The 144,179-nt window shown below is 36.5% G+C and overlaps 3 protein-coding genes and 1 pseudogene across 3 annotated transcripts; 1 reads left to right on the top strand and 3 right to left on the bottom strand.

Moving 5' to 3' along the window:
* Positions 1–24,978: 24,978 nt before the first annotated feature.
* Positions 24,979–26,154, bottom strand: LOC127095482 (uncharacterized). Its single transcript, XM_051034163.1, has one exon. The coding sequence runs from the start codon at positions 26,152–26,154 to the stop codon at positions 24,979–24,981; it is 1,176 nt and encodes a 391-aa protein (XP_050890120.1).
* An 11,665-nt stretch (positions 26,155–37,819) lies between these two features.
* Positions 37,820–39,662, top strand: LOC127095481 (probable pectinesterase/pectinesterase inhibitor 21). Its single transcript, XM_051034162.1, has 2 exons — positions 37,820–38,840; positions 38,926–39,662. Exons 1-2 carry the CDS (start codon positions 37,820–37,822, stop codon positions 39,660–39,662), a joined length of 1,758 nt encoding a protein of 585 aa, XP_050890119.1.
* A 23,425-nt stretch (positions 39,663–63,087) lies between these two features.
* On the bottom strand, positions 63,088–64,899 carry LOC127098062 (60S ribosomal protein L18). The gene is made up of 5 exons (XM_051036561.1): positions 64,752–64,899; positions 64,573–64,662; positions 63,984–64,112; positions 63,702–63,884; positions 63,088–63,431 (listed from the first exon to the last, which is right to left on the bottom strand). Exons 1-5 carry the CDS (start codon positions 64,752–64,754, stop codon positions 63,273–63,275), a joined length of 564 nt encoding a protein of 187 aa, XP_050892518.1. The 5' UTR covers positions 64,755–64,899; the 3' UTR covers positions 63,088–63,272.
* A 5,106-nt stretch (positions 64,900–70,005) lies between these two features.
* LOC127095480 (uncharacterized) lies at positions 70,006–129,663 on the bottom strand (annotated as a pseudogene).
* Between the last annotated feature and the right edge of the window lie 14,516 nt (positions 129,664–144,179).

Below are 144,179 nucleotides of genomic sequence, written 5' to 3'. Positions count from 1 at the left end.
AAGAAACAAGACCACAAATGGAGTTCCTCTCTTGAGATCATATTGATTATCCAAGTAGCTATCATCCTTTGGAATATGCAAGCAAAATAATAGTAAGCTCAAGCAATCAACAATCAATTAAGCTCTTGGAAAGTTCCTCAATGGCTCTTAGATCTCTCTCTTAGAAGCTCATGGCAATGGTTCCTCACTTAGGCTCAATGTTGGAATCCCTAGCACAAGAACACACACATTAAAAGGTTCTATCAAACAAATCAAGAATGAACAAGTAAGGGTTTAGAAATTGGTCCTTACAAAGTCCTCTTTAACATTTATAGCATTCTAAAGGCCCAATGCCTAGTTGCTCTTTGACTTTTATAGCACTCTAAAGGCTCAATGCCTAGTTGCTCTTTGACTCCAAATTTGCATAGGGAAAGTCTTAAAGTCTAAGTCCATTTGTTCATTTCTTTGCATTTACTCCACAACAATCAATCAAAACACAAGCACAATGATATATACACAATCATGTGCTCAAGTGAGCAAAAGGCAAATTGCATTAACATAAACATGTGCTCAAATGAGCAAAGAGAAAAGCAAATGAATAATATGTACAAGAATAGTAAATTGCATAAATGTAAAGTGCAAGAAGTAAATGTTAATGGTTAATGGTTAATGTTAGTAGTTAGTGTGCCATAAGCAAATTTAGCGTTATGTTAAGCAATCGTAATTGGACTTATGTAGAAGTCATAACTATATGAGGTCGGTCAATAATAATGTAGGCAACAACACAAGTTAGAGGTCTTGATTAGTGAATCAAACTCCAACAACTTGCCATGCCAAAAAAGAAGATGAGAAATGATCTTGTATTGATTTAGGTCCTTTGCATGATTTAGGAAGCAATCTATCCTTAATGCAGAGCCATTCACTTGATCCATGATCAAGATGAATTAGATTTGAATCAAGGAAGATTAAACCTCCCTAATCAATGCTAACCACCAATCTTTAACTCATTGATCAAAAGGAAAAAGAAGAAGGAGAAGATGAAGAAAAAAATGAAGAAAATAAAGTGCATTAAATGAAATGGTATATACTAATCAACAAGTGTTGACCAAAGATAGAGAAGATCAAGGTCAAACAATGGAAAACAGAAACAAGATGAAGAATTAGAGGTCAAGAAACAAGTCATATATTTTTGGCATTTTTAATATTTAAAATAAACTTGAACTAAAATAATAAAGAAAGGTCAAACTTCAAATTCACTTCAAATCAACTTTGAAAAGTCCAAGTGAATTATCCCAAGTTCAACAAGGTCAAACAAAGTTTGACAAAGAATTTCAGCATTTTTAGAAGTCAGAAACTATTTTAAATCAATTAAAAATGCATAAAAATTACCTAATTGAATTAAAATCTCAAATAAATCTCAAATCAATTAATAAATTGATGAGAATATTTTTCATAGATCTATCATCATTCAAAGAGGTTGGAAAAATATTTTTGTATTTTTTGAATATCAAAAACTATTTAAAATAAATTAAAAATAACCAGAAAAGAGAAAATTACTAAAAAATAGCAAATGATAAAATAAAAAATTTTAAAAATCATTTTTAAAAACTAGAAATTAAAAGAGAAATAATGCAATTGGTCCCATAATTTTTTGGACCAATAATGAAAGAGATATGAATTTTAGAAATAAAATGGAATTAAAAGAAATAAAAGAAAATAGAAATCAGAAATTAAAAATTAGAAAAAAGGAGAGGCGTTGGATGATGGCTCATTAATTGAGCTGGCATATCACATGGCTCTCAGGCACGCATCCACCATACATCCAAGTCAATGCATCACACAAACATTTAAAAATGGTCATAACAATGGACAGCCTAGATCTAATCTGGAAATGAAAATGGACGGCCATGATTGGATCTGGAGACCAGACGGTGGCCAGCGCCACCGTCTTCTCCGGCTAGCTTCGGTGAGAGCTCAAATTTGCAGAAGAACAAATGTGCACCAAAACGCACGATCCAGGTACCAAATGAAAGGTGGAGTGATGTACATCACTCCTATGCCACTCAATTCCACTCTAGATCCCTATTGAGAGAGAAATCAGAGATGGAACTTTGGTGGTGTTCAACTGAACTTGCTTAATTTCCAAAATTAAGAACACAATAATAATGCCTCTATGCAGAGGACTTCAGATCACACAAAATCAAGGCAAATGGAACAATATATGAGCTGTTTCGAAGCAAAATGCAGTTGAGCAAAACCTTGGAATTGAGATGAATTGAGTCACTATCTTTGAGTTCCTTTGCAAACAGAAGCTTCTATGGATCAGGGTGAAGAGGTCTAGGAACTTTAGATCTTAAGAAAACAGTCGAGGAAACTGAATTCTAGATCTGAAATTTTGAGAAATTGAGATTTGTTCCTTTGGTATGGGTGTGGATTCAATTCAGCAGAGGTTTAGGCGCCTTTAGGTTGAGAAATGAGAGCTCATATGCCATGTATTTATAGCCAAAGCCATCTGATATGCATGAACAAAGTGTGCATGGGAGAAGAGGGCCTCCATGCATGAGCCTGTACAGGCGCATGGAGGGCCCAGTTATGATTGGAATTGATTGCTTACATCATAATTAGAAGGAATGGACGTGCAAATATGATATCATGAGCTCATGCAATGTGTTTGAAATGAATTTCCAAAAATGCACTAAAAGGTTCTCTTCTTCGAAAATGATATTTCCAAAATTGAAACATAGGCTTATGGGTCATGGTTGGAAAGCTTGTTGCAGAAGGAACAAATGCTATGTTGATTAAAACTTCATTTGGGCCTTGGAAATTAATGAAATTTGAGCTTGAAGTGTAAGGTGCAAAACATGCATATGTGAAGTTTCCAAATTTGGCCAATGTTCAAGCCCTTCTGTCTCAGTGATGCAAGTTCCAAATGATAAAATCTTTAACATGAAAGTTGTATATCTTTTAAAGATAATAAATTTGGACTTAAATTTTGCATCATTTGGATTTTGTATGAAGAAGTTATGGGCACTTGAAGTTGGACTTTTTCACATTTCAATGCATTTGGTCCAAAGTGACCTATAATGTTTTGCATTATCACATGTATTTATTTTGAGATTTTGCAATTTTTCTCAACATAACATTTGAAGTAGACACATTAATCTTTCCAATGCATTAAGTCCCACCTTAAAATCATTAAAAATGAATGAGTTATGTTCTTGGGGAGTTGACCCAAAATTAGGGTTTCAGTCAAAATGACCTATAATGTCTTGGAATGGATGGTGACCTTCTTAAGAACATTGTTTCTCTTGGGGTCATCTCCATTTGACCAACACATAAAAAGTTAGGTCTCAGTGCATTTCAAAATAATCAGATGAATTGACTGATCAACTTCTCAAGTCCATACCTCATATCTTGATGAATGGATGATTGAGGACACTCAAATAAGTTCAAATATGCATGCAATAATGAATTAAAGAACTTCCCTTGATTGTATTTGACCATGGGTTGAGGTTGCTTCATGAGCAAGGTATTGATGATGATCAGATGAATTAGGGTTTCCTTGGGAACCAAACCTCAAACCCTTTGATTTGCTTGATCAAAAATGATGAATTGAGATACTTGGGAGGCATATTTGATGGGTAAGAGCTTTGGGAACCATTGCCATGTTTGCTTTCGTCTCCTCTTGACCATATTACTGCACATAGGATCTCCTAGAAGCTTTTGACCTTGTGACTGCTCAAGCTACAAACAAGAAATGTTAGTGACATATTTTTGTGATTTTGGTTAGTAGATAAAATGAGAAAAGCAATAATATACAATTCAATCATGCTTGGTGATCTCAAACCACTCACAAGGGATCTCAACCCAAAGGCAAAGGGAAACAAGATGCTTATGATCCTTGAGGCTATGCAAATGCAATGTTATGATGCCATGAGGGATCTTAGGGTCAAAATCAGGGTCTTACAGATGCCCCTATTTAAGGTCATTCTAGCCGGAGAAGGGAAGGTTAAAATCTTCGTCTCGATGAGGTAGAGTGGGCTTAAATAATAACGGAGAGACGAATTTTGGTCCCTAAGAGACCTCATGATGCAAATGTATGTATGCAAAAGGTAATACTCTGTGGGGATATGTGTCCACAAAGACGAAAAGAAATCTGGAGAAACTGACATTCCATATGAGTAATTCACTCAATGGGATAGAAACTCTGGGACTCTTATGGGGGATAATAAAGGAGATAAATGCGTGAGCAGGTCACGACTTGAGATTTACTGAGAGACACGAGAGGGATTCCAATGGAAATAAATCAATGGAAGGACTCGAGCTGACTCAAAGATGCATGTATTGGGGAATATGCCAATACAGCAAAATTATCCATAAAGGATACTTTGGATGAAAATCCGGACTCAGACTGGGAGAATCCACTAAGGGACTTCGCTGGGGAAGCAACAGGGCGAGGTATTACCGGTTACTGGGTAATAAGCTCAAGGAGACATGTGATCGAAACACCGGTATAAGGGTGAGAGAACAACACGCTCGGGGAGAATGAATATCTAAGACCGGTACAAGGGTGAGAGATATCAAACATCCAAAAATCATCTGAGGAGGACCTAAAAAGGTATGTTTCGACTCGGGAAATCTGACTCCACAGGGGAAAAAAAGTCATAATAAGGAGTAGAGAGGAAGGAACACCAGGGATACCGGTTACTGGGCGTATAATAGGTGACCTACCAAGCGTGAATTGGGGAATATTTCCAAGACACTCATCATCCAAAAGAGGGCTAAAAAGCAGACTCGATTACAGGATGGGCATTCGATTCCACGGAAAGGGAATATGAATCTCACTCGACTGGGGAAGAACAAAAGACTTCGACCAAAGAGCGCCTGAGATATATTATCTGTTACCGTCAGAACGTAGATAACATACTCGCATGGAAGATTATCCACAACCGGTTACTGGGTTAATAAAGGATAAATCGACCGAAAGAAAAAGGCATCGGGATACCAAATACTAGGTATAAAAAGATGACAAAATCATAAGGGAGAAACGATCATTGCCGACAAAAGGCAAATGAAAGATGACCCGCTGGGGGATACATTGACAAAGACAATGATCCGGGAGACATATCATCGATTACTGGGAGATATGCTCAAAAAGGGTGAAGGACTATCAATACCAAATATTGGATAAAGATAACCATCAAAGAGGGGATTACATCTACCGGATACTGGGTAGAAAACCACAGAAGAGTAACCGTCATCGGTTAGGATGAACAAAAACACGGTTACCTCTGCAAGGCGATAAAATAGGGTTTACAACTACCGGTATAAGGGTAGAGAACCACAGAAATAGGACTTATAACTACCGTTATGAGGGTAGAAGGCCACAGATTCCGTCGGGGAAAAGATGGACAATTGCTGGTTACTGAGCAATCATTCATTTAAACCACGAGGAAGCGCAAGGAAAATCTCAAGAAGCCAATCTAGGACCAAACTAGAGAGGCACGATGAAACAAACCCATCCCTATGAGGACGTAACTCAGGGAAAACCCCATCCTAGTATATGTGTTGGGAAGAACAGAAGTAACAATCATCCACGAGGTTATAACTCAGTGGGGAGTATGGAAGGGAAGATAAACACTTTCTGCTTATAGGGATGACTCTACATGGGAAGATCAGACACAAACATCTGCTTGGGGAAATATATTACCAACTAGCAGGAGATAACGAACAAAGATATATGGCAAAGAATGCAACATGAATATCTGAATGTTAAAATTATGCATATATGCGTGGTTTATGTATGATGAATGCTAACAAAACAGACATATCTAACACAAACAGGTCCACAGAATCAATGAACAAAAATCTGGTACTACATCTCAAGAGAGAGAGCCAGGCCTAGTGGGGAACATCCAATCTGATGGGGGCAAGAGATGCCAGGAAACAAAGACCTCCGCAGGGGAACGAACATCAGTCATTCCGGCTAGGGACAGGATTATCGCACAGATAAAATCCGCTGTAGAAGCAACTCTACTGGGGAAATTATCAGAGGGGAGGATGGATCTCTGTGGGGAACAACCACCAATCAGAAGCTTCCAAGGTCACCCCAAAACTGCACTGCCAAATAGATCACATCTTCCGAGGAGGAAGGATCACTACTCTGCTGAAGGAAAGAGGGATGAAAATCCTTACCAAACACTTTGCTCGGGAGAAGAACCACAAAAGGCTCCGGAGGAAGAGGATACAAGCATGTCAGGAATATGAACAAATATCTCAACCTGTTGGGAATCATACCATCCTTGGGAGAGCACTGAAGACATCCCAAGTATCCTTTCATCATTGTGAATGTTCACTTTGTTTAAAAACAGATTATGAAAAATTATTTATTTAAAACAATGATATTCCTCAATGAAAACATGCAAAACATTTGTTGAAAAAAACAAATAAGAGTGTAAATAATTGGATAAAGGCTCAAATTTATTTGATGGAATGGTAGTCTGCAAATGGCAAGACTCCACAGATCTTTACAAATTTGAAATTGGCGATATATATTGGAAAAGGGCTACATTGAACATAATGACCATTTCTCCACCAACTCTGAATCCGATGTATTTGAAGCTTCAGTTGACGATGATTGAGCGAGAATCTCTGACAGATGATAGTTTGTATAACAAAGTCTTGTCAGGATGCAGTTACTTGCCAAATCCCTAATTTTTGCCTAGATTGCCCCAGGGTGGGGTATTCAATCTAGCGGGATATCATTTTTTTTATTTATATATGTCTCTAACTTTTACCTGGATCGCCCTTTCGGGTTTTCAATCCACCAAGACGCTCATTTTTGCCTAAGCCGCCCTTTCGGGTTTTCAACTTAGCGAGCTATTCTGTTTTTTTTTTAGGCGAAGTATTTCTTGACTGCATCTGAATTCACAGGACGGGTGAAATCTTCCCCATCCATAGTTGTAAGTATCAAAGCACCGCCTAAAAAGGCTCTCTTAACAACATATGGACCTTTATAGTTTGGAGTCCACTTGCCCCTAGAATCGGGCGCGAAAGACAAAACTTTCTTGAGCACAAGGTCGCCTTCTCGGAACACACGAGGCTTGACCTTTTTATCAAAGGCTTTCTTCATCCTTTGCTGATATAACTGGCCGTGGCACATGGCAGTTAATCTCTTTTCTTCTATCAAATTCAGTTGGTCATAACGACTCTGAACCCATTCAGCATCAGTCAACTTGGCTTCCATCAAGACTCTCATTGATGGGATCTCCACCTCTACTGGGAGTACAACCTCCATGCCGTAAACAAGAGAAAAAGGGGTTGCCCCTGTTGAAGTGCGGACAGATGTACGGTATCCATGCAAAGCAAATGGCAGCATCTCCTGCCAATCCTTGTACGTGACAACCATCTTCTGGATAATCTTCTTGATATTTTTATTAGCAGCTTCAACAGCCCCATTCATCTTGGGTCTATAAGGATAAGAATTATGATGTGCCATCTTGAACTCGCTACACAACTCTTTCATCATCTTGTTGTTAAAGTTGGATCCATTATCAGTAATGATCTTATCTGGCACACCATAACGACATATGAGTTGATTCTTGATAAACTTTACAACCACCTGCCTGGTCACATTTGCATATGAAGCCGCTTCAACCCACTTGGTGGAGTAATCAATTGCTACGAGAATAAATCTATGACCATTGGACGCTTTCGGCTCTATCATGCCAATCATTTCAATTCCCCACATAGAGAAAGGCCATGGTGATGAAATCACATTCAGGAGTGTCGGGGGAATATGAATCTTATCCGCATAAATTTGACACTTATGGCATTTCTTCACATATTTGCAGCAAACAGACTCCATTGTCAGCCAATAGTAGCCTGCTCTCAACATCTTTCTAGCCATGGCATGTCCATTGGAATGAGTACCAAATGAAGCCTCATGGACCTCAATCATTAACAGATCTACTTCGTGTCTATCCACGCATCTGAGCAGAACCATGTCAAAATTTCTTTTATAAAGTACATCGCCATTGAGGTAGATGGAAGCTCTGGTGGTATGTTGGCATGTCCTGAACCATCTGAACATGAGTCCATGTTTTAATCTCAACCATCCCTTTTAAATACCATTCCTATGACGGTTGATTGAGGTGTATGGTGGGAAGCGCGCGTTTGGCCATCAGGTCTGCCACCTCAATTAATGAGGAAGATTTGATGGCCCTCATTTTTTCTAATTTCTATTTTATTTCCGATTTTCCATTTAATTCCTTTATTTTGTTTAATTCATAATAATTTCATTTTTAATCCAAAAAATATGGGACTTTCACCAAAAATCTTTAAATATTTTCCTCTTTCGTACTTTGAATTAAAATTATTTTTTGGATTAATTTTGAAAATTTTCATGAATTAAATGTTTTTGTACATATTTTTAATTGTTTTAAAATACTTCTGACTTTCCAAAAATCATGAAAAAATTTGTCTAAGGTCATTTGACCTTGTTTGACCTAGGGTAAATCCTTTGGCCATTTATTTGGTGTTTTGAAGGGATTTGAGGTTTTGTCCAATTTAAAATGCATTTTCATTCACTTTTAATTTGATATTTAATTGATTAAATGTTTAAAAATCATGTTGAGTCATTTTTATGGTCTTGTGATGTTTGACTTTCTGTTTGGGCTTTGGTCATGGTTGATTTGACTTTTGTTTAATCAATATCATTGGATTTAGGGGATGGGTGAAATGTACATTTCATCTCCCAAAATGAATGGATGGTATTAATCAGATGAAATTCCTCTCATGATCAATTTGTATTTCTATTTCCCCTTCCCTCTTCATCTTAATACCTATTATTCCCCAATCCCTCATTGACCAATGAAATCTCTTCATGTTTAATGCTAGTTGATTCATCAACGACCTTGTGTCTGATGAATCAACATGAGCCAGACTGAGATAGGTCATCCCCCCATTTCTTTTAGTGTGTGATATGTTTTAGGAGTTTGATTCCTTGTACCAAATCTATAACATGCTTTAATACCTATATTTTTATTGCCCGGCCTCAGATAGTTGTGACTTCTACATAAGTCCAATTACGATTGCTTAACATAGAGCTAAATCTGATCAAGAAGGCGTATTCTAGTAAGTGAGATTATAAGTCTCCCATTCTTCATGGCATTGTGTGGGAACTTGACCTTTTTTCCATTCATGAGAGCTAGTGGCATACTTGTTGATTTATCCAAGTTGGAGCCCTTCTCATGGATGATGTCTTGGTTCGAGGATTAATACTTGTGAATGAATGGTTGAGTGTTCTCCAAAGAATGACTTATTTGACTAACCATTGACTAACTCTTAATTAATGTTTTCTTATTTTCAAGTCATTTATTTTATGTAATTTAAATTTCAGTACTTTTATCATTCATTGACATTTACATTTCATGCAACTTGTTTATGTTTCAAGTCTTTTTCACTCTTATTATTTGAGCCATATATTGTGATTGTATATATAGTTTGTTTGTCTTTTGATTTGTTTGTGGTCTTAGGACCTTAAAACACCTAATAACAAAAACAAAAAAACTCTAAAAAACATCTGGTTGGACCGTTGGACTTTATCTGAGCTTTTGGACTTAGAATTAGGCAATATTCTCTGTGCTAAAGGACTTGGCCAATGCTAACATTCAAGACTGAGCTATCTCTATTTGTGCCTTCATCTGATGTAAGACCTTGGGCATCTTTGACTCATCTGCTACTTTGTCTTTGTGATTAAATGTTATTTCATTATTATTATTGTTCATGTCTGATGATTGTTCTGAGTTGATCAAGGAACATTTCATCTGCTACATTGGAAGAAATTGAAGATTGCTAGCTATTGGAATACTTGCTTGGATATTATGGCTATCTTCATTTCATGCCCTGGTCTTTATATGATGCTGGGATATTGTTCATTGCTTATTGCTTATTTCTTACCAAAGTCCAAAGGAAAATGGGTTTCTATATGACATTCTTGTCTGTTGGATTGCATCTCACTGGTCAGATCTTTTCAACTCTTAACTTTTAATTTTTTCCTAGGGTAGTCTCTTCATCTCCTCCCACATCTTAAATTTCAAAATATCTCCCTCTTTTCAAAAACTTTATTTACTTGTGATTTCAAACTTAGACATGTTTTAATGATTAGAAACTTTGGCCTTATGCCGTTGAATTTTTCAAACTTTTTCTTAAATAAAACTTGTAAATGAACTTACCCATATTGACTTTTATTTCAAAAAGACAAAAAGAACTAACAACCCCATTCAAATCTTTGGCCTTTTATGCCCTTTCACTTAAACTTTTGTTAAAATCAATTCATCAACTTCTTTGAAATTTTTACCACGAACTACGGGGTTTTGATCCCTCATTTTTATGTAGGTACGTAGGCATAAGACCGAAAATCTTGTTAAACACAAAAATATAATTAATGGATTCTTTTCTCATCCCCTCACACTATATTTCATCAAACATCATTTATACCAAAAACATATGCACACAAAAAAGGGCTCCCTAGGAGTACCTAGGATATTTTGGATGCTAACACCTTCCCTCTATGTAACCAACCCCCTTACCAGTAATCTCTGGAATTTGACTAGTTTTGATTTGAAAACTTCTTATCTTTGGGTTTTGTTCGTACTTTTCCCTTTTCCTTTGGAAACAATAAAAGCGTGGGGGCGACTTTGGTTTTACTGACGTCAAGTTTATCCATAGCTTGATGGTCATGAATTTACCGCTATAGTATCCACCACATTCCATTTCCATCTTATTTGCAAAAGGGGTTGATATTTTTATGTGTTTTGGGGATTTAATTAAGAAAAGTGTTTGAAGAAACCGCATTGATAGTTTTTCATGATGGCGAGAGCTAAGATGAGCGAGATATTCATCTCGAATCTTAGTCTCAGAAGCTCGTGGTATCCTTCACGTTCCGTTTTCATCTTTATTGAAAAAATTATTTGATAAGTATTAAGTATCTTTGAGTTTTTTTTTTGTGAAAATGGTTTGACGTTGAATCAAGCATTTGATGAACGATTGAGAAAGAATTGAATAACATGGTTGAAAGAAATTGTTTAAAATAAATGGTTTGAAAGAAAGTGGAAAGGATTGATTTTTATATTGAGAAAATAATTGACGTTGGATCGAGTCATTATTTTTTATCTTTTTTGAAGAAAAAAAAGTTGATTTTATTCTTGTGTTGGTAACTAGCTAAACAATCAGGCAATAAAGGAATAAAAAACGGTAAAGTTATTACACGTTATGGGAATGGGGGTACATTTTGTCGAATGGGGATTCAAAATAATGAAACAATTAAATCGGGCCCAATCAATGAACGAGCAATGCATGAGTGTAGGTGCAAGAGAACCGTCTCATTGTAAGAAGGCCCAAGAGTAATCAATGTGAAGAAGAATAACAAACACACAAGTTATATTTAACACAATCAAAAATTAAATCAAAAGGAATAAAATTGGGACGTGCACGAATTAAAATCGGGATGTAAGGATGTGAATCAAAGTCACATAACATAAAGACGTGCAAGGCAAATGGAAATTCAAAAGTTCGATTTAAACAAAAACGACGTTGGATCGTTGTTTGTTAACATGAATCAAGATAAATGCTAACGTAAAGATGTATCATTGCAAAATGGTATGGAATAGAACGCAAATGCTTAACAGATGAAAACGCAAAGTGAGGCTTAACTCACATAAACGTAATGCAAATGGTATCAAACCGCGATTAAGTAAACCTCACAAATGAACTTCAAAATGAATGAAAAGTTGACAAATGCACGTAAAATTCTAATTAATGTGCTCAAAGTCGGTTTATGCGTATCGACCATAAATGGAACATCGTATGTAAAGGGTCAAAATGAAAAAAACAATTCCATCGATGTATCAAAATTTAGTGGCGTAACGACATGGAATTACCGAATCCACAGATTAGGAAATCCCATTTTTCGTAAAAATAAAAGAACCCAAATTAATTATAACATTGGTGATAATTTTACAAGATCAAAAAAATTATCGGAATCGAAATAAAATAAAAGACTTAAAATACTAATATAAGTTGAAAACACCAAGGGGTATCCATAACCACATCAAATGGGCTCAATACAAATGTAACAATTTTAACCCAAGTAACATTGACTTATTTATAATAAAAATAGAAAAATAAAACAAAATCTCAAATAAAAAAGATAAAAATAAAAACAAAGTAGAAAAAAACAAAATAATGGAAATTTTTCTTCTTTTTTCTAATAAAACAGCCAACCACATGTAAGCATTAATCTAGTCAAGTTCAGTAAAACATAAATGCTTCCCACTGTGAATATTATAGAGGGCATTGTTCATTGTCTCCCATAGCATGTGAACTTCGACCACTATCAAACCGATGAGCACCAAAGACCACATGAAATGCAACGAACCAAAATTGAAACTTGCAGATACAAACTAAACCAAAACATGGCAGATATAAACTAGAAAAAAAAAAACAAATCGATATTAAGGTAGCTTGCTACTGCATTTGTGGTTGCAACTAAAATTGTTGTTGTTGTTGTAACTTCAAATATTGTTTGTTGAATTTGATCAGACAGTGTACTTTGCACCTCAGTCCAACATCACTTAAATAACGCTAACAATGAAAACAGGTCCGGGATCACGAAAAGACAATGCAACAAAAGTATGGTGCAACGAAAGCGAGTCGAGAGAGTTGTCAGAGTTGTGAGTTTTTGGAAAGAAGGAAGATAACAAATGAAGGTTGGGTGGTTTTACGGTAGTTGAAGAAGGTTGGATGGTTTTCACTGGAGATGAAAAATTTTAGGGGTGGAAGAACACGATGGAGCAAAAGGATCTAAGTGATGTTCAGATCGTGTGTGTTTGTGAGTGGTTTATGATGTCGAAGTGAGAGTGTATAAGGTTGTGTGAGGTGGTTGACAATGGTGAAATGGAAAGGTTTGAGGTCATCGGCGGTGTTATGGTAGCCGTGGGGGAACTGTAACGGTTAAATGGTGGCGAGAGCGTTTTTAGGGAAGAAGAGTCTTGAGGATGGTGAAATGAATGGTGGCCGAAGGAGGGAAGTATGTGGCGGATGAAGGTGATTTTGTGGTATTGACGGCGGCAGCGGAAAATGGGAAGGAGAGGGTGAAATGAATTTGTCCAAAGAAAAGAGAGAGAGGTCTCTTTTGGAAACGTTCAGCAAACTGTGCAAAAAGTCCCAGTGGAGTCACCAATTTTCAACTTTTTTTTCTACTTAACGTCCCAATTGGACTTAACACCAAAACAAAACCACTCCTTTTCCTTTTTTATGACGCGTGTCTATAACTTAATGGAGGATATTGGCATCTTCCATAATGTGAGAGGGAATGCTTTGGATCCTAAAATATTTACGTGTCTTTCCATGATTTCAGCTTCGATTTTGAATTGGAGAAAGAATCTCCAACAAATGGACGCCAGCGTCCTCTCGATGAATTGCGGACCATTTTGCTAGCTGTCACACGTCCTTTTCCCCTCCTTATTTCTTGTTTCTAATTCTTATTATTTTATTTTCAAATTTTTAAAGAAGTATACTTCAATAATTAAATGAAAAATAAATAAAATAAGAAAAAATTCAAGTTAACAAATCGATTAATTCTAATAAATTGTCCCGATTATTTGACTAATAAATGGGAATAAATTGATAAAAATGAATAAAAATTGAATGAAAAAATGCTCAAAAAAATAAATTGGTTGCACCACAATGATCAGCACGAAATAAACGACTCGGAAACATGCAGGTTTTTGTCAAATTTTGAAGTAGAAAACGCTCGGTTAGAACGCTACGGTGAATCAAAATGTGGCCCAAAAAATAACTGAAAAATAAATTGAGCATCCCAGATTAAACTACGCGAAACATAGATTAATAAAACTGATGTCTGCAAGCTTGATTTTAAAAAAATTTGTCCGCTGATTTGACGCACATCTATCAATTAATTCAACTGGTTCACCTATAGATTTGAAAAATTATTTTGACTAATATTCTAGGCACTATGCGGTATGGAATGCATATTATGTTATGTAGAGATGCAATACCTATGATGAATGTGTTGAATGAGTGATTTAGGATCAAAATCGGGGTGTGACAGTTGCCCCTATTTAAGTATCTTCAACCAGAGAATATGAAGTAAGACACTCTTCATATGATCATAGTGGGAGATATTTAAATACTAATAAGACCTGGATTTTGATCCTGAAATACCAATGATATGATATGCTATGATATCCATGGGTGTGAGACTCTCTTTATTTTATTTTTTTATCTTCTAGGGAGAAGATGAATCCTAACAGGATATGTAATGCATGACAGAAAAATCTGTGGGGAATGATGGACACCAAGGTATTGGTGATCCACGGGAAACAACAATGAGGGTAGAAACTCGTTAATGATAACAATCCTGCTGGAGAATCAGACACACACCGGGGAGTACTCAAAGTGAAAGTTGATAAGTGGCACTTTAAAATACAAGGGATTGCGTCAACAGGTTCGTACATGACCTGATGATAGCTAGAACACAAATAAATAAGAGTTCAATAAACAGGTTCATACATGATCTGATTCACAACTTGAATATCTTAAGCAAGTTCCAACAACGGGTTCATACATGACCTGACAATACTGGAATATTCAGAAGAGTTTAATCAACAGGTTCATACATGACCTGACAATTCTGGAGGTTTCAAAGAAAAATTCAGCAACAGGTCCATATATGACCTGATTACAGTGAAATATCCAAAGAAAAGGTTCAACAAACAGGTCCATGCAAGACCTGACTACACCTTAGAATTGGACTTAACAGCTTAACCAACAGGTTCACACATGACCTGACGATGCTAGGGGATATCAAAAGGGTTCCGACAGCAGGTTCAAACATGACCTGACAACATTATAAAATTCAAAGAGAATATATCAATAGGTTCATACATGACCTGATGACAACTTTAATATCTTTGAGAAATCTGGAAATCTCTCACAAGAAAATCATCCAATCAAAATTGGAAATTCTTGTCAATGAAAGAGTCAAAACGAAGACTTTCTAGGAAATTACCAGAGCCAACAGGATAGAGAACTCTCTGTAGGTGCCAAGAACATTTGTACTTAGACCATAAGCATAAGCTACAACTAGCTTCAAACAGATTGGTTCCAGTTACAACTGGACTTCAAGAGTGACAGTAAACATTGGACTTACAAACCATGCTAGTGACAACCAGCCTTAAGGTACCATTTACAAATGGATTTTAACATAGTGTCAATTAGAACTAGACTTGAGATACCAATTACAATTGGATTCGAGATAACATGTTGGTGACACCCAGACTTTAAAGAGATACCTTACAACTGGATTTTAAAAATTTGAGTGTCAGTTACAACTGGACTTAACAAGTAATGCCAACAATAATTGGACTTGTAAACAAATGCTGGTTAGAACCATACTTAAGGTACCATTTACAAATGGATTTAAACATAGCGCCGGTTACAACTGGACTTGAGATGCCAATTACAATTAGATTTGAGATAAGATGCTGGTGATAACCAGACTTTAAAGAGATACCAGTTACAACTGGACTTGAGAGGTAACGTCAATAACAATTAGACTTGCAAACAATGTTGGTTACAACCAGACCTAAAGGACCAATTACAATTGGATTTGGAAATAGAATTCCAGTTACAACTGGACTTGACAAAAGATACTGGTGACAACCATACTTTAAAGAGATACCAGTCACAACTGGATTTGAAGGACATATGTTAATAACAATCAGACTTAACAAACGATGAAAGTGACAATTGGACTTAGAGGTCAAGGGATAACAATCAACAACAAGACCTGAGATTATGCAAATGAGCACGAGGTATACTTCAGGATATGCATGACTTGATTTTGCTTGTATGAATGATCATGATATGCAAATGTTGACACCATGCAGACTAGGAGTTTAGAGAGGGCTTTATTAAAGGTACTGAATCCTCAATACCAGCAACTCAACCAAAGAAAATGATAGATGCATTAAAGGAGGATCTATCAGGCTAAACAGTCACAACTGGCCCAGTAATCCTTTCAGAGAATGATGAATTATGCTCCCTGGAGATATATGTTGATTATCCAGGAGAAGTCTTGTAACTTGAGACTTGTGGGGAAGAACGAAAGATTTCCTTTAAATATTTCCACATGTCAAAGCAAAACTTGTGTTTCTCAATATGTTGAAAAAAAAATCTTTTTAAGTTCAAAAGTTCATTATTAACAAATAAATGGCATTTTGCATAACAAAGAAAATCATAGAAAAGCAACAAATGATAGAAATTGATAGGAAAAGTTGTATTTATTCAAAAATGGTAGCACACAAATGGTGTAGCTCCATGGAACGTTACAAATTTGAAAATGGCAACGGGGAAAAGGTTTACATTGAATCACAATGACTATTACTATCCCTAATAATAATGACTCCTTAAAACCTCGCTTCTGAAGGGAGCAGCTGGATTGATCTTCCGCCTTTAGCTCTTTTGTGTTAATCAGTGACAAATGATGTAGTATATGCCTTTTGTCCCTAATTTTTTCCTGGGTCGCCCTATTGAGTTTTCAATCCACCATGACGCTTTTTTTTGTCTAAGTCTCCCTTTCAGGTTTTCAACTTAGCGAGCTACCATTTTTTATTTATCCCTAACTTTTTCCTGGACCTCCCTTTCTGGTTTTCAATCCACCGGGATACCCATTTTTTGCCTAAGTCCCCCTTTCAGGTTTACGACTTAGCGGGTTTTTATTAGGCATAGTATCTTTTGACTACATTAGAGTTCATAAGATGGGTGAGCTCTTCGCCATCCATAGTTGTGAGAAATAGAGCGCCTCTAGAGTATGCTCTTTTTACAATGTATGGGTCTTCATAATTGGGAGTCCACTTCCCACGTGAGTCATTGTGTACTGGCAATATCTTCTTGAGCACGAGATCCCCTTCCTTGAACTCTCGAGGACGGACCTTCTTGCCAAACACTTTCTTGACCCATTGTTGGTATAATTTTCCATGGCACATAGCGGTCATATGCTTCTCATCAATGAGGTTAAGTTGACCATAATTGTTCTGGATCCATTCAGCTTTATCTAATTTAGCCTCCATCAGTATCCTCATTGAAGGTATCTCTACTTTGACTGGGAGAACTGCTTCCATACCATAGACCAGGGAGAATGGGGTTGCCCCTGTTGAAGTGCGGATTGAGGTCCGGTATCCATGCAATGCAAAGGGTAGCACCTCGTGCTAGTCCTTGTAGGTTTTCACCATCTTTTGTAGGATTTTCTTAATGTTTTTGTTGGCAGCTTCAACAGCACCATTCATATTTAGACGATATGGAGAAGAATTATGGTGGTCAATCTTAAAACTCTCACATAATTTTGTCATTTTCTTGTTGTTCAAGTTTGAACCATTGTCGGTGATGATCTTGCTTGGGATTCCATAGTGGTAGATAATCTCCTTCTTGATAAAGCGGGCAACCACGTGTCTTGTTATATTGGTGTAGGAAGCATCCTCCACCCATTTAGTAAAATAATCAATGGCAACTAGGATGAAGCAATGACCATTGGAAACTTTAGGCTATATAGCACCAATCATGTTGATGCCCCACATTGAGAAAGGCCAAAGTGATGTCAAAACATTTAGCAACGTTGGCGGTACATGCACTTTGTTAGCATAAATTTAACATTTATGACATTTTCTAGCATAGCTGAAACAATCGGACTCCATGGTCAACCAGTAATAACCAGCTCTCAAAATCTTCTTGGCCATGGCATGTCCATTAGCATGGGTTACAAAGGATCCTTCATGAGTCTCCTTGATTAACAGGTATGTGCATCTAAGCAAAACCATGTCATGATTTCTCTTGTAAAGCACATCATTGCTCAAAAAGAATTTAGATGATAACCTCCTTAGAGTTTTCTTATCCAATAATGTAGAATCTTTTGGATACTCTTGGCTTAGTAGATAGCGCTTGATGTCATGAAACCATGGTTTACCATCAGTTTCTTCTTCAATCAGTTGACAATAGGAAGGCTCATCTCTCTGCTCTATTTGGATAATCAGGGCTTCATTGCAAAATCTGACTTGGTACATTGATGCTAATGTTTCTAGAGCGTCATCCACTTGATTTTCTGCTCTTAGGATGTGATACAAAGTGATATCATAAAAGTATTCCATTAGCTTTACAACATAATCACAATATGGGATCAACTTTGCATCACGGGTCTCTCATTCACCTTTGACTTGATAGATCACCAAGGCTGAGTCTTCATACACCTCAAGGATCTTGATTCGGATATCAATTGCGGCTTCGATACCAAAGTTACAAGCTTCATACTCTGTGACATCGTTTGTACAATCAAAGAACAACCTTGCTGTGAAAGGGGTAAAGACACCATTTGGATTCATCAAAATATCTCCCACACCATGACCACTGTAATTAGAGGAACCATCGAATGCGAGCTTCCATTGAGATCCTGGTTCTGGTCCTTCATCCGGGCCTGGGATCTCACAGTCCTTTATCACCATTATATCCTCATCGGGGAAATCAAACTTCAATGATTGATAGTCTTCAACTGGTTGGTGAGCGAGGTACTCTGCTAACATACTTCCCTTGATTGCCTTTTGGGTTACGTATTGGATGTCATACTCAGACAAAAGCATATGCCAACAGGAAAGTCTTCCAGTCAAGGTAGGTTTCTCAAAGATGTACTTTATTGGATCCATTTTCGAGATTAATAAAGTAGTATGGCAAATCATATATTGCCTCAAACGACGAGTGGCCCATGCTAGTGCGCAACAAGTTTTCTCCAAAAGCGAATATTGACTTTCACAATCGGTAAACTTTTTACTCAGATAGTAAACAGCATGTTCTTTTTGGCCAGTTTCATCATGTTGCCCTAGAACGCATCCATTGACCCTTCAAGCACAGTCAGATACATAATTAATGGATTTCCGGGGACAAATGGAATCAAAATAGGAGGCTCTTGCAAGTATTGACGGATCTTCTCAAAATCTCTTTGACAATCAGAATTCCATTCAATTGCTTGATCTTTTCGAAGCAATTTGAAGATAGGCTCACACGTGGCCGCCATATGTGAGATAAACCTTGAGATGCAATTCAAACATCCAAGGAAACCTCTAACTTCTCACTCGGTGCATGGAGCAGGCATTTCTTGTATAGCTCGTACCTTGTCATGATCCACCTTAATTCCTCATTGACTAACAATAAGCAAGTTCCCTGAGCGTACACCAAATGTACATTTTGCAGGGTTTAATTGTAGTCTAAACTTTTTGAGGCGTTCAGAAAACTTCTTCAGATGGCCCATATGATCTTCCTCATTCTGAGATTTAGCGATCATGTCATCGACATAGACCTCTATCTCCTTATGCATCATATCATGGAAAAGAGTGACCATGGCTCTTTGGTAAGTTGCCCCGGCATTTTTGATACCAAAAGGCATCACCTTGTAGCAAAAAGTGCCCCAAGGGGTAATAAAAATGGTCTTCTCCATGTCGTCTGGAGCCATCTAGATTTGATTGTATCCAGAAAATTCATCCATAAAGGAGAATGCAACAAAACTTACGGTGTTGTCCACGAGAGTATCAATGTGTGGTAGAGGGAAATCATCCTTCAGACTAGCTTTGTTTAGGTCCCTGTAGTCAACACACATCATTACCTTCCCATCCTTCTTTGGCACATGTACAATATTAGCCACCCATTGTGGGTACTTCGCCACTGCGAGGAAACCAGCATCAAATTGTCATTTGACTTCTTCACGAATCTTCAAAAGCAATATCTGATCTTGTTCTTCGGAGTTTCAGTTTTACTGGCGGGAAATCTGGCTGAAGCAGAAGCTTGTGTAAGACGATGTCGGTGTCCAGGCCTGACATATCCTGGTATGACCATATGAATACATCCACATATTCTTGTAGCAGCTTGACCAATCTCTCTTTGATGCTTGCTTCAAGTGTGGTCCTGACTTTGACTTCTTTCTTCTCTTCCTCTGTGCCAAGATTAATTGTCTCCACCGGTTCTTTATGTGGCTGAAGAGCTTTGGACTCGTGCTCGAGCAGCCTTGCCAATTCGTCGGGGATATTGGAATCTTCCTCACCCTCTTCTTCCGCTTGATAGATAGGGGAGTCAAAGTTATGAGAGGGAGTAGAGTCATTGGATTCAACGACGTTATCCTTTATTCTGCATGTTTGAATGATTGATTTTTTTTTAGAAAAGTAAAAATAAAATATGCACAAAATGGAAAAAAAAATGTTTTTTGAAAAGATTGCCATTTTCTTAAAAGAAAGCAAATAAATGAATAATAAGAATTTAACAAAATTCCTTTTTATTCACTAATAGTGGTCATTTAAAAATGAAAAGGGGCCCTACAACATGATCCATTAGCCTTGGGCAAAGCTAACGATTTGAAAGAAAAAACAACAATTATTACTTTGACAAAGGAAAAATCTCAGGGATCTCAACCGCCTTCCAATTGTTCAAAGTTGTCTCACACTGGTAAACCAAACATGGCATATCTTCATCTTCGGTGGTGTCTTCAATTGCGCTGGCCTAATCTCCATGGATGAATCTTGTACTAAGGAATACTTCTTGGATGCTTCGGTTGTTGTCCTTTGCAGGGACTAGGGCTCCTTTCGCAGCAGAAGGCACATATCCTAGACTGAAGCGATCATGCTTCTCACGAACATCAATAAGTTGATCCCAACCTTCAGGGTTCCCTCCTTCGATGCTAGACCTTGCGTTTTTCAAAGAAGCGAAAGATGAACAAACTTTCCCAACAGGATCTTTCATTTCCACAAAAGTGGCATTGGCTATTTCAAGAGCTTGGAAAGAAGTTTCCAAAGCGTCCTCATCAGCCTCAATATATCTGAAGGATGAAAGGTGACTGACCATAAAGTCCTCCTCTCCAGAAATGATGATCAATTTATTATCCACTACAAACTTCATTTTCTGATGTAACATGGAGGTAATTGCCCCTGCAGCACGAATCCAGGGACGTCCTAATAAGAAGCTATACACCGGATTAATATCCATGACTTGAAAAGTAATTGGGAATATATGAGGGCCAATAAATATGGGTAGTTATACTTCTCCAATCACAGTTCTCCGGGAACCATCAAAAGCTTTCACTATCAAGGCACTAGGCTTCATGGCTAGTCCTTGATAAGACAACTTAGCAAGCGTCATCTTCGACATCACATTCAAGGAAGATCCGGTATCAACCAAAACTCTTTCCAAGGCATCATCTTTGCACTTCACTGAGATGTGGAGAACACGGTTATGATTCTATCCTTTTTCAGGTAGTTCCTCCCCACTAAAGCTTAAAGTATTGTGAGTCGTGATATTTGCGACCACCCCGTCAAACTGGTATATTGTTATGCTTTGTGTTACATGAGCTTGGGCAAGCACCTTTAACAAAGCCTCCATATGGGCTTGGGAGTTCAATATCAGAGACAAAATAGAGATCTTAGACAGTGTTTGATGCAACTGATCCACAACCTTGTAATCACTTCTCTTGATTAACTTCAAGAACTCAACAACATCTTCAGATTGGACCACTTCGGATTCTTTAGCAGGAGTTATGACTGTAGATTCCTTGGTTGGTACTTGAGGAGTCACATTGAATTCAGACGTATAAATTCGACCACTACAGGTCATTCTGCTCATTCCTGCAATGTTGGTGATGTCTTCGTTCACAACTTCTAAAACACCACTGTCTTCACTTCCTTTCAAGATCTTATCCACTGCAGTAATCTCATATTTCCAAGGCACAACCTTGGTATTCTCATATGGAAATGGCATAGGCATACAGATCACAACAGGCGACAGATGATTATCTGCAGGCACAACTCTCTTACTATAGTAAGGGATTTCAACTAGTTCAGGTAAATTGAAACAAGGTTCAATTACTGACGCATCTTCATTTTTTACAATACTGGAGATTTGCAGCACTCCTTGGTTCATCAAGCCTTGAATATTATCACGTACCATCTAACATCCCTTTGGATGTATGGCACACTCTTCACAATTGTCATGATAAACATTAATCATACCAGCTTCCACCAATCGGGCATGGAATGTTGCCAAAGGAGTTCTAACATTACCAACCTTCTCAATCACAACACCATCAAAGGCATCCTCAATCGTGTTGTAGGGTTTCCATGGAGGGGAAGAGGATTATCCTTCATATTTGGTTGCATATCTCTAAAATATAGAATCTTGCTATCAATCAGCTCACACACCCTATGCTTCAAAGCATAGCAACCCTCTAGGTCATGCTCGGGGGCACCCTCATGAAAAGGACAGTGATCATTAGGGTTGTACCATGGAGGCAAACGATTAGGTGGAGGTCTCATAGGTCTAGGAACCACTAAACCTTTTTGCAACAAAGAGGGATAAAGCTCAGTATATGACATTGGGTTGAATTGAAGGTTGCTTTATCCCCCTGTCTCCTGTTCTGATTCTGAGCATTTTGTCTTGGAGCTTGAGCTCTCGGTTATTGATAGGCATGAGCTACTAGCGCTTGCTGATAAACTGGGGAAGCAAGAGCACGTTGTTGAGCTGGAGTTGGTCGATAAATCGGAGCTAGTTGTTGATTGAAAGCGGGCGTCACAACGACTATGTATGGTTGTGGGGCGTAATGAGCGGGATATACATGTTGCTGATATGGAAAAGGTTATTGAACATATTGTTGTTGTGAATATTGTTGTTGATGTCTTCTTCTTCGAGGAGCTCTTCCTTAGCCAATAGACACCGCATTAGTCTCACCTTCCTTCTTTTTGGAAAACCCTTCAGAGAACTTTTTCGGATTAGCACTTGAAGTTCCGGTCGCAACTACAAGTTTACCATTTCTTAAGCCATACTCAACACGAGCTTCTATAGCAACAAGCTCGAAGAAACCGAAGGAAGCACTTCCAACCATATTCTCATAGAATTGGGGTTGGTCAGCGTCAATGAATAGTTCAGCCAGCTCTTTTTCGGCAAGAGGTGGTTCGACTTGAGAAGCCAATTCTCTCCATCTCTGAGCATATTCCTTGAAAGATTCTTTGTCGCGCTGGAACATACTTTGAAGATGTCTTCTATCAGGCGCCATGTCCATGTTGTATTTATAGTGTTTAATGAACGCGTCTGATAGGTCTTGGAAGCATCGGATCCTACTCTGATCCAGACTCAAATACCATTTGGAAGGAGCCCCCCTCAAGCTATCTTGAAAACACTGGATCACCAGTTTTTCATCTTCCACGTGAGTAGCCATATTATGGTAATATATAATGAGATGGATTTTTGGGCAAGTATGCCCCTTATATTTGTCAAAATCTGGAGTTTTGAACTTGGTCGGAATCACCAACCCATCTACAAGGCACATTTCTTTGGCAGTAGAACCAAAGATGTGGTCTCTTTCTAATGCTCGAAACTTCTTCTCAAGGAGTTGCATGTTCTCCTTCACTTCTCTGAAATCTTCAAATCTCACTTCATCACCACTAACAATTGATTCAACAGTCTGATATAGGTGATGTTGATCTTCAAAATGCGGAACAGGCCTAGCATAGGCAGCTAGTGGAGCAGTAGTGTGGATGATCGAGCGTGCATCGATATAAAATAGCAACGACACAACTTGTTGGATAGATTTCCCCGTGTCATTCACTACCTCTGCTCGAGGAATGAAGTCATAGGGAAACCCATATGGAGGTGGGGTTAAAGGTAAAGACCTTTTATGTTGGACTTCAATTGTTGGGACCGTGATCTCCGAAATCACGATCGCTTGTGGAGCTTCAAATTTGAAGGTCAAAGCTTGGAGAATTTCTCTCATCTAGGACATGCCCCCCTTGATTTCGTCTAATTCAGCTCTAACTCGAGCGCTTTCCTGCTCTTGTGCATCTATCCTTTGTCTTGCTCGGGCGTGAGTGTTGTAGGGATGTTGAAGATTCAGCGTGCAACTAGAGGAAGAAAGGACGGAGGGAGACTTTATTTTGAAAATGTATGAATGCATTTTTGTTTGCAAAACTCTTAGTTAGTTTCAGTTATTCATTTCAGAAATGTCATAACATTTGTTCACAAGTATTCAAGGCAATAAAGCAATAAAACACAATAAAATGAATCCCAAAAGATATTTTTCATTAAGTTAGAACAAGGTTCAAATACAAGGAAATGCTTATGGCATACGGGCCTTCCGAACCGTAGCAAGGTCGGTGGATAGCCCCTCCAACATCATCTTACAAAATTTAATGAAATTAAAAACTTGATGTGGAGTGTTCTCTAGACACATGCACTAATCAACTACTTGCAATTTCCCATGTATCTCTTGCATGATGGAATTTTCAAATCTGGACAGCCTCAGAAACTATCCCTTCCAGTCAGCATAAAGTCCTTGAAGGTCTTGAATGATGTGCAAGTTCGTAACCTTGGTCGCCTCTATGTCTCTATAGAGGTTTCTCCAGTATCTGCACTCATTTGTCAACAACATATAAGCAGCACCCTGATCCATACTCTCAAGTGTTTGGATCCAGGTATCGACTTGCTCTAACTAATAGTTCAAATGTGTACAAGCTTTTTCTGACTCTTCAGTCCTCAACTTCTCACGATCAAAAGCATCCTTGTATCTCTGAATGGTGTTCCAAAGTTCACGAGTGCGAATCTTAGAAATCAAATGTGCTTCTCTCTTCATCTCAAGGGTCAACTCCAGGGTTTTGTTGAGCTTTTGAATCTGGAGACAGCTTGATACAGCTCTTCGTTCTTAGTCTTGAACACGGATTTAGTACCTTGGAGTGCTTGTCCGAAATCTTCTCTCCTTGCATCAGACTCCCTAGCCCTTTTGTTGGAAGCTTCAATTTCTTTATCCTTCTTCTGTTGACTATCTTTCAGATTTCCATTCTCCACCAAGATTCGGCCGAGCTTAACCCTTAAGTAATTATTCTCCAATTGCAGCACCTTAATTCAGGCATTAAGCTTCTCCACATCTTCAGGTATTATCGGTTCTGGCTCAGGAACCAAAGGATAGATGGAAGGATCAAATGAAAAAGGGAGTTTAACCATTTGAACCCTCTCTTTCACCCAATAGGTATAAGGCTCGCGAGCAATGACATTTCTTTTACCCAATTCTTTACCCTTTCTGATAATTGTTTTCCATGATCTCTTGATATTCTTTACCATGGAGTGATTTGCTTCAGTGTTGTGCAAGATAAAAGGCTCTAAAGCTTCAGCTCTTAGAGGGTCATTCATGGTGTAACCGTGCTTCCTAAAGGATAACACGGGGTTGTAGTTGATACAGCCCCTGGTTCCTATCAAAGGTACATTAGGGAAGTCCCTAGTGCTGACAATAACATCCTCGGTTTCCCAATCCATGATGTACCACTCAACATGACTGGAGGTGAGAGAAGCTAACTTTTGCGAGGGCTTGAGTTCCTTTGAGACAAAAGGGCCTTCCTCAGGCATGTGAGATCTAAACCAAGCGTGCAACAGTTGTGTACAACACAAGATAGTTCTTCCCTTCTTCTCATGACAGTCATGAAGAGCATAATGAAGGTCAGCTAGGAGAAATGGTACAGGGTTACCAGAGAAGAAGATCCTCACAGCTAGATGATCCACAAAATGGTCAATATTTGGGAAGAGAACTATCTCATATACCAACATAGCTAACATGACATAGAAAGCTTTCCAATTCCCATCTTTCTCCATCTTCAAAGCTTGATCTTCCAAGAACTTTCTAGAAAAACCATTGAAGATTCCCTTCACATCCCAATTTACTACAACTTTAGAAACCTTCAAACTCAAAGATAAAGTTATCCTCTTGGGAGGAATACCTTCATCAAACTTAGGAAGTGGATTATGATCCCTCAAATTTTGGCCTATGATCCTCTCGAATTCCTCCAAGGTAGGAGCCAACTGGAAATTAGAAAACGTGAAACAGCATAGAGGCGGATTATAGAACTGGGAAATAGTCACAGCAATCATCATGTCCATCTTCTCATCCAAGATGTTCAGAATTCTTCTATAGTCTTTCACGAAGCTGGTGAGTTTGACCGACGTCACTTTCGCACTCAACTTTTGCAGGCTGATAAGGTCCACTTTCTTGTATTTGAACTGAAAAGTGCTTCTTCTCTTGGGATTCATTTTGCTAATAAGTCTTGAATCCCTGAAATAATGTGAAACAAACTAAGAGTTTTGCTTTTTATGTGTATGCAATGAATGGATGAATGCAAATTTTTTTGGTATAGGTTCAAAGGCCTGAGGTACGGATGAATCTGATTGCTTTCCAAAATGGGGTTTTCACCGGGTATGATCTTGGGTTTTTGTCACAAAGGACCCCCAGAGTCACTGATTCACGAGAATGTTTGACGCTTACGGAAAATGCTTTCTGATCATCAACTCCATCAAGGGAATCTATTCTAGGTGAGGTTCTCGTACCGACCTTTACGAGGTATTCACCTCAGGAGTCCGTACTACGCAACCATCGACTTTGGTTCTAGACAGGGTACTCAAAGTCATGGATCCACAAGACTGTTTGCCACTTATGTCAAATGTTTTTCGGTTGTCAACTCCATCTAGAGAATCTATTCTGAGCGAGGTTTTCGTATCGATTCTTACGAAGTATTCACCTCGGGAATCCATACAATGCAACCATCATTCCTAGTTGGCCAAAGGTTTAATGTTCTAAAAGGTCCTTAGAGTCATTGACCCCTTTGAAACATTGAAGCTTACGAAGTATTCACTTCGGGCGATAACATTTGCAAAAGGATCTACTCTAAGTGAGGTTCTCATACCGACTCATACGAAGTATTCACCTCGGGAGTCTGTACTACTCAACCATCGTCCTATCTTATGCTTTTTCACTCTAGACTCAGGTATAGAGTCTTTCCCACATGGTTTGCAATCAGAGTATCCAAATACCACCAGCATAATGAAACCAATACTATAGATATATCAGTATAACAATAAAGATAAAAAAAAGCAATAAAGAAAGCCACACAAGTAAACAAACAAAGGCACACAAATGACCTAACTAGGTTTGACTCACTTAGGGAACCGAATGAATCTCCAGCGGAGTCGCCATCTGTCGCACCTCGATAAAATGAGAACACGACCTAGCGAAACGCAATCACACGCTCGCAATGATGGACTGAACAGAGTCACCACCGAACTTTATTTATTCCTAAAAAGGAAAGGGGAAATATTGTTAAAACCCAAGAAAGAACGACAATGATTATGGTCGTCGTAACCAATATCAGGGTTCGGGAGTCGATTACGCAAGGGGAAGGTACTAGCACCCCTCACGTCTGTTGTACTCAACAGGAACCGTTAGGTTAGTTGTTCACGTTAGTGTTAGTTTGAAATATCAGGCTTCTCAAGTTATCAGATGGGAAAGAAAGAATAGAAGAAAGAAGAATGTTTTTGGATTTTGCAACGAAGCGTACTAAACCTAAGTTTTTTATTAATGGGCTTGACAAGATTTACAAATCCTGCCCCTACGTATCTCCGGGTACAATAGAGAACTCAAGGCTTACATAGTTCTGGGTAGAAACTATTTGTTTGTTGGTCGATTTTAGCGAAAGCTACTTTGTGTCAACCGATAAAAACATTGTTGGACTACCCAAAACAAGCGGAGAATGGGACGTTTGCATCACGGCCGAATGGATTTACAAATCAACATTCGTGGGCAATGTTGCAAGCTTACTCACACGTTCAAGTGGACGAAACATTACTTTCCATCATCTTGAAACAAAATACCTGTCGTTTGAGAAAAAGGGTTTAAGGGTCAATCGCGCGGCGACGAGAAAATAGTTTGATTGGTTGAGGTGTTTTGAGTAATGGCGAGAGCTAAGATGGGCGAGATATCCATATCGAATCCTAGTCTCAGGAGCTCGTGGTATCCACCATGTTCCATTTCCATCTTATTTGCAAAAGGGTTTGATATTTTTATGTGTTTTTGAGATTTGATTAAGAAAAGTGTTTGAATAAACCGCACTGACAATTTTGCATGATGGCGAGAGCTAAGATGAGCGAGATATCTATCTGGAATATTAGTCTCAGGAGCTCGTGGTATCCACCACATTCCGTTTCCATCTTTATTAAAAAAATTCTTTCATAAGTATTAAGTATCTTTGAGTTTTTATTGTGAAAATGACTTGACCTTGGATCAAGCATTTGATGAATGATTGAAAAAGATTTGAATAACATGAAGAAATGGTTTAAAAGAAATGGTTTGAAAGAAAGTGGAAAGGATTAATTTGTTTATTAAGAAAATACTCGACATTGGATCGAGTCATTATTTTTTATCTTTATTGAAAAGAAGTTGATTTTATTCTTGTGTTAGTAACTAGCTAAACAATCAGGCAATAAGGGAATAAAAAGCCGTAAAATTATTACACGTCATAGGAATGGGGATACATTTTGTTGAATGGGGATTCAAAATAATGAGACAATTAAATTGGGCCCAATCAATGAACAAGCAATGCATGAGTGTAGGTGCAAGAGAACCGTCTCATTGTAAGAAGGCCCAAGAGTAAGCCATGTGAAGAAGAATAACAAACACACAAGTTATATTTAACACAATCAAAAATTAAATCAAAAGAAATAAAATCGGAACGTGTACGGATTAAAATCGGGATGTGAATAAAAGTCACATAACGCAAAGACGGGCAAGGCAAATGGAAATTGAAAAGTTCGATTTAAACAACAACGATGTTGGATCATTGTTTGTTAACATGAACCAAGAGAAATGCTAACGTAAAGACGTATTATTGCAAAATGGCATGAATAGAACTCAAACGCTTAACTGATGAAAACGCATAGTGAGGCTTGATTCACATAAGGGTAATGCAAATGGTATCAAACCGCGATTAAGTAAACCTCACAAATGAACTTCAAAATGAATGAAAAGTTGATAAATGCACGTAAAATTCTAATTAATGTGCTCAAAGTCGGTTTATGTGTATCGACCATAAATGGAAAGTCGTATGCAAAGGGTCAAAATACGGTGCAATTTTCCATCGATGTATCGAAATTTAGTGGCGTAACGGAATGGAATTACCGAATCCACGGATTAGGAAATCCCATTTTTCATTAAAAAAAAGAAACCAAATTAATTACAATATTTGTGGTAATTTTACAAGATCAACAAAATTATCGGAATAGAAATAAAATAAAAGACTTAAAATATTAATAGAAGTTGAAAACACCAAGAGGTGTCCATAACAACATCAAATGGGCTCAATACAAATGTTACAATTTTAACCCAAGTAACATTGACTTATTTATAATGAAAACAGAAAAATAAAATAAAAAATATCAAATAAAAAAGATAATAATAAAAACAAAGTAGAAAAAAACAAAATAATGGAAAGTTTTCTTCTTTTTTCTATAAAACAGTCAATCACACGTAAGCATTAATCTAGTCAAGTTCAGTAAAACATAAATGCTTCCCACCGTGAATATTACAAAAGGACACTGTTCATTGTCTCCCATAGCATGTGAACTTCGACCATTATCAAACCGACGAGCACCAAAGACCACATGAAATGCAACGAACCAAAATTGAAACTTGCAGATACAAACTAAACCAAAACATGGAAGATATAAACTAGAAAAAAAACGATATTAAGGTAGCTTGCTACTGCATTTGTGGTTGCAACTAAAATTGTTGTTGTTGTAACTTCAAATATTTTTTGTTGAATTTGATCAGACAGTATACTCTGCACCTCAGTCTAACATCACTTAAAGAACTCTAACAATGAAAACAGGTTCATGATCACGAAAAGCCAACGGAATGAAAGTATGGTGCGACGGAAGCGAGTCGAGGGAGTTGTCAGAGTTGTGAATTTTCAGAAAGAAAAGAGATAACAGATGAAGGTTGGGTGGTTTTACGGTAGTTGAGGGAGGTTGGATGGTTTTCATCGGCGATGACATTTTTTTAGGATTCCAGGATTTCAGCTTCGATTTTGAATTGGAGAAAGAATCTCCAACAAATGGACATCAGGCGTCCTCTCGGTGAGTGGCGGACCATTTTGCTAGTTGTCACACGTCCTTCTCCCCCTCCTTATTTCTTGTTTCTAATTCTTATTATTTTATTTTCAAATTTTAAAAAAAGTATGCTTCAATCATTAAATAAAAAATAAATAAAATAAGCAAAAATTCAAGTTAACAGCTCGATTAATTCTAATAAACTGTCCCAATTATTTTCACTAATAAATGGGAATAAACTGATAAAAAATGAATAAAAATTGGATGCAAAAATGCTCGAAAAAATAAACTGGTTGCACCACAATGATCAGCGCGAAATAAATGACTCGGAAGCATACAGGTTTTTGTCAAATTTTAAAGTGGAAAACGCTCGGTTAGAACGCTTAGGCGGATCAAAATGTGACCAAAAAAATAGCCGAAAAATAAATCGAGCATACCAAATTAAACTACGCGAAACATAGATTAATAAAACTGATGTCTGCAAGTTTGATTTTTAAAATTTTTCCGTCCGTTGATTTGACACACACCTGTCAATTAATTCAACCGGTTCGCCTGTAGATCAGAAAAATTATTTCGACTGATATTCTAGGCACTATGCGGTATGGAATGCATGTTATGCTATATAGAGATGTATGTGTTGAATCAGTGAATCAGGGTCAAAATCGGGGTGTGACAATATGGAAAATATTCGTTGACCTTCGAAGATGTTCAATTTGCCTAGCACTCTAAGGATTTGAATCAACGAAAGGAACACAAGCCATCGACGGTTGGTAAAGGTTTGTCCGTTAAGGGGAAATTCTTAAAGAAAGACGGTATGTTTGAGAAGAAGAAGGGTAAAGTTATACAAAATTCTTATCGTGGTAATGCTCATACTATTAAGTGTTATCACTATAAGAAGAAGGGTCATGATCGCTCGACTTTATGAGTCGAATTGGGGTACAAACTGCAAGTGCACAGTTCTATCGCGTAGTTTTAAAAGATATCGATCCCACAGGGACTTATGAATCGATATACCGTTATCTAAGGTTACTTCGTAAAGCTAAGGCAGATAATGTTTGATTGTTTGGGGAAAAGCTAAAACTAAAAATAGAATCTAAATTAAATATCAAATAAACGGATATCGGTATGTAGTTCGTCGTAATTAGGGAATCAATTCTTTGTTGGTTTCTCGGTTTTAAAATAAATCATTTCAGTTGACTATATTGATTAAAAGTTCTATCTCAAACTCTCGCTCTGTTGAATAAACCATGATTTTATGTTAACGTAGCTGTCACTTATAATTAAGTCAAAAACCATTTTTTGAAAGCAATAAAGTCCGTAGAAACTCTTTTTAAGAAAACACTAACCGTTTAAACACCCTTATCTCAAACTCTCGCTCTGTTGATTTAGGTTATATAATTAAATTCGAATGCTTAACTCTCGTCCTCACATTCAATCTTTAAAAATACTTTTTGGAAAAGATTAGAATTTAATTAACTCTAAAAATTGCTCTCGCCCTGATCTAGAATTAATGTCCAATTTACACTGTCCAGTTAAAACCTCAAACTTTCGCTCTATTGATTTTAACCTCTTTATGTCCTTTACTCTCGTATAAAAACTTTGTTATTAAACCTGTAAACTGAGACCGTAAAAAGAGTGATTTTAATTTTAAATTTAATTAAACCGACTTAGTTTTGATCCCTTATTCCGCTTACTTTACATACCGATATCTAGGCGAATTAGCCAGACATGCTAAACGAACTTAAATAATTATCATGCATAAACAGACTCATCTCAAGCAAATAATATAAATAAATAATAAAATAAAGCATTAAACAATAATTAAAGAACCTGAATAATTTAAACAGTAGTCTTGAACACTCCACCACAAGCCGGTAGGATTTGCTCTTGAATTCTTCAATCGAACAACAAATTAAAACGAAGGAATAAAAAAACTAGATTCTAACGTAAGGTTAGATCCGGTAAAAAGGTACACAATAGTTTCCGGTGTGGAAACTATTATGTGAAAGTTAATTAAGTGCTAGAGAGGAAAATAGAGTTGCAAGAGAAAACAATAAAAATTGCAAAAGCGGTATGTAAAAGGTATGCTTAAACTGCTGAAGAAAAGAAAATTGGAAACTGCCGAAATCTGGAAAAAGCGTGCAAACGTGGAAGCGTGGAACCTCTGCAGGGTTTGCAAAGTTGCTATTTATTTTGATGCTTTCCGTAACGGTTTTCAAAGCAGTCCGCGTCAAGGAGTCTTCACGTAACGGATGCATCGCCGTGGAAATAGGATTCAGCGTGTAAACGTGGACTCTCAACGTCTCTGAAGGCAGAAATGTAGGGGGATGGTGTGACGTCCGTCACACCATGTGTGACGCTCGTCACATAAGTGTATGCAGCGTGACGTTCGTCACAGCATCCGTGGCGGTCGTCACAGGCACGACGCCTGTGTCTTCTTTGGGCTGGGCTTGGCTTTTGCTATTTGTTTCTTTTCATTCCTTTTTGCACCTCCTTTTCTTCCTTTTTTACTTGTGCTTCAAATAAGACACCTGAGGCAAATAGAAAGGAAATACCGCGTAATATCTAATAAAATGCAGTAAATTGAAATAAATAATAATATAATTTAATTGAATTAAGTCCTAAAATATGATATAATTTCATGTTATCAGGTCATACAAGAAAAGCATACCCTGATCATTTGAACAATCATGATAGAAAGAATAATGGTAATGAATCCATTGTGCAAGATGGTTATGAATCATCTGATGTGCTGGTGGTTTCAAGTAACGACTCTAGCAAGGAGTGGATTATGGATTCAAGGTGTACTTGGCACATGACTCTAAACAAGGGCGTGTTTGAGGAATAATGTGATCAAGATGGTGGATCAATATTGTTGGGAAACAATAAGGCCTGCAAGATTACATGAATTGGATCTATCATATTCAATCTCCATGAAGAGTCAATAAGGTTAATGACTGATGTTAGGTATGTACCTGATCTTAAGAGGATTCTGATTTCTCTTGGTGAACCGACAAGAAAGGATATGTTTTCAAAGGAGAGCAAAGTATCCTAAGGGTAATGAAGGGGTCGAAGGAAGTTTTGAGAGGCGTGAAGAAACAAGGATTGTATACCCTTGTGACTGAGGTTGTAAGTGGTTCGGCAGATGTGGCATCCACAAATATTGTGTCGAAGACTGAGTTATGGCACAAGAGACTTGGCCATGTTAGTGAAAAAGGCCTGGTCGAATTGTCAAAACAAAATCTGTTGGGTGGTGACAAGGTCGAAAAACTGGAGTTTTGTGAACCTTGTGTATTTGGTAAATCCTATGGAATGAAGTTTAACAAAGGTAAACAAAGACCACATGGATCCCTTGATTACATTCATTCTGATCTGTAGGGACCTGCAAGGAATCCTTCACACTCAGGTGCAAATTATTTTCTATTCATCATTTATGATTACTCTAAAATGTTATTGGTATTCATCTAGAAGACTAAGGATGAAACTTTTGGAAATTTCAAAAGTTGGAAGAAAGGTCAAGAGGTTGATGACTGATAACGGTCTTGAATTTTTCAATGAGACTTTCGACAATTATTATGTTGCGTCTAGTATTGCAAGGTACAAAACTACTGCAAGTACTCCCCAACAAAATGGTTTGGCTTAAAGGTTTAATCGAACCATTTTGGAACGAGTGAGGTGCATGTTAGTTAGTGCAGGATTGAAGAAGGTGTTTTGGGTTGAGGCAGTCATGACATCAGCTTACCTGATTAATAGGTGTCCCTCGACAACTTTGGGGATGAAGACACCTGAAGAAGTCTGGTCGAAACATCCACATAACCTCGACAGACTTAGAGTATTTAACTGCTTAGCCTATGCTCACATTAGGCAAGACAAGGTTGAACCTAGAGCTCTGAAATGTATGTCCCTTGGATACCCTAAAGAAGTCAAAGCTTATAGGTTATGGTGCCTAGATCCATGTCACATAAGGTGTATCACAAGTCGAGATGTAGTTTTCAATGAAGCATAAATGGCATTCAAGAAAACTGATGACTTTGGTCGAAGTACCAAGATCTCTGAAGAATAGCTGGAACATTTAGAGACTCCTATTGAGGTGGAGCATAGTGATGTTGAATTGCATAACCCAAATGAAGTAGAAGAAGAAGAAAAAGTTGATGTCGAAGATGAGGAGATTGATAATGACTACCTGCTGGCAAGAAATAGGTCAAGAAGAGTCATCAAGCCACCTCAGAGATATGTTTATGCAGATCTCATAGTTTATGCCTTAATCTTTACAAGTGAGGTTCTGGATGAAGAACCTAGAGACTATAAGGAAGTTATGAGGAGTTGAGACAAGACTAAATGGATGAAAGTCATGGATGATAAGATGAAATCTCTTCATGATAATAACACTTGGGAGATGATCGAGAAACCTGTTGGAGCCAAGTTAGTCAGTTGTAAGTGGGTTTTCAAGATTAAGGAAGGAATTAAATGAGTAATGTCGAAGCGATTTAAGGCAAAGTTGGTTTCTAGGGGGTTCCCTCAGAAAGAAGGTGACAAAATCAATAATGTATTCTCACTTGTTATAAAGACATAGATCCATTAGAATGTTGTTAGCCATGATGGTGAAGTTCGACCAAGAACTTGAACAGATGGATGTGAAGACAGTCTTCCTGTATGGTGATCTAGATGAAATAATCTAATGAGGCAACCTAAATGGTATGCAGAAAAGGGAAAGGAAAATTATATGTGCAAACTGAATAGGTCTTTGTATGGCCTGAAACAACCTCCTCGACAATGGAATAAGAGATTCGATAAGTTCATGACACACATCGGTTTCACTGGGAGCCAGTTCGACCACTGTGTTTACTTTAGATTTTGACATGGAAATTCACTTGTTATTTTGTTGCTTTATGTGGATGACATCCTCATAGAAAACAACAGTGTAGAGGATGTTATGAAGGTGAAGGTTTAACTCGATAAGGAGTTCGACATGAAGAATGTGGAAGTTGCCTCCAGAATTCTTGGGATTGACATCTAGAGAGATAGAAAGCAGTCGAGATTATGCTTATCTCAAGAGACATACCTGAAGAAGATTCTGGATAATTTTTCTATGTCAGATTCAAAGCCTATTATAACATCGACTAGTCATCAATACAAGCTAAGTACAACTCAAAGTCCTAGTATTTAAGTCGAAAGAGCCTATATGAATAGAATTCCATATGCTAGTATAGTAGGGTCTTTGATGTATATTATGGTTTGTACGAGGCCAGACATAGCGTACGAAGTGAGCCTTGTAAGAAGGGATTCTTAGGTACATCAATGGGTCTCTGAGCAGAGTCGTGGTTTATGGTGGAGCCTATGGTGATGATAGCAAAGTCAAAATCGAAGGATTTGTCGACCCTGATTATGCAGGTTGTATGGATTCTAGAAAAATCTATTTTTGGATATGTGTTCACTATGTTTAGCACAACAATCAGTTGGAAAGCGGCACTTCAGAAGGTTGTTGCCTTATCAACCACTGAAGCGGGATATATTTCCCTCACTGAAACTGTGAAAGAAGCATTATGGCTTGAAGGATTTGCTAAGGAGCTAAACTTCAAGGTCGAGTTATCACTGTTCAATGTGATAGTCAAAGTGCAATACACATGTCGAAGAATTCAGCCTATCATGAGCGAATCAAGCACATTCATGTGAGGCTGCACTTTGTTAGAGAGATGATCGAGTGTGGAGAAGTCCAAGTGTTGAAGGTTTTGACTGATGACAACGCTGCTGATATGATCACCAAGACATTGCCAAGTAGCAAGTTTTTCCAATATATGCAGTTAATAAAGCTGCATGATGAAAGCTAGTTTGTTCCCTTGTTAGTGTAGAGTTTGTTCCAAGGTGGAGATTTGTGGTATTTTGGATCGAACTCTGGTGTAAACAAGGGTATCTTCATGGTTCGACAAGAGTTATGCATGTTGTAGTCGAAGTCTGTTCAAACATGTTTTCGAAATATATTTTGTTTAAAAGCATGTCGAATTGGGTCTTGCTTGTAAAACTCAATTGTTAAGTTAGCTTGTAGCCTAAGTTAGCTTAGTAGTCTATAATAGACTAGTTCTCTCATGTTGTTAAGAGAGGTTAATTGTTGTTATTCACTTGTAATCTTTGAACCCTTATTATTAAGAAGGTGAATAATAGTTTTAACCAATTCTTATTATTCTTCTTCCCTCTTCTCTTCCTTGGTAAAATCTAATAGGGTTTCTTGTGTTTATTCAAGAAATTCAATCTTTTTCTTATAATTTAGTTTGTTCTTGACGACATCGATTTTAGAAGTTTTAGTTGACTTGGAGACAACGTAGACCCGATTCATGTGAAGATTTGAATGGAGTCAAATAAGCCTTGATGAATTAATTCAAAAGGTAATATAAATTAATTCAAAAGTCTATAATTAATTCATTAAACTCCCTAGAGTTGTGAGTCAATTCAATGGTTTTCCTAAATCAATTTATTCATCTCAGTTTTGCTTAAAATATTGTTTTGTTCACGAATCCCTAGTTTTAAGTGCTTGAACGTCCCTAAGGCCATAAGATAAAACCCTAGAGTTATAAACAGTAAAGAAAAGACTCTTTTGGTCAAGAATAAAGAATGAGACCAACATATGATGGATAAATCGAAGTGGGTAGATGTTGTTTAATTAATCATGTAATAACAAGTTAGATTTTTATAATCAATGAGCTAGTGTGTATATATTTACATGTCCGATATGAAGTCTTAGGAGTTCTTAGGTGTATGTGTATGTACATGTCATGCTTTAAGTTATATGATTTTATAGATTCTGTAGAATTCTTATATATGTACATGTTAAGTCATGGGAGTTAATAGATTTGGTGTAGTAATAATATTATAACATCCAGTTGATATTGAACATTTAATTTTGTTGAGTTGTATTTGCTATGTAATCAAAATAAATAAATAAAATTTAGACAAAATGACAATAGTCATAAATATAATAACACACAACTGTGAGGGTCCTAGATTTGAATTCAAAGATAGTGTACATCCTAACAATATCAATATTTATTAATTGAGCTATGACTAGTGAACAGGTAACAAAAATAGTTTCACTGCTCAAAATAAAATCACTTGATCACTAGCACAAGATGGACTCGTGAACATAAATACAATTATCTAAAATAACTAAAATAATATGACACATTAATCCAATTATATATTTACACACAAATAATGGGAAAACAATATTAGTACAAAAAATTAAAATATAATGGTGATATATAATTAAACTATATTTGTTAATTTAATATGACCAATATCCATTACAAAACTTATGCGGCATATAAGATTAAAAAAAAAATCCAAACCGAATTTTCTCTAAATGCAATAGTTATGAATCAAACTTCTAACCATTTTTTAAAGGGTTCAAATTTATTAAACTTGTACCAATGTAGTGTAGTTGTGATATATAGTTAGATGCAACAATATAAAAGAGTCTGGCAATGCTTAAAAATTAAATTTTAAGTTATATTTAGATAACAAATTCTCTATATTTAAAAAAATTATTAAAAAAACAAAAAAATAAAACAGTAAGAAAAATACAACTATATTCTTATATTGTGTCTTTGCCGTGTTTCATCTCTTTTTAGAAAATGTAACTACATGTCGTTTTAGCTAAACCTTACTCTTTTTCATATATAATAACTATCAACTTTTCATGCATAGACATAAAAACATGTTCTTTATTCACGTGTAAGGAAAAACAAAAGAAAATAAACGAATTAATTTTTCAAACAAGGATTTCTAATACACCTGCAAAGCAAGGTACCTTAATTCATTCAGTATTATGGCTGCAAATAACAATGCACACAAAGGAAGAAGAATCACCATAATTAGCGTATCTACTTTGTTATTGGTGGTTATGGTTGTTGCAGTCACGGTTGGCACCAATAGTAATCATAATGATCATGAAGATAATATAGAACACAGTAGAAAGAATCATGTTGCTTCTACAATAAAAGCAGTACAAAACATTTGTAAACCCACAGATTTCAAAAAAGAATGTGTGGAATCTCTATATGCAGAGGCAGAAGCCAGAAATGTTACAGACCCAAAAGAACTCATAAAAATTGCATTCAATGTTACCATCAATAAAATTGGTGAAAAACTCAAGGAAACTGATCTGATGCAGGAGGTTGAGAAGGACCCTAGATCCAAGGATGCATTTGATACTTGCAAGAAACTTATGGATCTCTCAATTGGTGAACTCACAAGGTCACTTGATGGAATAGGTAAGTTTGATCTTCAAGATATTGACCAGATTCTCATGAATTTGAAGGTTTGGCTCAGTGGTGCTGTTACATACATAGATACATGCTTAGATGGATTTGAAAACACTACTACCGATGGTGGTAAAAAGATGAAAGAGTTATTAACCTCAAGCATGCATATGAGTAGCAATTCTCTTGCAATCATTTCGGATTTTGCAGACACTTTATCTCATTGGAACACAACGAAAATTGTAGGACGTCGTCTTCTTCATGATTCTAAGAGTACTCCTTCTTGGGTTGAACATCACAAACTTGTTAATGCAAATACAAACACATTAAAACAAATACCTAATGTTACCGTAGCTTTAGATGGTAGCGGTGATTTTAAGAGCATTAATGAGGCGTTGTTGAAGGTTCCTATGAAAAGCAAAAAAGCATTTGTAATTTATATCAAGGAGGGTGTTTATAGAGAGTATATTGAAGTTACCAAGCATATGACTCATGTTGTATTTGTTGGTGATGGTGGTCAGAAGACAAGAATTACTGGAAGCAAAAACTTTATTGATGGAATTAACACATACAACACTGCCACTGTTGGTATGTTACCTTTCTTGTCTTTTCATTTTCATTCAATTTTCATATATGAATTATAGACTAATTAGTATATATGGTTGTATTGTAGCCATTCAAGGAGATCACTTTACTGCTATTAATATGGGTTTTGAGAACTCAGCTGGTCCACACAAACATCAAGCAGTGGCACTAAGAGTTCAGGGAGATAAAAGCATCTTATTCAATTGCTCAATGGATGGATATCAAGATACACTTTATGTACACGCAATGCGTCAATTCTATCGTGATTGCACCATTTCAGGTACCATTGACTTTGTATTTGGTAATGCATTATCTGTATTCCAAAACTGCAAATTTGTGGTCAGAAAGCCTATGTCAAACCAAAAATGCATTGTGACTGCACAAGGAAGGAAAGAAAGATTCCACCCATCAGCCATAGTCATTCAAGGAGGCTCCATTGTTTCTGATCCTGCGTTCTACCCATTCAGGTTTGACAACACGGCTTACCTAGCTCGTCCGTGGAAGAATTTTTCTAGAACCATCTTCATGGATGCCTTCATTGATGATTTGATTCACCCTGATGGTTATTTGCCATGGCAAACGCCTGAAGGTTTTTCTGGCATGGACACTTGCTTTTATGCTGAATACCATAACTATGGCCCTGGTTCAAACAAATCAAATCGCGTGCGTTGGGCTGGAATAAGGAACCTCAATTCAAAGACTGCACATTTGTTTGCACCATCCAAATTCTTCCATGGTGGTGATTGGATTCAGGCAACTGGAATTCCTTACTTTTCCAGTATTCCTCAACATCATAAGCACAAGAAGACATTCATTAAATGGTGATCATTGTGTTCATGCTCCATGTTTATGCTTATGGAGACGACTTGTTAATTAGTTACTTGAGTATATTGAGAGTGCTTACCGTAAAATTACTCGAAATTTTATTACCATCTCTTTGTATAGTGTATATGATACTTTATTAATGACGCAGAATGAAATTTTTGCATGCTCCATTAGTTGAAAGTGAAGTTTGTTGGTGATTTTAGTATCATCAATGTATTTTAGTAGTAATGTGATTTACTATAGGCCGATGCAATTATGCGTTAAAGCTTGGAAACGGGTTAGGGGTAGTGCGGAGTGCACGCTCGTCGAGTCAACGTATAATTGAATGCGAATAATTGAAACGGGGTTCCAACGTTCGAAATTTTCTTTTGAATTTCGAATCCTTTCCCAACCGACGTAACCGTTTCTGAACAGTTGCGTCTTTTCGGTTTCTGTTATTCATCTCCTATATAAGGAGTCATTTGGCCTCAGTTTGAAAAGTGATAACGAAATCAAACTTTCTCTCTACATTCCTGAACATCTCTCTTTGCCAGAAATAAATTGTTCTTCAAGAATTATCCCCACAAAGATTTCGTGAACCCAGGCAAGAATAGGGTCGAAATACTTTGTTCGGAAAGTGCACGAACACAATTCTTCGAAGTTATCCAGGATTATCATACCCAATTTCTAACAAACGAACAAAGTAATTTCTGATAATCATGGCTGGAGGAAGCACCGTCAAGGAGATGACTACAAACTTCGGAAAATTGGACAAGTTTCAAGGACAAGACTTCAGGCGTTGGCAGAAGAAGATGCATTTCATGTTGACAACGTTGAAGGTGGTGCATGTCCTGTCTACACCGATTCCAGAACTTCTGGAGGAAGACACAGTTGAAAATCTGAGACGTAGATCAAAATGGGAGAACGACGACTACATATGCAGAGGGCACATTCTTAACGGTATGTATGATCCCTTATTTGATATTTATCAAAACATAGAATCTGCAAAGGAATTGTGGGATTGTCTCGAATCCAAGTACATGGCAGAGGACTCATCCAGTAAAAAGTTCCTGGTAACCGATTTCAACAATTACAAAATGGTTGAATCGAGGTCTGTCATGGAACAATTCAATGAACTCCTCTGAATCCTTGGACAGTTCACACAACACGGATTGAAGATGGATGAAACAATATCTGTCTCAAGCATCATAGACAAGTTGCCTCCTTCGTGGAAGGATTTCAAACACAATCTGAAGCATGGAAAAGACGAACTGTCTTTGATCCAACTTGGAAGTCACTTGCGCATAGAAGAATCTCTAAGAGCGCAGGAGGATGACAAAGGAAAAGGCAAAGAAATTGTTGGACCCTCGGTTAATATGGTCGAAGAGGGTGGTAAGAACGGTAACAACAAAAACAAAGGAAAAAAGCGTGTTTTCAAGAACAATAAGGGCAGTTTCGGTGCTAACAAGAAACCGAAACTAGAATGCTGGAAGTGTGGCAAAACAGGCCACTTCAAGAAGGATTGTCGTTCCGGCAAAAAGCATGATAACGCGAATGCAAGTGGTTCAGGAAAGGGGTCTAAGGACCAACCCGAAAACCAAGGTCAGAAATCAATTCGTGATTTGAATAGTTTGATTAAACATTCGGTTTCACTAAATTCTGAAGCATTCTATGTGCAGGATGATGCTATCGCGTGGTGGATTGATTCTGGCGCTACAACACATGTTTGCAAGGATCGTTTCTGGTTCAAGACTCTTGTTCCAGTGGAAGATGGTTCTGCCCTCTACATGGGAGATGATCACTTCGCTCCCGTTGAAGGCAAAGGAAACGTGGTGCTAGAATTCAGTTCTGGAAAGACTATTACTTTGTTTAATGTTTTGTATGTTCCTAAACTACGTAAGAATTTAATTTCTGGTCCTGTATGAAATAAGCTTGGATACAAGCAAGTGTGTGAATCCGATAAATATGTTTTATCGAAGTCTGGTGTGTTTGTAGGATTTGGATATTATAATAATGGTATGTTTATGATGAATTTGAATGGAGTTCCTAATGATTCTGGCTCTGTATTTATGTCCTCTTCGAATGTTATCAATTCATCGTTATGGCATGCTCGTCTAGGACACGTACATTATAAAAGAATGCATGAAATGTCTAAAGATGATTTAATTCCTGTTTTTGATAAAAATGTAGAAAATTGTAAAACTTGCATGTTAATAAAGATCACTAGGCAACCTTTTAAAAGTATAACAAGGAAATCTGTCATTCTTGAGTTGATACATAGTGATTTATGTGATTTGCATGCTACTCCATCATTAGGACATAAAAAATGTTTTGTCACTTTCATAGATGATGCATCTAGATTCTGCTATGTTTATTTGCTGCACGCTAAGGACGAATCCTTAGATAAATTCAAAATTTATAAAACTGAAGTTGAAGTGCAACAAAATGTGTTGATTAAAACATTACGTACAGATAGAGGTGGTGAATATTATGATCCTGTATTTTTCCAATCCGTAGGAATCATTCATGAGACTACGGCACCATATACACCTCAACAAAATGGTGTGGCTGAAAGGAAAAATAGAGTGCTTAAGGAAATGGTGAATGCCATGTTATCTTACTCTGGTTTGAGTGAAGGGTTTTGGGGAGAAGCTATGTTAACGGCTTGCTATTTGTTAAATAGGGTTCCTAATAAAAGGAACAAGACTACCCCATATGAACTTTGGTATAAGAAACGACCCAACTTAACATTTCTACGTGTTTGGGGTTGTAGGGCCGTGGTTAGACTCCCGGACCCAAAAAGGAAAACTTTGGGTGAAAAGGGTGTAGCTTGCATCTTTGTTGGATATGCTGAGCACTCCAAGGCCTATAGGTTTTATGTTATAGAACCTAATGACTCGATTTCTATTAACACGATTATAGAATTGAGAGATGCCATATTTGATGAGAATTGTTTCTCTTCTATACCTAGACCAAAGGACTCTATACCTAATTCAGATGAATCTCTAAAGGATGATCATTCAAATGATGTGCCAAGTGAGACACTTGAACCCCGTAGGAGCAAAAGAGCTAGAAAATCTAGATCTTATGGATCTGATTTTCAACTATATTTAGTTGAGGGATCAAAGGATCAGATTGACACTCAATACTATTATTGCTATAATATAGAGGAGGATCCAAGAACGTATGATGAAGCTGTGAAATCTCGAGATTCTGCTTTTTGGAAAGAAGCAATTGACGAAGAGATTGGTTCTATCATGGAAAATAATACTTGGGTATTATCTGATTTACCACCAGGTTGCAAACCATTGGGTTGCAAATGGATCTTCAAAAGGAAGATGAAAGTCGATGGTACAATTGACAAGTTTAAAGCTAGATTAGTTATCCAAGGCTTCAGACAAAAGGAAGGGATTGATTATTTCGATACCTATGCTCCTGTTGCCCGTATCACTACTATTAGATTGTTGATTGCCTTGGCGGCTATTCATAATCTAGTGATTCATCAAATGGATGTCAAAACAGCATTTCTGAATGGTGATTTGGAGGAAGAAGTGTATATGAAGCAACCTGAAGGATTTGTAATGCCTGGTAATGAGCATAAAGTGTGTAAGCTAATTAAGTCATTGTATGGGCTGAAACAAGCTCCGAAGCAGTGGCATCAAAAGTTTGATGAGGTTGTCTTGTCTAATGGTTTCATTCTAAACCAAGCTGACAAATGTGTATATAGCAAATTTGATACTTCCGGTAAAGGAGTTTTCATTTGTTTATATGTTGATGACATGTTGATCTTTGGCACCGACCAAAATCAAGTTGATAAAACGAAGAATTTCTTGTCATCAAGGTTCTCCATGAAGGATATGGGAGAAGCGGACGTTATTCTTGGTATTAAGATTAAACGGGAGAATAAGGGGATTGTAATTACGCAATCTCATTACATTGAGAAAATACTCAAGAAGTTCAATTATGAAAGTTGTTCTCCAGTAAGTACTCCCATGGATCCGGGAAAAAAGCTTATGCCAAATACAGGTAAACCTGTGGATCAACTCGAGTATTCAAAAGCTATAGGCTCTTTGATGTATGCTATGATTAGCACTAGACCGGATATTGCTTATGCGGTTGGAAAGTTGAGCAGATTTACTAGTAATCCTAGTAGACATCATTGGCATGCGATAACTAGGGTATTCAAGTACTTGAAGGGTACAATAAATTATGGATTGTCATATATGGGATTTTCTTCGGTGTTAGAGGGTTATTCGGATGCTAGTTGGATAAATAATGCTGAAGATTCATCCTCTACAAGTGGATGGGTGTTCTTGCTTGGGGGAGGTGCCATCTCATGGGCTTCCAAGAAGCAAACATGTATAACTGGTTCCACAATGGAATCTGAGTTTGTAGCATTAGCTGCTGCTGGTAAAGAAGCGGAATGGCTAAGGAATTTGGTATATGAGATTCCGATATGGCCTAAACCGATATCACCAATTTCTATCCGTTGTGATAGTACTGCCACATTGGCTAAAGCTTATAGTCAAATATACAATGGAAAGTCTAGACATTTGGGTGTTAGACATAGTATGATTAGGGAATTAATCATGAATGGGGTGATATCTATTGAGTTTGTTCGGTCGCAACAAAACTTAGCTGACCACTTGACGAAGGGGTTAGCTAGAGACTTAGTGAAGAAGTCGGTAATTGGGATGGGATTAAAGTCCATTTAAATCTGTTAGCTATGGTATACCCAATTCCCTTCTAATACAATATTAGAAGCAGAATTCAATGTGGAAAGATCATAGTTAGAGATTGGAGCAATTGTGTTTATCTTCCCAAGGTATGTGCTCAGACCTGCAAGTGATGGTTAGGTTGAATTATATCTTCTTAATGGTTCTTTTGGAAAATTGCAAATGCAGGTGCAAGATTAAAAGAATCACCTATGTGAGCATGAAGTTTTGCCGCTTCAAGAAGCTTGGACTTGGCTTCCTATATGCTTATTAATGGATAAGGACACATGGCTTGTAAAGTGTCAAGTATGAATAGTAGAGTATTGTAAGAAACATATGTGTACTATATCTTCAGACACTCAAATGGATTGACGGGTTCAATCGCTATGACACCCCGATTTTCGAGTATTTGGAATGTGTATTTGTACTAAGATGAAAATTCAATCGCAAGACATTTTCATTTATGCATTTGTTTGATCGTTATACCTGTGTGTTATACCCTTGTATATATAATTGTATATACTGAGTAAATCAAGGATTACACTAAAATGGGGGGGATTTGTTGGTGATTTTAGTATCATCAATGTATTTTAGTAGTAATGTGATTTACTATAGGCCGATGCAATTATGCGTTAAAGCTTGGAAACGAGTTAGGGGTAGTGCGGAGTGCACGCTCGTCGAGTCAACGTATAATTGAATGCGAATAATTGAAACGGGGTTCCAACGTTCGAAATTTTCTTTTGAATTTCGAATCCTTTCCCAACCGACGTAACCGTTTCTGAACAGTTGCGTCTTTTCGGTTTCTGTTATTCATCTCCTATATAAGGAGTCATTTGGCCTCAGTTTGAAAAGTGATAACGAAATCAAACTTTCTCTCTACATTCCTGAACATCTCTCTTTGCCAGAAATAAATTGTTCTTCAAGAATTATCCCCACAAAGATTTCGTGAACCCAGGCAAGAATAGGGTCGAAATACTTTGTTCGGAAAGTGCACGAACACGATTCTTCGAAGTTATCCAGGATTATCATACCCAATTTCTAACAAAGTTGGTGTTAAAAATGACAATTTTAAGAGGTTCACATGTATTTAGTAAAAGTTATATTTAAGAAAACGGTGAGATTGATGTTTTTTGAATTAGTCACTCGCATGGACAGATATCAAGATTTCAAAAAATAAATGCTATAAATTTTTTGTTATTCAATATATAAGTAAAAAAATATTTAAAATAATATTAATCAATGATCAATGTTAATTAGTCTCTATGTGCATTTTTGCATTAGATAGTATAAAAGCATTTGTAAACAACTTGGAAAATGTCTCATGCATTAAAAATCCATGAAAAATATTTTTTTGTGAAAACTTGTATTATAGGTCGACACATATATCTACAGGTCGACCTATAGAAAAAACAATTCTACTATAGAACGACACATCCATTCCATAGGTCGACACCCATGATGCAGTATTGAAGCCTGTAGGTTCTGACTCATGTGTCGCCTCTTTACGTTGACACATATGCAGTGCGTGGCAAACACAGGTAGACGCATAACCTTATACAGGTCTACTTATACGTCGAACAGGTTGGCACATGACTTTCATAGGTCTACCTATACGACGAAAGTTTTCAAAAATTCATAATTCTTCTAAGTCTTGTGCATTCCTTTTGCCTCCAAACATGCATGCATATAAATACTTCATACATGCATCATTGTCTAGTAAGGTTTCTAGTGAGTAAAACCTATACAAAATCGGGATTTCAAAACATTCTCATCATCTTCAATCTCTCTTTTATGCATACACATAATCATTTTTTGATTGGGTGTCATCTAGTTAGGGTTGATAATGTCCAATTAGGTTATTTGTAGCACTGATATTAGGTTGAAAACTTTGAGGAATTCAAATAAGAAAATCAAGGTGTGGTTTTCCTTCAAGATCATTAAGGTTTGAAGGTTTTTGACAAGATTACGCAATCCTAATCCGACCTAGTGAAGTCTTTGAAGAACGAGAGGATCTTAGGCAAAGGAGTAGCATTGGACGGTGGATCGCATTTGTAAATCTTCGGTTTCAACAAGTGTGCGCTTGGAATTAATTCGATCTAGTGAAAGCTTTGAATAACAAGGGGTTCAATTCAAAGAAATAGCATGAGAAAGGTGAATTGAAGCGGCATTGTTAGTTACTTGATCAATATTTGATCAAGGGTTTTTGAGGTGGTATAATCAACATCAAACATAGGGTTTGTAGAGTTATATTTATTCATCTCTTGTATTCGCATATTTTCAAAATAAGATATAATATAATATCTCAATTTGAATTCGAATTGAGGGCAGACATACTCATAGCAAGGTCGGTTGGGGAACTGCCTAAACAAATTCTTATGTACTCTCTCTCTCTCTCTCTCTCTCTCTCTCTCTCTCTCTCTCTCTCTCTCTCTCTCTCTCTCTCTCTCTCTCTCTCTCTCTCTCTCTGGTTTGTAGAGTTAGATTTATTCATCTCTTGTATTTGCATATTTTCAAAATAAGATATAATATAATATCTCAATTTAAATTCGAATTGAGGGCAGACATACTCATAGCAAGGTCGGTTGGGGAACTGCCTAAACAAATTCTTGTGTACTCTCTCTCTCTCTCTCTCTCTCTCTCTCTCTCTCTCTCTCTCTCTCTCTCTCTCTCTCTCTCTATCTCTATCTATATATATAATATATATATATATATATATATATATATATATATATATATATATATATATATATATATATATATATATATATATATATATATATATATATATATATATATATATTACTTATTTTTTCGGTTCGCAAATTTTAGAGTACATTGATCGCTTGATCAATATTGTTTTGATCATAATTTTGAACATATTTTGAAATTGATGTTGTTGTGTAGATCATAAACCATTTGGTTGTGATTGAATTTCTATAACAACAAAACCACATAAAGTTCCAAACATTATTGATCGCACACTAAGTGTTTGACAAATTGTCTCACTTTTATTTTTGAGTGAATTTTCATTGGAGATAGACTTATCTGTATTACTTTGCATTCAACTGGTTGTTATTAGTTGTGGTTGATCGATTTGTGAATCATTATCATATTGTTGCCTTTAATACGCATATCCGAGCTTTTTGATAGCGGGTTCAGTTAGACGATTTTTGAGCTAAGGTATTTGTAACTTTCTTTTGTGCAATAAAATTTTCAAAGTATTTTTTGTCAAGTTTTTAACTCAGGATCTATTCACCCCCCCCCCCCCCCCCCCCCCCACTATATATCTAGGCTCATCGTCTAACAACTAGTATAACGAGCTCCGGTTGATTTCGTGCTTAAGATTTTCTTATTAGATAATGTCTACCGAACCTAAAGGGGCGTACAATAGAGCACCAATGAAAATCATGGCTATTGGAAAGCTTGTATGCATATACATATCAACTCGGTTGATAAGGGTCTATGGGACATTATCATCAATGTTCCTCGTGAAATTACTATGACCAATGGTGAAGGCGTCGTCGTACCAAAACCGAAAATTCAATGGAATGATAATGATAAGAAATTATGGTCTTACAATTGGAAAGCACAAAACATTCTCATATATGCACTCGATATTGATGAATTTTATTGTGTTTTCCATTGTGAAAAATCCAAAGCTATGTGGGGCCCGTTAAAAGTTACTCGTGAGGGAACTAAGGAGGTCTAACAATCTAGGATCAACATATTGAATCAAGAGTTTGAACTCTTTCGTATGAAGCATGATGAAACCATTGTAGAAATGCAAAAGAGGTTCACACATCTTATTAACCGGTTGAATGCTCTAGATAATCCTATTTCTAATGATATTGCTACTAAAAAGGCTTTTAGATGTATTAATAGGGAATGGCAACCCAAGATCACAGCAATAAAGAGGCAAATGATGTTAAAGTACTTGATCTTACTACTTTGTTTAGCAAATTGGAAGAACATGAGCAAGAATTGTCTTGCTTAGAAAAACACAAAAAATAGAATGAGAAGATGGTAAAGAAGGAGAAAGGAAAATACAAGATTGAAGAGAAGAAGTTTATTGCTCTAAAGACTTCAAGCTCAAAGCCCTAATATATTGAGCAAAGTGATTGTGAAATAAGGGATGATAAGAACTTTGATGATGAGGACATGGGATTGTTTGTCAAAATATATCAAAGGTACATAAGGAAGAACAGAGTCAAGCACTCTAACAAGAACTTAACCAAGTTTAGAAGGGTAGCAAAAGCCTCAAGGGAAGATAAAAACAAGATAGGTAAACTTAGAAGTTCTTGCTATAATTATGGAGAATTTGGTCATTATAGACCAGAATATCCTAAGATTAAGAAAGACAAAGACAAAGGCCATCGCAAAAGGTCTAGCAAGCCTAGAAGAGCATGTGTTGCTTGGGAAAGCTCAAGTGATTCCTCGAGTGGTGAAAGCTCCACTTCAAGTGTAGAATCGGTCCAGATTTTTCTTATGGAAAATAGAAAGAAGAAGAAACATGTAAGTCTTTCTAAGCTTGAAACTATTAATGACTTATCTTATCTTCAATTACAAAAGGCTTTTGAAGATCTTCATAGAGAGGCCTAAATGCCTTTAAAAAATTAGCTTCACATGAAAAAGTATTTTTACACTTAGAAGCTAAAGTGTTAGAATCCGAAAGGAAAGTTGGAAGCTATTAAGAGATCTCTGATAGATATTCAAAGTGACAAGAATGAGGATGAAAAACCTTCTAGGCTTGGTTGTGAATCTTGTCATGATTGGCAAAAAGAGATCAATCCTCTTCAAGTCAAATTAGAGAAAGCCTTACAACCAAAGATTTTATTTTCTATTGTTCCATCAAAGTATGAAAGGTTTTTAAACCATTCATATAAGAAGCATAAATTTTTCAAAAGGGAGCACAATAGCAAAAGCACGTCTCATCAAAACTTGTCTTGTCTCTATTGTTGCAATAAATTTCATACTATTTAAAAATGAAAATTTAGGAAAATTATGGTTCCTAAAGGATATTTTCCATGGTTGCCCAAATGCAACCTTGTTTTCACTCACCCCCAAGGACCCAATGAAGATTGGGTACCTAGCACTTCTTGTTGATTTTACAAGATAAATGTCTAAGGTCTATGAAGAGAGTTGGGATCTTATTTTTTGATGCTCAAGACATGTGACGTGTTACATCTCGCTATTTCGTTAACTTTATGGCAAGGAAGAAGGGTTGTGTGACCAAAAGGAATCAACATCTAGTGTTCTTTAATTGGTAAAAGTGTTTTGATTACTATTAATGTTTTATCCGAGAAATGTCGGGATAGGTGTTTCTTTTCATGATATAGGTATATCTTCATAAAACATTCTCAATGAAACCAAAAAAGAAATTGACCAGCCTAAAGTGGTGGAACGTGAGAAAGAAGAAGATAACGATCGTGAAAAGGAGAAGGTTGAAAGTCTGGCTGCAGTGGACGGTTTATCTTTGACTTGGAGAATCTCCAATAATCATTAAACCAATAATCCTCTTGGATAAATTGTTAATCAAGCTTTCAATTACTTTGACACAAAGAAAAGTGGTAAGATCGTTGTTGTCTAAAGAGTTTCTGGCACGTTTTGCATTCATTCCAAATTTTGTTTGAAAGTTTCTTACAGAATGCATGTGCATCCTCCGTCATTCTTATGGTAAGGTAATATCTTTTCAACTTTCGCTTTGTATGAAAGTTCTTTCTTTAACCTGTTTATTTTTCAAAGGTATGTGATTTACTTTGTGTATGATATGTGTTATGAGTGCTCACTTCTGAGAATTTCAAGTGGTAACCAATGTGTGTTTCATTTAAAATGATTGTAGTGACCTTATCTAAATGTCTTAACATGTATGTTATATCGTTTCTAGTTTATGCTTGCTTCAAAGATTTTAAGTTATTTCAAATGGACGTGAAAAGTGTGTTCCTTAATGGCTATATTAATGAGGAAGTGTATGTAGCTCAACCTCCCGACTTTAAAAATTATGAGTATCCTAATCCTGTTTACAAACTAAAGCGAGTTTGTATGGCCTCAACTAAGCACCTAGGACTTGGTATGAGTGACTTATTAAGTTTTTATTGATCAATGGTACTCTATGGGAAAGGTATATACTACATTTTTCATTAAGCATCAAGGAAAGCATACTATTCTAGTTCAAGTTTACGTTGATGATATTATTTTTGGATCCACTAATATGCAACTTGTCAAGGATTTTCTAAGCTTATGCAGGGTGAGTTTGAGATGAGTCTCATGGGGGAGTTGAATTACTTCCTTGTGCATCAAATCAAGCAACTTAAATAAGGAACATTTTTGTGTCAAACCAAATATTACAATGACTTACTAAAGAGATTTGGTATGGAAGATGCAAAGTCGATTGACACTATGATGTGTACAAATGGAAACTTGGAAAGGAATGAAAATGGTAAGGATGTAGATGTCAAGAAGTATACAGGTATGCTCGAATCTCTTCTATATCTCACTGTATCTAGGCCGGATATTATGTTTAGCATGTGTATGTGTGTTTGTTATTAATCGGCTCCTATGGAATCTCATTTTGAAGTTGTAAATGTATTCTCGAGTATCTTCATGGTACTTCTAAGTATGGGATTTGGTATTCTAAAGGAAGCGATTGCAATTTGGTTGGTTATACCGATTTTGATTTTTCCGGTTACAAATCGGATAGGAAGAGTTCTAGTGGAACTTGCCACATGTTTTCAAATTCCTTAGTAAGTTGGCATAGCAAGAAACAGGTTTTCGTTGCTTTGTCAACTGTCGAGGTGGAATACGTAGCACTGGTAGTTGTTGTGACCAAATTTTGTGGCTCAAACAACAACTACTTGATTTTGATATTAAACTACAATGTATTCCTATCATGTGTGACAACACTAGTGCTATTAATTTAATCAAAAATCGGGTGCTACACTCTCGCGTTAAGCATATTGAGATCTGTCACCACTTCCTACGTGACCATGTTGAGAAAGGAGATGTTGTATTTGAGCATGTTGATAGTAAAAATCAACCTGCGGATATCTTTACAAAATCTCCTGCAACTGGACCGTTTTTTAACATTCGAAGGGAATTGGGGATACTTGATATCTCAAATCTGGCCTAAGTATGATTTGTTGCATGCACTTTATATATTTTTACTCTAACTTTCCTTGGAAGTTAAATCACTTTAAATTGCATCCTTCATCAATTTATAAGAGGGGTAATATTTTTCCATTTGTCATTTTTCCTCTTTTGTAAGTAAGCTTTTACTTTTGCATGTTACTTGTGTTCCAAATAATTGACACTCTTGATGTATGAAATAGTTCGTAAATATTCACTTCCAAAAAAAATTATTGATGTATATCAATTATATGCTTATAGTGAATTTGTGATATTCTTTCCATATGCTTGAAATTTATTTTTGGTGCATTGGGTTGTTATCTATTCTTGCATGAGAGATGGTTGAACATGTTATAATGTTACCAAAGTTATTGTTGTGTGTCATTGTTATGATAACATCTCTATTTTTGGTTTGTGTGGTGATAAATCTATATATTGCCTTGCTAGAGCATATGCGTGTGCAGTATTTCGAGAGCACCAAAGGCATATGTTACGTAATCATGTCGTTTTTGTAGCAACTCAAGAGTTTTTGATTTCATTGTATCCTTCATGTTTCATATTTGTGTTATGTTATTTGGAATAAGTTGTGGCAATCATGTTCTATTTTTGCTTTATATGCTTGTATTTATGTTTAGACATTCTTTTTCAATATGAAAATCATTCTATATGAGTGTTATCGTATTGATGTTCTTATCTTTGCAAATTGCATTTGTGTGTTATATTGGTTTATACGAGATTTAAGATACTTCCCATGTATTGCTTCGTTTCTTTTTGATGTTGTCAAAGGGGGAGAAGCAAGATGAAGTTGGGATGCATATATTCAGGGGGGGGCTTTCATTGAAAACAAGAAACACGTCATCTCAAGTTTTTCCATCATCAAAAAGGGGGAGTAAGATAGTGCAAATTTCATTACATGTATTTTGCATGATGTCAAAACTAGAATACTTTAGCGTTAATGTATATTGGACGGTATCATCTGATTCTCTATGTGCATCCTTGTATTAGGAAGTATAAAAGCATTTGGAAACAACTTGGAAAAGGTTTCATACATCAAAAATTCATGAAAAATATTTTTTTGTGGAAACTTGCATTATAGGTCGATACATATGTCTACAGGTCGACCTATAGAAAAAAAATCTACTATAGATCGACACATCTATTCAATAGGTCGACACCCACGTTGCAGTATTAAAGCATGTAAGTTCTGACTCTTGTGTCACCTCTTCATGTTGACACAAGCAGCGCATGGCATACACAGGTCGACGCATGACCTTATACAGGTCAGCCTATGCGTCGAACAAGTTGGCACATGACTTTCATAGGTCAACCCATGCGATGAAAATTTTCAAAAATTCATAATTTTTCTAAGTCTTGTGCATTCCTTTTGCCTTAAAACATGCATGCATATAAATACTTCATACATGCATCATTGTCTAGTATGGTTTCTAGTGAGTAAAACCTATACGAAATCAGGATGTCAAAGCATTCTCATTATCTTCAATCTCTCTTCTATGCATGCACACAATCAAATTGCACATAATCATTTTTTGATTGGGTGCCATCTAGATTAGGGTTGATAACATCCAATTAGGTTATTTATACTGTTGATATTGGGTTGAGAACTTTGAAGATTTCAAATTAGAAAACCAAGGTGGGATTTTCCTTCAAGATCGTTAGGGTTTTAAGGTTTTGGACAAGATTACGCAATCCAAATCCGACCTAGTGATACCTTTAAAAAACGGGAGGTTCTATGGGAAAGGAGTAACGTTGGACGGTGGATCTCCTTCGTAAGTCTTGGGTTTTAACAAGTGTGTGCTTGGAACTAATTCGACCTAGTGAAAGCTCTGAAGAACAAGGGGTTTCATTCAAAGAAGTAGCGTGAGAACGGTGAATTAAAGCGGCATTGTTAGTTACTTGATCAATCTTTGATCAAGGACTTTGGAGGTGGTAGAATCAACATAAAACCTAGGGTTTATAGGGTTAGATTTCTTCATATCTTGTATTCGCATACTTTCAAAGTAAGATATAATATCATATCTCAATTCGAATTCGAATTAAGGGCAGACGTACCCATAGAGAGGTCGATTGGGGAACCGACTAAATAAATCTTTGTGTACTCTCTCTCTCTCTCTCTCTCTCTCTCTCTTATATATATATATATATATATATATATATATATATATATCGCAAAATTATTGATTACAATGATCGTTTGATCAATATTATTTAGATTATAATTTTGAACACATTTTGAAATTGGTGTTGTTATGTAGATTAGAAACCATTTGATTGTGATTGGATTACTAGAACAACAAAACCACATAGAATTCCAAACATTATTGATCGCACACTAAGTATTCGACAAATTGTCTCACTTGTACTTTTGAGTGAATTTTCATTGGAGATAGACTTATATGTATTATTTTGCATTCAACTAGTTGTGATTAGTTGTGGTTTGTGAATCATTATCATACGGTTTCCTCTAATACGTATATCCGAGCTTTTTGATAGCGGGTTCAGTTAGATGTTTTTTGATTTGGGATATTTGTAACTTTCTTCTATGCCATAAATTTTTCAAACTATTTTTTGTCAAGTTTTTAACTTGGGACCTATTCACCCTCACCCCCCCCCCCCCCCCCTTTCTAGATCTAGGCATATCGTCTAATACTATATATCACCTTTTTACTGCCCACTCAACACCATTTCTACACCGCTATCAACAAATAAAAAAATATCATAAGTTTGGGCACGCGACTGTGATTATATCCACCACCATACTTCATTATTAGTAGGGTGATAGGAAAAAGTGTGCAAATGTGCCTTAATTAGGTTTTTATCTTTCGTTAATTCTTTAAAAGTCATCTATATGTTCTGGGTTTGGAAAGTTCAAGGTTGGGAAAGCGAACCCTCAAGCAACATCCTTGATGTCAATTTCAGTTAGCACATCTTCCCCCTCCGCATCAATGTCACTTTCTGGCTTCCTAAACTCTGAAGGACCTCTCACTTTAAGAAATCCTCCCCAAGGTAACATTTTGGTGACGGAACAAGTATTTAATGTGTGTGTTCTCAAGGCCACCAACTCACACTCAACTTATTAGCGGTTTCTAGGAGTGTACATGAGTTGGGTATACTTGGTAAAGTCTGCCAAATCCACCCAAACCGACCCAAAAAATGGGTTGGAACAGGTTATCGGGTGAGCAAGATTTTCAAAAATGAAAACTCATTCAAAATAATTTGGTTTTGGGTGAACCTGGGTCCAACCCACAAAACCCATGGGTTATCGGGTGACTAATTTTATTTTATTTTGCTCTTTTTTGTAATTTGATGAGTGATAGACTTCAATGTGTTTAATCTTGATTACTTAAATTACAGCTCAATAAACATTTTTTATTTTATGGGTCATGAGTTTAACTAATTAAAGATGTCACACTTTGATTATTTTGATGCTAATTCTTGTAAGTTACAATATTTTATGCAATTTCTAATATAACTTTGGTTTTTACACGTATGTTTATGGAAAAAATTATTGTACGTTTAGACATTTGATGCTTTAAAAAATAGTGATAATAAGCTAAACTATTTTTTAAGAAAAAAATAATTTCAGCATTTTCTTAAAAAAGAATATGACATATCATTTATAATTATATAAAGAAAAAGAAGAAGAAAAATTGACTAACCCACTACCCATCGCAATAAAATTTGTGGTTTTATCCAAACCAATCCAATAATGTCGTTGGTGGTTACTTCACCTCATCCAAATTGGTGTATCTTGTATGGGTTGGATCCTTCTTTTGGTTAAATTCAACTCAAACCAACTCATGTGCACCATTGGTGAATTGTTCCTTGCCTAGAACACTCTTCTAAAGGTCACGACACTTCGGAATGGGGCTTCTTTATGGTCGGTCTCGACAATCCTACAACAACAACAACAATAACAACAACAATCTTAACTTTGTGTTCGATGGGAAAGACTCGAGAGGAATGCTTATATTGTTTGAGAGTTCTTCATGCCACCCTCTAAATTTAACCTGGCACCCTCCACCTGAGCAATGCTTATACTGTTATGCCCTTGCTTAGTAATTTAGGTTTTTTAAAAGTATCGTCAATTACAGATTTTTTCGACATAATATTGGATTTTTTATGTTTATATGAAGAAATACCGGATATTGCAAAAAAATACTGGATATTTTGAGATTATTTGAAGAAATACGGCATATTTCCAATAAAAAAGCATTGTTTTCGGGTAATAGTATGAAGAAATACCGATTTTTTTCAAATATTTAGTGCATATATATCGGATGTTTTAAAAAAATCCGGTAACATATAATGCATACCAAATATTTTGAAAATTCCGGTACATACCAAATTTTCTGAATATTTGAAAAAACTGGTAGACAGTGGTGAGTTTTGAAAAATCCTTAAGTTTTTGACATTGTTAACAATACCGTTAGATAATTAACCAGATAAAATATATACATATAGAGAAAAATGTGCTAGAATATCAATATAAAACAGATTATGTTAGCTTCCTAACTGCTTCTTAATTCCTTATATGTCTCTCATATGTTGTTTCCCATACTCTTGCACCTTCATTACAGTTTTGTCTCCAACGGTTGTGGCGGGAGGCAATGGACAATTGGGTTTCAACTTCACTCGAACTTAATGACTGTTGTTAATAAAACCAATTATAATAAGCTAATGTCTACTCGCGACTATGGGTGGAGATACCACTAATGGGAAGAAAGTGATGTTAAGGTTCCTAGACAACGATACCAATATGATATTGTATCTTAAAGCAATAGAGTAACCCATATTAGGAATCGTCGTCCATTTGTTACAACCCGGCACACCCAATCTAGGTACTTGCAATGAACTCCTAACTCCAAAGATTGTGTCATATAGCACATTGGAATACATTTAATGGTGTTGATAAAATTCAGCATCTAATTGCGTCCGAACCAAAGGCTATGACTCTTCACTTTATCCAAGTTAAGTTACAATAGCAAGGAAACCATAATTTCCATCTTGACCCACATCAACAATGTCATCATTGTACTAATGTAACAAAATTGGAAACTAAGATAAATAAAGAAGTTTTAAAGATTGGCTAGACGGTTGACTTTCAGTTGGTTTTGTACATGATCTTTTTGTAGCCTTACTTTCCTACGATCCCTAAGCATACTCCTATTATGATGAATCATGATGGACATCACTCTTTTGACCCTTTTTACTATTCTTAGTCCCCCCCCCCTATTTGGCTTGTACTTCACTGGTGGTGGACACATGAATGTTGTGGATGGGTGTGTGAGTTCCCGAACTTTTTTTATCACCCTTTGGCCAACAATATCCAATGTAGTGAAATACCTCTTTAACTCTTCACACTTTTCCTTTAAACCCAATTGTATCTCACTATCTTCTTTAGTGGCCTCATGCTCTTCAATGTATAATTTCTTCCAAAACACATGAATCAATTCTAACGGAATAGGCTCACCTTGTATTTGGAGATCGGCAAGTTAACATGCACAAGGTAACACATGTGTTCTTTTAATGAAGCAACCACATGTATCTTTGACATAACTAACAAACTTTACCCTTTCTATCTCATTTCCAACGTGTTGTATACATTGTCCTGAAACAAAGTCGTGCATTCTGAAGTAAAATGGAGTGTTATACCAATGCTCAATGTTGGCAATACTTTTTTGAAATGATACTCTGATTGAACCTAGTTGCAACTACAACATGGTTCTCACAGCATCCCAACTTCTGCATAAATGTCCCTGGCTGGTAGTCAACATTTGTTTTAGTCTTCAGTGAGCAGACTCAACCGTGAAAAAACATAAATAGAAAAGGATATCATTATTTGATAATCAATAGTGTAATTTATTCAAAGTCACATCGATTTACCTGTCCGTTGTCGTGTTCCTTAAATGAGTGAATCTATTAGTCCATTCAGCAACAAACATTTCTTTATAGGGTGTCAACCATGTTTCATGCACATAGTAAACAAATAAAGGAATATCAGCACATACTACCTCAAAATGCTTCAAGTGTTCCGCAAACATAAACTCCATATTCGAATACATGATGTTATTCAATAGATCCATAACATGCTCTTTTCTATGTGATTCAAAATACTCCTTACACTCCATACTAACATTTTTTGAAATATGGAACAAACACAACATATGAGTTGAGTTTGGGAAGATAACTTCTACGGCATTCATCAACACCAGTTTCCGGTCCATCACCAAAACCTTCGGTAGTAACTTCTCGAAAGCAAACAACTCTTTGAACTTCTCTAGTGCTTGTGTGATGTTTTCCTCCATTTCATGTTTCATATTAGCAAATCCAGCTGAAAACGTCAACTTCATTGATGTAACACCAACAATCTTAAGTAGTAGTAACTGGTATCTATGTGTTTTGAATGTACAATAAATAATCAACAACTTTCAACCCATAATCAAATAAATGAAAAGTTACATAATTGGGGAATGTAGTACATGTTTATTTTGTATGTACAATAAAAAATCAACACCAAATGAAACACGTTCAACAACTTCACTGAATCAGGATGTGTCCAAAAGATCTCAAAAACAACATCTGAATTGACCATGTTTCTAGTCCAGTATATGTATTTCTCTTCAAGAATTAGACTTAGCAGATGTTGCATTTTAGTCAATGGACGTATCTTAATCAACTTGTACGTAGATCTTGCCTTGTACACCAGCATATGGTATTTTGTCATGTCACTCACAAACTATCTTTCATCGTCTTTTAAATGACTTAATATGTCGTGGCCATCTAAGTCCTTAGCTAGCTTATGATTATGAAATCCACACATAACCATAACCTTTCAGCCTCCATCACAAATCTCAACATAAATGGACATTTAACTTTCATATTATAACTGCCTTTAGAGTAATTCTCTTTTTGCAGTTTCCTCCTATCTCATAATCCATAATCCGATTACATTTTCTCCTTTTATTCTTATTTGTAGCATCAGAACAAATAGTAACAACAATAATATCATGTTATTTATCAATTGATTGTGCTCATGCTAACACGTCAGCTCGGGAGAAAAATATTTGTCATTTACAACATATACATAATAAATTATCATTGTCAGAGATATTGAAAGCCTGTTGAAGAAATTAAAAACAAAATATAGAAGTAAAACATATTGTGCCAGTGTGAAAAACTATGTAAAATATGCATGGAAAATATTAGGATACGGACCGAAGAAATAAAGCATTAAACTACCATATTTTTCAATACTATATTAAAAATTCAATATACTGGAATTTTCAAAAAAAAATCCAAATACTTTTTATGTTTCTCGGATTTTTAGAAAAATATGGTACGCAATATATGATTCTCCAAAAATACCGGACTTTTTTGGAAAATCGAGTATAAATGCACCGGATTTTTAAAAATTATGGTAAAAAATCTAAAGAAATTCTGTATTTTTTTTGTAAGGGTAATGCTAACTTGTGTCCTAGGGGCACAAGATAAGACATTCACTTGTAGAAAGTTTGTATTGAAAAAAACAATTATAAAATTAATTTTATACTTTTATTAAAATCAATGCACAATTTCCAATACAAAATTACTTTCTTTATCCCTATGACACAAGTTAGCATTACTCTTTTTGTAAATATGTGGTATAAATGCACCGGATTCTTAAAAAGTTTGGTAAGTTTTCAATAGTTTTGCATAAAGTACCGAATTTTATGGAAAACTATTGAAATTTTCCCAAATTCGGTATTCTTTTGAAAAATTCAGTATTTTATGAAAATTTGTTGAAATTGTACCAAATTTTTTTAAAATCCGATGCATTTATACCACATATTTACAAAAAATTACGGATAAGTCCCAACATATTTATAATATAATGAAACTTTGTAAATACTTTATATATATTATCAAATAAGTCCCAGCAAAATAATAGCTCACAATTCAATGATATGCTAATGTTGTCCTTGTTTCTGGTTCATAAAAATAAACTCTTAAATAATTCATATTTAATTCATATAAGTTTTAAAAAAAAAATTGTGAGAGACATCATTATAATGTGATGAACGTTCTGGGAAAAAAATCATGAAAAAATAAGAAGTCTAGGTCATCCTCATGATGTGTTTGTATGTTCATGTTAGCGATGGATTTAGCGTCGGACTCTCTGTCGCTATAAATTTAGTTAATATAAATAATCTAAAATGGTGACAAAATGTCATGTGGCATCCATGTCAGCATGTGGCATCATGTTGACATTGTTTCATGTCACTTCGGCTTTTGTTAACGGACGTTGGCAGGAGAGGCCAAAAGTGTGGATGAAAAATATTATGATGATCATTCTTTGAAAAAAATTTAGGGACTACAAATGAAATTTGAGATATTTAAAAGTACTACAAACATATTTAACATTAAAAACAAATAAATTGAAGGTGCTCACTCATTTTTATTTATTAAAAAACTATGCTAAATTGCAAGTTTAGTCCCCATATTTTTCTTCTTTTTTTTATCCTCCCATTTTAAAACTTGGGGTTTTAGTCCATTTTTTTAAATTTTTATCAGGATTTTAGTCCCCTTTTGAATTTTAGATCAAATTTTAGTGACATGGCATTGAGCATAATGATGTGTCATTACCACATCTACCAAACTTTAGTCTAATTAATTTTCTTTAATAACTATTATTATATTATTTATTAAAAAAATATATTGCTTTTAAAAATCTAAAAAAAAAATTTAATAGTAACGAACCCTAAATTCGTCTTCTCTTCTACTCCATTTTCAACCGTCAACCATTTCCCACAACCTTCTCTTCTCCATTCTCACGTCAATCTTCAACACAATTTATTTTCTACAAAAGCAACTTGATATGTATAAATATTATCAACAAATTCACAAGTTTATCATTAAATACAATTTTCCTGTTTAAAGTATCTCTTAACTTTTTTCACATACTTTAGAAAATACTTTAGAGTCCATTGAACAACAATGATCGGCCTTATGGAGTTGTTTTTCCTTTTTACTTGAGTTTTTTTTAATGTGATGCTTAATTTTTATTTTTATTTTGAACTAATGTTAAAGCAATTATTTTGGCATTGAAATTTGTTTAGAATAGAAAAGCTCTATCTCGCGACGCGAAAAATACTACTCGCATACTCGCAATAGTAACAGAGTCGTCATCAAACTTTATTTATTTCAAAAAAGAAATAGAAAATATTGATAAAACCTTTAAAAAAAGGAAAATTATCTTCGCAACCAAATTCGGGTTCGAGAGTTGGTTATGCAATAGGAATGTATTAACACCTCTCACATCTGTTATACTCGATGGGAACCATTTAGTTTGATCTGTGAATAGAATGTTAGCTTATGTTATTTGTTTTCTTCTAGTTATTGAAATGTTGAAAAGGAAAAAGAAAATGTCAAAAAAGAGTTTTTATTATGGTGCTTGATAAGATTGCGAGTTTTACTCATACGTATTCTAATGTGCGATGTGGAATTCAAAGTCACATAGTTCTGGGCAAGAAAACAGATATTTTTTGGTTTTTTTGTTATAGTGTTTAACGAGATGTTGAATCTAGCTCTTATGTATCCTCTGGTGCGATGACAAATACAAAGCTACGTAGTTCTGGATAGAAAATGTTTGTAGGTTGGTCAATTTTAGCGAAGGATGCTTAGTTCGCATTCGAGCAAAAAAAATCGCTTGCTACCCGGTCATAAAAGTAGGAAACATTATGAGTTGCATCAGAATGGATAGCATAACTAGGAATCTTACAGAGTTATATTTTCATTGCATTCGAGCGGAAAGCATTCTTACTTCTCGCACATGATAGGAATGAAGCTTTGTTTGCATCGTCTTGGAAGTTGGAATGGACGAAGCATCTTTTGTTTTGAAAAGGTTTGATATTGCGCTAAGGCATAAAAGATTTGATGGGTTGAGTTTCCTTTAGGTGGATGACGAATATTCGAACGGGAGGCTAAGTACGACCATCATCAAAATACTCAATGATTAAGAGGGACAGGTGCGTCCAACTATATCATTTTTCGTCCAAGTTATTTATGAAAATTATCTGTTTATAATGGGATGCACAAGGCTTTAATTTGGCTATTTTAACTACTTTCATGCCAAACTAACTATGAGTTCATACCAAGAATACTCAAACTCTTGATTTTTCAAAATTTAAATTAATTGTGTTTTTGTGTAATTTAGTGATGCTTAATGATCATGAGGTATGTAGAAACATAACAATGTAAAGAAAATCAAGAAATAACAAGTATTAAAGGCTACCTAAGCAAATAACACGAAGAACGCTATGAACTTTCCGGCGAGAAACCCGGATTCTGGCGAGGCTTCGGGGAGATGAGTTTTTCACTTTTCTCTACGGATTTGGACTCCTTGCAACTTCATCTTCCTCAATTTAGCATTATTTCACAATTTCGACAATTTTTTCGAAATAGAGTTCAAAAATGAACTTGAATGAATTTGAGTTTTTGTGTGATTTTTGGTAGGGATTAAAGTGGTGATGATGTTGTGCAATGATTCAAAGATAATGGATGGCAATTGAATCAAGTTGGGAAGATTTTTGCTCAAACTTCAAGTTTCTTCAAAATGGAGAAACTGGAACTTTGATGATGAATTTGATGTAGAATTTTAAGACTGATTAGTAGTGATTGGTTGTGTCGATCGTGAATGAAATGGTGTTCGTATATAGGCTATAGAATAAGGTTAAATGATGGTTTAGGAATTATGAAAAAAAATGTAAAAAGTGTGAATAAATTTGGATGTGAATTTGAATTTAGCATGAAAATATCTCAATTTTAACCTCAAATTCTGAAATAGTGTAATTTCGTAGGAAATGAAATGATATATGATTATGCTAGAGAGGGTTTAAAGAAACCATCCTTAGAGAATGAATATATCTCAATTTTAACCTCAAATTCTGATTATTGGTTTAAAGAAACTCTAAAATCCAAAATAAAGAGAGGGTTAAAGGACACAGAGATTGAGTTTTAGTGGTGGTGGTGGGATGAAAGGTTAGAGAAGAAAAGAGAGATTTTAGTAGAGAGGAGTCTTAGACTAAGGATGGTGTGAATGGTTGATGGTTGGAAACCGCGATTAGGAGAAGAATTTAGAGTTCAATACCATTTAATTATTATTTTAGAGATTTAATAATATAAATATTTTTTATTTAATAACATATTCATTATTATTAATAAAAATACTTTGGAATAAATCCAGTGGATGTGCCAGTGCCATACAATGACGTTGTTTACTCAAATTATTGGATAAAAAGTATTACATTTATATATTTTTGTGGCAAAATACTGGAACTAACCCTAAAAGTGATTGTGACACGTACATTTTATTATGTAACATAATGAGTATTGCTACCAGTTTTCATTAGAATTATGTCTCTCTACAAAAACCAACTTTTAGTGTAAGACTGTACACATCATTGAAACAATTTAAATTTTACAAACATTCTTTGTAAACTCATTTCATATTTGTACATCATATCTCATATTAGTACCAAAACTTAAACATTATATTTTAAAACTTTTTGAAAAACAACAAATTCCTGGTAGGTTTATAACACAAGCATGCATCACCTAATTAACAAATTATCCATTTGTTCAGAACAAAACACAAATGTAGCCCTACGAAAATGTTACGCATAACAAAACTTCCACATTCTGAAAAACATTATCAAACATAAAATGAAACAGTGTTTAGGATGTAGGAAAAATTCAGAATTTCAGATACTAATACCAGAAAAAAAATACTATCACATCAAACTCTAAATCCTCGACTGTTTCTCTTTCCTCTGGCCTTCTCAAACTTCCTTCCCTTTGCTCTCACATAAGGTTTGGTGTGGCTGTGTGGAACACCAGGAGCACGACCAAAGTGCTTAACAGCTTCACGAGCATTCTTTGGACCTCTAAGAAGGACCTGCATCCATAAAACATTAATGAATAATTCCCAATAACCTCAGCAACAGCATAGTCTGACTTGTTTTATAGAACTATAGACAACAATATTCACCCACACAGCATGAAACAATAACATTATGATGATTCATTGGTGAGAGGCAACAGAGAAAACAAATTATATTGTTGAGGAAGTTCAATTCAAAAAATGTTCAATAACAAAAAAGAGAATAACTAATTAAATCAATAATGCAGAAACTACAATAGGCCTAAAAGTGTCATAAACACATACCGTGTTTTGTCCCAGAGGGGCCCTAAGAGGCAACTGATCAAATGTCAAGCATTCTCCACCAGCCTTTTCAATTCTTGCCCTTGCAGTCTCTGTAAACCTAAGTGCAGTAACTTTGATGGCTGGAACATCATACACCCGGATATCATCAGTTACAGTACCGACAACCACAGCAAGTTTACCTTCCTACATAGACAAATTTCAAAATCAGAATCAATTGAAACGGTTATAAACCGATCAACAAACAACCTACTTTGAAAATGAAAATCACATAGAATGACAAACCTTTCCCTTGGTATACTTGATCAACCTTGACAAAGATAGTGGAGGCTTGTTAACCTTGCTCATGAACAACCTCTTGAGTATAACAGCATTGAAGTTGCTGCCAGTTCTCCTAACAAGGAACCTGTAAAGCTGATCAGAGAAAAAAAAACAAATCAATACAAATATTAAGAAACTAAACTACAAAAACAGACATAGAATGAATAAACAAGTAAACAAATGAGAAAGACAGAAAAAAAAACTTCTGAAATTAAAAAAAAATAGAAAACTTCTAAATCGAAAAGGGGACAGATTCATCCATTATCAGCATTAACATGGTAAAATAACATATTTAAAAAATAGTGGGGAAATTCTAGGGTTTTCATAGCAAAGTTAAAATTCAGTAAACAACTAATAATTAAATATTATTTAATAAGTAAATGTTAAGGTATTAATCTTGATGGCTTTGCAGTGGATCTAAACAGACTAACCAGAAAACAGGGCTTACGAAAAGGAATAGTTATATCAATAAATTAGACTAAGAATGCAAAATCAAACTTCAATTTTAAAATCCTCCTATAACAAAATAGATGAGAAATGGCGTAAAACCGACCTTGACCAAGAGCTTGAGGTAGATATCATTGGATTTTGGTGCTGTCCTCTTGGACTTCTTGTTCTTACCTCCTGCCTTCAGATCGATACCCTGCACATTAAATTCAAATCGAAATAGTAAGAAAAAACGAAGCTTTACACGAAAATACAGTGATAACGAGGTTAAGAGAGAGCAGAAACCATGGCTGCTTCGGGTCTTCAACAACAACACGACTGCTACACCTTGCTGCACCTTAAAATTAAGTTAAGCAAGAAACTAGGGTTTATATTTGAGTACGTGGTAATATGGGCCTTAGGTATGGGCCTAGAAACCTATTCCTAGCAAGGCCCTTTTTATTTTTATTTTTTTTTGGGTGTCCAAGCAAAATCCTTCTTTTATTTTATACTCCCTCAATTTTTAATTATATGTGGTTTTGGAAAAAAAAATTGTGGCAAAATATAAGTCGTTTTATAATTTCTATTTATAATTAATTTTTCTCTTCCTAAAATACCCCTAATTCCTCTCTTTTTTCTATAATTTTCATAATTCAGTGAATATTGTATTCCAATGCAGAGTGATATTATGAATATTATTTTTCAATGCATTAGTCCAACTTTTCATAATTTTTATAGAAAAAGTCTTCCTCTCATAAAACTCTATCTCTCTTAAGAATATAACTCCCAATTAAAATTGATTTAAATATCCTTCTGGATAATTGATCGATAGATTTAAACAAATTCATCCGATGAAGCAGAACGCAAAGAAGAATGGAAAGATTTATCTTTCAAAATTTTATTAAAATTTAATAATATTATAATTATCTTTGATTTGAAATGATTATTTTCATTTGAAGAATTTTTAAAATTCTTATTTACTATAGTTACATTTCTGTAAGTCTTTATTCCATTGTTTTAGTTAATCAAGTGAATTAGAAGTACGTAATAATTTATTGTTTGGTTTAAAATATCCCATTATAAAGCAATTTTATAAGCAATGAACATAATCCTAATATCTAGATATCGCATAACATCTCGCACCAATTGGATATCACATTTTAACCGTGTTGGCAATTGATTTCTAACTTCCAACATTTTTTCTTGGGAACCTCTTACTTTCATAATTTCAATCATAGATGATTGAAGTGTTAAAAATATATGATTTGATTTGGTAACTTCAAATTATTGAAAAGACTTATCAAATGCACTCAAAGTTCACAAATTGTTAAAATATATGACTTGAATCCTCTTCTCCAAAAGCCCATTTCCAGTTTTTTTGCTAATTGTTTTAGGTAGAAATTAGGACTTAATTAGGTTTCTTAATTCTTGATTAACATGACAAGTTTTAGAATACTAATTGGATTGTTAGTTTAATTAGGTTGATAAATCTTGATTTTAGGATTAATCTAGATTTTAGAATTTTAATTAGGATTAATTCACATTTTTAGGATTTTCATTAGAATTCAATTAGGACTTTTAATTAGAATTTTAATTAAGAATTTTGATTAGGTAATGAATTCTAATTAGGCTCTTGATTGAATTTAGAATCATCATTTTTCAACATTAGAATAGAATCAATTTTAGACCATAAAATTAGACATATTTTGGTAAGTGACCATTTTGCCCTTATGGACTTATTTTTGGTTAGAATTGCATGCTCCCGTAGGATTAGAATTCAATCATTTCCTTGCAATTTTAGGACTTAACATAGATTTTTAATCAATATTTTGACCAATTTGCACATGCTTCCTTAGTACTTCTAACTTAGATTTTTCAATCAATTTCTAATGCATGATCCCTTAGGGTAGTTTCTAACAATTACTAACTTCAATTAGATCCCAACCTAGTTCCCTAAAAACAAAACAAAACTCATGATTAAATTGATCAAAATCAATTTTGATTAATTAAATTCTTTGAACTTGTATAATCCCACATTCTAAATTGAGTGACCAAAAGACCCTTGGTCACTTAATAAGACTTTTCTTCCAAGCTGTGGAGCTCAAGGCCTCAACTTAAGATCTTCGATCAAGGCATCCTCAGTCATACCAAGCAGCGGATTATTCAAGCACATCAAATGTGGAAACTTCAACACTTGTTAAATCAAAGTTATAAGAGTGTGACACGGGCCTTAAGCAATAGAGAAGGAGTGAGACTGGAGTATTCCTACCCCCATTCTGAATATCTTTGGGTATGGGACGTATGACCTAGCGCTCATTGTATTCACCTCTACTCATAGACTTTAGCACAATTCTAACCATACAATTGACAAGTCTCTCACTACAAAAGCAAAACAACAAAAAGCAAGGACAATAATCAATAACTTCTCAATCATGAATCAAGTTGTACGATACGAGCCTTAAGTAATGGAGAAGGAGTGGGACTGGAGTATTCCTACCCCCATTCTGAGTATTTTTGGGTATGGGACGTATGACCTAGTGCTCATCGTATTCACCTCCATTCATAGACTTTAGTGCAACTCGAATCAAACGATGGATAGGGTCTTCATCATCCATACGAGAAACAACTACAAAGACTCTTCTCTTTTCAGTTGAAGTTTAAGATGAGAGTTACATGCCACGAGCCTTAAGTGGTAAAGAAAGAATGAGACTGAATATATAATGTATATATTATATCTACTGTATATATTTCATTTGATATCATAACAATTACGAAAACTCGTAACAATTATATAAAACTTTTCTAAAACTTCATTATATTTTTTCAGTAAATCTTATTTTTGTTTCACAGATGCGTCATATTCTTAAATCTTTAATGTATAATAGCAAAGGCAATATAATTTAAAATCAAGGATGTACTTTGTCATACCCCGATTTTGTCCCTGAATTTTTTTCCCATCGATCAGTCATTTGCATTTCTCCTCATGACCATTTCACGTTTAAACTCTTCACTTCATATTGAAAGATCTTTCATTCATTCATGTTACAATCATTTCATTCATGCATGATTAAAATAAATTCCACATGTTCCTCTACACACATTCATATCCTCCATTCCATGTTCATATTTACTATTTCATATTTTTACACTTTTCACATTTTAAAATTTACATTCATATTTTCTTCATTTCACATTGAGATTTTCCATCCATTCATGTTTAAAGATTCGCCATAATCTTTCATATTCCAATCATTCATTCATGACCAAGGGCCTTCTCACACTGCTTCTATCTGACATTGAAGTAGAGCTTTCTAATGGTTTTTGTCCTCATTTAAGTAAGTCATGCAACTTTCTTGCATTGCTTCACTCAGTGGAAAGTCAAGAATATTCCCTCAATGTTTGGAAAAGATCATTAATTACTCTTACGTGGATTGAAATATTCCGCAATGCTTCAAGGTGCCAGGGCATAAGCCATAGTTTACAAGAATATCCAGTTCCTTGCCAAGGACTCCTCTTCGTAAGGCACCTTGCTTGGAACTGAATCCAACTGCTACCAGCATTTGGCGGAGTATGTTTTCCGTGTAATAAGGGTGTCTCCTTTCAGGTATTATTGTGATATGATTTTTGAAGTCATGAGAAACGAGCAACCTTATGACAGCATCCCAAATTTTAGTGCAATAGATGCTTTAAGACTTGCAGGAATTGGGAGAAATGAATTTATTGATATAATGAACAAGTGCAGATCTAAGAAAATCATGTGGAAACTGAACAAATCAATTACAAAAGAATTCTTGCCTACACAACAGCTGTATGACAAACCGTAACACCCGCAGATTCCCTAATCATCCCTACCCGTTCCCGAAACAACATTTCAACAGAAACCTGTAACAGTAAAATAAAACAAAGTTGCCACCGTCCAATTCAACAAGCCATGCCAATTCTGCATTTCTTCTAACCGCTGCAGCAAATAAGCCGCCTTCTCATCCCACTTTCGCTGAGATGATAACTGAAGCAATCACAAACCTGAAAGAAAGAACCAGTTCATCCTTCAATAAAGCCAATTACAAGTCTTGCATGATTGTGAACCTGTAGAATAATAATTGACGGCATTAAAGAACTATGACAGATGCAAAAGCAGCAAAAGCAATTCTGTTACCGCAAGGAACATCTTCAACAGTCCAGCCAGTTATACAAAATGCTATGGACATATTCACATCATCCGGAACAGCTCAGGCAAGTTTTAATGTGATTCATCAAACAAGTTTTGGTGTGATTCATTAAACATATTTTGGTAATGGATGGTATTGGAAGAGAAGAGCTACTCTCATGTCATACACGCTTCATCAACATACATGAAAATCCAAACTGGTTTATGATAACAATGGTATTCTAAACGGTAATTAACTGATCAATCAAAGAATTCAGAGTCGGCTTTTCTTGCCAAGAGATTAGTACAATGCAATGCAAACAAAGTAAAGTCATACAAAATGCTGGGTGTTGCTGGACATGCTTGGCATTATTTTGTACTTGGAGGAGATTTTTCTGTTGTAGGGAAAGTGAAATTTGATATCGTTGTTGTGTCTCTGCTGCTGCCGCTTGAATAACCTGCAAAAATTAAACTACACATCAACATTTTCATTCATATTGCTATCTAACAACACTTACTGCCTTGTCTTGTATTGTGTTGTGTCCCTCCTAACCGGCTCTCACCAAATTAACCTGAACCACCACCTGCACCTGCTGTCGGTACTCCTTCATCAACATGCTTGCAATCTCGTCCCCAACCTGCGATCCTTGTACAATAGTTTCACTTCTTCTCCTGGATTTCAAGTCAATTAAGCCAATTGGAATCACTCAAATTACCGTAAGTGAATGTCGGCATTGTCATTACAGCAAACATAACCATAATCTGAAGAAACACACCAAACCATAACCATCAATTTAGAACCTTCTGGTTACAACTTGACGGCATCGAAGATTGTTTCCTTCATCCCACAGTTATGATGTTTCCCATGTGATCCATACTAGCTATCTGTTGATTGATACATCTGAAGTTGATTTTGAAGACAAAATCCAAATTATGCTGCTGACAAGACGAAGACCAAGAAAATATTAGCAGAGTGACAAAATCCAATAGCTTCATTTTCTAAATTGATTTGGCAGAGTGAAAATACTTCTCCACAGAAATCGCCAAAGAAATCAGCGGTGAAACCTCAGCCATTTGCTCGAGCTTCACCCCTGACATGTATAAAGGATCATCCTAGGAAAGGTGAAAAGCTTACCTCATCACCAAGTGGTACATTGGCTGCTATAACCGGTTCACTCGGTCGCATTTTGCTGCTAGATACTCAAGCACTTGTGGTGGTGCGCCTTTGGAAGGGATATAGGGATGTCAGCTGTTTATTCATGGAGATGTTGCCATGACACTTGCTGTAGTTGCTCTATCACCAAGCCTCGTTTGAGCCAAAACCTGCAGTGGAAACGTGTTACAAAAGTATAACCAACCATATAACCAGTTTCACAGAAGAGCATAAAAAATTTTCAAAATGTATTCAATTTCCTAAGCCTTTAGAGATGCTTTTGCCATTGCTAGAGCACCGTCATAACTTTGATTTCCTCCCATAAAACCACTCATGTGCACAAAAGTACAACCTGGGATTCCAACAACCTCAGATAGCCTGTCATTTTCCAAACCCCTCCAAAGATATGGTAGTGGGTTTTCTACTCTCAAATCTTGCCGGTGAAATTGCCACTGCCTGTAGTCTCCATTTCTCACTCCTATCATCCTGGTAAGGAACATATTTGATGGAAGGGTTGATTTTCATTTCCTCCTGGAGCTCATGTATGTGAAATTTCCAAGGACAAGATCGATTCAGCTTTATAATCTCCCCACTAGAATCAATAGTTTCTCTTGCTGCAAGACACTCCATAACAATAGACCGCGCCGGCAACCATGATTTTGCATAATAATTCACATTCTCCAAAAATTCACCACCAGCCAGAGCCATTGCCCTATGAAAAGCCTCATTTTCTGCATCAGATGACTGTTGGATATAACTGGTGTACATGAGGATGATCTTCATCAAGACGAAGCACATTTGCAATTATTTCCAATCCAAAATGCTTATATACAAGTCCGGCGCTACTGAGCTTCGGAACCCCAGGTTGAGCAGACGAAGGCGTTAGAACCTAGAGACAAGGAAGAAGAACTGGTTTCATCATCGTCGATTTGCTTGGCTGAACCAAAGTCCCTCGTGTTTTCACCGGATTCACTGCAGTAAAAGCAATAAACAAGGCAGTCAAATTTCAAGAAAATCCCAATTGAGCATAAGGACAAAAGCGAAGAAGAAAGCTAAGTTCAGATTACCGTTTCCGGATTGTAGCATCAAAAAGGATAACTCGGTTCTGAACACCAAAAAACACTTCTAGAAATTTTCTCTTTTGAGCTCTATATGCCATCATGAAAACCCTAATCTGTGAGGATAAAAGGAAGAGAGCGATTTAGAGAGAAAAAAAGACAAAAGACGGGAAAATTGAGAGAGGGAAGCGGCCAAACAGAAAACCCTAAATCAAAAAATCAATCAAAAATAAACCTTTTGAAGAGGCGAAGGGGAGAGGTTTGAATCTTCATCGTTGTAACACCTCAAAATTTGCCCTCCTCTCTTGGGACTAGCTAACATATTGCATATCATTTTTTTTAGGTCATTAGACATTGCATATTGCATATCATGTGGTTACAGTGTGCAAGCCATTCTCACAAGTCTTGGTCAGAAGATGAAGAAGTCAAAGTGCAAGCTGGGGTTTCAGTGGATTGGATCAGCAATCATCTGAGGATGTGGGGGTCCAAATTAGGGTTTTGTGATTCTCAAAGGAGATTGGTCTTCATCTTGATTGAAGTGATACATCATCATCATCATGGTTTGTCATCATCAGAAGATTGATCAAGATTCCTTGAGATTAGGGTTTTGACCACTGGTCAACCCTAATCAGTTGCATTGGGCCAATCAGGGCATGATCAGGAGATGGGGTCTATGATGGATATGGGGATCATCCCATGGTTTTATTGAGTTTGTGGAGGATAGGGTTTCACCCTTGAGCCATTTCATCAAAGGATTGGAGCTCAGATTGATCTATGCATTGCCAAATTCATCTATCAGTTGAAAAAGTCAACTGTGGTCAACTGTGCTTGATTTAATGGATTTGGAGGTGGAATTGAGTTGGATACACTTCATTCATGTTGAAACAAGTGTTATTTGACATTTCAAAGCTTAAGAATGGAGAAAATCAAGTCAGACAAGAAATTGCCAAAAATAGAAAGTGACTTGTAATGGAAGTTTCCAAAAATGGAAAGTTTTTGACCTCAAAATTACATGTCCAAGGAAGCTTCAAATGAAAATTTGTTCAACATGAAAGTTGTAGATCTTGTTCTCACCTTTCCAAAAAGTACAAGAGCTTGAAAATCCCATGTATGGTTGGCAAGTTATGGTCCATTCAATTTCAAAAATGACCCATAATCAGAGGGGCATAACTTCCACATGGAGTGTCCAAATTGAGTGATCTTTTTATGCACAAACTCCATTTGACATGTACTTTCATGGTGCATAATTGGAATTCATCAAAAATGGTCAATGCAAAAAGTCAATTTTCAAGTGTACAGTTAAAAATCCAGGGGCAAAATGGTCCAACTTGAGAAATAATGAGAATTTTTGAGTGGGGATTTTTGCAACACCTCACAAATGCAATTTGAAAATGGTTGGAATGGTCATAACATGTCAAGGTCTCATATTTGGTCAAGTCACTTTTGAACTTCACTTGAAAAATGCATAAAGTGCCATGACATAGTGAAAATGCAAATTACACATCCAATGGCCATGGGACAAGTTGCAACAGCTCACACATGTCATTTTGAGAGTGTGTGAGCTGTCAATGAGCTGTCACAGAGCTCATATGAAAAGACCATTTTGCCCTTGCTTTGAAAGTGACACTTTTGCTAATTACCTTGCACTTTGGTTAAATCATGATTAAGAGCTGATTAATTGGAAGTATAAATTCCTAATCATAACAAACTTTTGATCAGAATCACAATTCACAAGAAATTTCAACCACTTTTCCCTCCAAATTCTCCAAAATCCTCAAGAACACACAAGAGCAAAAATCCACAAATCTCTTCCAATTCTTCATCAAATCCGAAAATTCTTTTTGCTGCCTATTCCTTGGATCTTCTTCTTGGACTGTTTTGGCAATTCATCATCAAAAGCCTCACCACTCGCAACTGTTCATGTGAGGTTCATCAATGGCATTTGAAGATTTCTTGCACTAGGAGCAAATTCGAGCCAAGCTGAGCACTCCAGTCAACATCCTATATCCTCTACTGCATCTGTTTTTGGAAATTGGAGCGCAAGAACACGAGAATCTTCACTGCCATCTCAAGGTACATGAAATTCGAATCTCATGATTTGATGAATTGTTATATGCTTTTTGAAGAGTGTTCAATGTAGATCGTTGTGATATGTTTAGTTTTCGGAATGATGAATTGTAGAGAGAGATATTTTGATTAGAAGTCTTGAATGCAAAACCTAATTCAATCGATTCGTTTCATATGTGAATTTCTGGATGTTTTTATCATGATATTTGGACTCTACGTTCTCAGACCTTTCCAATGACTATCTATTTGTGAATTTTTATGGAGTTTTGTTGTTCTTGTGTTCATGTGGATTCTGGAAAAATATGCGATGAAGATGATGAGATTTCTGGAAAATCTCTTAGTTTGATCCATACGCTGGCCTGGCCGTTTTCAAATCATGTTTGCCGCGCGAATCTGGCCAATCACGAGCTGCCAGCGTAAAAATGAGAAACGCGGCGTTTTGGTCCAGGCAGTGATAATTACAACTTTGCCACTGAAACATTTCAATTTAAATAAAACATTCAATAATTATTTAAAAAAATTACTAAAACTTAAAAAAATCATAAAAAAATAATGGCTAATCCAAAAATTGTGAGAGTTTTTTTGTTGGATCTCATTTTTCCCCTAGTTTTTTATGAGCATGATTTTAGAAGTTGTGCATGGTAAAATGTTGACCTGGCCTATTGAACTTTGACTTGTGTGTATTTTTTGCATGTTTTGCCATTTTCATTGTGAAATGCTCATACATTAAAAGAAATTCCTGAAATTTTTTGAGCTTATTCTAGACATATTGATGGTGATTTACATATAAAGTTTGTGATTTTTGGATACCTGTGGAGTGAGATATGATTTTTTGAACTTAGGTGTGACAATTTGTGTCACACCTAGCTAGGTTAACTTCATGAATATTTTTGCCTGGCCTATGATTGTTGAAATGGAGTGAAATTTTGCATGAATGATTATTGATATGTTGAGATGTCTTGTGAATTTTTCTGGATTTTTCCATGGCATTTTCAATTTGATTGATATTTTTCATCTCTGTTGGTTAATTGTGCAAGCTTATATGACACATGTTTGTATATCTTGTGTGAAATTCTCATATGGTTTTGGATGAATGTGAAATTTGGTATGCTGGTTGTAGACACATTGTAGGACATCCCTGTTTTGGTCCCATTCATTTCTTAATTGATTTCATTGATTTATGAATTTTTGAAGTGAATGCATGTGTTGATACCTTGAATTGGCTTGAATAATTGTGTCTGTATTTCTTGATTTTCATTGCCCTAGTTCCTTTTGTCCAATTGAGCTGAAAATTGACATGCCACTTGCTGATTGTGTCCTGTTTAGGTGTGAATTATTTGGGGATTTTTGGAATTGTTTTGGTATGCTTTTGATTGAAGTTATTCTGTTTGGACTTTTGATGTTGCATTTGACCTAGTTTGACTTGTTTTGGTCATGAAATGAATATGGTGAATGATATGAGTATGGGATCAATTGCATTTGCTTTCTATTTGCATTAATTTGGTTTTGGTTTAGAATTGTTTGCTGTTTAGAATTTTTTTCTCCCTTTTGGACCCTAGGCTTGGCCTAGTGGTCTAGTTTCTCACATTTGGTGTGGATTTTCAGGATGAAATGCATAATGCTCAAGGAGAATGCTTCAAGTCAATTAAATTGAGATTGTTGGATGTTTTGAACTAATTTGACTTTGTTTTGTAGGTTGTGAAGCTTGAGCTTGAGCTTATAGCTTGCACTTGTGTGCATTAATCTGTGTTGCTTAATCTGTATAGTCTGACTGATTAACATTTGCTGTTTATGGTTGTTTGTCTGAGTACTGATGATACTTGATTGATTTCAGGTACATTTAGTCGCTTACAGTTCTTTAAGAACTTGCTTGCTGCTGCTTGGTTTTTGAACCACTTGAGGTAGGACTTCTATTCTTCATGTAGTCTGGGAGACCCGGCCTGTTACTTGGCCGGGCAAAATGTCTGAAGTCCTCCTTAAGAGGCGATGTTTGTGATTGTTTAAAATTGCGCCTAAGCAGGTAAAGTCCTTGATCAAGGCAATTGGTGGATCAAAGGGATATGCAATCTATCCCCCACTATTCTGTGAGTCGTCCCTCTGCTCACACGGCTGTGTGTTGATGCATTGGGACACAAACCCAAGATCTCGTGCTGTTGCACAATCGAGTCAGAGTCTTTGAGCGTAGAAGGGTCCCTCCATTCTGGACCCACGCTCCTTTGTCTGAAGCTCTCCCTGGTCAGGGATAAGAGCTGTGAGGTCTCATCCTCACTTCACCTTTTCATCTGCTTCACCTTAGCCTCGTAATGGCAAGGTTAAGAGCGAATGCTACACATGTACAGATGACTTGCTTCGGCAGTCAAACCCATTGTTTGAGCCTCACTTGATTGGTTATAGTGTGTGCTATGTGAATATTTGTTTGAAATGCTTGTTTTATTTTGATTGATGCCTGTATGCTTGTATGCTTGCTTTCTTCCTGGATAGGATTAGCTTGCAGTTGTGTAAGTAGGTAGAAACCTGAACATAGGGTAATGATGCATGACAACACTAGGCTTGAGTCCAGCTCCCTGGTAGTGTGTCTTCCCTTGGTTTCTGGCTAGTTTTTCTTTCCCTTGAGGGGGAACTACATCGCCCTGATCCTTGTTCCAGACGAGGTATGTAGGCAGGTGGTCGTGCGAGACCACTCCGGGCAACCTTTTTCTTTTTGTGTGTGTTTACTTGTTATCCTCTGGCGTGGGTTTTGGTTCGGATGCCGACGTAAGTCCAGTGATTGGCGGTCGGGCTCCACGTTTGCCGTTTTGTGCGTGTTTTGGTTCGGATGCTGACGTAATTCCATCGAGTGGTTGTCGGGCTCCATGTTTGCCATCTGTTTATGCGTTTTGTGTTGTTTGGCGTGCGTAAGCCGAACTACAGTGGCTCTGATTCTCGTTCCAGACGAGATATGTAGCCATAGGATGCGATGTCCTATCGAGCTCCCTTCTCTTAACCCCACCTGCGTTCCCTGTGTGTGTGTGTGATGTTTTAGCAACCTTTTCTTTCTTAGAACGTGGATCCCGTCGAGTACGACGGACGTGAGGGGTGCTAATACCTTCCCCTTGCGTAACCGACTCCCTTACCCTTTCTCTTTGGTCGCAAGACCATTTCCTTTCCAGGTTTCTCTGAGCGTTTCCTTTCCCTATCTTGGGATAAATAACGCGCAGTGGCGGCTCTGTGTTGTGTTTTTATTTGAGTCCCGCCGGTTGTTTTTTCGCGGATGCGACAGCTGGCGACTCTGCTGGGGACTATCGGATGTAGACCTGTGCTGGTCCATCTTCCCTAAGCGGGTCCTTCCTAGCGTTCTAGGATTAGTTTAGGTTGCTTGTTTTGCTGTATTTATTGCATTTATTATTCTAACCTGTGTATATATTTGCATAAATATTTGCATGCATCATACTATCATTATTGTCGTCCTCTGTGTAGGTGGTTCCTCTGTTTTGGGGTGGGTGTTCTGAGTGGGGCTAAAACCCAGGCCCGAGTATACACCTAGGATTAGCATGGTCTCACGTCGCTCACATGCCGGTTGGGCACATTGTTGCGACGTGACATACCACAAGCCGGACGAGGTTCATCTGAGAAGTGCTCTTCCAGTGGGGTTTTCCACTTTGGTTGGGTTATCTCTTTTGAACTATTGACTCTGGTGACCGATCATCTCCCGGATCTTTGGTTTAGACGATCTCAGGAGAGCTACAATGGCACACCCGAAAGGGCAAACCCATTGAGTATCTCTGCCCGATTGTCGAGACTATTATCCGCCTTAGGATGACCTGATTAGAATTTACCTGTGAGGGGAGGGTGGATTCTTTCACATACATATTCAGATGGTGACTCAGATGGTGACTTTTGGTTCCGTTGATCAGAGTCCTATTTATAAGTCGGATTTATGGGCATTTATTGCTGAGGCGCCGGAGTGCTGTCCGTGGTATTTATCAGTGGGGATCCGTTTATTTCAGGATTCCCTGGGCCGATTTTATCAGTGGGGATCCGTTTATTTCAGGATTCCCCGGGCCGGTTCAGAGGTTTTCAGGTTATCTGCTCAGAGATTGTTTGGTGATGATGATGGTGATGTATCTTCCGTTTATTTCGGAACCCTTGAGTCGGATTTATGGTTAATCAGCACCTCAGATGGTTATGATCAGTTCAGAGACCAGGTTTCAGTGCAGATGATCAGACGGCTTAGAGGATGGCAATGCATTGCATTCATTCATCTGCATCATCCACATTTTGCATTCATTTGCACCGAACCTATGTCTAGCCATATGGGGAGTATTATTGATTGAGAATCTGGTTGAGAGACATCTTGAATTTCAGAATGTGGATGTCAAAATATTATCTGTCTCGATGAAACCAGAAGCAAAGGACAGAGTCTTCCTCATATGGATAGACGTTGCATTCATGCATATTAACCCATTTGCTGTTTTGTAGGTGTCAACCGGTGCGCATAGCTTGTTTGCTCAGATATCCTGCTAGGGGCAACAAATCCAAACTGATGGATTCTCCCAACGCCGACATCCTCGAACTGAAAGAGATGGTGAGGGTTTTGTTCAGTGTTGTGCAAGGGCTTGCCTTGGGGCAGAAAGCCATGGCCGAGAGATTGGAAAGGATTGAGGGCTGGATGATTAAGGAGAAAGTTCAGGGAAAGGCTCCGTCATCCGAAGTAACAAATCCCTCTGGCTCTGTAGCAAAGAAGCCCTCTGGCAATGGTCATCTTGAGAAGGAAGTTGAATCAGGTGGTGTGCAGGCCAAAAGAGAACGCGGTAAGGATCGTTATCACCCATATGCTGATACGGTAACAATCCCTACTAGTAATCAATCTGCACAACAGCGGCAACCACCACCTCAACAAAGGACACAAAGAGCAGTGGGCCAAGTGAGAAGGAGGACGACAGGTCGTCATTTCAATAAGCCGCCCGTGACTTATGCCTCTCTGTTTAAAAAGTTGAAGGATTTTGGGTTGGTGCAGCCGAGGATGTTGACTCTGTTGAAACCTGATCAGAGGCCTGCCAGTTACGATGAGAATGTCAGGTGTGAGTTCCATGCTGGGGCACCCGGACATCATGTTGAGGATTGCAAAGCTTTTAAGCATGTGGTCCAGGACTTGGTGGACTCTAAGGCAATAAACTTTGCACCAATGACAGATGATAGTGCTAACCCCGTGACAAGGCATGGTCCTGTAAAAGTGAAAATGATGTCGAAGGACAAGAAAGGGATAGAGGTGACTGAGAAGGATCAGTTAAGAATGCCCATCTCTGTGGTCCCAAAACGCCCGACGAAAAGTGTAGCTTTCCCTCGTATTGATGATTGTTGTGCGGCCATCGCTACAAAGGGGTGTGTAGTAATTGGGGAATCGGTCCGGAGAAAGATGAAAGTAGAAATGGACGATGTGAGATGTAAAACATCCAGTCTGGCAGCTGAAACCATCAAGGTGGGAAATGCCGTTGGTATTGAGAAAGAGGAAAGGCCGTCCATTTCTTCTTACAAGCAGGCAGTAGAAGTAGTGAGAAATGGAGGGATCCCAGGCTGGGGACAGATCATAGGCATTGCGGTAAAGGCGGATATGTTTGGGATTGGTTATCATCCGGGTCAAGACTCGTCTGAGCAGAACAGAGGACGTCGTCCGTCGTTCACCTTTGTCAGTGCTGGAATGCTAGATTCAGATCACGCCTATACAGTGGGTAAAGAAACTGACAGTGACTGGGAGATTGATCAATGGATAAAATCGTGCGTACCAGGAAGCTGAAAGGCTTAACAGATCATCACGGTCGCTCATCCTGAAGAGTAGTACTTTCTTGTTTTTAATTTTATTTGCATGAAAGCCATACGTGTTGCCCGACACGTAATGGTTCATTGTAAGGGCCACCTCATGTTCATATTTTGCAACATTTCTGCATCATTAATAAATGGATGTTTTTCAGTCAAAAAACGGTGTTCCCTGTTTTTCATTTATTTTTGCAGTTTAAAAACAAATAAAAATGGCAATGGTTATTTTCATTTTCCCTTTTTGATTTGTCTTGTTCCGAATTCAAAAATAATTCTCCGGATCTCTTTGGTAACGATTTGGTTACACCTCATATGACTTCGACAAACCGAGCTATCATGCCGAAGAAGAAGGCGAAGAAGATTGTGATCTGCTGGAATTAGCCAGGTTGTTGAAACAAGAGGAGAGGGTGATTCAGCCGCATGCGGAGCGGGTTGAGATTGTTAACCGGTACACCGCCGAGGTCAGGAAGGAAGTGAAATTAGGGCCGCTTTAGAGGCAAGTCGAGAGCAGAATGGTAGCCTTGCTGAAGGAGCATGTGGATACCTTCACCTGGTCATGTCAGGATATGCCAGGGTCGGATACCGATGCCGTTGTGCACAAGCTGCCATGGAGAGAAGACTGTCCTTTAGAGAAGCGGAACGCCGGTGCTACTTATCAGAGAGCTATGGTGACTTTGTTTCATGATATGATTCGTCATGAAATCAAATGCTATGACATGATAGCAAAGTCCCAAGCAGAAGAGGGGCATCTGGCAGACCGGGGCAGGTCGTTTGACCAGTTGAGACAATTCAAACTGAGGTTGAATTCGAGTAAGTACACTATCAGAATGCGGGCCCGTAAGCTTTTGGGGTTCATTGTAAGGGAGAAATCGAGGTTCATCCTGAAAAAAAAAAAAAAAAAAAAAAAAGAACAATAAGAGAAACGCCTGAACCGAGAAGAAAAAGAGAAGTTTGTGGTTTCTTAGAAAGATTGAACTACCTGTCATGGTTCACATCTCACCTAACAGCCACGTGTGAACCTATATTCAAGATGTTGAAAAAAAGGATCAAACGGTCAGGCGAAATATTGATTGCCAAGGGGCATTGAAAAATAAAAGAATAAGTTGCAGGAACCTCTGATTCTGATACCTCCTATGGAAGGAGCAATTGTTAATCTGTACTTGACGGCCTTCGAGGGGTCTACGAAGTGCGTACTGGGGCAGCATGACGAGTCTTGTCGAAAAGAGCATGCAATTTACCTAAGCAAAAAGTTTACCGACTGTGAAACAATACATTCACTATTCGAGAAAACTTGATGTACTTTGGCATAGGCTGCTCGCCGACTAAGGCAGTATGCTGATTCATACCACTTTGTGGATTTCGAGATGGATTTGATCAGGTAGATTTCTGAAAGAGCCAGCAATGACCGGACGGGTTGCAAAAGGGCCAATGATTTTGATTGAATACGATATTCGATATATCTCTCAGAAAGCAATCAAAAGGGGTGTATTGTCTGATTACGTCGCTCAGCAACTCGTGAAGGATTATCAACCGATGAGGTTTGAGTTCCCTGATGAGGGCATCTCGAGGTGCTCTAATCGAAAGATTGAGAGTAACCGATCCCGGAGGAGGGGCCTGACCCCAAATCCGAACGGATTCTGATGTCTGATGGGGAGGTTAAGGTGAATGTGCTTTTGGTTGCCCGGATAACGTTTGAATGCACCGACGGTGATTAAGCATGAAGCTTGTATCCCGGGTATCGAACCTCGGTGCGCCTACTGGGGCAAAGCCTTTCTAAATTGGTATATGGGATGGAAGCGGTATTACCTGTTGAGGTTCAGTTTCCCTCTTTGAGAGTCCTGAGGGACGTGAAATTACAAGAGGCGGAATGGGTAAGGACCCGGTACGAAGAGTTGAGCCTGATTGAGGAAAAGAGGTTGGCAGCCATCTGTCATGGGCAGTTGTACCAGCAACGGATGAAGCGTGCTTTTGACAAAAAGGTGCGACCTCGGGTATATCACGTAGGTGATATGGTGCTGAAAAGGATCCTTCCTCCTCAAAACGATCGAAGGGGCAAATGGACACCGAATTATGAAGGTCCATTCGTGGTCAAGAAGGTTTTCTCTGGCGGAGCCTTGTTGCTAACGACCATGGATGGCGAGGATTTTCCATCCCCTGTGAATGCGGACGCAGTTAAAAAATACTTCGTATAAAAGGACCCGCTGGACGAAAAGAACAAAATAGTCCAGGCAAAAATGGGCATCCCGGCGAACCAAAAAACAGAAAGAAAAGGTTCGGGCAAAAATTAGGGATATAAACAAAAAATGTACACCCGGCAAGTCGAAAACCTGAAAAGGCGACTTGGGCAAAAAAGGGTATCCCGGTGGACTGAAAACCCGAGAGGGCGGTCCAGACAAAAGAGGGATTGAAACGAACAACTGCGTCCCGCATGATCGTTTGCGCTTTGGTTAAAGCATCATGGATAATACCCGGTAGGGATCAGTTGGAATCGTCTTGTTCAGAAGGCAGAAAGCACGGATAGTCTGAGGACATATGGGGTGTAACCGAGTTGGAACTCAATGAGATCACGGGTTTCATATTGCCATTAGGATAGATTTTTCCTTTTGTGCAATTACCTCTTTTCAGGAATTGCTTCCTTTGTGCTGCTCAGTTTGAGTCACACTTTTCCAATCAATAAAATGCATATTCAGTCAAATAATTTTGTTTTTGTTTTTCATTACCGCTTTGATTGCAAAAACATCCAGATATTTTTGATAAAGAATCTTGCATTTTAAGACATACAGGTCCCTTCCAATGCATGTTTATAAGATTGAAAGCTTGAAATCTTATTTGGAAGGATGGGTGACCCAAGTGTTGAAATCTTGACACGCCTGGGGCACGGTTTTATCTAACGATCTCTTTTGCAGGAATTGTTAGGTATTTTCACTCACTTGCAGGTTGTGATGTGGAAGCTTTTGATAAAAATAAATCCCCATGGAGTCCGATCAGGGACGAATGAATATGAAGGAATGACGAAGAGACGTTGAGACGTACGATGATCCTTGAATGATATCAAGAAGACTCTTCAAAATCAGAAGATTGGAAAGTCTGTAGAAATTCCCCGCAGGGTCCAGTCAGGGACGAGGGACGGTGAAGAGACGACGTCGAGACGTTCGACGACCTTCGGAATTAATCAAGAAGACTCTTCAAAGTCGGATAATTGAAAAGTATGTATAAATCCCAGGAGTACGTTTCTCGTCGAGCGCGGGGCGATTGGGAATACAAGATGATGGAGCAGAAAAGGTCCAGACGAGTCTGGGAATTCTCAAAAGTGGAAAGCTGATACGCGTTTGGGAGGTGGATACCGTAGTTCGACGAGTCGACGGGTGTTCTGTGCCAACTTTTCTCATTTCCCCAGCTAGGTCCCCAAGTAGAGTTATGAGGACCAACTCCCTGCAGATCCAAGATCTGTGACTTCTCCAGCCGAGTCGAGATGATTATCCCCGGCAGGTTTAAGTGATGTTTCCCAGCATCCAGGCCTGAAGGTTGCTATTCCCCGAGTGGAGCGGGTTTCAATGAAATATATCTCCAGCAGTATTCATCCTACCAGTGGATTGGATGAGTTTCCGTAGCGGATGGATTTTTGCATCCCCAGCTGAGTTGATCATATCTATGGATTGCATGGGTTGTCCCCAGCGGAGTAGCATTCGTTTTCCCTAGCAGGGTTTGGATGGTTATCCCCAGCAGGTGTCAGATCGATGCTTTCCCAGCCGCCAGTCCTGGAGGTTGCTGTTTCCCAGCAGAGCTATCTGTGTGCATTTCCCCAGTGAAGTTGTCAGGTATCTGTGAGGGTTCTCCAAGCAGAGGTGGGATGTACATCCCCAGCAAGTCAAAGATTGTGGTATCCCCACAGAGTGCTGGCGGTTCCTATCCCCAGCATTCCCCGGGTAGATTGGGTGCAAAGGAGGTTTTCCCCAGCAAGGGTGGCCTTTTCCCAACAGCAGTGCTATTCCCCAGCAGGGTGGAGTTGGAGCAATGTCGAGTTCCTCAGCAGAGTGTCTCGAGCTCTTCAGAAGAGTCCCTTGAGGGGGATACTTTTTATGCATTCATCATGTAGAATAGCATAGCATGTTGCATAGAAAAATAAATCGCGTAGCATTTCCATAAGTATGGAGCATTACGCAGAAAAATCAATCATGCATCATTATTGCACGCATAAGCTAGTCTCAAGCCGTGGTTACCGTTTGGGAGGTGGTTTTATCAGACAGTGAAGGTGTTACTCCGAGGAGTCTAGCATCATGGTTTTAATCAAGGATATTCCCCAGTAGTACGATACTGGAGGGTAAGTTTCTGTCGAGCAGAAATGGGAATGTTAATCAAGAAAGTTTCGGGGTTCAAGAAAAACAAGAAAGAAGATAATCCCCAGCTAAACGCGAAGTGTTTGTCTGCCAGGGTTGAATAGAGAGCAGTCGGCTCAGGGCTTGTCATCCTCAGTATGGGTCGTTGTGGCATTCCGGCCAGTTTCCGATTTCCAGATCGAAGAGGTTCTCAACAGTCAGGACGAAGAACTTGTGGCATTCCGGCCAGTTTCCGATTTCCAGATCGAAGAGGTTCTCAACAATCAGGACGAAGAACTTGTGGCATTCCGGCCAGTTTCCGATTTCCAGATCGAAGAGGTTCTCAACAGTCAGGACGAAGAACTTGTGGCGCTCCGGCCAGTTTCCGATTTCCAGATCGAAGAGGTTCTCCACAATCAGGACGAAGAACTTGTGGCACTCCGGCCAGTTTCCGATTTCCAGATCGAAGAGGTTCTCAACAGTCAGGACGAAGAACTTGTGGCACTCCGGCCAGTTCCGAGTTCCAGATCGAAGAAGCTCACGATGATTAGATCGATGCAGCTTGCGGCAATCCGGCCAGTTTCCCGGTATCCAGACCGAAGTGGTATCCAGACCGAAGAGGTGTTCAGACCAAAATGGTGTTCAGGCCAAGAAAATGAAAAAAAGAAGAGAAAATTCTGGGGTTCAAGAGAATGAAAAAAGGAGAGAGACTAGTAATCCCGAGAGAGTGGTGTTCAGGCCATGGTTATCCCTGTGTTACCATTTATTTTGGTATTCAGGTCGACGTTTTTGTTTCGGCATTTCCGGCCGACTTTCTCCGTACCAGACGGATTTTCTTTCAAGATTGTGTTCTTCGCCGATTCTGACAGGTGTTGTTAATTGTATCCCATCAGAGTGCAAATTATTCGTCTGTTCTTGGTATTCAATCACTCTTCATCCTGATCATCTGAAAGCCGAGGCTATTCATATCGACAGGTTCACAGTGGATTGAATAGGGGCAGCTGTAACACCTCAAAATTTGCCCTCCTCTCTTGGGACTAGCTAACATATTGCATATCATTTTTTTTAGGTCATTAGACATTGCATATTGCATATCATGTGGTTATAGTGTGCAAGCCATTCTCACAAGTCTTGGTCAGAAGATGAAGAAGTCAAAGTGCAAGCTGGGGTTTCAGTGGATTGGATCAGCAATCATCTGAGGATGTGGGGGTCCAAATTAGGGTTTTGTGATTCTCAAAGGAGATTGGTCTTCATCTTGATTGAAGTGATACATCATCATCATCATGGTTTGTCATCATCAGAAGATTGATCAAGATTCCTTGAGATTAGGGTTTTGACCACTGGTCAACCCTAATCAGTTGCATTGGGCCAATCAGGGCATGATCAGGAGATGGGGTCTATGATGGATATGGGGATCATCCCATGGTTTTATTGAGTTTGTGGAGGATAGGGTTTCACCCTTGAGCCATTTCATCAAAGGATTGGAGCTCAGATTGATCTATGCATTGCCAAATTCATCTATCAGTTGAAAAAGTCAACTGTGGTCAACTGTGCTTGATTTAATGGATTTGGAGGTGGAATTGAGTTGGATACACTTCATTCATGTTGAAACAAGTGTTATTTGACATTTCAAAGCTTAAGAATGGAGAAAATCAAGTCAGACAAGAAATTGCCAAAAATAGAAAGTGACTTGTAATGGAAGTTTCCAAAAATGGAAAGTTTTTGACCTCAAAATTACATGTCCAAGGAAGCTTCAAATGAAAATTTGTTCAACATGAAAGTTGTAGATCTTGTTCTCACCTTTCCAAAAAGTACAAGAGCTTGAAAATCCCATGTATGGTTGGCAAGTTATGGTCCATTCAATTTCAAAAATGACCCATAATCAGAGGGGCATAACTTCCACATGGAGTGTCCAAATTGAGTGATCTTTTTATGCACAAACTCCATTTGACATGTACTTTCATGGTGCATAATTGGAATTCATCAAAAATGGTCAATGCAAAAAGTCAATTTTCAAGTGTACAGTTAAAAATCCAGGGGCAAAATGGTCCAACTTGAGAAATAATGAGAATTTTTGAGTGGGGATTTTTGCAACACCTCACAAATGCAATTTGAAAATGGTTGGAATGGTCATAACATGTCAAGGTCTCATATTTGGTCAAGTCACTTTTGAACTTCACTTGAAAAATGCATAAAGTGCCATGACATAGTGAAAATGCAAATTACACATCCAATGGCCATGGGACAAGTTGCAACAGCTCACACATGTCATTTTGAGAGTGTGTGAGCTGTCAATGAGCTGTCACAGAGCTCATATGAAAAGACCATTTTGCCCTTGCTTTGAAAGTGACACTTTTGCTAATTACCTTGCACTTTGGTTAAATCATGATTAAGAGCTGATTAATTGGAAGTATAAATTCCTAATCATAACAAACTTTTGATCAGAATCACAATTCACAAGAAATTTCAACCACTTTTCCCTCCAAATTCTCCAAAATCCTCAAGAACACACAAGAGCAAAAATCCACAAATCTCTTCCAATTCTTCATCAAATCCGAAAATTCTTTTTGCTGCCTATTCCTTGGATCTTCTTCTTGGACTGTTTTGGCAATTCATCATCAAAAGCCTCACCATTCGCAACTGTTCATGTGAGGTTCATCAATGGCATTTGAAGATTTCTTGCACTAGGAGCAAATTCGAGCCAAGCTGAGCACTCCAGTCAACATCCTATATCCTCTACTGCATCTGTTTTTGGAAATTGGAGCGCAAGAACACGAGAATCTTCACTGCCATCTCAAGGTACATGAAATTCGAATCTCATGATTTGATGAATTGTTATATGCTTTTTGAAGAGTGTTCAATGTAGATCGTTGTGATATGTTTAGTTTTCGGAATGATGAATTGTAGAGAGAGATATTTTGATTAGAAGTCTTGAATGCAAAACCTAATTCAATCGATTCGTTTCATATGTGAATTTCTGGATGTTTTTATCATGATATTTGGACTCTACGTTCTCAGACCTTTCCAATGACTATCTATTTGTGAATTTTTATGGAGTTTTGTTGTTCTTGTGTTCATGTGGATTCTGGAAAAATATGCGATGAAGATGATGAGATTTCTGGAAAATCTCTTAGTTTGATCCATACGCTGGCCTGGCCGTTTTCAAATCATGTTTGCCGCGCGAATCTGGCCAATCACGAGCTGCCAGCGTAAAAATGAGAAACGCGGCGTTTTGGTCCAGGCAGTGATAATTACAACTTTGCCACTGAAACATTTCAATTTAAATAAAACATTCAATAATTATTTAAAAAAATTACTAAAACTTAAAAAAATCATAAAAAAATAATGGCTAATCCAAAAATTGTGAGAGTTTTTTTGTTGGATCTCATTTTTCCCCTAGTTTTTTATGAGCATGATTTTAGAAGTTGTGCATGGTAAAATGTTGACCTGGCCTATTGAACTTTGACTTGTGTGTATTTTTTGCATGTTTTGCCATTTTCATTGTGAAATGCTCATACATTAAAAGAAATTCCTGAATTTTTTTGAGCTTATTCTAGACATATTGATGGTGATTTACATATAAAGTTTGTGATTTTTGGATACCTGTGGAGTGAGATATGATGTTTTGAACTTAGGTGTGACAATTTGTGTCACACCTAGCTAGGTTAACTTCATGAATATTTTTGCCTGGCCTATGATTGTTGAAATGGAGTGAAATTTTGCATGAATGATTATTGATATGTTGAGATGTCTTGTGAATTTTTCTGGATTTTTCCATGGCATTTTCAATTTGATTGATATTTTTCATCTCTGTTGGTTAATTGTGCAAGCTTATATGACACATGTTTGTATATCTTGTGTGAAATTCTCATATGGTTTTGGATGAATGTGAAATTTGGTATGCTGGTTGTAGACACATTGTAGGACATCCCTGTTTTGGTCCCATTCATTTCTTAATTGATTTCATTGATTTATGAATTTTTGAAGTGAATGCATGTGTTGATACCTTGAATTGGCTTGAATAATTGTGTCTGTATTTCTTGGTTTTCATTGCCCTAGTTCCTTTTGTCCAATTGAGCTGAAAATTGACATGCCACTTGCTGATTGTGTCCTGTTTAGGTGTGAATTATTTGGGGATTTTTGGAATTGTTTTGGTATGCTTTTGATTGAAGTTATTCTGTTTGGACTTTTGATGTTGCATTTGACCTAGTTTGACTTGTTTTGGTCATGAAATGAATATGGTGAATGATATGAGTATGGGATCAATTGCATTTGCTTTCTATTTGCATTAATTTGGTTTTGGTTGAGAATTGTTTGCTGTTTAGAATTTTTTCTCCCTTTTGGACCCTAGGCTTGGCCTAGTGGTCTAGTTTCTCACATTTGGTGTGGATTTTCAGGATGAAATGCATAATGCTCAAGGAGAATGCTTCAAGTCAATTAAATTGAGATTGTTGGATGTTTTGAACTAATTTGACTTTGTTTTGTAGGTTGTGAAGCTTGAGCTTGAGCTTATAGCTTGCACTTGTGTGCATTAATCTGTGTTGCTTAATCTGTATAGTCTGACTGATTAACATTTGCTGTTTATGGTTGTTTGTCTGAGTACTGATGATACTTGATTGATTTCAGGTACATTTAGTCGCTTACAGTTCTTTAAGAACTTGCTTGCTGCTGCTTGGTTTTTGAACCACTTGAGGTAGGACTTCTATTCTTCATGTAGTCTGGGAGACCCGGCCTGTTACTTGGCCGGGCAAAATGTCTGAAGTCCTCCTTAAGAGGCGATGTTTGTGATTGTTTAAAATTGCGCCTAAGCAGGTAAAGTCCTTGATCAAGGCAATTGGTGGATCAAAGGGATATGCAATCTATCCCCCACTATTCTGTGAGTCGTCCCTCTGCTCACACGGCTGTGTGTTGATGCATTGGGACACAAACCCAAGATCTCGTGCTGTTGCACAATCGAGTCAGAGTCTTTGAGCGTAGAAGGGTCCCTCCATTCTGGACCCACGCTCCTTTGTCTGAAGCTCTCCCTGGTCAGGGATAAGAGCTGTGAGGTCTCATCCTCACTTCACCTTTTCATCTGCTTCACCTTAGCCTCGTAATGGCAAGGTTAAGAGCGAATGCTACACATGTACAGATGACTTGCTTCGGCAGTCAAACCCATTGTTTGAGCCTCACTTGATTGGTTATAGTGTGTGCTATGTGAATATTTGTTTGAAATGCTTGTTTTATTTTGATTGATGCCTGTATGCTTGTATGCTTGCTTTCTTCCTGGATAGGATTAGCTTGCAGTTGTGCAAGTAGGTAGAAACCTGAACATAGGGTAATGATGCATGACAACACTAGGCTCGAGTCCAGCTCCCTGGTAGTGTGTCTTCCCTTGGTTTCTGGCTAGTTTTTCTTTCCCTTGAGGGGGAACTACATCGCCCTGATCCTTGTTCCAGACGAGGTATGTAGGCAGGTGGTCGTGCGAGACCACTCTGGGCAACCTTTTTCTTTTTGTGTGTGTTTACTTGTTATCCTCTGGCGTGGGTTTTGGTTCGGATGCCGACGTAAGTCCAGTGATTGGCGGTCGGGCTCCACGTTTGCCGTTTTGTGCGTGTTTTGGTTCGGATGCTGACGTAATTCCATCGAGTGGTTGTCGGGCTCCATGTTTGCCATCTGTTTGTGCGTTTTGTGTTGTTTGGCGTGCGTAAGCCGAACTACAGTGGCTCTGATTCTCGTTCCAGACGAGATATGTAGGCATAGGATGCGATGTCCTATCGAGCTCCCTTCTCTTAACCCCACCTGCGTTCCCTGTGTGTGTGTGATGTTTTAGCAACCTTTTCTTTCTTAGAACGTGGATCCCGTCGAGTACGACGGATGTGAGGGGTGCTAATACCTTCCCCTTGCGTAACCGACTCCCTTACCCTTTCTCTTTGGTCGCAAGACCATTTCCTTTCCAGGTTTCTCTGAGTGTTTCCTTTCCCTATCTTGGGATAAATAACGCGCAGTGGCGGCTCTGTGTTGTGTTTTTATTTGAGTCCCGCCGGTTGTTTTTCGCGGATGCGACAATCGTCTCCGTAGTTCTCTCCAAAGGTGAGCCTTTCTTCTTCTTGTTTCTCCTTAAACCTTGGACCCTTGCGTTATAGGGTGAGAGAAGGAGTGAGCGGCGATGAGTGAGAAAGGTGAGTGAGCGGCGATGAGTGAGCGGCGGTGAGTGAGGTTAAACGATCGTGAGATTGAGAGAGACAGGTGAGAAAAATCGTGAGATGGTGAGAACGACGGAGAGGACGAGATTGAGAGCTTTGAGAGAGGAAGAGTTCTGTCCAACTCGTTTCATTTTCTCTTTTTATTTATTATTCACTTTAAGTCTGGTTAAAAAAACCTTTTAATCCCATTTAGTGAGTTTTTGTGGTAGATATTAATATTGGTAATTAACTATGATTCTTTTTTACCATTCCCAATTTATTCCTCATTGTAAACCCAACAGCCATGCGGCTGGGTTTAATTACTAGTAGACTAACAGTTTTTATTTATTTATTAGTTTTTAATTCTTTTTCTAATTTATCTTAGTTTATATATTTAAGTTAGTATTAAGATAACAATTAGTTAGTAAGTGGTTTGGTGGAGGGGGGTGGTGTCTAGGTCTTTAGTGTAGTGGGTTCGATATCCCTATGTGTAGTTTTTTTCTTTTAACATTTTTCTTTTACGTTTATGCTTTATTACTCATAGTTTTTATTATTGTTTAATAACATAGATTTGTTTTTTCTTTTAATTGCATCATGTGTTCGAAACCATTTGAAAACTATAAAATAAATCATACTTTCCTCGATTTAATATCGAGCCCTTTTTCACACCCTTGTAAGTCGATTGCTTTTTAAGCATCGCCATCAACCTCACATGGCTTACTCTTGGGCTTTCTTACAATGAGCCGGTTCTCTTGCACTTACACTCATGCATTGCATTATTTGTTGTTTGGGCCTGATTTAATTATTTCACGATTTTTTAATCCCCATTTAACAAGATGTACCCCACTCCCCCGATGTGTAATAATCCTGTACTATTTTATTTCTTTATTGTTTGGTTGTTTAGTTAAGCTACTAACACAAGAATAAAATCGACAATTTCAAAAAATACAAAAATAAATGACTCGATCCAACATCGAGTATTTTCTCAATAGACAAATCAATTCACCTTTTCCTCCTATTCTTTTCCGTTTCCCTCAAACTTCATCAAATGCTTGATCCAACGTCAAGCCATTTTTTCTAATAAAAACTCAAAGAAATATTAATTTATAGTTAAGACCTTTTCAATAAAGATGGAAGTGGAACGTGGTGTATACCGCGCACTCCTGAGACTAGGATTCGAGATGTATATCTCGCCAATCCTAGCTCTCGCCATCATCCAAGTCTATCCACTTTGTTTTCTCAAACACTTATCCAAATTTCTCTTAAACGTCCATCAATACTTGATCTAGGTCAAGTCATTTTCACAACAAAACTCAAAATACCTAATTCTTATTTAAACACTTTTTCAATAAAGGTGGAAATGGAACATGGTGTATACCATGCACTCCTGAGGTTAAGATTCGAGACGTATGCCTCGCCAATCTTAGCTCTCGCCATCGTCTAAAATTGTCAATGCGGTTTCTTCAAACCCTTTCTCAATCAAATTCCAAAAATACCTAATTCCTATCTTAACCTCTTTCAATAAAGATGGAAATGGAACATGGTGTATACCATGCACTCCTGAGGCTAGGATTCGAGATGTATATCTCGCTCATCCAAGTTCTCGCCATCAATCAAAATACATCCAACCAATCAAACTCTTTCTCGCCGTCGTGCGATTAATCAAAAACCTTTTTCATAAATGAAAGATATATTGTCTTAAGTGATACAAAACAATGTTTCGGCCACGATTGTTGAGTAGAGATAAATGACGCTTTTCCGAATGTAGATTTATAAATCCGTTCGATGTGTGGTACGCGTCCACTCCTCATCTGTTTTGGGTAAAATGATGTTTTCGTCGATTAATACAATATAGCTTTCGCTAAAATCGACCAACAAACAAAACATTTTTCTACCCAGAACTACGTAAGCCTTGATTTCTCTTTTGAGATACGTAGGAGCAGGATTTTTAAATCTTGTCAGACCCACTAATAAAAAACTTAGGTTTAGTCTTTCGTTAAAAAATCCAAAAACATTTTCCTCTCTTTTACTCTTTCTTTCCCACCTAATAAACTGAAAAGCCTAATATTTTAACTAACACTAATGCACACAACTAACCTAATGGTTCCCGTTAAGTACAACGGACGTGAGGGGTGCTAATACCTTCCCCTTGCGTAATCGACTCCCGAACCCTGATATTGGTTGCGATGACCATATCTTATCCTTTCTTTTGTCCTGGGTTTTATCGATATTTCCCCTTTCCTTTTTAGGAATAAATAAAGTTCGGTGGCGACTCTGTTCAGTCCATCATTGTGAGCGTGCGATCGCGCTTCGCTTTGAAGTCGTATCCCCATTTTTTCGAGGTGCGACATACTTCAATTTTACAATTCAAACTTATATGTAACTTAGAAAAAAATATTGGTGCTTGAGGCATTTTTAATGAGAAGAGAAAGAGAGATACGAAAATAATGATTGTTTTATTGAATTGAATTGAATACTAAATTATAAAGTGTCTATTTGTATATACTTAACTGACTTGAATACTAAATATTGTAACAAATTAAGTAACAGGCCATAAACCCTAATTAGATTTGGACTTGGGTCAAACAACTCAACTTGGATTATATCTAATATCTCAACATACCCTCATATAATCTAAGTTGTCGAAACAGACTGATCATTGTGGATCTAAATTATTCCTAATTTCTTTCTCAATATTAGGAACTTGTCGATCTTCAATCGTTTGGTGAAAATGTCGACCAATTGTGCTTCACTTGAGCAATGTCTTACTTCAAGTTCACATTTATTTACATTCTCCCTTAAGAAGTGAAATTTAGCTTTCATGTGCTTACTTCTTCCATGCAAAATTGGATTTTCACAAGATTTATGGCTGACTTTTTGTCAATCTGTAGTACCATAGGTTTCTTCATTTCGACCTCGATTTCTTCCAACATATATCTGAGCAATGTCTTACCAATTGTGCTTCACTTGAGCAATGTCTTACTTCAAGTTCACATTTATTTACATTCTCCCTGAAGAAGTGAAATTTAGCTTTCATGTGCTTACTTCTTCCATGCAAAATTGGATTTTCACAAGATTTATGGCTGACTTTTTGTCAATCTGTAGTACCATAGGTTTCTTCATTTCGACCTCGATCTCTTCCAGCATATATCTGATCCAAATTTCTTGACATGCAACATAGGATCCTACTATATATTTAGCCTCACGCGATGATAATGCCACCACATGTTGCTTTCTCAAGCACCATGAGATTGGGGCACCAAATACTTGAAATAAATATCAAGTATCTTAATAATAAGTAACCATAGCTTTTTTGCTTTCAAAGTCTCACCGAAATAAAATTCCATAGTTTGCCGATCCTTTTAAGTATCTCATGATTCTTCTTGCAGCCTTCATGTGTGACACCCTTGGTTCACTCATATATTTGCTCACTAATTTGAATGAGAAACATATATCAGGTTGACTTTTGCACGCATATCTTAGAGATCCTACAACTTGTTTGAACAAAGTTACATCGACTTTGTATTCCTCTTCGTGCTTCTCCAACTTCAAATTTGGTTCGGTGGGTGAAGATGCAATAGTCGAATCATCCATTCTGAATATCTTGAGTATCTCCTTGACATACTTTCTTTGATATAACACCATACCTTGCTTCAACATTTGAAATTCCATGCTTAGGAAGTATGACAACTTTCCCAGATCTGACATTTCAATTTGCTTCTTCATCAGCTCTCTGGACTTTGACAAGTTCTTCAAGATATTTCCAGTTACTAGCAAGTCAACGACATATAAGCATATGATCATTATCTTTTGTGTCACAACCTGAACACAGACACCATACTCATATTTGCATTTGACGAATCCCAATTCGACCAAGTATGAGTCGATCTTATTGTTAAGATGACCAAACCTCAAATGCCACAACCAAATATTTTTGTGGCCGACAACTATTTTCAGACATTATACCTCAGTCAAACTGATCATGATCTAAAATGTTCTATTCTTCAACGAAGGAGATTTTAAGACCAAGTTATTTTGGATGTCGAAAAGTTTTAAGGCTCTATCTTTCATAACCATTGAGAACCCATTTTCGACCAATTGTCCAACACTTAGCAGATTGCACTTCACTCCAGGGACATATAATATATATTTGATCAAGGCTTTCTCACCATTACTCGTTTGAATAACTATGTTTCTAGTACCTTCAACTTGCAACGAGCTATTATCATCAAGTTTGACCTTGCTATTCTTTGACTCGTCGAAATCTACTAACCACACTTTTCGACCAGTCATGTGATTCGAGCTGCCTGAGTTGAGGAACCAGATCTTGGATTCTATATGTTCATCTACAACTGCAGCCATAACCACCATATCATCAGAATCTTGATGTGTAAGGTTCACTTTTTCGTTATTTCCTTTTGTAGATCCATTGTCTTTCTTGTACCGACAATGTTTGGCCAAGTGACCCCATTTGTCAAAGTTATAGCATTGCACGTATTTTTTCTCTTATTTTTCTTTTTCTATATGAATTTCCTTATCCTCTTTTTGGGGATTCAAAAGCTCTATCATTGACCTTATTCTTGTGAGGATTCGACCAAGACTTTTTGCCTTGAATCTTTTCTATTTTGCCTTTGAACTTGTTGGAACCACCAATCTTCTTCCATAACTGAGCATGTAGTGCTTGTATCGAGTCTTAAACTCCTTTCCTTTTGGTAATCCTAATCTCATACGCCTTCAACGAACCAACCAAATCTTCTAGTTTCAGGGTTTCAAGATTGTTAGATTCTTGAATAGTTACGATAATGTGATCAAAGTGAGAGGTCAACATATGCATTATCTTTTCAACTATCATCTTATTAGTTAGGGTTTCACCATAACTCTTCATGAGATGGACGAGTTTCTGCACCTTCGATACATAGCCTGCAATATTTTCGTCTTCTCCCATCGACAATAATTCATATTGTCGTTGCAAAGTTTGCAACTTGACAACCTTGACTTTCTCGCCTCCTTCATAGTACATGACAAGAATATCCCATGCCTCATTCTCCGATTCAGCATGAGCGATTTTGTTGAAATTAGTAGCATTATTCGCCGATTGGATGTAAAATACCGCCTTTCAATCCTTCTTCTTGGCATCCTTGTAAGCGGTTCTCTGTGCGTCGGTTGCATCTTCACCAACCGCAGGAACACCATTAGTAACCACTTATAGAGTTTCATTAAAGCCAAATAGAGATTACATCTATTTTCTCCATCAAAGCCAAATATTGCCTTCAATAGTTGGAAGGGAATTTGGTAAATTTTGGTTACCATTCATCTTTGCAGCAATTGATCAACAATAACCCACGATCTCGAAAACACGATCTTTAACGTGTGATTCTTGAAAACACGATAAACAATCTAACTAGAGCTCTAGATACCAATTTGTTATTGCTTTAGGCACTTTTAGTGAGGACAAAAGGAGAGAATAAGAAAATAAGGATTGTATTATTGAATTGAATACTAAATTACAAAGTGTCTATTTATATACACCTAAGTGACTTGAATACTAAGTAAAATAACAAACTAAGTAACAAACTTTAAACCCTAATTAGCTTTGGACTTGGGCCACACAACTCAACTTGAATTATATTTAATATCTCAACAAAAAATACATGACATAAATCAAATAATGAAGCAAGGGTTTACTAACTTGTTTCGAAATACAAAGATAAAGATTATTAGAGAAATATTTTATATAAAACGAGACAATATTTAGTAGTTTGGATTTTGGAATTTAGGGGTTGTGAAAAACTTAAATGTTAAAGTGGGGGGAAGAATGAAGAGTTACTTTTGATAAAATGGGGTTTTATAATCTAGAATATATTGGCCACGAAAATATGCTTCAAATTTTAGAACCCGTAAGACATTTTTATCAATTCCAAGGATTTTTAAGAGGTTCAAGGAGGGGAAAGGTGATTTCACAAACAAAATTTACATGTCATATGCTTTTACCTTGGGCCTGAGCTCGACTCGAATAAATTTACACTAGTTTAAGGAGAATATTATAAAATTTATAACTACCATTTTCTCCTTGAAATTATGAGAGAAAGTCTCTCTCATAACTTTCATTCAACATCATAGGAGTTATCTTAAGATTGTAAGTGTAAACTATTATTAAACCTAAATTTTATTTAAATGACTTCTATGAAATTCGATTCAAATTTAATCTTCCAAATTTTTCAAGTGAGTTAAATAACTTTAAATTATGCAAGAATGATAGAAGCAAAATCCAAATAGACTGAAAAATATCAAATGAATCATATACCATCTTCATCTTAGAAATAAATGGCTCGTGATTTTAGGATATAATAGGGCATTTTTTATTTTTTAGAAAAGCCCAGAGTTACATGGATCTTTAAGGTGAAAGAGTAAACTGTTAAGTTAATTATTCTCTCTATAAATTGCTTTCAACGCACATCTTTGGCACTATTTAATATTTCAAATTAATATCTAAATGTATCAAACATTTCTGAATTTGATCATTTTCTAGTTTATGTGATTTAATGGTTTAATAATAATAATGTCATATGTTAATGCCATGTGAATAGGGTTGTGAAAACAACCCGGTTCAATAAAACCATTTTTTTTTAAATGGAGAACAAATTTAAAAACCCAAAACCCAGATTATTTAACATACAAACTGATCCATATCCATTTTAATAAAAAACCGCAAAAAATGGTATCCATTTTAAAAACCAATTTCTAGATTTTGTACTTGTTTTAAAAACAAACTTGGAAATCTAATGTATTGGTAAAAGAAGTAGTTACCACAACTTCCCATAATTTCTATTCTTCTCTCATCTCACTTTTTTTTATCTAAATCAACCTGGCTCACTATTCAGATTCATATGCCTCCCTTATTCCCTCCGATTCGTTTTCCTTTTGCCTTGATTTCATTATGATTTTGTTCTCCTCTCAAAGCCATAATCCAATGATGGTTTCGTCATCTTGATGAGACTTCGTTGTCAGAAAATACCCTGACGACAATGGCAAGGTAAATTTCTCAGTAAAGTCTTGCAACGGAGGAATATCTAATACGTATTTCTGAAAAAACTGTAATTAGTCTTAAAATTAAAAATGAATCGGTTGGTTGTGATAGAAAATTAAAAGAAAAAACATCGATGTAAATTCATGTTTCAATCATAACCAGTTATAAAATTATTTAGTTTTTTTTTCTTTTTAATTTTTTAAATATAAGATATTTCAGTATTATATTGTTTTTATACCATGTGTAGTGCAATTTTTTTATTTTTAATAAATATTTTTACTATTTTTTTAACTATCTTCATTTTCTATTAAAATATAACAAAAGTCAAATAAATTAGAAGAAAAGAAGGTTTGACTTTAATTTTTAAATTTTCTTAGTAAAAATCAATATATAAATAAGCTTTTAAAAACTAACAGGTTTGAAAATTTTTAATTTTAAAAGAAAACTAATTTTGAGTCGGTTCAAATAAAAAATCAGCTTTAAATCAAACTTATCTTAATATAAATTAGTTTTGCGAAACTAATCCAATTTTATTAAAACTGTTATGAGAACCAAACTAAACCATATTTAGATCAGTTTGAATTGGTTTAAGAATCATGCACACCCGTGCATGTGAATGACAATGTACTATTTTAAAAAAAGTAATTACTCTTTCTTCTTCCAATTATCTTATTATTTATCAATCTTTCTTATTATTGTTCAATCTTCTTCCCCATTATTATTCTCCAATATTTTAATTTTTAATTTTCAATCCTTTTTATTTGTCACTACTACTAAACTATAGACACGTTTACATTACATAACAATAAGAATTATAAATCTTTAAATTTCTATCATGGTGTTTTTGTTACAAGCAAGAACTTGTTTGATATAAATTGGGTAAATATATCGACATGTTTTGACAATTAGTGGTAAAAAATGAAGACTAAAATGATTGATGTATTTATGGTGTTGCTCATATATGTATGAACTTATTTAACAGAATTCAGATAAAGATATAGACTAATTAGACAACAAATGGTCAATAACAAAGATTAAATGGTATATTTGTAAAGGATCCACAAGAGGAACTACAGATCTCTATAAGGAAAATCGATACAATATGTCGCACCAACAGACTTCATAGTCGCCCATTTAATAAAATGTGTGCCCGTTATCTGGTTATGTTTCTTGTTGTCTATATCACTCACTCACTTGTGAAAATATGGGGGATGATGTATCCTTATTCTATAACAACGTGGGAGAGACAGACAAAGAGGGAAGCCATGTTCTCCTCAATAATAGGGGAATAATGACTCCATCTCCCAAGAGAAATATGTGGTAACCACTCTCTTGTATCTATAAATACCATTAAGTTGAAGAAGACATTCAATTCACTCAACATATACCAATATGCATAGTTTCTCATCATCCTTGCGCGAGCTCGCTCTAATACCATAACAACCATATACCCTATAACCCTTGAACTATCATACACACTACGAATTATCACTCATTTTAATTTTGGCAAGTACAAAATTGGTGAATGTATTTCTATTGTTGTTCATTTTATATATGAATTTATCCGATAAAATTTGAATAAAGATAAAGACTAATTTGGTAATAAGTTATAGATTTTAAGGACTAGTTTGGTTGTACATTGTAAAATCAACGTATAATTATATCAATTGATATTTTATTTATTAGATTAATTAAGAAACTTGAATAAGGATAAAAAAACATATGTTACGAGACCAACATCATGCTTTAAAATGTCATTTCTACCACTACCACAAATTGAAACTTTATCAAGAACACAATTCATAGTAAAATGTATGTCAACATCGAGATTGGATCTCCATCACTAAATTGATGGATAGTTTGCTCCTAATTTCAAACCAACATTGATAACATCTCTAACTAGCACTTTTATTATGCTTTAACATGAATATTATTATATTGGATGAAAATGAAATATCATTCTTTTAATTTATGGATGATATCAATATCTTGAATGTTATGATGGATGTATATGACATATTTATGGCTTTAGTTAATGAAAGGTCGCTATATGCTTAATGCTTTGTTGGATGCAATTGTCTTAGTATTTTAGATGTTATGTTGAATAATTATTGTAGATATAAACTTAACTATGTCGATAGATCATTTTAGTTGAAATTTTATTTATTTATTTATTATGATTGTATATATTTATCCTTCACTAACACAAGAAATAAATTCATCATTTTAGTCATTTTATTTGACCACTTAATATTGAATTAGGTTTTTATATTTATCCAAATTATATCAAATAAGTTCATTCACACATGAACAACACCAAAAATATATTCTTTAATTTACTCTGCATATTTTACTATTTATTGCCAAACTAGTCATGTCTTTACTCAATTTATATAAAATAAATTCTTACACGTATGAACAATATCATAAACGTGTTCATCAATTTATCTTTGTATTGGACCATTAATCGTCAAATAGGTATTTATCTTTACTCGATTTATATCAAATAAGTTTTTATTTAAATGAATATCATGATATAAATTCATAGGTCTAGTGTTGTTTCTTTGAAAGATAAATGATGTTTTTATTAAGTTTTGACTTAGTTGTTATTATATTGGAAATGACATATGAACCTTTTAACTTATGGATGATCTCAATATTTTAAATGTTATGCTGAATGTAATTGTTTTAATATTTCAGATGTTATGTTGAATGTTACTTTAAATGTTATATTGAACAAGTTGTGTAGTTAGAAACTTACCTACGTTGATGGATTATTTTGGTTGAAATTTAATATTTATTAAAATTGTATGCATTCATCATTCATAAACACAAGAAATAAATTCAATAATTTAGTCACTGTATTTAACCACTTAATACTATATTAGTTCTTTATCTTTATCCAACAACATATTCATCAATTTAGTTTGTATATTTGACCATATTCTGTTAAATTTGTCCACACTTTTTATCCACATTCTATCAAAAACAATACCAGTAATGCATTGCTCAATTTAGTCCATATGTTTGACTATGGTGTAATCGGTTCGATTTGGAACTGTTTTTGGTAAAAAAAAGTATCAATTGATAATATCTCCATCGATTTGGTTTGATTTAGTTTTTAGTGTTTTCAAAAATCAAATTGAGTCAAACTAACCGGTTTGGTTTAGTTTGCATGATCGGTTTACATCACACTTGTTTAGAAGCTTCTTCGTTAGATTTATTACTTTCTTCCTTTGACTTCTTCCCTTTAGATGACAAAGTTTTCAAAGAGATGTCTTATTTCTCATCTTTACATTTCTCTTTCTTCTTCTTTTTACTTTATTTTGCTATCAGCGAGTAGTTTCAGTTCATTCTCATGCTCAACTAACTTTTCAAATAGTTTTGTAACATTAAAAGTGCTAAGATCATTTTATTCTTTTATAATGATTACCTTTAATTGTCTCTTCCTTGCACATAGACCTTAATATTTTGTTAGTACGATCTTTGTTAGAAAAGGTTTTACCTAAGTTGCTTAGTTTGTTGATTAAGTGAAGGAATCTAGTTTGCATGGAATCCACTGATTCTCCGAGCTCCATACGAAATAGTTCAAACTCCTTTGTAAATATGTTAATTTTAGAATCCTTGACGTTATCCTTTCTCTCATAGAGAGTTTCGATAATATCTCACGTACCTTTAACGCTCGTATGATGTGAAATTGAGTAGAATACTTTTGCGCTTAAAGCAGAGATAAGTATGTTTCTCGCTTCAAAATCATATGAAGCTTTTTTGGTCTCATAATTCGTCTAATCCTTAGGATGTTTAACAACATCATCATCACTCGTAGGAATGAATGGTCATTCGGTGATGGTGTAGCGGTAAATTCATGACCATCAAGCTATGGATAAGCTAGACGTCAATAAAACTAGAGTTGCCACCATGCTTTTATTGTTTCCAAGGGAAAGAGGAAAAGTACGAATAAAACCCAAAAGTAAGAAGTTTTCAAATCAAAACTAATAAAATGTCAGAGATTACAGGTAAGGGGGTTGGTTACACAGAGGGAAGGTGTTAGCACCCAAAGTGTCTTAGGTACTCCTAGGGAGCCCTTTTTTGTGTGCATATGTATTTTGTACAAAATAATGTTAACAAACAAATAGAATGGGGGGGGGGGGGGGTGAGAAAAAAATTCATTAATTATATTTTTGTGTTTGACAAGACCTTCAGACTTGTGCCTACGTACCAACATAAAAAATAAGGGATCAAAACCTCGTAGTTCGTGATACAAATTTCAAAGTGAGTGGATGACTTTTTAACAAAATTTAAGTTTGAAAGACACAAAGGCCTAAAAATGATTTGAATGAGTTAGTTCTTTCTGGCTTTTTTGAAAGTTTAGGTCAAGTATGATTAAGTCAATTTACAAGTTTGATTTAAGAAAAGAAGTTTGAAAATACAATGGCATAAGGCCAAAGTTTCTACCTTTTTGCAAAGTGGTCAAAGTTTAGAACAAAAATAGTTTGCACAAAGAAGATTTTAAAAGGGGGGAGAGATTTTGAAATTAAATAGATGAGGAGGATATGAAGAGACTAATCATATGTACAAAATTAAAAGTTAAGAGTTGAAAAGATCTTACCAATGGGTAGCAATCTAATAAACAAGAATGTCAATAGAAACCCAAATTCCCTTGGACATTTTAGAATCAAGCAACACACAAATGCACAATTATATTATCTTGAAGAGCAAGGAATCAAATAAAAATAGCCACATCCAAGCTTAGCCACTCCATGATTTTCTTCAAGATAGCCCATGTAACAGATGAATTCACATGTCACAAGTTCAAAATAGCAGCTTCACAATGATCATGTTGCAGATGAACTCAAGTGGATCTTCTATGATATATCAAATGAAATTTCAAATTGCAAGCACTTGGTTTCACTAAAGTTGGCATTGGTCAAGTCCTTTAGCATAGGAATGTTGCCTAAATTCTAAGTCCATTTGTCCAAGATCAAGCCAACAGTCCACACAAAAGTTTTTTAGGGTTTTTGTTGTTATTATGTACATTAATGGAGAACACTCAACCCACTTATCACAAGCATGGATCCTTGAACCAAGACATCTTCCAAAGGAATGAAAAAAGGTCAAGTTTCTACACAATACCATGAAAGAGGGGAGACTTTGTTGCACCCCAAAATTTGCCCTCTATTTTTAACTCTAACCAATTTTTTGTTTCACATTCATTTGCATCATCTTCATAGCATAACATTTTTTTCTGTCTTAATATTAGCCGGAATAATTTCTCGGAATTTACAAACAGACTCGTCAAATTAACTTTTTAACTGCGCCTAAAATTAGTCAACGAAAAAATGTCAAGTTTAAGTTTGCAAATGTCGGTAACATTAATCTGCGGTTCACGTGGTTTAATTTGACATACTAAAAATATTTTTACGACTATTTTTGGTCATATGTTGATCAGTCTGAGCGGTTTAAACGGTCATAATTTTTATTTCAAAATCCGACCAAACGCTGTATTTTTCCGAGTCATTTATTTCGCGCTGATTATTTTGACATGTTCATTTTATTTTTTCGAGCATTTTGGTGCCCGACTTTTATTTTTTTTTTAGTCTATTTATTTTTATATTGGGTCTAGAATAAATAAATAGGTTAATTAGTTTTTATTTTAATTTTAACTATTTTAATTATTTAACTTTATTCAGTTTTTAATTCAATATTGGGTCTAGAATAAATAAATAGGTTAATTAGTTTTTATTTTAATTTTAACTATTTTAATTATTTAACTTTATTCAGTTTTTAATTTAATATTGGGTCTAGAATAAATAAATAGGTTAATTAGTTTTTATTTTAATTTTAACTATTTTAATTATTTAACTTTATTCAGTTTTTAATTTAATATTGGGTTTCAAAATAAACTTAGGCCCATTATCATTAACCTAATTTGTTCCTATATATATTTACTAGCATGACTGATAGAGGGAGGCCGAAAGACAGAACGAAAAAGAGAAACTGAGAGTGGCTGATCTATACTATCGTACACACAGTTTGGTAATAGTTTATATATGATATATACTTTATTTATTTTGTTGATATATTTGATTATGTTTTCGGATCGGATCGTGTCAATACGCCGTTTTCACATATACGTGTATGAGGCGTGACATTTGTGTTATCCGATCCAGTTGCGATGATCGCAATTTTGCGCTAGCAACGCCGTTGTTTTTTTTAATTCATTTTTTTTTATATATATACATATATTTAGATCTGCACATTTTTTTTTCATAACTAACTACCCTGATTTTTCCTAAACCCTGACAATTTCGCCACAAACTCTAAATTTCAAACCTAAAACTTTAACCGTGTTGTTTCCTCTAAACCATAAACCTTTTCTTAAACCTTAACAAACCTTATTATTATTTCCTATTTTCGCTCATATTTATGTTATTCATACACTGTAACTCCTTCGCCCTTGTAATATTTTAAGTTTTAACTTGTAATATTTTCAATTTTACTTTTCGCCATCTTTATTATGTAACTGCACCAAAGCGTTGTAATAATTAGGGTTTTATTTTCTGCCATTGATTTTCTGCCATTTTATTTTTCTGCCATTTAAATTCCTGCCATTGATCCTATATTAACTGCGTGGTTTAGTAATGTAGGGCGTGAAAACCTACTAAATTAATTATTTAATATTTTTCTATAACTTTTATATTTTTTGTAAATAAATAATAAATACTAACTATTTTAATAACTTTTTTTTATTACATACTTATAATAATAAATCCTTATATATTTTGTAAATAAAATCTAATTGACCATTTTTCTAATTGAATAATAATAATAAACCTATTAATCTAATAATTTGATATTTTCTATAATCTTTATTTATTTTGTAAATAACTAACTTAATATTTTTCATATAACTCTTTTATTTTATAATTTGTACATTAATGTATTTTAAATTCTTTTATTATTACTAATTTATTTTAAACTCATATTTTTCTAATAACTTCTAAAAAAATCTAACTTGTTTAACCTAAAATAATTTCTTTTAAAATTCTAACCTTTTTATTATCACTTTATTATTATTGTTATTTTATTATTGCTTTATTACCATTGTTTATTTATTATTATTATTTGTTTTTATCTATTCTATTTTTGCTTCATTATTTTCCTTATTTTAATTTTATTTTATTTATAATATTAGGAACAAATGTATAGGTTGTAAATTTATTCTTTCTCGCCTGATTATTATGTATCTGTCCCATAGCCATGTAATAGTTTAGGAATTTATTTTTCTTGCTTTTATTTTTGTAAATATTTATTGCGTGGTTAGTAATTTAGGGAGTGCAAAAAACTAACTGTAAATAATTGAACTTAGAAAATTAAATTCAAGACAAATATCTGAAAAATAACACTCACACACGTAAGTAGAAAATTAAATTCAAGACAAATATCTGAAAAATAACACTCACACACGTAAGTCGATCTTTGATCGTCATCTGTACTTCCTAGGGTATTCCTCTTGGTTGCCTTCTTTAAATGGTCAAGTCCCTCGAAAATAGGGGTGTCTTAAGCAAAGTCCCTTCAAACAGAAAAATCATCAAGTCCCTATAAACTTAAAAGATCAAGTCCCTACGAGGTTGCCTACGATATAATGATCTTGTCCCTTCGGTAAATATGATGATAGTCCCTACGAGTTGCTAAAGACACCCCTTATGTTGCCTTCATTGACCATACGATGACCCTACGCCCGTCCCTTAAACACATCCAAGGTAATGACTACCTATTCCTTAATAATAGGGACAGTCTTACCATTGAAAGAATATACGAGAACACGAAAGACTTAATCTAGGGTAGGTATCTCATAGTTACTTGCTCACACTTTTCAAAATTACTTTTACACCTCACAATTTCTAAACTAGGCTTTGTATACACCCATACGAGGGTCATTACAAAGTACTTAAAGAAATTTTTCTAATCACACACTACACTCTTGCAAACAAACAAAGTGAGCTAAGTAACTAAGAGCCCATGGATAACCATGGATATAAAGGGTGCTAATACCTTCCCTTTGTATAACCTACCCCCCGAACTCAAAATCTTTTTAAGGTCTTTCCTGTTCTTTTATGTCCTTTCCTTTTGGATAAAATAAAAGTCGGTGGCGACTCTTGCTATCCGCAACATTTAACTAAAGTCAGTTCTCCCACCGTGTTACAGAACTGGCGACTCTGCTGGGGATTTAATAAAAGAGGGGTACCCTTAGGAATTAGATCACTTTAAAATTGTTTGCCTTGTTTGCTTTATACTTATCTGTTGGGTGCTCTTATGTGTGAAAGACCCTAACCCGGATCTAGTGTACCTTAGGTAAATGGCAATAGACCAAGGAAACTGTACGGCGTATATCGATATGGTTGATCTGGTGGCCATAGTTAGTGTGACTTCTTGGTTGGTGCTTATGTTCCTTAAGCAAGTTGAGGATAATATGAGGCTTCCATATGTTGTCAATACACTAACTGACTTTTAGAACCCTAGTCATCCCATCTTGGCCTTTAGAAAGTAGTGAGATAACCGGCTTTGGTGAAGACTGAAGTTGGTTGATACTCGATACTACACTCATTGAGATCCTAAACTTGGAGGGTTTTGGTTGGCAAGTAAGTTGCCTACTGAACAACCACCCTTGTGAAGGATCAATGATTTTGAGATCCCTTAGAACCTGGTTACTTTTGTAGGACAGGATGAATCAACTAAACTTCAGGGGAGGGTACTTACCTTTAAACCTCATGCAAGCCTTCAAACCTAGGGCTATTGTGTGACTTGTTTGTGTGTGCCACATGTTTGTGATTGAGCATAACATCATAGCATCATCATGCATCATAAGCATAGCATTTTCACTAACCATTTCAAGGACCAAAGGATTTATCTTTGTTCTTTGTTGCAGGTCATGGCTTCTGCTCGTAGGAATACTATCCGGATCAACTTTGTAGGAATACCTCCTAAGCTTAAGGAATTGGTCTCTCAAGTTTCTGAAAACTCCCAGTTCATCAAGAGGCATGGTCACCTACTGGATCTAGTCACTTCAAGGTTCAATGAAGACATGATAAGTGTCCTATTTCAGTTCTTTGACCCTAAACATCATTGCTTCACATTTCCCGACTATCAGCTGGTTCCTATAATGGAAGAGTTCTCCAAGCTTCTAGGTATACCTATTCTTGATCAGAAACCCTTCACAGGCTTGGAAAAAGAGCCTAAACCTGAAGTCATTACTGCAGCCTTACATTTAAAGAAATCAGACATTGTCCTAGAAACAAGGAGTGAAGTTAAGGGTATTCTTGCTAAGGTATTGATGGAGAAAGCTCAAGTATTCCTGAAGGCTATGAGTTATGATGCTTTTGAGGAGATCTTAGCCCTATTGATTTATGGCTTAGTACTGTTCCCCAATCCAGACCAGTTCATAGACGTACACGCCATCAACATATTTCTGACTCGCAATCCAGTGCCTACATTACTTGGAGACATCTTACACTCTCTTCATACCCGTACTACGAAGGCACGAGGAACTCTGATGTGTTGCATACCTCTATTATCTAGGTGGTTTATTTCTCACCTTCCTCGATCAGTGATGAAGAATGAACAAGGGTTCAGGTGGTCCAAGAGGATTATGTCACTTTCTCATTCAGATATTCATTGGTGCTCTAGATCTATGGAGAATGTTACCATCATTGACCGTTGTGGGGAGTTCCTTAATGTGCCACTCTTTGGCATAAGAGGGGGCATTACCTACAACCCTTCTTTAGCTCTACGTCAGTTTGGTTACGCTCGGACTGATGGTCCTCATGACATGCTTATTCAGGGTATTGTGTTCGACTACGACAACGATCTTCAAGGTTACCGTCAAAGGTTCATACGAGCATGGGGTAAAGTGAACAAGGTTGACAACAAGACTCTGGAACCCAAGTACACTATTCCTATGGAACCATATCTCAGATGGGTACGATCTCGTGCTCAGACTCTTATGATGCCATATCCTGCTATCCTGCCAGTTACCATGGAGCCTGTTGCTGAAGGAGATACTTCTTACATCATTCTTCATCCAGACATGCCCACTGACATGGAAGAGTTACAGAGGTCCTGGATCCAGTTGAAGGAGCAAAGAGATACTTTTGAGACTCATTACAAGGCAAGTCAGGAAAGAATCTTGGAGCTAACAAAACAACTTCACGAGGAGCGGAATCTCAACTCATACCTCAACACAAAGAGGAAACGTCCATGGGAGACTTAAAACCCCATTTTTTGTATTCATTTCATTTTTATTGTAAGCCCAAGGGGCAAACAAGTTTATTACTAATAAAAGTTTACTTTTTGGTGGTTTAAACAAATTTAAATCCTACGGTCCTTGAAAACATTGCATAAGCATCTACATACCATATTATTGCATCACAGGTTTCTTATGAACATGTATCTTATCTTCTCGCTGTTTATTTCAGCAGAAATGGCTCTTGAACAGACTGTCAAAGATCTCCAGGCTCAGAATGCACAATTCCAAGAGTTAATTCTGAACTTGTCCAAGGGGCAAGATGAGTTGAAGACATTGCTGGCTAAGAAGAAGACTAGAAGATCAGGACGCCTTATCAATCTGGGAAGAAGATTCAGAGGCCCTATCAAGACAAAGGAACAGGTTGATGATTATGAGTCTGAAAATTCTGAGAAAGAGGGAGGTAGTCTCCATGATACTGTGGGAGATTCTGATTCTGAAGCAAATTATTATCATGATCCTAATGAAGATAAGTACAAGATGCTGGTGTATAGAATGAATGCTATGGAGTTACAAAAATCTTCTGGGCTGGATTTTGAAGATCTGAGTTTAATATCTGAAGTGGTTATACCTATTGGTTTCAAGGTTCCTGCTTTTGTGGTGTATGATGGTGTCTCATGTCCCAAGCTGCATTTAAGATCCTATGTCCGGAGGATTCAACCACATACTGCTGATAAGAAGTTACGGATTCATTTCTTCCAAGAGAGCTTATCTGGAGCTCAATTGGAATGGTACTATCAATTGGAGAGTGTCAATATCCGTGATTGGAATGATCTTGCTGAGGCCTTCTACAGGCAATACCAATACAATGCTTATTTAGCACCTACTCGCATGCAGCTACAAAGCATGTCAATGGGTGCTAAGGAGAATTTCAAGGAGTATGCCCAGAAATGGAGAGACCTGGCTGGCAGAGTTCAACCTCCTCTGACTGACAGGGAGCTAGTGGATATGTTTATGAGTACGCTGAATAGTCCTTTCTATAGTCACCTCATTGGAAGCTCATCATCTGGTTTCACTGAGCTGATAATGACTGGAGAGTGTGTGGAAAGTGGTATAAGAAGTGGTAAGATACAGGTGGGTGCCTCTTCATCAAGCACTGCAAAGAAGCCCCCTAGTGGAAAGAAGGAGTCTAATGCTGTGTATGGTCAACTTGGCCGTAACAGAAGTCACCAATCCAGGGAACATGAAAGATCAAATCAATGCTGTGGGTGACTATAATGAAGACTACAATCTGGATAACTGGATTTTTCCTACTGTGGGTGATGGGCTCAACAATTGGAAGACTGAAGACGTTATTCCTATCTCCTTTAGTCAGGAGTAAATACTATTACTGCATTGTTATTTTTAAGCCTTGTGCCTTACCCGGGGCACAATGGTATGCTTGTTTCGGGATGTCATTTCATTTGCATACTTCATTCAATAAAAATCAATGGACGTTTCGTTTTCGTAAATATTGGGCTCTTTGTTTTTTCTTTTATTTTATTTTCATCAGCTATGTGTTCTTACACACACCCACATCACTAGAATGCAGATCCTCATCCACTCTGGATCCTGTTGATAACAGTTCTACTATTGCCAATTATAATTTCGAGAATCCGATCTATCAAGCTGAAGATGGAAAGGATGAAGATTGTGAAGTACCTGTAGAGCTTGCTAGGTTATTACAACAAGAAGAGAAAGTTACACAGCCGCATGAGGAATCAATTGAGGTTGTAAATCTGGGTACTGAAGTAGACAAGAAAGAAGTCAAAATAGGAGCAGGCTTGGAAAACAGTGTCAAAGAAAGATTGAGTCGGATGTTACGTGACTATGTAGAGGTTTTCGCTGGAAAAATCAAGAGATGATATGGAATTATGAATGTCAAGAAGCTTTTGACAAAATCAAGAAGTATCTCCAAGAACCTATAAATCTGATGCCACCAGTTGAAGGAAGACCTCTAATCATGTATTTGACCGTGTTAGAAAATTCAATAGGGTGTGTGTTGGGGCAACATGACGAGTCTGGTCGAAAAGAGCATGCAATATACTACCTTAGCAAAAGGTACCGACTATGAAACAAGATACTCCCAGCTCGAGAAAGCTTGCTATGCTTTGGCTTAGGCTGCTCGCCGACTAAGACAGTATATGTTGAATCATACCACTTTATTGATTTCTAAGATGGATCTTATCAAATATACATTTGAGAAACCTGCTCTCTCCGGAAAAACAACAAGATGATTGCTGAACTCTGCACGCAGTTCAAAATAAAACACCATAACTCTTCTCCGTACCGGCCAAAGATGAATGGCGCCGTGGAGGCTGCTAATAAGAATATTAAGAAGATCATACAAAAGATGACAGTAACATACAAAGACTGGTATGAGATGTTACCCTTTGCTCTTCATGGTTATCGCACTTCAGTGCGCACTTTGACAGGGGCAACTCCTTTCTCTTTGGTCTACGGAATGGAAGCCGTGTTACCAGTGGAAGTTCAGATTCCCTCTCTAAGAATCATGAAAGAGGCAGGTTTAGGCGAGGATGAATGGATTCAGACTCGACTCGACCAGATAAATTTGATTGATGAGAAGAGGTTGGCAGCTGTTTGTCATGGTCATATGTACCAGAAACAGATGATAAAAGCTTTCAATAAGAATGTTAAGCCAAAGGTATATCAGGCTGGTGACTTGGTAATCAAGCGTATCATACTACCACAGGGTGATCCTAGGGGCAAGTGGACTCCTACATATGAAGGACCATTTGTGGTCAAAAGAGTATTCTCAGGAGGTGCCATGATGCTTACTACTATGGATGGTGAAGACTTTCCACAGCCTGTAAACGCAGACATAGTTAAAAAATACTACGCATAAAAAGAGACCCGCTAGGTTGACTGGCCTAGGCAAAAATAAGGGCATCCCGGCAAACCAAAAGGGTTCGGGCAAAAATTAGGGATATATATAAAAAAAAATGTACACCCGGCAAGTCGAAAACCTGACAAGGCGGCTTGGGCAAAAAAGGGTATCCCGGTGGATTGAAAACCTGAAAGGGCAATCCAGGCAAAAGTTAGGGATTAAAGCGTATGACTATGTCTCATTTGGATCACTCATGTAACTTCAACTGATGGTGCTACCTAAATCAAGTTCAAACAGATAAAGATCAATCCAATCATTTCTGTCTCAACAGCAGAAGATGAGATATTTGAAGATAATGACAATAGTAGAATTGAAACTCAATGGGATCATTTTTCACATAGCTGTTTTCTTTGTTTTATAAAAAATTTATGACGAATTCCTCTTACTAGGATTTCTGTCTCCTTGTACAAACTTGCCTATGTATAGGTCACTTTGTGATATAAATAAAATTTCATCTTTGAATCCAGATTTACTTTTACTCTATTTACATAAGCGAAAATATCCATTGGTTGTTTTTGAATGTATGTATGCTTTTGAATACGATTGATGTCTACCAGAAATGCATAAAATGCAGTAATAGTATTTACTAAGGACGAACGAGGGTAGTAGTTCAACGAAGCTTCGCCGGTTCATCCCCACTACAAATCCCCAGTAGAGCAAATCTATCTTTATAGATACTTCGAATTACGTCTCCCCTTGAATTTATGTCCATCTCTTTTATCCTCAGTCGGGATACTTAGGAACTTATTCCTTCAATAGAAGTACGACGAACGAATACGGGAAGTGACAAATACTATACTATCAAACAAGACGGGAACGAGTTCCTCATACTCTTCAGCAACGGATCGGGATTTATTTTCCCTAGCCAGCAGTTGTTATACAAAGATATCCGGACGCTTCAGGCCGCATGATTCATACATACATCATTTACATCATACCATAGCATATCCATAAGTGCATAATACATTTACTTAGATGCACCATGCCATGCATGCATACATATTGCATAAACTAACCTTTTCCTTGCAGGATGGTTATATACAGATAAAATACTATCAACAATTCACAACAGGTCAGAAACGATCTATACGAAGATCTAGTGCTGATACTTAATCATTACTCAAGGTGTCCTTGGATAGTAGGCAAACGGTCTATACGAAGATCTATTCCCTAGTCCAGGATATTTTCAGGAGATTTCATCCTGACACTCTTTTGTTCTTGGATATTAGGCAAACGGTCTATACGAAGATCTATTCCCTAGTCCAGGATATTTTCAGAAGATTTAATCCTGATATTCTTTTGTTCTTGGATAGTAGGCAAACGGTCTATACGAAGATCTATTCCCTAATCCAGGATATTTCCAGAAGAGATAATCATCACGAAGATTTATTTCTACTGGTCTATTCAACAATTCAAAACAGTTCAGAGACGATCTATACGAAGGTCTAGTGCTGATACTTAATTCAGAAAGAAATCGCCACGAAGATTTGGTTCTGACACTTAAATTAAAAGTATGTTCTTAGATACGATTCAGAGACGGCCTATACGAAGACCTAGTACTGATATCCAGTATCAACATCAAGATATTATCACCTCCTGATATTAGGGATGGCGTTTATAAGCCCATCTCCAGTTCTTCCAAGTGGCATCTTCAAGCCCACTTAAGCATATACAACTAGTCATCAGTGTTACTTTACGCACCGGCGAGTGCAAATTTTTGGGCTTTTGTGTTCAATCCCCTTCAACCTTCCAAGTCACGAATGGCACACAGGTCAATCTAACTCCTCAGGTTTCAGAAAATTGAACAGGGGCAGTTGTTGCACCCCAAAATTTGCCCTCTATTTTTAACTATAACCAATTTTTTGTTTCACATTCATTTGCATCATCTTCATAGCATAACATTTTTTTCTGTCTTAATATTAGCTGGAATAATTTCTGGGAATTTACAAACAGACTGGTCAAATTAACTTTTTAACTGTGCCTAAAATTAGTCAACGAGAAAATGTCAAGTTTAAGTTTGCAAATGTCGGTAACATTAATCTTCGGTTCACGTGGTTTAATTTGACATACTAAAAATATTTTTACGACTATTTTTGGTCATATGTTGATCAGTCTGAGCGGTTTAAACGGTCATAATTTTTATTTCAAAATCCGACCAAACGCTGTATTTTTCCGAGTCATTTATTTCGCGCTGATTATTTTGACATGTTCATTTTATTTTTTCGAGCATTTTGGTGCCCGACTTTTATTTTTTTTTGAGTCTATTTATTTTTATATTGGGTCTAGAATAAATAAATAGGTTAATTAGTTTTTATTTTAATTTTAACTATTTTAATTATTTAACTTTATTCAGTTTTTAATTCAATATTGGGTCTAGAATAAATAAATAGGTTAATTAGTTTTTATTTTAATTTTAACTATTTTAATTATTTAACTTTATTCAGTTTTTAATTTAATATTGGGTCTAGAATAAATAAATAGGTTAATTAGTTTTTATTTTAATTTTAACTATTTTAATTATTTAACTTTATTCAGTTTTTAATTTAATATTGGGTTTCAAAATAAACTTAGGCCCATTATCATTAACCTAATTTGTTCCTATATATATTTACTAGCATGACTGATAGAGGGAGGCCGAAAAACAGAACGAAAAAGAGAAACTGAGAGTGGCTGATCTATACTATCGTACACACAATTTGGTAATAGTTTATATATGATATAGACTTTATCTATTTTGTTGATATATTTGATTATGTTTTCGGATCGGATCGTGTCAATACGCCGTTTTCACATATACGTGTATGAGGCGTGACATTTGTGTTATCCGATCCAGTTGCGATGATCGCAATTTTGCGCTAGCAACACCGTTGTTTTTTTTAATTCATTTTTTTTATATATATACATATATTTAGATCTGCACATTTTTTTTCATAACTAACTACCCTGATTTTTCCTAAACCCTGAAAATTTCGCCACAAACTCTAAATTTCAAACCTAAAACTTTAACCGTGTTGTTTCCTCTAAACCATAAACCTTTTCTTAAACCTTAACAAACCTTATTATTATTTCCTATTTTCGCTCATATTTATGTTATTCATACACTGTAACTGCTTCGCCCTTGTAATATTTTAAGTTTTAACTTGTAATATTTTCAGTTTTACTTTTCGCCATCTTTATTATGTAACTGCACCAAAGCGTTGTAATAATTAGGGTTTTATTTTCTGCCATTAATTTTCTGCCATTTTATTTTTCTGCCATTTATTTTTCTGCCATTTAAATTCCTGCCATTGATCCTATATTAACTGCGTGGTTTAGTAATGTAGGGCGTGAAAACCTACTAAATTAATTATTTAATATTTTTCTATAACATTTATATTTTTTGTAAATAAATAATAAATACTAACTATTTTAATAACTTTTTTTTATTACATACTTATAATAATAAATCCTTATATATTTTGTAAATAAAATCTAATTGACAATTTTTCTAATTGAATAATAATAATAAACCTATTAATCTAATAATTTGATATTTTCTATAATCTTTATTTATTTTGTAAATAACTAACTTAATATTTTTCATATAACTCTTTTATTTTATAATTTGTACATTAATGTATTTTAAATTCTTTTATTATTACTAATTTATTTTAAACTCATATTTTTCTAATAACTTCTAAAAAAATCTAACTTGTTTAACCTAAAATAATTTCTTTTAAAATTCTAACCTTTTTATTATCACTTTATTATTATTGTTATTTTATTATTGCTTTATTACCATTGTTTATTTATTATTATTATTTGCTTTTATCTATTCTATTTTTGCTTCATTATTTTCCTTATTTTAATTTTATTTTATTTATAATATTAGGAACAAATGTATAGGTTGTAAATTTATTCTTTCTCGCCTGATTATTATGTATCTGTCCCATAGCCATGTAATAGTTTAGGAATTTATTTTTCTTACTTTTATTTTTGTAAATATTTATTGCGTGGTTAGTAATTTAGGGAGTGCAAAAAACTAACTGTAAATAATTGAACTTAGAAAATTAAATTCAAGACAAATATCTGAAAAATAACACTCACACACGTAAGTCGATCTTTGATCACCATCTGTACTTCCTAGGGTATTCCTCTTGGTTGCCTTCTTTAAATGGTCAAGTCCCTCAAAAATAGGGGTGTCTTAAGCAAAGTCCTTTCAAACAGAAAAATCATCAAGTCCCTATAAACTTAAAAGATCAAGTCCCTACGAGGTTGCCTACGATATAATGATCTTGTCCCTTCGGTAAATATGATGATAGTCCCTACGAGTTGCTAAAGACACCCCTTATGATGCCTTCATTGACCATACGATGACCCTACGCCCGTCCCTTAAACACATCCAAGGTAATGACTACCTATTCCTTAATAATAGGGACAGTCTTACCATTGAAAGAATATACGAGAACACGAAAGACTTAATCTAGGGTAGGTATCTCATAGTTACTTGCTCACACTTTTCAAAATTACTTTTACACCTCACAATTTCTAAACTAGGCTTTGTATACACCCATACGAGGGTCATTACAAAGTACTTAAAGAAATTTTTCTAATCACACACTACACTCTTGCAAACAAACAAAGTGAGCTAAGTAACTAAGAGCCCATGGATAACCATGGATATAAAGGGTGCTAATACCTTCCCTTTGTATAACCTACCCCCCGAACTCAAAATCTTTTTAAGGTCTTTCCTGTTCTTTTATGTCCTTTCCTTTTGGATAAAATAAAAGTCGGTGGCGACTCTTGCTATCCGCAACATTTAACTAAAGTCAGTTCTCCCACCGTGTTACAGACTTACTATCTCACTAACTAGAATGCTATGCCTTTTGTGTCATAAATTTTACTCTCTGTTAAGCAATCGTAATTGGACTTATGTAGAAGTCACAACTATTTGAGGTCGGGCAATAGAATTTTGGTGTTAATGCATGTTAGAGACATAGTATAATGGACTATGCTCATAAAACATACCACACACAAAAAGAATATACAAAAGAGGTAGCCTAATCTCATCCATACTTATGTTAATTTTTCAATCGACTAGCCTTAGGACTTTGAGATATCATAGGCCAAATGAGATGAATGCATAAAGAAGGGGAATAAGATGAAGTGGGAGTGGAATGGATCAAAACACAAATTGGTCAAAGAAGAACTTTTACCAATTTAATATCATCCATTCAATTTGGGAGATGGAATGTACATTCCATCAATCCTCTAAATCCAATGATATTAACTTGACAAAGTCAAGTCAACCTTGACCAAGGCCCAACAACAAGAGTCAAACTCAAACAAGTCATCACAATTGGTCAACACAATTAATTGGCATTTATTCAAATTAAAAAACTAAAATAATGCATTTAAATTAAATATGGTTTGTCAAATTCCTACAACCCTATCAAAACACCAAAGAAATGACCATGAGATTTATCATGGGTCAAACAAGGTCAGAGGACCTTGGAGAAAAAATTTCATAATTTTTGGAAACTTAAAAGTATTTTTAAATAATTAAAAACAAACACAAAATCAATTAAATCATGAAAAATATTAATAATGATCCAAAAAATAATTTTAATTCAAAATATGAAAGAGGAAATTATTTAAATTTTTTTGGTGAAACTCTCATATTTTTTGGATCAATATTAAAATTAATATGAATTAATGAAAATAAAAGGATTAAACTAAAAATCATAAAATAGCAACAAATGTGAGTCACTTGATCTCCCTCATTAATTGAGGTGGCAAATCAAGTGGACTACAACGCGCGTTCCATGATACACGCTAGTCAGCGCGCCACACACTTGGTATTCACAATGGACGCGTGAGATTAAAACAAATTAGCAAGATTATGTGGCTAGGAGACATGCCAGCACATGGCCGGAGCTGTAGCTCCGGTCTTCTTCTCCGGTGGACCTCATCGGACTGGTCCACCCTCAACCATCACTAAAATAAAAAAGGAGGACATGATCTGAAAGAAAAATGGCGTAGAGCACGAATCTGACCTCAATTTTAACTAACTCCACATATATAGAAAGACTCAGTCGGGGACTCGAGGAATTCCATTCTAAATGGAAAGACTCAGTCGGGGAACAACATTTGGAGGGGATACGAGCAAGTCAGGATAAAACTGAAGTACTTGAGTCATGTAGGGAAGAAGCGATTTCACTAAGGAAATGCACACTCAACTCGACTAGGGAAGATAAACTTCAAGACAGGAGGAGCATAAATTTATTATCAATTACCTGTTACTGGGTAAGGAGATAATAAAGATCTGTCAGAGAGGACATCCGTCACCAGGAGGGAGTATTCATTACCGGTTACTGGGTAAGAAAAGCCTTGTTGGGGAAAACTGCAAAAATAGGATTTACGACTACCGGTTACTGGGTAGGAGACCGAAGATAAGAATATCCGTCATAGATTAGGATGAACATATCAAGGATATACTCGACAGGGAAGAAAATCAGTCATCAATTAAGTTGAACATATCAAGGATAGACTTGCTTGGGAATGTCAAGGAGGATACTCGTCATCGGTTAGGATGAACATATCAAGGATATATCAACTGAACAAAAAGTAGGAATTACATCTATCGAATGATGGATAGAAGACCATCAGAGAGAAAATCTGTCATCGATTAAGATGAACATATCAAGGATAGACTCTGCGAGGGGAGAAAATAGGATTTACAACTACCGGTTATTGGGTAGAAGACCGAAGGAGAGAAAATCTATCACTGGTGAAAGTGAACATATCAAGGATAGACTCTGCACAAGAAAAAGTAGGATTTACAACTACCGGTTACTGGGTAGAAAACCACAAAGAAAAGGAGACCCGTCATCGGTTAGGATGAACATATCAAGGATTAATTCTCTGGGGAACAAAAATAGGGATTACAACTACCTTTTTACTGGGTAGAATACCAAGGATGAGAATATCCGTCATCGGTTAGGATGAACATATCAAGGATAAACTCACGCAGGGGAAAGAAAGATATCTGTCACCGGTTAGGATGAACATATCAAGGATATACTTCCTGGGGAGTCAGAAAAAATGAATCCACTAGGGACTCCACTGTTGGGAAAAACAAGAGTACTTTTGCTGTGTATTGGGCAAGAAGTAACAAACTGCAAACCAAGAAGAATATTACCAGTTACTGGGTAATAAACTCTCAGAAGACTCAAAGCATCTATCTAGGCAAGAGCTAGAAAGAAACGATCAATCAAGACTCAATCCAATGAGGACATAACTCAAGGGGAGTAATCCCATCCAGAAAATCAACTGGGGAGGAAACTGAAATAATAATCATCCACAAGGGAATAACTCAGTGGGGAAAAGGAGAAAGGTTAAAGTCTATCTGCCTACAGGGCTGACACTCTACAATTGAGGGAGGACAAACACCGAACTCGTATGGGGATAAAGTACCACCATAACAAAGAATAAGAATCTTAAACCAACAAATTGATCAAATATGATGATGCAAATATGCAATTATGAAATTATATGAATGTATATGTATATGTATATATGATGATTATGCTGACAAAACGATCACAAAGGATACAAAGGTGTCACAAAGAATGGAATCATTGGTACAATCCTCGGTCAATCCAATAAATATGGAGACAACTGCTGGAGAACAGAGAGATCAACAACCCAAAGGCTCAACTCTAGCTGAGAAAGGAGGAGATCTGCTTAGGAAAGGCAATATCATCGAATCTATGGGGAATTTTAGGTAAACACCATAAAAAATGGGAGGCAACGCTACAGAGAATAATCACATAATAGTTGCTCAGAAACCAGGAGGAAACTCTGACCGGGAGCAAGTCGAATATAATCTACTGGGGAAATCATCATCTCTGCTGAAAATCAACCCTGCCGAGGAAACACAAACTCCGTTGGGGAAGGCAGAAACTTTGTAGGGGAAAAACATGCCGCATGGTATCTGAATCAACCAACCTAGCTGGGGAGAAGAGTCGAAACTCTACTGGGATCAAACACTCCATTGAGAAACTGGATCAACCCAATCGACCAAGAATACCTAAAGGATTAACTGCTTGGGGAACCTTTGATGATTCACACTTAAGGACTTGATGTTCATCGAAATACTGTTGATACTTCTTTTCAATTGCTTTGGAAAATTCTTGCTTTTATATATTTAAGAAAAACGATTTTGATTTTTTTAACAAATTTTAAATTCGAAAATGATCATAATAAAATTTAAACTATTGGCTGAAGTGAATAAGATTAGAAATAATTGGATAAAAACTCAACTTTATTTAATGGAATGGTAGTCTGTAAATGACAAGACTCCATAGATCTTTTTACAAAGTTGAAAATGGTAATTTACATGGAAAAGGGGTACATTGAATACAAATGATCCTCAATCCTTCTACCAACTCCTGATATCCATTGTGCTCTTGACCGCTGTAGGGGATGATGAACTGATGTCAACCTTTGTGCTCAATCAAGTCTTCAAAACACTGAAGATCAGCAGGATGCAGTTACTTGCCATAATTCCTAATTTTTGCATAAGTTGCCCCAAGATGGGGTACTCAAATTATCGGGAAATTCTTGTTGTTTTATGTCTCTAACTTCAACAATAATACTAGATTGGGGAATCTCCTCCAATCCACTAAAAGGTGCTCTACTAGAAATAGGTATCCCTAAAAGTTGAGTATACTCCTCCAATGTAGGCACAAGCTGATAATTTGGGAAAGTGAGACAACGATAGAGAGGATCATAGAACTGCACTAGTACACTAAAGAGTCCTTCAACCACATCAACAGATAAGATAGGAAGAAGCTTTCCATGACGTTGTTTGAAGTCCAAGGGATCTAATACAAAAGATGCTAGCTTCCATAACTCTTTCAAGTCGGGACATCTGAAACTGTAGTTCTTAGTGTTCCTTCGCCCACAATCCATGGTCTGAAAATATTTGCAAATAACACCTCAGTTCCTTGAAATTTTCGTGTGATGAATGTTATGATGCGCATGCATGCATGGATGCAACAATCACAAATAAGGGATCACACACAAGGCAAGCAAACAAAGGTCAAGGGATAAATCAAATCATTGTCAAGATCAATCATCCATTTTGGTGGATTATGGTTTACACCTTATCAACACCCAAGTTCCATTGATATTGACAAGATTTGATTGGATCAACCAAGAATCAAGGGTTTGTTGGAAGTCACGAGCATGAAGTCTGGGTAAGAACCATCCCAAAGGAGTGAACTAAGGATAAAAATCTGTAGATCATGTTCTAACAAGTTCCCAGAGTCTTAATTCCATCTATCATATATTACAGGTTAAGATGACTGACTCATCGACCCATAATATTCTCAAGAGAAACTCGTCTGAGTGTAGTATCACGTAACAACTGTTATCAAGTCTACACTTGGACAGTTTCCGCACTACGTCCTAAATAGGCCAAGATGGGTTAAATGTTCTAAGGTTCTTAGCTTCTCGGACCCAAATTAGAGATAGTAATGCCTAAACACAAATACTTGTGTGACATTTCCAAATCTAAAAGGGTCTCCACTGAGCAAATGGATCTCAAGCCAACTTGTTAAGGACTACTCCACATAAGTCGAACATGACTATACCATCCTCCTATCTTAATTGCACTCAAGTTCCGGTTAGAAATTATCTCACCACTGAGAGATCACCAAACACAACAAAAAGATTATATAACACATTCATATATACAAACATCACATATATACAATTGTATACACACAAAAAATTAGGTTAAACCCACTGGAGACTACTCCCCATCAGAGTCGCCACTTAATTTCTATAGCGGTAAATTCATGACCATCAAGCTATGAATAAGCTAGACGTCAATAAAACCAGAGTCGCCGCCGCGCTTTTATTGTTTCCAAGGGAAAAGGGAAAAGTATGAACAAAACCCAAAAGTAAGAAGTTTTCAAATTAAAACTAATAAAATGTCAGAGATTACAGGTAAAGGGGTTGGTTACACAGAGGGAAGGTGTTATCACCCAAAATGTCCTAGGTACTCCTAGGGAGCCCTTTTTTGTGTGCATATGTATTTTGTACAAAATAATGTTAACAAACAAATAGAATGAGGGGATGAGAAAATAATTCATTAATTATATTTTTGTGTTTGACAAGACCTTCGGACTCGTGCCTACGTACCAACATAAAAAATAAGGGATCAAAACCTCGTAGTTCGTGATACAAATTTCAAAGTGAGTGGATGACTTTTTAACAAAATTTAAGTTTGAAAGGCACAAAGGCCTAAAAATGATTTGAATGAGTTAGTTCTTTTTGGCTTTTTTGAAAGTTTAGGTCAAGTATGATTAAGTCAATTTACAAGTTTGATTTAAGAAAAGAAGTTTGAAAATGCAATGGCATAAGGCCAAAGTTTCCACCTTTTTGCAAAGTGGTTAAAGTTAAGAACAAAAATAGTTCGCACAAAGAAGATTTTAAAAGGAGGGAGAGATTTTGAAATTAAAGAGATGGGGAGGAGATGAAGAGACTAATCCTATGTACAAAATTAAAAGTTAAGAGTTGAAAATATCTGACCAATGAGTAGCAATCTAATAGACAAGAATGTCAATAGAAACCCAAATTCCCTTGGACATTTTAGAATCAAGCAACACACAAATGTACAATTATATTATCTTGAAGAGCAAGGCATCAAATAAAAATAGCCACATCCAAGCTTACCACTCCATGATCTTCTTCAAGATAACCCATGTAACAGATGAATTCACAAGTCACAAGTTCAAAATAACAACTTCACAATGATCATGTTGTAGATGAACTAAAGTGGATCTTCCATGATGTATCAAATGAAATTTCAAATTGCAAGCACTTGGTTTCACTAAAGTTGGCATTGGCCAAGTCCTTTAGCATATGAATGTTGCCTAAATTCTAAGTCTATTTGTCAAAGATCAAGCCAACAGTCCACACAAAAGTTTTTTAGGGTTTTTGTTGTTATTATGTACATTAATGGTCAAAGACAAACACACAAAAATATACACAAACAAGATATAACACACAATATGGTCCAAGTGGACAAAGTGAAAATGACATTAACATAAACAATTAGAATGTATGAATAATGGCAAATGAATAAAGACTTGAAATTAAATTGCATTAAAGTAAATGACTTGAAATTAAATGTTAGTTGTTAATGAGTTAGAAGTTAGTATTGTTTTACTTTTGCTTTCAATTTTTAGTCATTCTTTGGAGAACACTCAACCCACTTATCATAAGCACGAATCCTTGAACCAAGACATTTTCCAAAGGAAGGAAAAAAGGCCAAGTTTCTACACAATACCATGAAAGAGGGGAGACTTACTATCTCACTAACTAGAATGTTATGCCTTTAGTGTCATAAATTTAGCATTATGTTAAGCCATCGTAATTGGACTTATGTAGAAGTCACAACTATTTGAGGTCGAGCAATAGAATTTTGGTGTTAATGTATGTTAGAGACATAGTATAATGAACTATGCTCATAAAACATACCACACACAAAAAGAATATGCAAAAGAGGTAGCCTAATCTCATCCATACTTATGTTAATTTTTCAATCAACTAGCCTTAGGACTTTGAGATATCATAGGCCAAATGAGATGAATGCATAAAGAATGGGAATGAGATGAAGTGGGAGGGGGATGGATCAAAACACAAAATGGTCAAAGGAGGACTTTTACCAAATTAACATCATCCATTCATTTTGGGAGATGAGATGTACATTCTATCAATCCCCTAAATCCAATGATATTAACTTGACAAAGTCAAATCAAACTTGACCAAGGCCCAACAACAAGAGTCAAACTCAAACAAGTCATCACAATTGGTCAACACAATTAATTGGCATTTATTTTCAAATTAAAAAACTAAAATAATGCATTTAAATTAAATGTGGGTTGCCAAGTTCCTAAAACCTCGTCAGAACACCAAAGAAGTGGCCATAAGATTTATCATAGGTCAAACAAGGTCAAAGGACCTTGGAGAAAAAATTTCATAATTTTTGGAAACTTAAAAGTATTTTTAAACAATTAAAAACAAACACAAAATCAATTAAATCATGAAAAATATTAATAATGATCCAAAAAATTATTTTAATTCAAAATATTAAAAAGGAAATTATTTGAATTTTTTTAGTGAAACTCTCATATTTTTTGGATCAATATTAAAATTAATATGAATTAATGAAAATAAAAGGATTAAACTAAAAATCAGAAAATAGCAAAAAAACGTGAGCCACTTGATCTCCCTCATTAATTGAGGTGGCAGGTCAAGTGGACTACAAAGCGCGTTCCATGATACACGCTAGTCAGCGCGCCACACACTTGATATTCACAATGGACGCGTGAGATTAAAACAAATTAGCAAGATCATGTGGCTGGGAGACATGCCAGCACATGGCCGGAGCTGTAGCTCCGGTCTTCTTCTCCGGTGGACCTCACCGGACTGGTCCACCCTCAACCATCACTAAAATAAAACTGAAGGACATGATCCGAAAGAAAAAATAGCGTAGAGCACGAATCTGACCTCAATTTTAACTAACTCCACATATATAGAAAGATATGAGGAGTTGAATTTTGAGGTGTGTCAACTGAGTTGCTTCGATTTGACCTCTAAGCAACTCAATCTTCTTGCCTACATTGGTAGGAATTCATACAATCAAAGATCCAAGAGAATTGAGTAGAATTGAGTGAGAATCGAAGAGATGAAGTTTTCTGAAAATTACCTTCAATGCATGCAGTTCTTGATGTTACTTGCTCCAAACACGGTCTGATCACACTTGAGAAGCTAGCAGGAAGTGATTGATGAGGTTGCAAGGCTTTGGATCCTGGAGTTTTTGAATCTCCAACAATTGAGATTCAAACTCAAATTTCAAATTAAAACTTATCAAGTTTTCCTTTTGAATGAGAGGGTTTCAATGGGGGGCAAAGCTGGCGCGCAAAAGGTTGTTCAAATGAGCTCAAAAGCATGTTATTTATAGCCAAATGGAATGATATTTGCACACTTCAAATTTTGTCCAAAATGGCAATGTTGATGACACAAGTGCATGGGCATCTACAGGCCCATGATGCAATGCAAAAAGGTCCAAAATGAATCCAAATGAAGTCTGAATGGAAGCTTGATTGGCAAGGCAAAGTGAAATGAAGTTTTGAAGTTTGATTCTCTCCAATGGTGCATCCCTATTAAAGCCATGCTCAGACCTAACATTTTTTGTCCAAAATGCATGAACTTGGGTTCTTTGGAAAGCTTAGATCAAGGGGAACAAGTTTTATGTTTAACACTTTTTAATTTGGAGCTTGGAACATGGAAAATTTGGAGGTGGAAGTTTGGAAATTTCAACATGTTGAAAAATATTCCTAGTGTCAAGCCATATATCTCAATATTCCACCTTGCTTAACTTTTTATGTGAGATTAAAATGAAAAATGTGTCTTCATCAAAGTTGTAGCTATTTCAAAGACCTTCAAAATGGTCACCAATTTCATGTAATTTGGATTTAGAATGATAGAGTTATGCATTTTTGAATTTTGGAAATATCACTTGTTCAATGGTATAGGTCAAAAATGACCTATAATGTAACCTCATATCACATGCTCAAAAAAGTTGAATTAGCTCCCACTCCAAACATAAAAGTTGAATTAGACATCTTGAATTTGACTGTGAAACTTGGAAATCTTTCATCTCATAAAATTTGAGCAAGCTATGGCCTTGAGAAGTTAACTTTCAAATTAGGGTTTAGACAAAATGACCTATAATGTTTCAACATAGAAAATGATTTTACAAGCAAAAATAGCTCTAGGTCTAAACATGAAAGTTGTTTGGAATGTCATTTAGAGTAAGTTTGATCTTGGAATAATTTTCATATGATGAAAATTGTAGGAGATAGGGTCTAGGGAGATCCAGTTTTGATCAGATGATTTCATCTGGCCAACCACCATCAACCAACTTGCTAACCTTCAATTCTATTGATTTTATTGGCTCATGGTAGATCATATATGCATAAGATTAAGAATTTTGAAGTGTAACTTGAGAAATTTGATCAATTGGAGAGATAGCTTGTTGGAGAAGTTACTTAAGATACCCAGTCAAACTAGGGTTTCCAAGGCAAACCACCTTCAAACTCTTGAAGAATGCTTGATCAAAATTACATGTAGAGATCATTGGGACTCATATATGATGCTTATGACCATTCTTGGATCAATCCATAGTTATGCTCTTTGGTCATGAGTGTCTCAAACCCTAGATATGAACTTGATAGATCAATGGAGATCATGCCCTACCTACAAAAGAGTTAGGCAAATGCAAAGATATATTTTTGGTATTTTGGTTAGTAAAATGATAAAATAAAAGTATGATACAATCACACAGTGCTTGGTTATCTCTCCCAAAACAAACCCAATGAAAGAGGGGTAGGGACAAAGCCAAGGTATGATCCCAATGCTAATGCATATGATGAAATTGCATGAGGGATCTTAGGGTCAAAATTGGGGTCTTACAGATGGCACACCATAGGTTTTTGTCAACTGATAATAAGTCTATGTGCATGTTCTCTTTCCAATAAGTATAATTTCCGTCTTTAAAAACATGTGTTATATTCTACGCTCCCTTAGGATCGTCATCATTTGCCATATTCATAACTTTTGGATGTCGATCAGACACAATCAAAAGACTATCTCTTGATGCCAATTATTGGGTATGAATATAGAAGTAGAAAATGGTCTAGAGAGGGTGAATAAACCCTTATTTAAAAATTTAACCGCTTTTTCGAATACATAATATAAGAGATTTTTCAAAATATGCACGCGGAAGGTTTGAAGCAAAAATATGAAAACTATACTTTTCGATACTTGATCACGTTAACACTAAATCGGTTTACAAACACCAAAGATGGTTTTATGATTATACATAAAGGTATTTAATTAATTTTGTTTTATATACCATGAGACGTGTTTATACAGTGATTCAATACCAATGAATTCTAACCTCAATAATTTTTCATAAGTTAATCACCAATTCAACTCGATTAGGTGTCAATTCTAACAAAATCTAACCTTACGTAATAAATCACTACCAATTGAATAAACGATAAACTATGTTATAATTGAAAAACCTAAGCATGTAAATCATACAAAAATTAAATGCAAGAGTAAGGGAGAGAGATGACACCGATATTATAGTGCTTCAGTGTTCGTTCTCGCTTTGCCTACGTGAACTCTTCAATGGTTTCCCATTGGAACATACATTGTTCCTTTTTATTTTGACAAATATTGCAAGAGTTTATTCAATCACCAATCCATAATAATGTTGAGAAAAATAAATTCTCCTATATGGATCTTGACTTGTATACAACATGATGTCAAACTCTTTTGCATAATCTTTACTCGATTAATGCTTCTTGAATATTTAAATATCACCAATTTAATCTAAGCCTTTATGTTGAGTAATCACCCATTGATTCTATTGATTCCTTGATCGACGAATTGTCTGAAGATTTGAGAAGAACTTTGTCTTGTCTGTATCCTTCCACAAAGTCACTACCAAGGAAATCTGGAGAGAAAAATCTCCTTCTTTTCATTGGAATTTATCGACCCCAATCATAACAACCTCATTCTTGCAATCTACCTGAAAATCTTTACCTAATCTTCAAGAATAATTAGTTTCAAGATGGCATATCCTTTAATCAATTACAAATCTCTCATTATCAATATCTAGAATCAAACTAAAGTTGAAGATGAAAGAAATTCGTTGCAAGAGTTTCTAAACTTTCAAAAGCAAGAGGGTGTTGGTCTTTTAGAAAATCACAATGTTGATTATTATATTCTCATAGTTGTTTTTGGAAATGAGAGGACGAAATGCTTTTATATGTGCTTGGTATTAAGCATAAAAATGGATGGAAAAAGTTAGTTAGATTAGAGTCAAGTGCATTTCATGATTTGAGTCAAGTGAGCAAGTAGTGTGAAACGAGATCTCATAATGAAAGTGACCCATTTTTCCGTAATTTGACTATGATTCGAGTCACACAGGTTCATGATTCGAATCATGTGTTAAGCCTGATTCAAATCAGCCATAATAGTGGAAAATAAGAGGTTTGTGATTTGAGTCATGTACAAATTATGATTCGAATCACAGAGTAACATGATTCAAATCAGGTGTAATTTGTGATTCGAATCACATACACCAAAAATTTCTTGTTTTGCCTCTGTTTTGATTGATTCGAATCGTGATCTCAATTTTTCAAGTTTTTCAAAATAGTTTGAGATTTCACTTCCCACTTAACTTGAATTTATACCACTTATGGTTCTTGTTTCACTAACTCGGGAAATTGACTTAAACCATCATGATTAAATCTCAAATATAACAATTGATTTATTAATGTTGTCATGCCCCAATTTTGTCTGAGTATTTTACTATTATATGAGTTTTAGTCCTATTCTATTTAGAATAAATGAGATAACCCATTTGGTAGTGAAGTAAAAATTCAAAAGGATGTACAAACATAAGATTCTGGGTTTGAATCCTACATTTCCCAATTTTAGAGTTTTTTTTCTTCTCTTTTTTGTATTTTACCTTCATTTATATTATTTTAAAATTAAAAATTATACTTTTTTATTTTTATATTTTATTTTTGAATTTTTATTAAATTATTTTTAAATAATTGTTATTTTAATGTATTTTAGTCCAAAAATCGAATATATATATATATATTATATATTACATTATTAAATTCTTTTTATTATTACTATTATTCAAGTTGATTATTTATTTTTGGTTATTATTTTAAATTATTACATTATTATTATTATAACATTAAAAATTATAAAAAATCAAACTCAGTCATATTTTTTACTGTTACATTTGTGCAGTCCTTGAATCCATTTAGATTCATGAACTTGTTCACAAAGAAACAAATCATATCAAATCACATAAAAAAATTCTAATCCGACAAATCAAATTTAATTTTTGACCTAATATTTACACTATAAATAACAGGCACATTTGCATAGAAAAATCATCTGCAGTTTACAAATTCACAGTCCTAAGGTTGTTGCTCTTCACATTGAAGAGCAACAAAAATTAAATCCTAAAACCCTAAGCTTCAACGGTCTCTACAACCAAAGTTTTAGTGAGCAACCCCCTAGATTAAACAAAGTAAGAAGGAGAAGTAAAAAAATACTCAAGCATTACCGGAAGAAGGAGAAAGATCCGAGAGAAAGGAAGAGAATGCAATTTACCTTATGGATTCTTCCTCCAATAACTTTCAGATTGGTAATCTTTATGCCCTATTTTATTGTATTCGGTTGTGATCCTTTGTGGTGTTGCTTGTGATATAACTTTCCTATAAATAAACATAATTAACTCTAGAACTAACTCACATATTCTTAATATTACTCTTTGTACATATGAATTAGTTGGAACCATAATAACTACTTGAAAACATTAGCCAATTTTTCTTAAGCAAATATCATAAACTTTTTTTCACAAATATCATGAATCATTTTTTTAAAAATTTATCATGAATCAATTTTTTTAAAACAATTATCATGAATCAATTTTTTAAACAAACATCATGAGTCAAAGTTTTTAAACAAAAATCAGTTAAAATCCTAATAACTTGTTTCAAAAATAGCATAAAACAAAAATAACATAAGCTAGAAGCAACTCAAACATAATCAAAATGAAATCGCGTCGAAAATATGTCAAATCAAAAACAAAAACTGAATTGAATCGAAAACATAGAACACGGAAGACATCCAAAAAACACTCCAACCATATTCAAAATCAAAATAAATGTTGAACCACACCGAATAAAAAAAACACAAACCAAATTCACATTTTAAAAAAGTAGAACACAAGAAGAACAATTGAAATCCAATATTCAGACACTATGTTGAAAATCAGTACATAACCCATAAAAACATCAAAAAAATGTGAAATCAAATAGAGTATAAAATCAACATCGAAACCAATACCGAATTGGGTCAAAAATCCAATTGTAACCAAATCGAAACTTACCTTGAAGCCAACTGCGACACTCCATGCCGCGAGCCTCCATCGCATCATACAATTCTGACTGAGTTGTTCCCTCTGTGTTGTGAACCCATCGCTGCTATTGAGACCCCACCACCACCGTGAATCATGCTTCTTCGCGCGACTGTACCTATGACCCTCACCATTCCGAAATGAAAAAGCATATCTCTTGTTTGAGCACACCCTTCTGTCTTCGTCAGATCTGACGCCCTCTCCGCTATAAGTTGTCGTCGTTAGTGCCACCCCCACTATTGTTAAAGATCGAATCTTTTTTCTTCTTTTTTTATGTTTTTTTCCTTTTTATGTTTTGTTGTTGAATTTGAGTCTTTGGTGTTGGATGAATATATGAGAAACTGAGAAGGAGGAAGAAGAGTAAGGGCACATGAAAGAGAGGAAAAGTTGGGGATATGTTGTATTGATACTTCTTTTCACACCACCTTGCAATATTGTTCTTTATTGGGCTTAAATAGTCATTTGGTCCTTGTAAGTTGACACATTTTTCAATTTGGTCCTTGAATCTTTTTTTGTTTGACTTGCATCCTAATATGTTCCAATCTTGTTATTTTAATTTTAAGTCTTTGACGTCAAACTAGTGTTAAAAAAATGCTTATGTGTCTAACGGAGCTGAGATGGATTTATGTTTTTATTTCATGTTAATTCTAAAAAAAAATACATGGCATGTATGTTGGATTGTATATAGAAGGAGGGACCAAAATAGAAATTACAAATAATGTATCTTCTTATTCCTCTCTAGTAGTCTGTTATGCATTGATGTTTTCTTCTTCATCTTCACATTCACCCATGGCTACATCCTTCGTTGGTAACGTAACTTCGTCTAAAACCCCGGTATGTGGTTTCAATAAATCTATAAATATGTTAATTTCAAATTTAGCTCAAAACCCTAAAATGAGATATTAGAAATGTCAAAATTTAGGAGTTATGTCTAGTTGCAAGTTGTTCATATGGGATGATGAACTTGAATGTAACATATCTACCAAATCCGTACATTCAGGTGGTTGCAATTGCTCAAAGATTGTGAAGAATTTAGGTTGCATTATTATAGACCTTGAGTCCAGAAGAAAAGAGAAGATGGAGATGAAGCTGGAAAACGAAAGGAAAAAAGCCAATTTGTATAAGATTTTGTTGATTTTGTCATGGTGTTTATTCATTGTCTACAACAAATGGATGTGATTATAATGAACCGTGTCTGTAACTATTTATTAATGAATGAAGTTTTGAATATATGACTTTTTTCATCCCTGTATGCTTTTGAGTTTTTTTATTTTAGTCCCTTTAAGTTTATGTGTTTTATAAACTGCATCCCTATATGTTTCTGTATTTTTTATAGTCGAACCTGTATGTTTATGTGTTTTTGATAGTCGTCCTCAGTTGTTTAATATATTACATCCATGTTTATGAATGAACTATAATGCATTTGAATACTGTGAATAGAAAAAAAGTTTGCACAAACTAATAATTCATTACATATATCCTTAAAGATCTTGGCCAAATTAAATAAAGCCACAATATAAGAAACACATAAAGCCACAATGGCATAAATGTATTGAAATACAGGTCTCAAGATACATGATAAAACAGAAACATGTATTATCCATAAAGGTCTTAAAATACATCATAAAACAGAAATATGTCTTGGCCATAAAGGTCTCAACATATATGATAAAGACATGCATCACAATACATCATAATGGTCTCAATAAAATGACATAACACGTACAATATGTTTGGAAATCACTTCTTATTCTATGACTTCTCCTCAGTTTGGGGATAGGTGCCTCAGCAACAGGTTCAGTAATTGGAATAGCTGGGGCAGACAAAATATAATCAGTTTGGGACTGAGTTATAACAGGTTCAATTGTTTGAGCATTGAGAACAAGTGCGCTTTGGCCAATAGGAACATGTGCATTTGGAGTAGATTGGGATGTAACATCATTGACATTTGGATGAGGTTGTGTTGCCTCATCGGTTGCTGCAAGATTTTTTGCAAGTATTTCAAATTTAGGATCATCATTAAAGTGAGATTCCATTTCTTGTAGATCTTCTTGAGTTGCAGGTCCAACATCAGTGATGTAAGCTTTTTTCTTTGGTTTTTCCTGCATATGACATAAACATCAACACTAGTATTACTATTTGTTCTAGCATACTACACATACATGACGTCGTTACCTTCCTTTTCTTCCCTTGAACTTGTTTTGAGTTGCAACTGCAATTTCCGCATTTTGTATTTGCTCTTGGGTGTGTTGCAACTTCTTTTTCTTCCTTTTCATTTCTTTCCTTGGCTTGGTACACCTGCCTCAGTATCTTGCATTTGTTCCTGTTTTTGCACTTGAGTTTGTTCTAGTTGTCGCAACCTGAAAAAAGAAATGCGAAAAAAAACAACCGGCGAGAAAAGAGATGACAGAAGAGTCGCCACCGTGCGTTATTTATCCTAAAGGAGGGAAAGGAAACGCTAGAAGTAAACCTGAAAAAAGGAAAGGAAAAGACAAGGTCTCGCAACCAAATCTTGGGTTCGGGAGCCGATTATGCGAAGGGAAGGTATTAGCACCCCTACGCATCCGTAGTACTCTACGGGATCCACTTTTGTTGTTCTTGTCTAAAGGGTGTAGGTTTATCTAATGTACTATTTACTAAAAGGGGGGTCAAAAGAAAATGACTCGCACGGATGTCGCATCCACTGCATACGTATCTCATCTGAACATGAGAATCAGAGTCTTCGTAGCTCGGCTACCTAGGGGTTAAAAAGGAGTGTGCTCGCTAAGACATCGCATCTTATGCCTACGTATCTCATCTGGAATGAGAATCAGAGCAAGCCGTAGTTCGGCTAACTACGGGTTAAGGGTTGTGTTTTAGGATGAACGACATCACTATGCAATCTACCGGATGCTCGACCTTTGGAGACTTACTTGCCTGTAGTTGAAGGAGTTAACGTGTTCCTAGAAGAAGAAAAATCAATGAGTTTGTTTGTGTTTTAGGAATGCTCATGCAAAAAAGGAAGTCCTAAACGAAGGAACAATGCTACCTTAATTGACATGCAACGAGAGACTATACGAAGCCTAGCAATCCTATGGGGAGACGATCACACCATACAAAACAAACATGCATAAAGTAAAATGCCACCAAGGGGGCTCAAACATACATGGGTAGGGCTTTAGTCAAGAGGGGTCATATCAACTTCGACAAACAAGCCATGGAATAGGTAATCAAATGGGCTCTTAACCACTGACATTGAACATCAGGGTGAGCAGATCAAAAGGGTAATGAAGATAAGACCTCATGGCTCTTAACCCTGGCCAGGGTGAGCTCATGACAAAAAGTGGGGATTCAGAAAGGTGGAACCCTCTCCACTGACTGACCGGACAAAAGATCTTGGGCTTTTGTTCTGAAGCATCGACACGTAGTGCGAGCATAAAGAACGACACACTGAATAACGGGGGATTGATTACTAATCCCTTTTATCAGTCAATTGCCTCTACATGGAGGTCTTTGGGCACAAAAGTAAACAAACAAAAGAAAACATTGCCTCATATTGAGGTCTTCCAGCTAAGAAAGCGGTAAAATGCGTGAAAGATGTAAAAGTACCACACGGATAAAGATCCGAAGTAATAGCAACTAACGACACAAGAAATCCAGAGATCTCTCAAGCTGGAACCACCAAAGAAAGCAAGTCAGCACAGGTAATCGGAATAAACCTCTAGGTGGTATCCCACAAATAAAGTGGAATGCCAAGCAAGCATCCTTTCAGGAGTCATGTGAGCCCTCACAAAAAAACTCAACAAACAGGTTAGAGTGACAAGATGGGGCGCAATCAAGAGTTGCCCCAAATCAAAATGTAACCACATGAATCATGCCATTAACATTCACAAAAAGAGCTCACAAAAAGCAACCAAGTGTAGGAGGCCTAAACCTCTTGTTAAACACATGCATCAAAAGGGTATCAAAATTCAAAGTCAGGGGCAAGGATCCACACATCAAGACATGACATACATACTAAAACATGTGCCCACATGCAAAACCTAACGATAATACCTCATACATTCAGAGCATTCAAATTGAAAGCATAGAGTAATGGAAATAGGGCAAACCTGATTGGAGAGATCGAATGAAATTGAATTGCCCGGTTGGGTTTACAAAGCAATTTGAGGGTTTATATGAGATGGAATTGGCTCTTTGCAAATGAGTTCCTTTCAGTCTCTGGAGGTTGCTCTGAACTCTGTTAGCTCTTCTCTCACTATCTTTTTCCCAGGGTTTTTTGGGAGATGGAAGTCTAGAATTTATAACCTAATTTGTGTGACTTTGTGGGCTCAAAAGAGAGAGGTCCAAGTCCAAGATTTTTCTGTTATATTTTATTTATTTATTTATTTATTTTATTATTATTTTTTTCGTTTTTTTGTTTTTTGTTTTTGTTTTTGTTTTTTTTTGTTTTTTTCGAAACGCGTGGGCTTCGCGTAGCGAGCATGACAGTTCATGAACAAACTTTTGCTCCTTCAAGATTAACGTTTTGACTGATGAATAGACCCCATTTGAACATGTTGGAAGTATCTCAAGCCATTCCCTTGTGTTGACTGATCACCCAGATAGGACCGACAAAGTGTCTTGGATGATATTTAAGTTTCTTGGATCTAATTCCGATTGACATGATGAAATGCAATATAAAATGTTAAATGACCTAAAAATGAATGCATGAATAAGGGGGGCAAATTTTGAGGTATTACAGCTGCCCCTATTCAATCAACTGGAGACCCGAAAAGAAGATAGCAACGACTTTCGCACTTTCGAGGTATCAAGGGATTGAATACAATAAAAGCCCGAAAATTTGCACTGAAGTGAAGTGAAGTAACAATGCCTGTCAGAATCGGCAAAGAGGTGGTCTTGAAAGAAGAATTCGTCTGGTACGGTGAGAGTCGGTCTGAATACCGAAAAAGAATATTAGACTGGATACCAAAATAAATGGTAACAGAGGAAAAACTATGGCCTGAATGCCAATCATCAGTCTGAATACTGGAAATGACTTCGATCTGAGTATCGGAAGATTTTAGATTATTAACATCGGTCTGAACACCGGGAAACTAGCCTGAATGCCACTTCGGTCTGAATACCGGAAAATTGGCCTGAATGCCACAAGTTGCATCGACCTGAACGTCGGAAACTTCTTCGATCTGAATATCGAAAAACTGGCCTGAATGCCACTTCGGTCTGAATACCGGAAACCTGGCCTGAATGCCTCAAGCTGCGTCGACCTAAACGTCGGAAACTTCTTCGATCTGAATATCGAAAAACTGGCCTGAATGCCACCTCGGTCTGAATATCGGAAACTTGGCCTGAATGCCACCTCGGTCTGAATATCGGAAAAGCTGGCCTGAATGCCACTTCGGTCTGAATACCGGAAAATTGGCCTGAATGCCACTTCGGTCTGAATACCGGAAACCTTCATGCCTGTCAGCATCGGCAGAAATAGGGAAAATGATAATTGCGGCGGCGCGTGGACCAACGACCTCTGCTGGGGATAATAAAGGTAAGTCATGAACAATCTTCAGTCTGAGTACTGGAAACAACTTCTGGCTTATCACTTGGGATACCGAGAATGTTTTATGCTTACATGCGTATGTTTGAATTTTTCAATGGCGTAATGCTCCATGAAAATGGAAATGCTACGCGATTTGGGAGGATGCAATGCAATATGATTCTACATGCAGGGATGCGAAATGCTGGGTAGAATGCCAAGCCGAGGCAAGGGAATCTGCTGGGGAAATGATCACCATCTTCTGGACCCTGGCAAGGCTGTTGGAGATGCACAGCGCAAAGAACTCTATGGGGAAATGACCCGCCACACGGTGTTCTAGCAATGACGAAATACCGAGACTCTGACTGGGGAGAGAACGACACTAAAAACCTGTTGTTGGGGAAAGCGATAGTGGTTCTGGCAACCATAATCTGCGAGAGAGACGACTTAGCAGGGGAAGCAAACACCGATACGGTACCGAGATTTTGATTCAAGGAAAGAGACCATGGATCTAGTGTCGAGATCATCGATCTGGCATCGACTCTGAGAAGCAGCCGTTTCTGCTGGGAAGATACAGTCTGGCACTATCAACTCCGCTGGGGATATACAGTCTGGCACTGTCAACTCTACTGGGGAGTGTATAGTCTGAAACACCTGCTTGGGGAAGTACAACGGTGAGAACCTGCTGGGGATCGAAGAATCCAATGCTCTGATCAGCTCTGCAGGGATAAGATACCAACTTCGACTGTTGGGGGAAAACATTCGCGATCATCGGCTGGGAACCTTAAGGAAATGCCCCGAGGGTACCTGTTCTGAATAGACGATCTAAAGCACTTAACATTTACAACAATTTTAAATGTTTATTAAGCATGTACCTGTAAAGCTCTTATGTTTCATGATACAATGTTTATCAAAAATTCGGACGTCATTTTTGCAAACAAAACAGTAAAATGAAAATGAAAACAGAGATATACTGAATAACATGATTTTATTGATTGAATGGCCTCTGAATAGGCATTTACATCAGGAAGCAATCCCTGGAAAGAGGTAATCGCACAAAAGATAAAAACAGAAATTAATCTAATGGCAATGTGAAATGGATTTCTATTGGGTTCCAATTCTGCTATGACTTGCTCGTCTTCAAGATCCTCCAGATGATCAGCTTTCTGAAAAGAGTGATTGGACTGTTTCCTATCCTTCAAAAGTTTCCAGTCATTTACACGAGATGAGATTCAGAACTACTCAGAACGCAGTCATTCGTTTAATCCCTAACCTTTGCCTGGATCGCCCTTTTCGGGTTTTCAATCCACCGGGATACCCATTTTTGCCTAAGTTGCCTTTTCAGGTTTTCAACTTACCGGGTGTACGATCTTTTCATTTCTAATCCCTAATTTTTGCCCGAACCTTTTCATTTTCTTGGTTCGTCGGGATGCCCATTTTTTCCTGGACTATTCTTTTTACTGTCCAGCGGGTCTATTTTATGCGAAGTATTTTTTAACTGCGTCTGAGTTCACAGGGGAAGTGAAGTTTTCACCATCCATCGTTGCAAGCATTAAGGCCCCACCATCAAAAACCTTGGTGACAATATACGGTCCATCATAGTTAGGAGTCCACTTGCCCCTGTGATCTGTCTGAGGAGGAAGGATCCTTTTCAACACTAAATCTCCGACTTGGAAACATCGAGGATGCATTTTCCGATCAAAGGCTCTCTTCATCCGACTCTGATATAATTGCCCATGACAAATGGCTGCCATTCGCTTCTCTTCGATAAGACTCAACTCATTGAACCTTGTCCGAACCCATTCAACTTCGTCTAACTTGACATCCAACAGGACTCTTAGAGAAGGAATCTCCACTTCAACAGGTAGGACTGCTTCCATACCATACACAAGGGAGTAAGGGGTTGCCCCGGTCGATGTACGTACTGAAGTACGGTACCCATGCAAGGCGAAGGGTAGCATCTCATGTCAATCTCTGTACGTAACGACCATCTTCTGCACAATCTTCTTTATGTTCTTATTTGCTGCCTCAACAACGTCGTTCATCTTAGGGCGGTAAGGGGAAGAATTGTGATGCTGAATGTTGAAGTTCTGGCACAACTCCTTCATCATTTTGTTGTTGAGATTAGAACCATTATCAGTAATGATTCTTTCGGGAATCCCATAGCGACAAATGATTTCTTTCTTGATGAAACGGGCAACCACATGTCTGGTGACATTCACGAACGATGCCGCTTCGACCCACTTGTTGAAATAGTCGATGGCAACAAGGATGAAGCGATGCCCATTGGAGGCGGTCGGCTCAATCTTTCCAATCATATCGATGCCCCACATAGCAAAAGGCCACGGCGAAGACATCACATTCAAAGGATTTGGCGGCACATGTACCTTATCAGCATAAATCTGGCATTTATGACACTCCCAAGCATATTTGAAACAATCAGATTCCATGGTCATCCAGTAATATCCCACTCTCAACAATTTCTTAGCCATTGCATATCCGCCGGCATGAGTACCGAAGGAGCCTTCATGAACTTCCTGCATTAACATGTCTGCTTCGTGTCTATCCACGCATCTAAGCAGAACCATGTCGAAGTTCCTCTTATACAGCACATCGTCTTTGTTCAAGAAGAAACTGCCTGCCAATCTCCTCAAAGTCTTCCTATCATTGTTGGATGCCCCTGCAGGGTACTCTTGATCCTTCAGAAAGCACTTGATATCGTGACACCAGGGCTTGTCGTCAACTACCAGTTCAGCAACAAACACATACGCGGCCCTGTCGAGGCGCATCACATCGATCATGGGAGCGTGGTTCCACCGAATCACGTTAATCATGGAGGATAGAGTGGCGAGAGCATCTGCCATCTGATTCTCATCCCGAGGTATATGATACAACTTAACTGTTGTGAAGAAAGTCAACAATCTTCTCGTGTAATCTCTGTAAGGGACCAGATTAGGCTGGAGAGTATTCCAATCACCATTCACTTGATTGATCACTAGAGCTGAATCTCCGAAGATGTCCAGAGTCTTGATTCTCAAATCAATGGCTTGCTCAATACCCAAGATACAGGCTTCATACTCAGCTTCATTATTGGTGCACTCAAAAGTCAGACGAGCGGTGAAAGGCATGTGTGCACCTTTCGGAGTAGTGATGACAACACCAATTCCACTTCCTCTGGCATTGACAGCCCCATCAAACAACAAAGTCCACTTTTCGTCTGGATCAGGTCCCTCCTCAACAACTGGCTCTTCGCAGTCTTTCATCTTGAGGAACATGATATCTTCATCTGGAAAATCAAACTTCATCGGCTCGTAATTTTCAACTGGCTGTTAAGTAAGATAGTCTGACAGAATACTCCCCTTGATGGCTTTCTGGGATGTATACTGGATATCGTACTCTGTCAGTACCATTTGCCAATGAGCAACCCTTCCGGTGAGAGCTGGCTTCTCAAATATATACTTGACTGGATCCATCTTGGAGATCAGTAAGGTTGTGTGAGACAGCATGTATTGTCTCAAACGCTTAGCAGCCCATGCAAGTGCACAACATGTCTTTTCAAGCATCGAGTATCTCGACTCGCAATCTGTGAATTTCTTACTCAGGTAGTAGATGGCATGCTCTTTCCTACCTATCTCGTCGTGTTGACCGAGAACACAACCCATGGAATTGTCTAGTACTGTCAAATACATAATCAGCGGTCTCCCTGGGACCAGAGGCATAAGGATAGGAGGATTCTGCAAATACTCTTTTATCTTCTCGAAAGCCCTTTGATAATCATCATTCCATCTGATGGCCTGATCTTTTCTCAACAATTTGAAAATTGGCTCACACGTGGCTGTTAGGTGAGAGATGAACCTTGCAATGTAGTTCAACCTTCCTAAGAAACCACGGACTTGTTTCTCTGTTCTTGGCTCAGGCATTTCCTGTATCGCTTTCACTTTGGCCGGATCCACCTCAATCCCTTTTTCACTAACAATAAAACCCAGTAGTTTTCTAGATCTCACCCCAAAAGTACACTTGTTCGGATTAAGCCTCAACTTGAATTTTCTCAAACGCTCAAACAATTTCTGCAAATTCACCATATGTTCTTCTTCCGTCTGAGATTTGACAATCATATCATCAACATAAACCTCGATTTCATGATGAATCATATCATGGAAAAGAGTCACCATCGCTCGTTGATATGTTGCTCCGGCATTTTTCAGACCAAACGACATCATCTTGTAGCAGAAGGTGCCCCATGGGGTTATGAATGTTGTCTTCTCCATGTCTTCTGGTGCCATCTTAATTTGATTATAGCCAGAAAAGCCATCCATGAAGGAGAATACCGAGAACTAAGCTGTGTTATCCACCAAAACATCGATGTGAGGTAATGGGAAATCATCTTTAGGACTAGCTCTGTTCAGATCCCAGTAGTCAACACACATCCGTACCTTTCCATCCTTCTTAGGTACTGGAACGATATTTGCAACCCATGGCGGATAATTTGTGACTGCTAGAAACCCTGCATCCAACTGTTTTTACACTTTTTCCTTTATCTTGACAACCATCTCTGGTCTTGTTCTTCTGAGCTTCTGCTTGACCGGAGGACAATCCTCTTTGAGAGGCAAGCGGTGTACCACGATATCTGTGTCAAGCCCGGGCATGTCCTGATAAGACCAGGCGAAGATGTCAACATACTCTTGCAGCAATTCAATCAGCCCCTTCTTCACTTTATCTTCCAAAGCAACCCCTATCTTGATTTCTCTCTTGGCGTCCTCGGTGCCGAGATTAATCACTTCAACAGACTCTTGATGCGGTTGAATGACCCTTTCCTCCTGTTTTAATAACCTGGTAAGTTCTTCAGGGAGTTCACAGTCTTCATCACCCTCTTCTTCAACTTGAAAGATTGGATTTTCAAAGTCGAAGCGAGCCATAGCAGAACCGTTATCAATAGGATCCGGTGACGTGCATCTGCATGAGTGATGGTATGTGCTTATGAGTGTGAACAAAGAGTAAAAACTAAACAAAACATTGCCATTTTTTTTATTTTTGAAAACTGCAAAAATAGAAAGACAGTGAGCAAAACATTTGCATGCAAAAAGACGTCCTTTATTTATGATAAAAAATGCAAGTATCCGCATAGATGAGCCATACAATGAGTCATTACGCCCTGGGCGGAACGTAAGACTTGGATATGCATGAATAAACAAAGAAAATTACTCTTCAAGAAGAGTGACTTGGATAATCTCTTCAGAAGACCAATTGTTGATGACTTCACCCGGGATCCTCGGACGCACCCAGTTATCGATGTCGCAATCACTATCCCCATCTTCATCGTTGATTCCTTCGGGTACCGTATCGGTGAATGCCTGAGTCAGCTATCCTGACTAGTGGAACACCAAACAACTGAGAATACTGTGGCGGTAGCTGTTATACAAGACATGCTATGGATATACAAATGCAATGACATGTTTATCAATTCCAACGGGTATTCTACCCCCTTGATTCCAGTCTCTCATCAGATAAAATATCCCTTTTGAAAAGTACCAGAAAACCCCGACTAGAATCAAGAAGAAGATATAAATCCCACAGAAATGGATAAACACGTGTTAAATGATATGAATGCAAAATGATGTGATGCAAAATGATGTGATAATGACGCGTTGGTTGTGTATCACAAGGCGCAGGATCAAAACTTCAGCATGAATTTGGAACCGGGAACCATAGAACACAGTCATCCACTTAGAACTCATACTTCTGAACCGACGGTCACCAACAAGAACCGAACAAAAGTCACCAACAGGATAAGTCACCATCAGTACCTGTAAATGATTCGTTCCCGCCCCACTCACGGGCGTAATCTAGGTCAGGGTAAGGTCAAGAGAAACGCAAGATAAACAATCATTTCAAGAATATCATCATATGCGCACCAGGTGTGTGCAACGATAATACCCCATCAGAATCTGAACTGCTCGTGATACCATGTTCCGCTAAGTGGCGTCATACCACCCGCTTCCCATGAATCACTCTATTCCTAGGTGTCCTAAAGTTCACTCATAGCCTGTGTATTGGGCCTTTTACCTCTTGTGACTCCCACCCAACAGTGAAACAGATACACAACCAGCACAGTATGCATGAAACAATAAAGCGCACATAGGATGCCATGCAAGCAGATAAGTATGCGAAGCAATAAATAAATAACACACAATAGACAATAAACAAACAAACGCTAGGAAAGACCCACTAGGGAAAATATTCTCCCCAGCAGAGTCGCCAGCTGTCGCAACCTGAAAAAATAAATGCGAAAAAAAACAACCGGCGAGAAAAGAGATGACAGAAGAGTCGCCACCGTGCATTATTTATCCCAAAGGAGGGAAAGGAAACGCTCGAAGTAAACATGAAAAAAGGAAAGGAAAAGACAAGGTCTCGCAACCAAATCTTGGGTTCGGGAGCCGATTATGCGAAGGGAAGGTATTAGCACCCCTACGCATCCGTAGTACTTTACAGGATCCACTTTTGTTGTTCTTGTCTAAAGGGTGTAGGTTTATCTAATGTGCTATTTACTAAAAGGGGGGTCAAAAGAAAATGACTCGCACGGATGTCGCATCCACTGCATACGTATCTCATCTGAACATGAGAATCAGAGTCTTCGTAGCTCGGCTACCTAGGGGTTAAAGAGGAGTGTGCTCGCTAAGACATCGCGTCTTATGCCTACGTATCTCATCTGGAATGAGAATCAGAGCAAGCCGTAGTTCGGCTAACTACGGGTTAAGGGTTGTGTTTTAGGATGAACGACGTCACTACGCAATCTACCGGATGCTCGACCTTTGGAGACTTACTCGCCTGTAGTAGAAGGAGTTAACGTGTTCCTAGGAGAAGAAAAATCAATGAGTTTGTTTGTGTTTTAGGAATGCTCATGCAAAAAAGGAAGTCCTAAACGAAGGAACAATGCTACCTTATTGACATGCAACGAGAGACTATACGAAGCCTAGCAATCCTATGGGGAGACGATCACACCATACAAAAAAAACATGCATAAAGTAAAATGCCACCAAGGAGGCTCAAACATACATGGGTAGGGCTTTAGTCAAGAGGGGTCATATCAACCTCGACAAACAAGCCATGGAATAGGTAATCAAATGGGCTTTTAACCACTGACATTGAACGTCAGGGTGAGCAGATCAAAAGGGTAATAAGGATAAGACCTCATGGCTCTTAACCTTGGCCAGGGTGAGCTCATGACAAAAAATGGGGATTCAAAAAGGTGGAACCCTCTCCACTGACTGACCGGACAAAAGATCTTGGGCTTTTGTTTTGAAGCATCGACACGTAGTGCGAGCATAAAGAACGACACACTGAATAACGGGGGATTGATTACTAATCCCTTTTATCCGTCAATTGCCTCTGCATGGAGGTCTTTGGGCATAAAAGTAAACAAACAAAAGAAAATATTGCCTCCTATTGAGGTCTTCCAGCTAAGAAAGCAGTAAAATGCGGGAAAGATGTAAAAGTACCACACGGATAAAGATCCGAAGTAATAGCAACTAACGACACAAGAAACCCAGAGATCTCTCAAGCTGGCACCACCAAAGAAAGCAAGTCAGCACAAGTAATCGGAATAAACCTCTAGGTGGTATCCCACAAATAAAGTGGAATGCCAAGCAAGCCATCCTTTCAGGAGTCATGTGAGCCCTCACAAAAAAACTCAACAAACAGGTTAGAGTGACAAGATGGGGCGCAATCAAGAGTTGCCCCAAATCAAAATGTAACCACATGAATCATGCCATTAAAATTCACAAAAAGAGCTCACAAAAAGCAACCAAGTGTAGGAGGCCTAAACCTCTTGTTAAACACATGCATCAAAAGGGTATCAAAATTCAAAGTCAGGGGTAAGGATCCACACATCAAGACATGACATACATACTAAAACATGTGCCCACATGCAAAACCTAACGATAATACCTCATACATTCAGAGCATTCAAATTGAAAGCATAGAGTAATGGAAATAGGGCAAACCTGATTGGAGAGATCGAATGAAATTGAATTGCCCGGTTGGGTTTGCAAAGCAATCTGAGGGTTTATATGAGATGGAATTGGCTCTTTGCAGATGAGTTCCTTTCAGTCTCTGGAGGTTGCTCTGAACTCTGTTAGCTCTTCTCTCACTATCTTTTTCCCAGGGTTTTTTGGGAGATGGAAGTCTAGAATTTATAACCTGATTTTTGTGACTTTGTGGGCTCAAAAGAGAGAGGTCCAAGTCCAAGATTTTTCTGTTATATTTTATTTATTTATTTATTTATATTTTGTTTTTTGTTTTTTGTTTTTTTCCGAAACGCGTGGGCTTCGCCTAGCGAGCATGACAGTTCATGAACAAACTTTTGCTCCTTCAAGATTAACGTTTTGACTGATGAATAGACCCCATTTGAACATGTTCGAAGTATCTCAAGCCATTCCCTTGTGTTGACTGATCACCCAGATAGGACCCACAAAGTGTCTTGGGTGATATTTAAGTTTCTTGGATCTAATTCCGATTGACATGACGAAATGCAATATAAAATGTTAAATGATCTAAAAATGAATGCATGAATGAGGGGGGCAAATTTTGAGGTATTACACTAGTGTTTGCATTTGAGATTGTTCTTGCGTTTGCACTAGGGATTGTGCTTGGCTTTGTTCCTGACATGTTGTAGTTCATGCCTCAATTATTTTTTGCTTTCTCTGCACAATTGAAAAATATACCACAGTTGAACTAATTAGGGAAATGTATACCACAATTAACATAATTAAATACCTTTCTTTTTTGTGCTCCAGGGTCAATTACACGACTAATACAACTTCTTTTATTCCGCATAAGACATAATTTGTGCTCTAACCTCTCAAACATTTCATCAAAAACTTGCATCATTCCTTGGATACCAGTTTCATACAAACATACATGATGAAATATAAAACTACATCAATCCCTATATACTTGGTCTTAAGATGACATCCATAAACTCCAATGAATGGTCTGCAAGATGTTGTGAACCCCTTCTTAAGTCCATCAAAGGAAAAATAAAAAATTTCCTTGGAGTATCCTTGTGCTTCCTAGTCGTACTTTTTGAACGCCCTCATTTACCATCAATCTTGCCTTGCTCATCAAAACCATCATCCAACCCAAGAGCCATTCCATCCTTACTATCATCAAATGATAAACCATGACCGTCAAAGTCACTATCATCACTACCATCACTACCTTCACCTACAACACTGTCTTCAACATTCACAACATCTTCACCTACAACATTGTCTTCAACATTCACAACATCTTCTCCCACAACATTGTATCCACCTTCAAGTCTTTCAACTTTTTCAACTCCTTCAACATTATGCCCACCTTCAACATTAATACCACCATTATGCTCAACGTAAATATCCGCTTTAGAATTCATTTCAACGACATATGTAAAAACAACTCCAACATCACTGTCATTAACTATCTTAATGTACTTATCAGCTTCACTGTTATACCAATATAGCCAACATTGGGAGTGTCCAAGCTGAGTTACATTTTTCACAATTCCAATAGCTTCAAAGTAACTCCACTTATCAGGATCAATCTCTATTACATGTTCATGTCCCCCAACGTAATATATTACACACTCCCTAGCAAATTTACCCCCATAATGAAACTTCAATGAAAACCTTATACCAATAAGTTGGTGTGAAAGACAATCTCTAAATGGCTTGATAGGATTCGTGTTCTAGTCGTCGTTGAATCTCCGCTGACGTTTCCAATTCATGTGTTTCTGAAAAACTCTAATTTGCAGGGACTTAAACAAAAAGTATTGAAGACTCAATATTTATAAGACTAAACAAAAAATTAGAATTATATTAAAATTAATATATGCCTCAGAAGTTTATCGAGAATTAATATAAAATTAAAAACATAAATCCAACTTAGCTTTGTTAGACACGTAAACATTTTTTTAATAGCAAATTGACGTCAGTGACTAAAAACAACAAGATTGGAACATACCAGGACGCAATCCAAACAAAAAAAGATTTAGGGACCAAATTGAAATATACACCAACTTATAAGGACCGAATGACTATTTAAGTCTCTTTATTATTATTGTTCATTCCAATCGCCATGTGGCAGCATAAGAGTGGGCCGACTAAACTGGTTTTTTTGAAGTGAAAGAACAAGGGGCGACGATACATCCCCTCAGTATCTAATTTGACTTTGTTTTTTTCTTTCTTTCTTTATTATTATTTCTTATTATGAGAAATTATAATTTATTTTGAAGTTTGGGCTTTTAGGTCCATAGTGAGTTTAACACCCCTCATTTAGTTCATAAATTAGTTTTTAATTTTGTCTTTTTATTCTAATAAAATTTAATTGATTAAATATCCAATTAGGTACTAGTTTTTCTTTTTTTTCATTTAGATTCTTTTTAGGTAATCTTGTTTTTATTTAATCAGGTTAATTTCAATTTTAATTTAATTAAGTCAATTGAAGTTTAATTAATTTTAGTTAGAGGTTAGTTTTATTTAGGTTTATTGTTGGTTAAAAATATAAAGATACAAAATGTTACTTTTAAAAAATAAATAAAAAATAACAAGAATAAAATCTTTTCTACATGTAAATAATTCTTAGTTTCATCTATCATCGAACTAATTTCTTAAATTAAATTAAATGTGGTATCTTTTTTTTTTTTTTTTGTAAATAAAGAAGTGGATACACATGCTCTATACCTCTAAGTGATTAATTGGTTAGTCTTCGCCGCGTCGACTAATTACTTAAGATCAAATCAACTTAAAAAAACATAACTCAACAAATCTATTTTGTGCCCCGTACATTCAATTCAAAACCTCTTTATAATTAAAATCAATCAAACACACACTCTTTTTCTAGAACCGAACTATGATGCTCTAATTTTCTCAATGCACCTGAGAATACGTAGGCACGAGGGTTATAATCCTTGGCGAACTTAATAATTAAAAAATTTATTTCTCATATTTTCTTTTATAATTAATTTCTCTTTTTAGACACTTTAATAAAAATGACTTTACGAATAAGAATAAAACAAATTCCGTTAACAAACAATCAACCCTTAGAACTTTAGGAGGTTCCTGTTGAGTACAACGAAAGTGAGGGGTGTCTAACACCTTTCTCTCACTTAACCGACTCTAGAAACCCATATTCGGTTGCGATGATCGTCTTATTCTTTTCCTTTGTGGTTTTATCATTATTTCCCCTATTTATTAGGA

The sequence above is a fragment of the Lathyrus oleraceus genome, chromosome 6 (assembly GCF_024323335.1).
Source record: "Lathyrus oleraceus cultivar Zhongwan6 chromosome 6, CAAS_Psat_ZW6_1.0, whole genome shotgun sequence".
In the NCBI taxonomy this organism is placed as follows: Eukaryota; Viridiplantae; Streptophyta; class Magnoliopsida; order Fabales; family Fabaceae; genus Lathyrus; species Lathyrus oleraceus.
The sequence above is the reverse complement of the archived record's forward strand: the minus strand, read 5'-3'. Positions and strand labels throughout refer to the sequence as shown.

Coding starts and splice junctions, on each gene's coding strand:
- LOC127095482 (XM_051034163.1), bottom strand. CDS start 26,154: ATGAATCCCAAGAGAAGAAGCACTTTTCAGTTCAAATACAAGAAAGTG.
- LOC127095481 (XM_051034162.1), top strand. CDS start 37,820: ATGGCTGCAAATAACAATGCACACAAAGGAAGAAGAATCACCATAATT. Junction 38,841..38,925: donor ATACAACACTGCCACTGTTG/GTATGTTACCTT, acceptor GTTGTATTGTAG/CCATTCAAGGAGATCACTTT.
- LOC127098062 (XM_051036561.1), bottom strand. Junction 64,113..64,572: donor ACCTCAAGCTCTTGGTCAAG/GTCGGTTTTACG, acceptor TTCTCTGATCAG/CTTTACAGGTTCCTTGTTAG. Junction 63,432..63,701: donor CCCCTCTGGGACAAAACACG/GTATGTGTTTAT, acceptor TTATGGATGCAG/GTCCTTCTTAGAGGTCCAAA.